At 38.1% G+C, this 134,041-nt stretch overlaps 2 protein-coding genes and 1 non-coding gene across 3 annotated transcripts; 2 read left to right on the forward strand and 1 right to left on the reverse strand.

Moving 5' to 3' along the window:
* The first annotated feature begins 4,654 nt into the window (after positions 1-4,654).
* Positions 4,655-13,553, forward strand: LOC143886668 (protein NLP5-like). The gene is made up of 5 exons (XM_077390729.1): positions 4,655-4,940; positions 5,866-6,763; positions 8,620-8,667; positions 8,739-9,741; positions 11,549-13,553. The coding sequence occupies exons 2-5, from the start codon at positions 5,900-5,902 to the stop codon at positions 12,403-12,405; spliced, it is 2,772 nt and encodes a 923-aa protein (XP_077246844.1). The 5' UTR covers positions 4,655-4,940; positions 5,866-5,899; the 3' UTR covers positions 12,406-13,553.
* Positions 13,554-15,095: 1,542 nt separating this feature from the next.
* On the reverse strand, positions 15,096-111,502 carry LOC143886669 (uncharacterized). Its single transcript, XM_077390730.1, has 39 exons — positions 111,348-111,502; positions 109,385-109,461; positions 105,609-105,702; positions 105,085-105,192; positions 100,879-100,995; positions 91,796-91,946; positions 87,760-88,007; positions 87,334-87,525; positions 81,342-81,418; positions 81,137-81,254; positions 79,663-79,746; positions 74,552-74,647; positions 74,287-74,388; positions 70,182-70,250; positions 68,954-69,049; positions 68,707-68,814; positions 65,135-65,248; positions 64,126-64,209; positions 52,336-52,464; positions 42,576-42,774; positions 42,338-42,481; positions 42,132-42,175; positions 38,037-38,120; positions 37,148-37,216; positions 36,947-37,023; positions 32,959-33,028; positions 32,340-32,489; positions 24,443-24,508; positions 24,120-24,264; positions 23,902-23,966; positions 23,729-23,794; positions 23,093-23,186; positions 20,120-20,156; positions 19,919-19,976; positions 16,527-16,637; positions 16,177-16,244; positions 15,715-15,781; positions 15,553-15,621; positions 15,096-15,445 (listed from the first exon to the last, which is right to left on the reverse strand). Exons 1-39 carry the CDS (start codon positions 111,390-111,392, stop codon positions 15,353-15,355), a joined length of 3,885 nt encoding a protein of 1,294 aa, XP_077246845.1. The 5' UTR covers positions 111,393-111,502; the 3' UTR covers positions 15,096-15,352.
* Positions 111,503-133,342: 21,840 nt separating this feature from the next.
* Positions 133,343-133,541, forward strand: LOC143886956 (U2 spliceosomal RNA). The gene has a single exon (XR_013253950.1). It is a non-coding gene; the product is annotated as a U2 spliceosomal RNA (small nuclear RNA).
* The last annotated feature ends 500 nt before the right edge of the window (positions 133,542-134,041 follow it).

Raw genomic sequence — 134,041 nt, forward strand, 5'->3', positions numbered from 1 at the left:
TTGGCCTTGTGGCCCTTATGCTCAGAACTTCCCATTTTTACTTAGGGGGCTAATATTGGTGCCACCAGTTTTTATGGGAACACCCCCTTCTTGTCTTATATGATGTTCTCCTATAGCAATTGTGCAATTTTTGGAGTGGTGGCAATCGGTACCGCTTATCTTTTGGGTAACGTGAGAACCGGGAGAGGTATGCTGGCCTGAGAGTGAAGTGGCATTTGCATTTAGTGATTGAGAACTTTTGAGTCTTTACTTTGTAGAAAGTTGAATATGGTCGAGTGGGATCAAATAGCATTGAAATCCATGGAGACTACTAGGGATGTCTCCTGGTTAATATGTCTGCTAATGTGGAAGGAATGATGCTCTTTATCTCTATCTCTCTCTCCCCTCTTTATATTGGTAATGGCACTCCCTATCACTATACAAGGTTGACAACCAAACACTTACCACTATTCTACTAGTGAAGTTCTTGTCTCCTCACTGCTGACTACTTAGACTACTACTAAAAAAAGGGCGGCGTAGTGCACGGGGCTCCCGCCATTGCGGAGTCTGGCTAGATGTACGCAGCCTTACCTCTGCTTTGCAGAGAGCCTGTTTCCGTGACTCAAACCCATGACCAGGTCACAATGGAGCAACCTGAATGTTGCGCCAAGGGTCGCCCTCTACTTAGACCACTACAAGGTAAATACCTGCAACCAAACAGAGCCTTAGGTTTGAGCCAAGATTCTACTAAAGAAGGAAATCTTGGGGTGGAGCCAAGACTGACTGTGTGTGAACAGAGATTAAGAGTCCTCCGCCACAAGTTTAAGAAGAAAAGAAAGATTAGATTCACAAGGAGAAAAGAACGAGATGATGTGCGGGCGTGCTCAGGACTAGAGAAAAAAAAAATTTCTTTAATTACCAACTCATGCCCACTGCAATGAAAGTCTGTTAGGCCCCATCCCAAAAGGCATTTTGCAGCCCGGCTGTAGAATGAGAAAGCAACTACCTCAGACGAATTAAATGAATAAGACAAATCCGTTGAAAAGTGAGCCTATGTGGCTGCTCTCTCATGCAACAGCTGGCCCGCGAAATGGACCCTAGAAGGTCAGGAAGAGAAAGGACAACTCTATCTCGTTATCTCTATCTCTTAGTTAGCCAGGATTTAAACCTATTCAGAGAAAGCAAGCTCAGCAGTTCTCATTCTGTTTGATGACCAAGCTTAAAGAATGCCATAAGATGACCACCGAAACTTCAAGCTGATTCGCCATGTGAAAACGAGCTTAAGGTTAGGTAGGAAAGACTAGCTTAGAAGGATATGTTTTGAAGAAAGAGACCCGCAGGCCGCAGGTTGAACAAAGGACTTGACTGATGCCGCCTTAAAAAGTAGATGGCACCTTAAAAAGAGGAAATTGTGTTAGACTTTTCATAAATCAACCAGTAAGGGAATCCCTGAAGCTGATTTTTCCAAGGGCGCCCTTCATTCTAATAATACCACTCCTCACTCTATTGAACACTTTTTTATTAAATGTGGATAGCTTTATGAGAAATTTAACTTCTTTTAATGCCAGAATAGATAAATAGAGGGAGAACAACTGAACAAGGCAGTGCCGGATTCTATTTACATGAGATTTTAGATGGCGGGACAGTCGTGCATGCGCTCACCTTACAAAAATACAGTGGGGCACACATTGTTTGGGCAATCCAAACCCTTCATTTGTTGGGCCTTGATGTAGATGGGGTTTGCCCAGAAATTTTTCTCCATGGGATGATCCTAACCGTCCAATCCATGGAGGTTCCCATACTGTGCCATCCATTTTAAACCACTATAAATTGAAGGTTTAGAATGATCCTATGGAGAAGATTTTTTGAGACACCCTATCTACGCCAGGCCCAACAAATGAATGGTTTGGATTACCCAAATAATCTGGGCCCCACTATATGTTTGGGCTGCACCTGCATGCACGACCCTCCACAATATAATTTCTCCTATGCACATAAATAAATATCAAAAAACTAGCATTCGTGGCATATGGGAAATGATATATTCGGACCCCCACCCCTCTCTCTTTTTAACTGCGACAGCCCCTTCTTGTGTAAAAGAGCAGTCGTATATACACTAGACAGACTAGAAGGGGCAGTCACAAGTAGAGAAGAAAGGGACAAATATATCACTTCCCATATTTCATGTGTGCCCCACTCCGTCAAAACATGAAGTGTAAAATGGCGAGCCCCACACACTCCCATTGGCTTGGATGAAGATCATGAGACCCACCTTATCAGACCATTAGGTGTAAATGGTGGACCCCATTCGATGCAAGTAGAGTTGGAGGGACCTACTCTGGTAAAAACATGACGTGAAATGGTGGGTCCCACAATCATGTATGGATTTGGATGAAGATGCTGGGCCCACTAAGGTTGTAAAATGGTGAGTGTGAAACAACCAGTTACTCCAAAAGCTTAAGCTGTTGGAGAAAGACGTTATTAATCTTTTATACTTTAACACTCCCCCTCACGTGTGGCCCCTCTTTCTTTTGGGTTGGCCTACACGTGGTACATGTGGCCCTCTTTTGGGTTTGGCCATTGTAAGTGGATTTTTGCTATCAAGGAGGTTTGAACCCAGGCATTTGCTCTGATACCATGTTAACTAACCAACTTCTCCAACTAAGTTAACATGGTATCAAAGCCAAAGGTCTCGAGTTCAAACCTCTGGATAGAAAAAATCCACATGTCGGCCCAAAGTGAGACCACATGTGCCACGTGTTTGCCAAGTGGGCCACACATGCGGGGGAGTGTTAAAGTATAAAAAGATAAATAACGCCTTTTTCCAACAGCTAAAGCTTTTGGAGAAGTTGGTAAGTTAACAGTGGCCCCATGCATGACCTGTAAAAAAGGTCACCCTAGAAAAATTCCAGTGAAATTTTTCCATAGAAAAGTTTTTCAATGAAAATTTTCCACTGTCACTTTTTTTATTATAAGGAATCCAAGACATTCGAGATTCATCCAATGGAATTGAGAATCTTCTATAAGAGTTTTCCTACAAGTTATTTAATTGTGAACGGTGAGAAATTTAATCAATGTTTTTGAAATTCAGCTGAGAACTATGAAATATTAGAGATCGGTTGCTATCATCTTTACATAAATTCATTTGCGACCCACATGTGATTGGTCAAGAAAAGCTGCTCGACGACATTTTGTGGCCGATGACAAAAAAATATGATTTTTAAAGAGAGAAATTAAAATCAGATCGGTTGCTATCATCTTTTCATATGATTTTTACTATTAGTGGAAACTAGCTACAAAGCAATAAAAAATTAGAGAGCTTGCCCAAGAATTATTTTCATATGATTTTACTATTAAGCGGAAACCAGCTACAAAGCAATAAAAAATTAGAGAGCTTAAGTTACGGTGTGATTATACAAGCACAAATGCCTGGGTCCCATCCGAATTCCGAAATTAAGTGTGCGAGAGTAGTACTAGGATGGATGACCTCTTTGTATGTCCTCACATTGCATCCATGTTTCCTTTTCTTTGCGCCCCCCCTCCCAATAAATAAATAAATAATAATAAAAAATAGGGAGTTTAACTTATCAATTATAGTATGAATTTATGTTAAGTAAAAGGGTAATGATATCATGTCTCTCTTGATTGTCTTTCTGTGGATGCATAAATGTGTACAGGATTCCGCTTGAAACATCCCTTCTAGTGCAATAAGAGTAGTCGCACATGGGATTTGCAAGTGTCCATCGCAGAATGCATTTTCCGGATGGCCCGTTGCATGTGAGAGAAGTGACACAGGCTTACTTTTCGGCGGATTTTGTCTTCATTCACGAGGTGGTTGCTCTCACATGCTAATAGACCATCCGTGACATGCCTTATGCGATGGACGCTAGCAAATCCCGCCCTACATATAATCGAGGGGGTGGCCAAGGAAGAAAGGGGGCACATAACATAACATCGAAGTATTCCTATAATCCCATTATTCTCAACTCAACTAAGCCTTTGTCCCAAACTAGTTGGGGTCGGCTAATGAATCCTTTAGAAAATTTTCATGAAGAAGGTGAAAATAATCTACCCGGCTCAAATTGACTAGACACTAGTTGGATTCGTCTACGTGGATAATTTTCTTCCATTCTCTCCGATCATTTGTTAAGTAAATAAAGAAGTGCAAATGAAGTAAGACAAACTAAGAGGACACCCACTCAATATTGAGATGAAACAACTCCCTACAAGAAGTAGGTAGGATTTAGGACAAATTAACAGGTGTGGAAATATTTAATATTAAAAATTAGCTCCAAAATTACAATCATGCCCTGATACAACTGCCATCCATCCAACGGTGCTGATTAGTGAGGGAGACTCTATCAACCTATCCACCGTAAAAAATAATCACAAGTATATTGTTTCTGGCTCTATATGGACTACGGAGTGGTAAGAATCTTAAACGGTGCACACCCTTTAAATTAAGAGCGATGATTTTTTCGCCCCCACTGTAGGATATTGCGCTCCCCTCTCAACATGAATTGTCATTATCATGTTAACAGTGGGGCGCATAGTCCTACAGTGGGGCGAAAAAATCATGTCCCATTAAAAACATTCTCATGTTCTCTACAAAATCTCCACTCAAACGTAGACGTTTTTTTACTGTTGGAGTCACCCCCCCCCCCCCCCCCCCCCCCCAAACAAAGAAAGCCTTCTCTATAGTTGACTTTGCCCAGAAATTGAGATGGTTAGAAATCCCAAAAATTGTAGGGTATATTAGAATTGATTCTCCTTTTGCCTGAAGTTAGGAGAGAGTTAGGGGCATAACCATCAAAGAGCTTTTGCTTTGTGAGTTTTTTTTTTTTTTTTTGGTGGGGGACAAGATGTTAAAAAGACTAGATATTGTGTTTCTGCATATAGGGTTTTTATTTAAAGGATAAGAGGGAAAGACCCAACTAAGAACTTGGAAAAATCTTTACAAGGTGAGTTCTTTTTCACCTTTTGTTTTCTTCTATTCTTCTAATATTGTTTCATTTTGGTCATGAAGTTTTTTTTTTTTTTTCCCAATGTTCTTGAAAGAATTTTGACAGTTATCATCAATTAAAAAGAAGTTTGACATTTATTTATCAACAACTGAGATTGGAATTTGAATAAAAGTATAAGAATCCATCTTAGAAGAATCTGCATGAAGTGAGATTTTCTTTCTTCACTTGGAGATATTGGATTTTTATTCTTGGTCAACTGTGATGGATTTTGTGGTTTATGAAATGGGGTTTTTGGTTTCTAATTTTCTATTCCATGGCTGCTTCTAAGGATTTTGGTTTGTGATTTTCCTGCAAGTTAGGCTGTTTTAGTATTGTGAAAGGGAGAGGGAAAAAACCCATCTTTAAAAGATATATAGAAAGAGATTTATTTTTTCTTCCTTTTTATTCTTTATTTTCTAATTCTTATGTCAATGTGATGATTTCTTTCTTTCTTTGAAATGGTTTTATGTTTGCAGTTCCTAAAAGTGTTCTGTTCATGATGCTTCTCTAATTCATACTGATAAGAGTTTTTGTAAATCAGAGAAAGAAGTCTATACTAGGAAGCCTTCGCAGACATACGATCTTTATTAATTATTTTAAGGTGTTTTGGGCTTTGAAATTTCTGCAATTGGGATTTATTAGGGATTGTGTAAGGGGATATTGAGGAAAGCCAGTCATGGAAGATGGGCTTCTGATGGCCTTGAATATCACTTTTTTTTTTTTTTCGAATGTTTTAATGCGTCTTCATAATAATTCAATTCCAATTCCGCCATCAAATCTTTAAAAAAGGCTGGATTGGGAAGCCTTCGTAGACCTACATTCTTTATTAATTTTTTCTTTAGTTGTTTTGGGTTGTGAAATTTCTGCAATTGGAATGTATTAGGGATTGTATGAGAGAATATTGAGGAAGGCCAGTCATGGAAGATGCTCTTTACTCTCGTAGTACCATGTTAGGTTCTCTCTCAGATACCGCTATGGACTTTGATCTCATGGATGATCTCTTGTTGGGTGGATGCCTCTTGGAGACCACAGATTTCTCTGATTTCTTGCCACCAGAAAATGTTGACCAAGATAGAACAGAAATATCAGTCTTTCCTGATAATCCACCTTCAGTTGAAACCTACACTGAAGGCCTTGTTAGAACTCAATCTCTGAATGAAAATCTGACCGAAATTGCTGAGTGTTCAGGCCGGTCAGAGTCTTATCCTGGTGAAGGAGGTAGGAATTTGGATGAACTTCAGATGATAAATCCAAATTCTGAACCGAGTAGAAGGTGGTGGATTGAGCCAAGGGCAAACCCGGGTCATCTTTCCTCTGTGAAAGAGAGATTAACACGGGCACTTAATTACATTAAGGAGTCAACAAGATATGGTGATTTCCTTGTTCAGATATGGGTTCCTATAAAGAGAGGAAACAGGCATGTTCTTACTACTTGTGGGCAACCGTTCTCGCTCAATCCATGTGCTCAGAGGCTTGCAAATTACAGGACGGTCTCAACGAATTATCAGTTCTCTGCGGAGGAGAATTCAAATGAGATGGTTGGCTTGCCTGGCCGAGTTTTTCTTGGGAGGTTGCCTGAATGGACGCCAGATGTTCGGTACTTTAGTAGTGATGAGTATCCACGCATTGATCATGCTCAGAGGAATGGAATTCGTGGTACCCTCGCACTTCCTGTTTTTGAGCGAGGCAGCAACTCGTGCTTGGGTGTTGTGGAGGTTGTGATGACTACCCAAAAGATCAATTATCGTACGGAGCTTGAAAGTATCTGCAATGCTCTCCAGGTCTGATTCCTTTATATTTCAGAATTCAGTTTTGTAGTTCAAACTTTTCAGTGGAGAGCAGTGAAATATAGTTTACTGGAAATCAACTCTTAAATTAATTCTATATGAGAGACCAGGATTAGAAACAGTTGATATGGTACAAGCTCTCCATATTTTCTATAACAAGGACTTACATATGTGATGTCATTTATATTTATTAGCTTTTATTTGTTGAGAATGGATAACTCTTTATTAAAAGATCTGAAAATGTACAAGTACAAATGGGGCAGAGATTGCCCCTCTAAAATGGATGGTTTACGGAGTACGGACACCATCTTTGGCCAGTGAGTTGGCTACATTGTTGGCCTTTTTAAGAACATGAACAAAAATTATAATGAATAACCTGTGCTATTTTTTTGAATGGTAGCAAGAACTTTTATAGAATAAAAATGAAAGGGCGACTAAGACCATCAACCCGAAAGGATACAAAGGAAAAGAAACAACGAAGAAAACAAAAAGAAAGAGGCCCAAACTACGGGGGCAGAAAATCAAACCACTCTAAAGCTAGCCTATCTAGTCCATCTCTAGCCAAACCATCTGCCACACTATTAGCGGATCTCTTGACGTGGTTGAAGATGATTGAAAAACCTTCAATTTTGTCAAAGATCTCATAAAAAAAGCGAGCAAACCTCCATGGGGGAATAAAAGAACCTCTAAGCCACTTGATGGTATTTAAGGAATTGCCCTCCACAATCACACGATCAAGAATATCCTTATCCAACCGAACGATCCCTTGGTGAACAGCTTTGACTTCAGCTTCACTAGCATCAACCAAGCCTAGCGGCCCTAAAAATGCCCATAAAACATTCCCCTTTGGTCCCTTAGGACTCCTCCTATACCACCAGGACATGGATTCCCCAAGCTCGAGCCGTCAAAATTTAATTTCCACCAACCGTTTGAGGGAGCTTGCCACACTTGCGAAACTGCGGCCCCATTTTCCTCATCTAAGCAAATAACCCTCCAACCTTGCCATAGATCATACGCAGAGATGAAACGAAATAATGGAAGACGTCTTGCCCAAGCTATAGACAGCGCTATAACTCGAATGAAAAGAAAATGGGACGATTTAGCCACACCCTCAAAGACTCTAGCATTCCTTTCCTTCCATAAAATCCATAAGGTAGCTAAGAGGCAAATAGACCGGAGAGCTTTCCCTTTCTTCTTCCAAGGGACCAACGACCAGCTCTCAAGTAAATCTGGGAGCTTGGAAGGAAAGACCCAAGAAATCCCAAACCTTGCAAGAATACCATTCCACACTTCCCTTGCTACTCTACAATGAATGAAGATGAATAACCCTTGCTATATTGACAATCTCGTTAATAATTTAGCCTTGCTATCACCCCCCCTCCCCCCCCCCCCCCCCCCCCCCCCCCATCTTCTTCCTGCTATTTACAGCCTCTAGGTTACCGTGTTTTGAGAGTCGCCTTAAATAATTAAATTTCGTTCAAACATGTGACTGAATACCCTCAAGGCCTCAATCCTATTAGTAGATCTTAGGCTTCTGCTTAGTTCGCATCTGCAATACCGATTGTCCCCGAATATTCCCACAACTTATTGCTGCTGCTGTCATATGCCTCATATACCTGCAGTTCTGGGATTCCCTATACGTTCTGTCGATTTGGACATGAAATATAGGCCTGGAGATATTTGTAAACATATAAATAAAAAATAAAGATGTGGGTTTTTTGATGGAGCGTTATATTCACTATAGGTGTTTGGTATAGGTATTTTTTCCTTAATGTAGTAGGCTGACCATGAAAGTGTTTGAGATTTTTTTTACCTTTTCCTCTTATGCTGAACAAAATTGTCGCCTGCAGGCTGTTAATCTTAGAAGTTCTGAAGTTCAGAGTATTCCACATATAAAGGTAAATAAATCATCCTACAAAATAAAACCTATCTGATCCAAACAGTAGTGAATACGATTCTCTTTTATCAGGGGACGAGCCATTCTTACCAAGTTGCCTTGCCGGAGATTATAAAGGTCTTGAGAGCAGTCTGTGAGACACATAGATTGCCATTAGCTCAGACGTGGGTCCCATGCATTCAACAAGGTAAAAAGGGTAGTCGACATTCAGATGAAACCTATGCGCATTGTATTTCCACTGTCGATGCCGCTTGTTATGTGACTGACCCTCCTAGCCGAGGTTTTCAAGAGGCATGTTCTGAGCACCACTTGTTTAGAGGCCAGGGTGTTGCCGGAAAAGCATTCACCACAAATCAACCATCTTTCTCAACAGATGTAAGTGCTTTCAGCAAGAGAGAATACCCCCTCTCTCACTACGCTAGAATGTTTGGGTTAGGGGCCGCGGTTGCAATTCGTCTGCGGAGTATTTATACTGGAATTGCTGACTATGTTTTGGAGTTTTTCTTACCTGTGGATTGTAGAGACAGTGAAGAACAAAAGTCGATGCTTAATTCATTGTCCATCATTATACAACGGATGTGCCAGAGTTTACGGGTTGTGACAGACAAGGAACTTGAAGATGAAACAATTTTGCCAGTAAAGGGAGATGGAAGACCAAATAAAGAAAAAATGCCAATGGTGGGAATCACTCCTTCATTGGACTCTTCCATGCAAGAACCATCCTACATGTCCAGCATCCAACATGCCCAATGGAAGGGCAAAGACATTGTGGCCCCCACTTCTCTTCAATTGGAATTTCAGAACCAAGAGGTGGAAGGATTCGATGTTACAACTCAGTGGGATGACCCTGAAGTGGTATTACACACAGGGAATATATTCCCAGAGCTCAAGCAGTTTAACCAAAATTTGGCCAAAGATGATGTTGAGGATGGAGATTCTTTTGAAGATCACTGCTTTCCAAAATCTGGAAAGACAATGGAAAAGAAACGAACAAAAACAGAGAAAACAATCAGCTTGCAAGTTCTTCGGCAGTACTTTGCGGGTAGTCTGAAAGATGCTGCAAAAAGTATTGGTGGTAAGTAACAGAGTCTATGATAATGAATTTTGAAAATTTCATCCTTTTTTGTTGTTGTTGAATGGCCATGAATTTTCATCCATTATGAAAGAACTATGTTTGCTCATGTAAAAAAAATTGCTGTACCACTGTAGTATTTCTATTGGCATGTTTTTCCTATATTTATGTTTGAATAATGATAGGAAAAGGCATGCTTGAAGGGTTTTCCTTGTAGCATTCTATGTGTTTTAACAAACCTAAACACCTATGGAAACATCGACAGGAAAATGTTCTTGCTTGATAACTATTTACGATGCCTTTCAACTGCACGTTTACCATTTGGTCACTGTAGGAAGTGAGGCCCAGTTTTGACTGCCACTCCTGATGGATAATTCGTTTACTCCTTTCTATTCTTGTCTCTTACTTCAAATTTCTCTGTCTTCTCTCCTGTCTGGAACTGGGTGTTTCCTCCCTGGAGCTGGGTGTAATGTTCCAAGTCTCTGCTCTTGTTTAAAGTTTTCGTCCACCTTTTTGGATGTTGTTCATGGTTGGTACCCTTCTATATTTATTGGGTATAATGTGATTCCACACTGCTACCTTCCATTATTTAGTTTGTGAGTCTCACTACCCTCACCACTATTGATTTCCTTAATGGAGCATCGGCTTGCACTTGAATCCTTTTTTTCCCTTCCCCAATTGTGATTACAATCATTAATTCCTATCTTTGCTGCCAAAAGTGGATATGCTCGTATTGTCACACCTGGACTTCAATTTTATCTGCACTAAACCATTGGTTTTTATTTGTTCATTTGCTCCCTAGTTCCACTGCTGCATTTGGCACGCATGACTTCATTATCTTCATTATTTCTTTTTTAAAGATTACAGTAATGTAAGGATAAGAGGGCGAGCCTTGGTGCAACGGTAAGGTGGCTCCATTGTGACCTGGTGGACACGGGTTCGAGTCACGGAAACAGCCTCTCTGCAAAGCAGGGGTAAGGCTGCGTACATCTAGCCCTCCCCAAACCCCGCAATGGCAGGAGCCTCGTGCACTGGGCCGCCCTTTACAGTAATTTATGGATAAAAGGAGATTAAAGGGCCAGGGAGCCGAGGTAGCTGCAAACTAAACCACACCAAATGCATAACATTAAAAAAAACTAATCATATTGAATGAGAATGAGTCTCAAATGCATCGTGCGGGCCGATCTACTCTTGGCAAACACATCCGGGAGCTCATTTGTGCATCTAGGGATATACAAAAAGAGGCCGATTGTTCTCTCAATTTAATGAAAATATGGCAATAATTCTCTGCTTAGATTCAGGATTTCTAATACAATATTAGCAGGTTTCCAAGGGCCCAGGCTCCATTGCTGCATTATCTCAAACAATTTTACTCTGAGAAGCCCTTGGCTTTTTCCATTTTGTTTCATCCGTGTTTGCTCTTCGGTTGGTTCATCCAAAACCACTTTCGTTCTTTTAACTTGTGTTTTAAGTGCCTTCATGACTTCTGTTTTTCTCTTATAAGTTCCCTGCATAGTTCTTGGTCATCCCCTACTTTAATATGGTATTGAGTGGGCTCATGTGTCCGTGATCTTTTATTTTCTTACTAGATGCAACCTGAGGTAACCATTAAACTTGATGTACAGTTCTTGATTTTCATTTCAGCATGCTTAAAACATTTATTGGATAAATCTTTGCAATTATAAATCAAATATCCCTGTTATGTAGCTAAGTTCGCTCCTACATGCGTTACGTTATACTCAATCTATGATCTTAGTTTTTAAAGATTACAATAATTTTTTGAGTTGCTTATGCATTTTCTCTATTGCAGTGTGCCCTACTACTTTGAAAAGGATATGCAGGCAACATGGAATCACTCGTTGGCCTTCACGAAAGATCAAAAAAGTTGGTCACTCTTTAAAAAGACTGCAGGTGGTGATCGACTCAGTCCAGGGTGCCCAAGGAGCTTTTCAAATCAGTTCCCTATATTCGGACTTCCCAAAAGCTTATGGGTCTGATTTGCCCTCACAGAATTTATCGGGGAGCAGCATGTTTTCCTCATTGAAGCAGACAGATAATCCAGTGCCCTTAACTACACAACCTAAAGTCAGTGCTCATGGTACTCCATCAATATCACAATCCTCCTCATGTAGTCAGAGTTCCGATTCAAGTCTCAGTTGTTGTACCGGGGCCCATCAGAACCCTTATGCTTCCAAACTTGTTTGCGAGGATGCTTTCATTACGGAGAACCAGAGTGTCACACTAGAGCGAGCTTCTAGTGAGGCAGAGTTGAATGCCTTGAGTAAGGAGGAAGAGGGACCTCCGACAAGGTCCCACAGTCACAAATCCCTTAGTGTCAGTCCTTGTCTCGAGCGTCTATCTCCTTTTCCTAATATCCATGTGCCTAGACGTAGTAATTTGATTAGAGTGAAAGTCATGTATGGGGAAGAGAAAGTTAGGTTCAGCATGCAACCTTCTTGGGGCTTTCAAGTTCTACAACAGGACATAGCGAGACGGTTTAATATAGATGACGTTTGTACTATGGATCTCAAGTACTTGGATGATGACTCTGAGTGGGTGCTCTTAACATGTGATGCTGATCTACAGGAGTGCAAGGACATATACAAATCAACACAAGCTAACACAATCAAACTTTCTGTTCACCATTTCCTCGGCCAAATACCATGAATTCTTTGTGTAGCCGCGGGCTTTCGTGAGTTTTGGAAAATTTCTAATCTCATTGAGAGCATGTTGAATCAAAGCAAAGTACCTTTTTCCAGAATTCTGATTTGGGTGTTACAAAACGAACCGCGTGTTGTAAGCAAGATATATGTGGGTTTGAAGAAAGGTGAGAAAGATTGGCAGAAACCCTGGCTTATGTAAATATGAACGTTGGGAGTGGTTATCATTGGTAACGCGAGGAACGCTGGTTCTATTATACTTGGTATTTAGATATGGATATGTGGTTAACTGCCTGATCTCAAAGGATCTGCTAAAGGATAAATTGGTGCTTACGTAATATTCTTTTGTTCTTGGTGCAGAAAGTGATCATTAAGGCCAATTAGTTGGCCGAGGAACTGGATTTAGGGAGAGAGATTTCTAATTGAACTGTTGAGAATGCAAGAATTGGTCCAAGCAGATGAACTTGTTCAGTGTTAGAGATGCTCTTCGCATGACTCGCATCGTAACATTAAAAGGCTTACATACTCTCTTTTCTCTCAGTCTGATTGTTCTGTGTTGTTGAGACGGCTTAAATTGGGAAAATGGCATTTGTTCTTGAATATCTTTTTCAATACCATTATCCCAACAAAGTTGGGATGGAGTAGTGCAAGGCTGGGGGACAAAAATCTATACTTGGGAGTTCCATTCACTGGAAAGAAAGGTCTCTCAATGAGGATAGAAACATATCTCCGGTGTTATTGAACTGATTCTCAGAATCTCATTCATCTCCGCTTGTGTTCTTGGGGTTTCACAGCAAGAGGAAGAGGAAATGCATGGGGGCATCATACCTATGATCTCATTGTGTGATCGTTGGGTTGGTAAGCTATAAGGAAATCGAAACATCACTGTCCATTTGGGTTTGCAGTTCTCAATTTCTCATGTACAGTGTTCATTTCATTTCCCTTTCTAGAGGGATTAACATGAAGTTTGTAAAGCTTACTTGGTTTCAAAGAGAAATTAAATGGTGTTTGCATAATCTGTTTGCATGCAGTAAGACCTGTTATGACTAGTGCATACTTGGCCTCAAAAGAGAAATTAAATGGTGTTTCTCTTCTCTTGTATTTTAACCCCTTGAGAAAGAGTTAGAATGTAGTGAGAATAGCTTTCAGACTCGACATTGTGCTTTTATGTTTAATTTGTGTCATTCTGAAGACAAGTGTATCCATGTTTCAAATTCTGGATGTGTTTTGTGTGGATAATAACTTTGTAGGGCATTTTTATCATAACTAAGTGAAATTATATGGTGTTAAACAGATACACAGAGAAGCAGGCCTCTGCTTAAGCGATTTCATATTACTGTTAGATCATCTTCTTTACTTGCTTTGATCTTTTGAGTACCTGTTAAATGTGTGTCGGGTGATGGACCTATTGAGCTCGCTGGCTGCCTCTAGTTCAGCCGATTGCCTTTAGTCACATTGTTATTGGAAGATCCTTAATCTTGATTATCTTTCTTTCGATGTAAAATGGGTGTAAAACAAATCTGACACCTAAAAGTCTCCCTTTCTTTAGACATAAAATGCGTATAAAGCTAATTTTATGCCTATTTTTCACTTAAAAAATGAACATAAATTTTTTTATGCTCATTTTACGTTGAAAGACACCAGGGGAAAAAAAAACGAATAATGTTATGAAGTATCTGGTTTATCCTTGTGAACCAGTTTGGGTCTGTTGATCTAGTAAACCACCACTATTCCAATTCATCAGCTCTGGTTTGATCATGATCATGTCTTTCTTATCAAGTTTTTCATCAATGGCTTATGATCATCAAGTTGGACCAGGGGCAATGAGCTAAACTAGTGATGTTTTACATGATCAAAGTGGAATTGGAATAGATCTATTGATTTCAAAATGTATCTAAGCCTTGCCTTGGTGGTAAAAAAAGTTGGGATGCAATATTACTGGGATTGGAATTGGGATAGATTCCTACAGGATAGACTCATCTCTCAATATCAATTTATAGGATGCATATTTCTGTTTAAAGATTCCTACAGGAATCACCCGAAAATTTGCACACATTAGTTAAAGTTAGCAGCTCCTTGTAAGGTCACATCATCGATGTTGATATCATAACTCTAGGCTTGTCATCCAAGAACTTGTGTAAAAATACTGTAGTGAAAGGAACATAGGAGTTTGTCTCTGATGAATATGCCCAAATCCCGCTTGTAAGTACAATTTAGCTTTTGGGTCTTATAAAAGCAAGAGGGACAACTTAGAAGCTCTTAATGTGGGGCAACTTTGAAACTATGCCCCTTTCTTACCAGTCCATTTGCAAGTCATTAATAAGACAATTGGATCATCTTGTGCAGTAATCATCTCTGCAATAAAGGCTACCAAATGAAGGGTCTAGATCACGTTAATGACATATAAGTGGACCTAAATTAGGCTTCTAATTCTTCTCAGTGTTATTCCTTTATAAACATAGATGAAGGTAGAGCACTAGATTTGTTGCCCCTCTATCAATAAAATAATCTCATTCTTTCCTTCTGAGTAGAATAGCATTAAAGCTTCACCAGTACCATTTTTATTTAGTAACTATCTATTGTACACATACAATGACTGAATGGTGTATATGAATACACAGTGCACTCCCCGTTATCCAATGGGTCTGTCGCCATCAGATTGTGAACAGAAAGTGGTTTATATACATAATACACAGGTACTCGGTATATGCCGTCATTATATTTTTAGCAATTTGCTTTGTTTAGCCCTTTTGTTTTGAGACAAGGGAGTGAGAAAGGATGCAAGACACAAAAATTATAACAAATGTATGTTTGGACATTTACAAACATCCAATTACAGGAGAATGCTAATTGACAACATGTTCTTAAATATACATGAAACGAAGAGAAGAAACAAATAAGATTTTTTTTTTTACCTCAAATGGGATGGGCTTTTCTCATATGCCACGAACCGATCAGCTAATCTGTGTTGAAGTGGTTGGCTGTTCTTCTCGCTTCTCTTCTATGAGTTTGTATCTTGACGGAGGACCACATATACTCAATACTACCTGCAATAAGAATGAGAGCCGAAAAATAATGATTTCTAGTAAAACCTTTTCGGATCTAATTTATTGCAAAAATGACTTAAACAATGAGGAAAATTTGATTATCTTACAGGAAGAAACACGAGGCCATGCAAGACCCCAATAAGGACCAATGCAAGGTACATTTGGAAATAATAAACCTGCAAAATGTAGGGGCGCAGGTTTTTCAGTTTAAGATTTACTATTATGAAGTTGAAGCCATGAATCACAGCAGTGAGGGTATTATCAGATACCACAAAGATTTCTGATCGTGCAAACCGTAGAACGATGACACCTACGAGCTTTGTCAATGTGATTCCACTGCAAATAGACCAAGAAATAAACAGGTAATGGGATTGATATTGAAAAAGGGAAGAAAACAAGTGTCCATAACTGGGTTTTGAACTTTTTTCATTGAAAATGTAACTGAGATGTGGCCAGTTCTATCAACTAAGGCTAAAAATTAAAAATATGATCCCACATGGTGTTCTTCATTTCCTTTATGGATCTTGATGCTACAGTTAAATAAGCAAGTTGAAACCACAGTTTTTTTTATCAGAACCAGTCGTACTGCAACTGGTGTCATGAAAATCCCTTTTGCCGTTAACTTAAAGTTGCAGCAGAGGGTTAAAGTTCAATTGAGCAGTATCAAAGTCTCAGATATTTCTCTCACACAGATTCCACAGAGAACAAACAATGAAAATGAAAGAATTTACCTCAATACAGAAGCCCCCATGGTGCTCAAAGCCTCCTTTGCCCGTTGCCCTCTATCCCCATTGCTTACCTGTAGAAAGTGGCCTCAAGATATGGTCAGAACAGATCATATCCCAGGATTCTACACCGAGCAGTAACATGACGACAGGCATTAAGATTCTTATACTCAAATGGGCAACAGATGGGCATGCTCATGATGATATAAAACATAATTACCATAAGATACCACAAACACCAAAATAAAGGATAAAACAGAAAATAAATTGAAGGACACCATGGTTCCATCAGATTCGAAAATAACATTAGGGTCATAGCATTATAATAGGACAAAAAGAGTTTCAAATATACTAACCGAGAAAGCATGTGTTATATGCACACAGAACTCAACGGCAATCCCCACTGACATTACAAGGTTTACGACAGAAACTGCATTCAGTTGGATCTTCAGAACTGCCATTACACCCTGCAGAGTACCATTTGTAAGCGTAAAACGAAAACAAAATAAATTAATACGGATGATCAAGCCAAAAATTGGTCAACGCAAAAGGATCAATGAATGACCAGAGATACATTCAATCAATGAACAATGAACACCAGGATCACCTCAATAGAGACACTTTTCACTTTTTAGCATAAAAACAGAGAAGTCAGTCAATGGCTTGTAAAATTAAAACTGTGTTAAAAACTTTATATATGTACATGTTGGAGTATACATATCAAATTCATGCAGCACCAAACGTAAGAAAAGAACTGATATGAGTGTGAAAAAATTTCAAAGCAGCACAAAAGTCATAAAAGTCAAGGGCATAAAAGGAAGAAACACAAAGAAGGATAGGAGCTTCAATTAATGCAAAGAGAAAAGGGCATTTTTTGAAAATTTTGGCTCGCTTTAGGCAACATCACTATACGCCCGCCTTCCCCTCCATCTCTCTTTAATTTCCTTTCCGTTTTCACGTTTCTTCCAATTCTCTAGGAAGCCTTCATCTTTGAAATTGCCAATGTAAGCTCTATAAAGAGCCAATGTAAGGTCTATAAAAGAGCATGGACACCCAAGGCTTAATACAGATAGAAAGTGACACACACACACACACACACTCTTATATTGTTCCTTTGTGAACTTTATCTTGTGGTGTTGTGCAGATGTAAGATTGCCAATGTAAGCTCTATAAAAGAGCCAATGTAAGATCTATAAAAGAGCATGGACAGCCAAGGCTTAATACAGATAGAAAGTGACACACACACACACACACACACACACACACACACACACACACACACACACACACTTATATTGTTCCTTTGTGAACTTTATCTTGTGGTGTTGTGCAGATGTCTTCCATTCTGGTAGTGATTCATCATTTGCTGATGAGGGTGTTAGCTGCTAGAGCATTCGTGGTTAGATGCGGTGCAATTGCCTAAACTTTTCGAGGATGTGATATAGGCATACAGCATGTATTAGATTTCTACTCGACAGAGTTGAGTTCTTCACACATGAGAGAATTGATGTGATACACCACAAGGATTTGTTTATTCATGGACAAATTTGTATTTTTGATTTACTTAAACTTATTTATGGTTATAATTCATATTTTATTAATTCTAGATGCACATGTCAACATATGGCCCGCCTTTCTCACCCTTTTCCCAAGGCCCACGATCATTTAAACCCCAAGGCCCACAAATTTGTATTAAATGTATGTGGTGTGTCCTATGGAATGATATTCTTGTGAAAATATATGAAATTATATATCTATATACTATATAGCAGAAGAGAAAAGAAGAGAATTTTTTGAAAATTCTATGAGAATTACACATCACTTTTTTTTACTTTTTTTAACAAATGCACCCATTCAACTCACATATTTTCAATCCTACCCTCTCATTTATGCTTTTTAACAAAGGCACCCATTAAAGCCACATAATTTCAATCTTACCCCCCTGCTTTATGGTTTTTTTAATAAAAAATATATAGGGTGATCTTAACCATCCGATTTAAGAAGAAGTATGAAAACCTCTATAGATTGGAGGGCTAGGATCAGCCTATGGAAATGATTTTTGGGGCACAACCTATTTATGATGTGTTCCATCACATGGACGGTTTGGATCAACCTATGACGTAGTCCGTACAGTTCTTTGTCGGCCCGTGCATCGCGATGCACGGGGTTTTTTACTAGTGTATATATATATATATATATATATATATATATATATATATATATATATATATATATATATATATATATATATATATAAGCTATCTGTGCATGGCTGCACAAACCATGGGGGGCCACATTTTTGGGGGAATCCAAAGCATTCATTTGGAAGGCCCTTCCATGGATAGGGTGTGTACCAAAAATCAACCCTTTAGGATCATCCTAACCCTACCATTTGTGGAGGGAAAAAATGGGCAGAAACAGTGTCAGAAACAGTGTCTGTCCATTTCCCCCTCCAACTTTGATTGGGTTAGGATGATCCTATAAGGCTGATTTTTGGTACACACCCTATCCATGGAAGGGCCTTCCAAATGAATGCTTTGGATCCCCCAAAAAATGTGGCCCCCACATGGTTTGTGCAGCCATGCACATATAGCTTATCTGTGCAGCTGCACACAAACCATTTCCTCATATATATGTGTGTGTGTGTGTGTGTGTGTGTGGAGAGAGAGAGAGAGAGAGAGAGAGAGAGAGAGAGAGAGAGAGAGAGAGAGAGAGCCCGAATTAGTGCTCCAAACTGACCACGACCCCGAATAGCGAACAAACACAGCATACCCTCATCGTACCGTGTACCGGGCTACCATCGTACCACGTACCGGAACGAACAACGTTCCAGGTAACATTGGTTGTAATCAATCCCTCATTCCCTCGCTATAGCTCTCTCTCTCTCTCTCTCTCTCTCTCTCATTGCCTGTAGTGGATGATAAAGGTATGATGGCCGAAACGCCAACCCAAGTACCGATTCCACTTCCTCTCTACTTTCTATAGCTGGTTCTCCCTTAATACACCCTTTGAACCTTCCTCTTTCTTTTCTTAAACATACCCTACCCCTTTCCAATCAGTTTACACCCTAATTTAACCCAATCAGCCCTACCCTTTACCACCAATAAATCTTACCCTAATCCTACCATCACCCTTTATTTTTGTATCCTATTTGATATTGTTTTTTTATATATCTGATTTGATTGATATCTGTTTTGCACTCATTATAAAGCTATTTTTTTCCACTAGGGATTTTTGTATGGAACCTGATTGGATGAATTAAATTTCTTTTGATGGTTGAAATTTTAAGATTAGTTCTTTGAACATCTTTGTTGTATTCGGTTATGATTTGTTAATGTTGATTTTGGACTGCATATTGCTGTTTTATTGAATTAGAATCCCCTTGTTGCTTCTGTAAATCTGTACTTTCAAAAATTCATCCGCAAACCTATAGGTTTGCACCAAGAACACAGCCCCCTCAAGAATGGGTTAATTGGATCTTCCCTTCAATGACTTCAGGAAGTCATAGTTTTAATACTGAGCAAGATAATGTAAAATAGTGTAAGTTTCTGTTTCTATGAGAGGATGTCTACATGAAAAGTAGTGACTTATTATTGTTCTCTGTCATCAAGTGTAGGTGATACATCTGTGAATTGGATCTTGTAAAGTTCATAGGGTTTTATTGAAAGCAATGGGTGCACCAATAGATATGTAGAAGAATAAATAAAAAGCATAATCAGAGATTGGTATTCAGAAAAAAAATACCTACCATGAGATCCACGACAATCATTGCCAGCACTAGTAAAATGATTGCTGAACTCCATAAACTGAAATCAATTATGTAAGCATGGAGAATCAAATCAACAAAGTTAGATCCAGCGGGAAGAGATGCGCAATATGAATATTACAAAACAAACAGTAGGGTAAAATGCTACAACTGTAAATCAAGGGGAATAGAAATAATACGGACCTGCAAGTGATAATCAAGCAAACAATAAATACAGCACCTGTCAAGAAGTCAAATGCAGAATTGGATCAATCATCAGAGGAAAGTGATACAAGAAAATAAACTAATTTAAAAGAAGTATTCCTGATGAAGATAATATGATAATTCAATTAAAGTATAATGCAACAAAAGGGAAAACAAGTAGTAAAGCTAGTCCATAAGTAATCATACAAAATTGCTAACAGAAGGCAACAGTGAGAAAAAACTTGAAAGGAGAGGTTACTGAATTACTAAAACAAATACAAATAGTGAAGGCAAAGATGTAACTGGAGTAAATGTTACAATAAACGAGCAGTGTATATTAAAGTTTCGTCTCTTCATCAATCAGAATGTTTATGAAAACTTGCCTTTCCAACCGATAGATAAATAATAACCAAGCAAAGCCAATAAAACCAGTAATATTTCTGTTTGTAACTTATGATGGCCAAATATGGATACAAATATGAACAGGTAGATGGGAGCGGAGATATTGTAGGGATTGCCTTAAGCCTCCAATATAGTGTGCGGTCTGTGCTTCTTGCTCTCAAACATCTCACTCTAGGTAATAAATTGGAAAATTTTATCTGTATAATCACTAACAGACCTGCTATCTTGCCTCAAAATTTGCAATTGTTGATAGATGGTCTGTAGATAATTAAGAGGCAGAAAAGTTTCCCGTACTTCATCTTCTTACAGTCATTAATTTTCTTCTTCCCCCTTTGCTGTTTCATAACAGTTAGCTGAGCCCACCATGTCAAAGCATGACCCAGCAGTTTCAAAGCCACCAACTTCATCTTCCAACCATCCAAAACATCCTTATAATTAAAAATCCTTTCAACTAAAAATAGCCAATCTATAAACTCCTCGACTTGGCATTCCTCCTTTAAATTCAAGGATCTCGATTTTAAGGCCAAACTTCCACCTTTGATCTTCTCACGCAGCCACGCAAAGAACATTCATGAAAAAAGCTTTCTTCCTCTATGCATCATTAATAACATCATGAAAAGGAATTTCTAGTTGGGTCATAGGTCGGGTCAACGGCAACGCATCAACTTGCCTTACTTGTTCAATCACCTCTCCCTGATCAATTGTTGGATAATTTTGCATGGCTGCTGCTCCCCCATGCTTTCTCCTTGGAGGCATCTTCTCGAACAGGAACAACCTAAATCGAAGTAGAGATAAATGAATCTCACAATGAAGAATCGCAAGGTGCAGAATCAACGCTGCAAAAATCAGACCCAGAATTACCCACATTGTGCCCAAGGGCTTTGGGAGAAAGAACAAAGGGCTTTGGGAGAAAGAACAATTGACTTAAATTATTTATATTCAAACTTCAATAATATGCTGTTGTTTACATCAATTGATACACACACATGCATTAAGCTAACAATGAAGCCTTCATGCAAACAGATCTCCACTCTTGATTATATCTAATCTAAACAATCAAACAGAATTATAAAAGATTGAAAGAACAAAAGACTAAAAATACCCTTAACTAAGGTAGCAGAGTTAAAAGAAAAAGAAATGTCCCCACGAATGGATAATCTGTGACATGCACCCTTCTTCATTTGATCCATCTTCTCCATGAAATTGAATGCTACCTGGCCTACATCAGTAGGCAAAGTGGCATGTAGGCAAAAGAGGTAATAGTAAAGATCACTATGCTTCCATTGGTAGAGGCCGTGGGGGTCGGAATTGAAGGGGAGTATATGGTAGAGGCAATGGGTCAAGAAGTGTGTTCACTGTGGTCACATAATAACTATAATTCAGATGGTGTTTGGTGTTTGAACAATTCGGCAAGCCTACATGAGCTAATCAGGTTTCTTATATAGTCGAGAGTAACGATACGAGACCAAGTAGTTCTGTTGAAAATCAGACACAATTTCAGCAGTGATTCAGTCGTGCTTTCATGAGATGAGTATGAGAAGCTCGTAAAGACATCCCAGCAGTCCACATGCAATTCCCATACATCCATAGCTAATATCGGTCGCACAATCAATTATGCTCTTTTTGTTTCATAGGATCCATCCCCTGGGTCACGGATTTAGTTAGTAATTTTCTTTTAATTAAGCATTTATGGCACTTTGACAGTAAAAGACATGAGTTTGTGTTAGACTTGGGATTCAAATAAGGGGTGAATTGTTTTTTCATGTTTCATTATGTAAGGTTTAAAAGGAGAGTCAAATCCACAACATGGAGGTTATTGGAGGTTTATTTTGCCTTGTGAGAAGAGAGAATCTTCTCTCCTTTAATTTCTACTTTCAAGGTGAATTGCTTTTTCATGTTTCATTATGTAAGGTTTAAAAGGAGAGTCAAATCCACAACATGGAGGTTATTGGAGGTTTATTTTGGCTTATGAGAAGAAAAAATCTTCTCTCCTTTAATTTCAACTTTCAAGGTTTGGATTTAGGTATAGCTTCGGGCTGGTTTTGAAGCATTTTCCCTTCAAGCAATTATCTTTTCTTTCCCCTCCTTTTCCCTAATTTGGATTATTCCACGCTGTTTGTGTGAATTTATTCTTGCTTAATCTCTTATGTCCTGCCCTAGATATGTGTTTTGGGCATTCCATCATGCCCTACTAGTCTTGTGTCAGATTATTTAAATTTGTGATTGCTTAGATCTGTTCAACAGACTTAGTGGACACTCTTACACTCTGTAAAACTCTTCATGTGACCACATCACCTATCTAAACCAAGCCTTTCACAAATTATCAATGAAAGAAAGTTGAATCATGGATTATGAGTATCAATACTTTATATTTTTTAAATGCAACAAATCATAATGCTCCTAACGGGTAGAAAGCCGAGTTAATCAAAATCTCACAAAACCATTGTAGCTACAATTAGACTGTCTAAAATTACAAATCATTACATGATTCACAATATCACATCTAAAAGATAAAAAAGTATATAGCCACGTAAAGTTCCTTTGATTAACAGAGTTATAAGGAATACTGACCAAGACCCAAGGAAATGTTGATCAATGCCGTCCTCCATATATCTAGGTATTGTTCAAAAAATATGTAAAAAACTGAATACGGGAAGATATCAATCTGCACCACAGAAAAAAGTTTCAGTTTTTTAGCATGAAAATATTTCATCATATAACAATTAAATGCGTAGATCATACTTAAGAAAGCGGAAATACAGTTGTGATACCCAACAAGATTCTATTTGCCCTTGTCTAACAGAACATGTGCAAAGCATAGTGACAAATAACACTGATATTTTCGAAAATGATGCTAGATTTTGCGATTTTTTGATAAAGCAACAAAATCCCAAAATTTTCCCAAGATTCTGAAAAATCACGGAGATATCTTCATATTTTATTGCAAAAATATCACAAAAATATATCGATAAATTCACAATATTATTTGTTGTCCACTTTGTTCTGAAATTTTAAATTTTATATATTTTAAATATTTTATGTTTTCCAGTCTTTTCCCCCATATAAAACTGAGAAAAACATTTTTTTTTTTTTAAATAATCCGAGATACCACCATTCCCAAGAAATTCCTGATATAAATATTTGTGACTACAATGCCAGGACTACACAAAGGATAGTTACGCTGGTTGCTTCTGCATGCCTAGTTACCTTCAAAGAATTAGACACCCTTGAGCTGAATTCTCGTGCAGCTCGCATTGAATTTACATAGTCACTCTGTTACAGAAGCAAGGCAGTTGAAATATTGGTGGGGCAATTTACATAAATCATGCAAGGGTACTACATAACATTTTAGCTTCGATTAACTCAAGATGGCATTGTACTTGTTTGTTAAGTGGTGTATGATATGTGCGGAACTCTGATGCCTGAATGACACTGCTCTCATAACCTGGTGAGGGACATAACAAGTAAATTACACATAAAATTATCTAAAATTTTAAGATTTTCATACCATGAGCAAAAAGATACTGCTAATTTATCCACATGTACCACAGTACATTTTTAAGTCTCATGTAGAGCTACATAAATAAAGATCACAGACCATTCATATCCACACTGCTAGTGTAAGCTGCATGTCCTCCCTTGGCACAATCAGCAGACGGCAATGCATTGAGAAACCATGGAAGTTTATCCCTGAATTGTGTTGTAGTTGGACGACCATTATGCAAATCTGAGTTACGGAAGCACTGAAACAACTCAATAATGTTAGCTCTATTTGCAAACCTCATTTTTCAAAGTTTGGGATTTCTATTACCAAGAAAAATTACATCTTAAGCAACACAAATACATCCTAGTAAGAATTTGCATCTCTTATAGGTAGAAAATAAATCTGTAATCGTCAAATATTTAAAGGAAGAAAATTACCGTGGTACAATCTTTGCATACAGCACTTATGCCACAAGAGTCTTCACCAGGTGGACAACAAGGAGGCTGGAGAAGGTAACATACCGGTTTTATAAATATATTAGTTAAAAAAAACTTATAAAACAATAATTAATGATGTAAAAAACATGAGAGAGTAATCTTGGAACGATGGCAAACCAATTGAAACTACTTTAATTCAATCACGTCATGGTTCAAGAATTGCTAGGATGAATCAATGACAAAAATTTGGTCTCCCAAAAACTCAGAAATTATGGACTAAATGTTAGTGTATATGCCCTAAAAACCAATATTTTGTAATAATACTTTGATTATATATTAATTTTATGACTATTATTAAAAGGAATGTGAAATGTGCTTATTTCTATTGAGAACATGTTTTCCCCAGGTAAGCAAAATAGGAATAGCATGCCCATGGATTCACAGATCATAAGGGGCAAGGAGATATGCTATTCCAATTTATTTTAGACCTTAAACATTCATAGTTGGGGATGAGTCTGGACATATCTTCATGTACACAACTATCATCGGGCCATGCCTCTACACACGCAATGGGGTGACTTATCTAGGCCATTGGGGTAGAGACCCTAAGCTGGTAGAATGGGTGTTGTAAATAGTTTATGCACTGAACCGTATTGAATTAGCTTATAAGAATTAGTAGATGAGTATAAGACTAAGGTTATTCTAGACACAGAACCCATTGTATCCTTAAACTCGAGGGATCATATTAGTCTGTGGGTCCGATCTTCAATTTCGGTTTGTCACATAATGGTTCTCAGATGGGAATCAGATTCGGGTATGCTAGACTATAGGGTAACCAACAAGATTAATAGGGATGGCCAACAAGGAATTCACTACCTCAAAAGAGGAAAGTCATTTATAGTTTTGATCACGGCACAAACTCTGGAACCCTGGCTAGAAGTTTTGATAATTGGTTTATGTGAATATATATATATATATATATATATATATATATGTGTGTGTGTGTGTGTGTGTGTGTGTGTGTGTGTGTGTGTGTGTGTGTGTGTGTGGTTTATATTTGAAAATGAATTTAAAAATGCATTTGTAGGTTCAATCTAATTAAAGGCATACGTTAGTAGGTGGGCCCATGGGGAAATCAGCATTCCACCCCCGTAGGACTTGGCCTCGTAAATGAGGATCATTGGAAGGATAAATGAGACTATTGTGTGAAGGGTATTTTGGTGTTTCAATGCTTATCTTCAGGGCAATGTTCTGTTGGGGGCCACTTGCCTAAGTTCAACTTGTAGTCAGACTGCAAAGTTTCAATTGTAGTGAGACTCTCCGAGTCATGTAGGATGAGTAGTAGGTTCCATGTGATCTCACTCATAAGTTGCTTGACCGCTATGGGTTCTTAGAGAATCCAGGTCCATGTATATATAGAATACTTAATTATGTATGCATGTATATAGATGTATAGATATATCCCATCAAAAAAATGTATATAGATATATACAATTATTCATATATATGGAGGATGTAAACTTACATTAGCATTGGTGTATGCATATAAGGGCATATATACTAGTAGGGTGTATATTTAAATTAATTAATTGAATAAAATGGAGAGAGAGAGAGAGAGAGAGAGAGAGAGAGAGAGAGAGATTGTGTATGACACAACCCCCCCTCCTCTCTTCCCCAAAAAAAAAAGATTTGAATTTAATTGGAATCGGAATCGGAATCAGACTCCAACTAAGAATCCCACTTGGAGTAGTAGGAGAAATAAGGGAGAGAGATAAGAGAGAGGACCCCCAAAGGGTCTCCCCTCTTGAAATTTCAAGGGCGGGAAACTCCCCCTTGGATTTTTTCCCAATATGAGTTCCCCCTCCCCTGTTATATTAAAGACAGGTGAGAGAAAGAGAGAACCACTTCACTAGACCTCTACACACTTCTCTCTCTTCACCTCTGGAATTTTGATTTCTCTTCCCCTTCTTCCTTAATTTTGTAATTGCAATAGAGCCTATTCAAGGTAAATCCATCCCCATCACCTTCAAGCATTCAAAGGAAGTCACTAGAGGTTCGTGGGTTTCCATCTTCCTAAGATTTGAAACAGGGCAAGGAGCAGATTAAGTAGAGATATCAAGTTTCTGATCTAGAGGTATATCCAAATTTAGTTATTTATATTTATGCAGATCTAATGCATATCTAAAATACAAGTGTGACAACCCAAGAGGGGGGGGGGGTGAATTGGTCCATTACAAGTTTTAGGCTTAATTAGGGGAAAAATAAAAATTAATCCACTTAATTAAGCACTTATTAATCTAACCCTTGCTCAAATATTCAAGATAATGAAATTTAGGATTTAGATATTAACTTAAGCCTATTTGCCCTAACCCTTGTTTTAAGAAAACATAAATACAAGAAAGGGTAGAGTTTACCAATCACCACAAAGTGCAAAGGAAAGGAGGAGAGAAAGCATCCACAAGGCACAAGATTATAGTGGTTTGGTCTATCACAAGACCTACTCCACTCTTCCAAGTTTACCTCCTTGGGGCACTCCACTAAAACAATGAGATTCTTCAAGAGGCGAATCTCGAAGCCGTACACCCGACTCTTCCAACTCCAAAGGGAACAAACCCTTTCTGCACGAAGCCTTGAGAGGGAACACACCCTCTTACAAGTCTTCTCCTTTCTTAACGGGCCGATGAGTAGACCCTCACAACATCTTCACCTTTGTTACCGGGCAGAAGAGAAGGCCCTCAAATACAAATGAAGAAAACAAAAGAAAAACTCTCTTGCCTCTTAGATAGGCGGATTACACACTTTGTTGCTCACAAACACTCCAAGGTAAGATACAAATGTAAAGCCTAAGGAGTTCCTTTTGATAAAATGTAAAAATCAAGTTCAAAGAGGTTTAGCTTTTGATAGAAGGTTTTAGCTCAAAGGAAAATGGGATTTGATCTTTCTAAAAATGTTCAAAAGCTTGTAGAGATAGGTTTTAATGATGTATATATAGTGTATTTGAAAATATGACCGTTTGGGGTAAAACTGTAAATAACTGGCTTAAAAAAGTCAAGTTGAAAATGCCCCAACGGCTAGTTTGCTCCACTGTGGCGGTCGACCGAGCCATCGCGGTCGCCCGCCTCTATCGGGTGCCCTTTTTTATTTTCAAATATCTTACCGTCGCGGTCGACCAACCCCATGGCGATCGTCAGGCGAGGGCTGCCTGTTTGCTCAGAAATTTTGGCTCAAAAACCTATCTCGGTCAACCGACCCACGACGGTCGCCCGCCCAAACCCATGACATAATGGTTCTATAGAAACAGAACCCATTCTGCGGTCGCCCGGATTGACCCGGTCGACCGGCCCAATAAATTTCAAGATGCCCTGGAATTCCAGGTTCCATCCTGCGGTCGACCGGCCCTTTGTAAAATTCCATTTTTAACTTTAAAAATCAGGGGCTTTGGGCCATGGCCTTTGGGCTTAAGTCCTAGGCTTTCAAAACACATTTTTGGGTGTGCTGATGGTTTTCAAAGATGTAAAAGATTAAGTATGAAAACCATTTGAAAACCTTTTGAAAGTGCAATTTTACATAAAATCAAGAGGACTCTAAATACATTCTAAAAATGATACTATTGAGTCTTCTTGGAATGTATTCGCTCCTTTGCACTTCCTTGCACTTCTTTAGCTTGAGGTGAACATCTTCAACTGTCTTGCTCTTGTGACTTGTCCTCCAATCTTCAATGCATGTTGAGGTACATGAGGTGTCACCATGGCATGTTCCTTCTTGACACTTGCTCGAAGCTTGAGGGATCTTTATCTTGAGCTTCTTAACTTGAACATCTTCAAATGAGGATGTCTCCAATGTAGGTGCAAGCTCTTGGTTCCTTTGCTTCTTGATTCACAAGCCATGTGTTGAGAAGAGTTGTGTAATGGTGATTATGACATGAAAATCCTGTATACAACACAACACCTCAAAGCAACACATTAGTCCATAAATGCTAATCAATTTGGTTTGCTTGCATCAAAACAAGAAGGTAAGGTGAATGATTGACCCATGGGAACCCTTGGGCTTACAATATCTAATATAACTAAGACATTGAGATTTTTTCCTTTCACTAACTGGGTCTAGATCAAAAGTCACACGAATGGACCCTGCCTCTCCATGTTTCTCATTATATTTTCCTTATTATTATTATTTTTTGACATTACCCTATTTTATTTATATAAATTTCATATTTTATGGACATTTCCCGGTTCCCCTTTTTATTTGTTGAGAAGAGAGGAAGAGGAATTTCGTGGGAATGGAAGTCAACTCCCAATCAAGTAGGCTCACTTCTTTTTTCACTTAAGAGAATTGCATAAAAGACCAATTGTACACACGTATAATTTATAATACATTCAGAAATCCATTAAGGCTCACTTCCTTTTTTCACTTAAGAGAATTGCATAAAAGACCAATTGTACACACGTATAATTTATAATACATTCAGAAACCCATTAAAACATTGATACTTCGTAACTCCCACTCAAGCTAAAGCACATATATCGACCATGTTCAGCTTGTCAAGAACATCTTGAAGTTGATTGCTAGCAATTGCATCGGTCATGACTCATGATATTAGCAATTTGATTCTTCGATCTGACATATGGTATAATAATATCTTGGTCGCTACCTTCTCTTGAATAAAGATAATAAACCTTCCGTGTTTGGTCGTCTCATGAAAAACAGGGTTAGAAGCATGGTTTTAAATTTCAACCGAAATCCGAAATTTCGGATTTCGGTGGAGACCGACACCGAAATGACAAAAACCCAAAACGGTATTTTATTTCGGTCGAAATTTCGATATTTCCGAAATTTCACCCAAAAAACCTATTTTTTTTAATTAATTTAATATTTCACCAAAATTACCGAAATTGGCCGAAATTTAATATTGAATAAAATAGTATTTTCTTTGTTGTACCGGATTTCGACCGAAATTTCAAAAAATTTCGAAATTTCAGGGGTCCGAAACGGTACTGAAACCAAAATTTTAAACCATGGTTAGAAGTAATATGAATCGCAGCATGATTGTTGCAATACAATCTCATAGGAGTGATAATGTCAAACACCAATTCTCTAAGGAGTGTTTGAAGCCCCATAAGTTCAGAAGTAGCATGCGTTATCGCTCTGTACTAGGCTTTGGCACTTGACCGAGCAACAATTGTCTACTTCATGCTCTTCTAGATAACCAGATAACCCCCAGCAAGCATGCAATATCCATAGGTAGAGTGACGATTGGGCAGCAACTCCTTGCTTGTTGGTCTTCAAGATGACTAGATTACCTCCAACAAATGTGCAATATGCACTGTTAGAACAATCTTTGTGAGAACCACCCTAATCAGTGTCTCGGTATCTCGCTACAATTATGTCTTGCTGAATCATGTCAAGAGTAATGCTCTTCTTGTATGCGTGGATATAGAGTGGTCACAGGTAATGATCCTGAAGAATTACAGAATTGGAGAAGTAAAAGGAAACATAAGTTGAGATAAAAGAATTTGAGATAAAAGACCTTAGTCCCATTAAGTATTTCCATCAAATCGAAGTGGCTCGATCAAGGAAAAGGATCTTCATTTCCCAGAATAAGAATGTGTTCGATCTGTTAGGGGAAACAGGGACATTGGTCCCATGAAGTATTTCCATCAAATCGAAGTGGCTCGATCAAAGAAAGGGATCTTCATTTCCCAGAATAAGAATGTGCTTGATCTGTTGTTAGGTGAAACAGGCAAGTATGGATCTAAACCAGTCCACACTCCCATTGAACTGAACCACATGCTGAATGAAGTACATGGGAATCCACTAACTTGGTAGAGACTTATTGTTTAAAAACCATGGGCACACTAGATTTGAGGCATACGCCCATGCAGATTTGATAGCCTCGGTTACAGATCATAGGTCTACATCTGGATACAGATCTCTTGTTGGGGGGAAATCAGGTAAACTGAGGAGTAAAAAGCAATCAGTACATTCCAGATTCAATGCAGGGGGGAGTAAAGATCAATGGAACACAAACTGTAGAGTTCTAATGGCTAAATATATTGTTGCATGAGTTAGGTGGTGAAATTCAAGAACCCATGAGTATGTATGTATTGAACATAATCCAATTCAGCATGATGGAATGAAGCATATCAAGATGGACAAACACGTTATCAAGGAAATGTAGGCTGTTGAAATTTGCACACTGTATGTTAAAACAGGCGAGCAGGTTGGAGGTGTTTCGACCAAGGGTGTTAGCAAGGTTCGTCATTCGTCAAAAAGAGATTATAAGAAACCTAGACATGACAGATATCTTTGCACCAACTTGAGGAGGAGTATTGCTAAGGGTTGTGAAACAACCAATTACTCCAAAAGCTTAAGATGTTGGAGATGGCGTTATTTAATCTTTTAAACTTTAACACTCCCCCTCACGTGTGGCCTCTTTTAGGGTTTCCCTACACGTGGCCCATGTGGCCCCTCTTTTGGGTTGGCCATTACATGTGGATTTTTAATACCAATGAGTTTTGAACTCAGGACCTTTGCTCTGATACCATGTCAAACAACCAATTACTCTAAAAGTTTAAGCTGTTGGAGATGGTGTTATTTAATCTTTTATACTTTAACAAGGATCTTACTGTACTGTTCTTAAGTTTCTGTTCTGACTTTAATAAATTGAATAGGGGTGGTGGGGACACCACTTACGAACCTTTTCTATCATTCTCTTTCTCTTCCTTCCTCTTCTCCACGTTCTTTCTCCTTTCTTCTTTTTCTCACAAAACCTAGACCATTCACTATTGTCCCATGAAAAAACACCCATGCACTAAATCTGAACTCTCATACATAGGGGGCTAGTATCAGAACCCAATAGAATAGGTAAATAACATTGCTCTTATTTTTTTATGCCTATCATTGCTAGGCACTAGTATCTTGTACCCATTCTTAATAAAAGATAGAGCGCGTGAATAAAGGGGTATTCTCTCTCCCTCCCTCCTCTCACTTTACATGTATCCAAACCTCTACACGCCAAACATCCATAAATCCCTCTATCACACTTACATGAACCTCTCTTGGTGTTTGCTATATTTGCGGAAGCCAACTGATCACTGAAATTAATAATTGTTATGCCAAAAAGTCCCGCTTTCGGCACTCTCTGTGAATGATGGCTGATTTGAACATCTGAAGCAGAAAAGGATAGAAGAGTGATTGAAAATGGCAGAGGAGGAGAATTGAAGGGAAGAGTGACTAACCAATTTGCCCTTTCACTGCTATAGGATAAAAATATATTACTAGAAGGTTGGTGAAAGCAAGACCTCCCTAGTCAGTCATGGGAAATAAAGACCAAAAAAGCGGTGAAAATTCTTAACTGCCCACCCCCCAAGATCCTACATGCATATACATAAATAAACACACATACACAGAGATGAAAGCTACAAACTCTAGCCCTCATTAATGTCCACGAAATTGTGTGTGTTTTGACTCCGCACCCCTTCCCATCCTGCACCCACAACCCAAAACACACACACACTTCCCAAATAGATACAAGCATGCGAACAAGAACACACATACCTACTCATATGTATGGCTTGACGGACGTATACAATATGTCTAACAGTTTCATGCAACCATAAGACACAGCATGCAATTGAAACCCGGACTAAAACCAGAACACCTGGGGACACAAGAAATGTTACCTAGCGAGAGGGACTGCCAATCCAGGCATAAACCACTATTGCTGATGACTTCTGAATCTTAATTTTTTTAGATAAAGAAACTAACAGAAAAGAACGAAAGCCATTTATTTCAATGAGTACTTTTAAGATGGAACATAGTATTTCAGGACAAGACAATCCATCAGATTATATGCTAATTTAAGGCCTGAAGAAAAGTCACAAGATAAATCCCTGACCTGATCATCAGGAGGACAATAGCTTCCATTTGTGAACTTGCGACAACAACTAAAAGCTTCCGGAGAAATCCATACAAGAAAATCATCAAGCCATGAAGCAGCTGGCTTTGCAATGTAGCTTGATTCTGGCACTAAAGATGCTCTTGCTATCTGCATAATAGTGATACACAAAGAAGAGATGCTCATTTAAAGAAAGTTAAATGATTTTTGTACAAATCAAAATTTCTTAATTGATATCAATTGAATTGTGGAAACAATTCATCCATAAAAAAGGGCTCCCCAGTGCAAGAGGCTCCTGCCATTGCGGGGTCTGGGGAGGGCTAGATGTACGCTGCCTTACCCCTGCTTTGCAGAGAGGCTGTTTCCATGACTTGAACCCATGGCCAACAGGTCACAATGGAGCAACCTTACCATTGCGCCAAGGCTCGCCCTCTTAAACAATTCATCCATAATGAACAGTAATGAAATTCTTCGCTAAAGTTTATGCGGGAGTTCTTGGAATAGAGATAAGAATAATGCTGAAGAAAATGAATCCAACTAGAATTTTAAACTCAATCAAACATGCATGTTTTAGATACATCACAGTAGATGGTAATGAATAGAAAACAAAGTGAAGTACCTCATTTAAAAGAGAGTTAGAATCACATTGGTTGATGGAGCATAACTCGTTTGTATCTTTCGATTCCAAGCTGGAAAGGATGAAAAAGACATTAGAACAAAACAGAAATAAAGCTTCCAGTAAATAGTGGCAAAGATGTTCAAGCTTGTAGTGGGGCATAACCTACGTGTGCAAGTGTTCTTTTTTTTGGGTTTTTTTTTTTTAACTTAGCCCATGAATTCGTGACCAATAGTATTTCATGACATAGATTATCAAACAGGAAATCAATCTAAATATCCAAGAAACCATTCCGCAAACACTTTTGAGGATGGCGGTCTTCATATTCAATAGAGAGCAATCGTATACGTCTCAACTCAAGGAAGAAGCCCATTCAAAATAAAAACATAAAGCTTACCTTATTTTTACATGTGATCCCCCAAAAAGACAAGCTCTTAATGCTAGACCTAAACGGAGATTATTCCTATGTCACCATGACTATACAAGTGGATGATATACAAAAAAATGACCAGCTCTATTCCTTGACCCAAATGTGTACAATGGTTGATTTACAGAGCTCCTGACACAAGTGACTTAAAACTCGAACAATACACTAGTTGAAGTACTAATCTACACAAAAAAGTACATTAGTGGTACACTGAATATAACGTGTTACTCTTCCTTATTCAAGAAGGTGTTGTCATGGGCCTATCATAGACATCAATTACTGATTTATGAGTTTATTCATTAGTTATTTCACCATGCAGACGAGACCCATCCACTTAAGTCACTAGAGGCATTTTTCTAATATTTGTAAAGGGGGCTATTATAAATAAACTCTTTGGGTTTCATGGCGTAGCTCTTACCATCACAATTTTCCCTTTCTTCCCATGTATCCTCTTTCCTATTTCTCTTATTATTCTCCTCTACAAAGCCTGATCAAAGTTGGGTGATTTACAATTTGGTATTAAAACTCCAAAAAAGACTCATGTGATTGTGCCTAACTGAAGGATAATTTTTTTTTCACCTTTTGTCCATATGGTTAATGTCAAGAGCTGTACGGAGCTGCAAGTTAGGTTAATGAGTGATACAGCTATCTCAAATTGGCAAGTTGGGTACGAGTGATATCTTTGCACTATCTAGAGGGCGAGGTGTTGAGATATTGGGGTACATGCATTAAAATATAGGGGTATTTATGTATTTTCCCCTTTTTCACAGGTAATACTGTAATTGTTAATGTCATTTAATATAAGAGGGAGCGAGTGAGAAGTCGACAGACTTATCTCCCCCTCCCCACTGTTTCTCTCTTCTCGCTCCTTCCTTTTTCCCTCCCACTTCTCTCCTCTCTCTTTCCAGAGATGTGATCTACCTTTTCCAATCATTCTGAGTGAGCATGGCATTGAACATCAAACCCCAAGTGTTTAAACTCCACAACAGAACTGGGTGGCCGAGAGAAAAACAAGCATCTTCATGAAGTTGCTCAGGCCCTTCTCCTTGGTGTGCATGTCCCAAAAACAATTTGGTATGAAGCTATGTTGATTACATCGTACCTTATTAACCGTATGCCATCAGTGGTTCTCAAGTTTAAGGGTCCCTACTATCTTCTTTGTCCCAATGGCTCATTTCTTTCTGCTCCCGATGGGATGATAGCTAGGTATAAGGTTCGATTAGTTGCCAAAGGCTTTCCCTAAAGGTATGGAATCAATTATTAGGAGACGTTCGCACCGGTTGCAAATATGAACTCCATCAGTGTTCTTCTGTCAATTGCATCAAACTTGACTTGGTCCTTGCATTAGTTGGGCATCAAGATTGCTTTCCTCCATGGAGAATTGGAGCTGTACGTGATGGTTCCACCTGGCTTTAGATTTGTTGGCAGTGAAGGGAAGGCATGTAAATTGAAGAGAGCTTTATATGGATTGCAACATGCACCACGAGCTTCATTTGAGAGGTTTAGTTGGGAACTTAAGAAGTTTGGATATGTTCACAGTCAGGCTGACCATACACTGTCAAGCAGAAATGTGATAAATCACAACTCATAGTTTATGCAGATGACATAATTGTCACTGATAACGACACTAGGTGTAGAAGTTGAAGACTTATTTAGGAATCAAGTTTGAAATAAAAGATCTTGGTCCATTGAAATACTTTCTTGGAGACAAGGTAAATAGATCAAGGAAAGGGATCCTTTTTCTCAGAGTAAGTACTTTCTGGTCTAGTTAAGTGAGAGAAACAAACTGGGTTCTAAACCATTAAATACTCCCATTGAATCAAATCATAAGTTGAATGAGGTAGATAGGACTTCACCCATTCATGCTGGCATATTTTAGAGATCTATTGGTAGACTGATTTATCTCTCTCATACCCATCCAACATAGCTTACATAGTATGACAAGCCAATTCATGCATTCCCCACGTAATTTACACTTGGAGGCAACATAAGCATATAGGGCCCTTCAGCACCGAAAGGGCTATTCATATAGAGGCATACTATTTGGTAATCAGTGTTATGTAAGCTTTGCGGCATATGTAGATGCAGAGTGGGCAGGATCATTTACAAATCGTAGGTCTATATCTGGTTATTCTTCTTCTATTGGTGGTAATCTGGTCCTCTGACGGAGTAAGAAGCAACTAGTGGTGGTCATATCTAGTGCAGAGGCAGGGTTCAGTTCCATCAGTACGAGTAAAAGTGTCGGAATCCGACACGGATATCGAGTGTCTGATTCAGAAAACCTCAAAAAGAAAGATTCATGGATTCACAAAAATATTTTAATCAATTCTCAAATTTTATTTTTTTACATATTAATATGGTTATACCAAGTACCATATTGAAAATTTAAAAATGTTAATAAATATAATGCTTTATTTCCAAAATAAAAATTTATTAGGACGGATAAGACTTAAAAAATGTAGTAATTGTAAAGTTGTGATAGTAGTATTAAAAAACAGATAAAAGAGATCTAAACGTGTCGCAGAGAATCTTTTAAGTACTGGAATCCGACACATGCTTGACACAGATACTTCGTCCATTCAGAAGAATCCGTGTAACATGAATTGTGGCTAAAAGATAGTGCTACAACTCTATATTGTGATAATAAGGCAGTGTTTAGCATTGCTCACAACCCAATTAAACATGGTTGTACAAAGCATATTGGAATTGATAGAAACATTATTAAGCATACGTTGTAGGCAGGTCAGATTTGTACACCCTATGTTAGAACGAAAAAGAAGGGGGGCGATGTTTTGAGTAAGGATTGTGCAAGGCTCGTCTTCAAGAAATCTTGCACAACCCAGGCATGAGTCGAATGACAGATATCTTAGCACCGGCTTGAGGGGGAGTGTTATCATGGGCCCTAGTGTAGACATCACTAATAGACTTTGTAGTTTATTCATTAATTATTTTACCAAGTAGATGGGGCCCATTCACTTAAGTCACTAGTGTCATTTTATGTAGGATTTGACAGTGAGACAATTATTAATAAAAGCTTTGGGTTTTCATGCGGCAGCTCTTACTTTCACGATTTTCCTTTTCTCCCCATCTCTTCTCTTCTCTGTTCTTTTTCTCTTCTTCTCCTCCACAAACCCTAATCAAAGTTGGGTGATTTACAACTCAAGGTTCATTCCTTTGGATAGCTAAATAAGTAATAATAATTCAAGATAACATTTTTTTTTTTGAAAGATAATTCAAGATAACATTGTGATCACTAAGTGTGCACATAAATGTACATCATAAACTTCATAATCTTTCCTTAGCCTTTTTTTGAATATCAACTCAAGTTCATTCCTAAGACCATTGTTGTGTGTGTGTGCGCGCTTGTGTGTGCATGTGTGTGTATAGTTCTATAGATAGTTTTTTGAAAGGTAGTTGTATTGACACCAAAAAATATTGATAGCAGGCAAACCATCATTATACTGGCTATCAGGAAACTAATACGATAACATGTAAACCATCATTATACTGGATATCAGTAATCTAAATAATCGTATGATAGTAAAATAACATTTATCACAATACCTATAGTTGTAGTTCTTCACCACAAAATATAATGGTGGTCCTACTCTGAGATACTCTGAAACATTATTGAAATAACCCTGCAGGAAAAATAAATATCAGTCAGATAGTTCCATAAAGCAGTAGGGAGAATAAAAAATGAAGACATAACATGACATGAAAACAACATGAAAATAAATGCATCACAGAAACATGAAGACTAACCTGAAGATACGAGTCTCGTGGAAGAACAATCTGTTGTTCTAAACCAGGTTGAATCCTTGTACATAGTGCCTATAATTTATAAAGAAAAGAAAAGAAAAGAGAGTAGCACTATATAATACCATATCGAAATAAGTAATTAGTCATCTATTTTCTTATTCATGTAAAAAGTTACAAATGATAATGACTGTAATTATAAATACAAAATCATTTCTTATCTTCCAAATTAAAGAATAAAAAAGGAAGAACCTTTTCACCAAAAGGGGGTTTTAGTCATTAGTTCACTCAAATTATTTCATAGTGCGCTTCGTAAAAGATGTAGCAGGACTGGAGGGCAGATAAGATACATAATGTAGGTATAAACAATGGCAGGTCCCATGGAATTCCAAAGGCAATGCTGTGAGAAAAGGGTACTTCTCTTTTTTTGTTGTGGTCAAGCAAAAAGATTACAAAAAACCAACAAGAAGAAACAAAGAATTAAAAAATTGGGGGAAAGGACGGACAAAAACTTAGTAGGAAAATATCCATGGACAGAACTGTTGAAAATATTTCAACAGTTAATATGACTATGCTGGATTAGTTATTCACAAATTCTAATCAACTGCATAATGTTGGACTCATACTGATCTAATTACAAACCAATCTTTTGCGTCCCAATGCTCCAAGTTACCAGCAAAGGAAAGAACATGCTTGAGCCAATATAAATGTAAACTGAACAAGGTTAATATATTTTGATCATAGGTGCACTTTTTAAGATCCACAGAGTAACCACTACATGTAAAGACCTCATTGCAAATTCGTTAACCAAACACGCATACCCAAATATTGAAAAGGAAGAAATCAACATCTAGGCACACATGAGGAAAATAACCAGGAATTCAGAGTAACTTACAATGCTTGCAAACGCAAACGCAATAAAGACGGCAATAACAACAATTTTAACTCCCCAAATGCCAAGAATGGGTGCATGGACTTCCTACAAGTTAAAAGAAATTAGCATTAATTATAGAGAGAGAGAGGGGGAGAATGGAAAAAGAAAGGTATATACAAAACGGCTAGTGCTTTAACTTTTCAAACCATAGATTGCAACAAGAAGATTTCAAATATACGGAGGTGATATGGCAAGGTTGTAGTAGAAGTGAACAACCATCAGACAATCAGATAATGCCAAGAGTTAATTGAATATTCTACAAGAAGATCGACATTATTGTCTAAAAATTTAAATAAGACATTCAATGAAATGTTATTTTTCAAGACAAGTAAATGATGTATATATAGGCCCAACTAGGGAAATCATGTGTACAAAAACTATACTACCCTCTACAATACAAGTAATACCTAGACTCAACTCAAATCAAATAAGCCTTTTTCCCAAACTAGTTGGGGTCGGCTAATGAATCCTTTAGAAAATTTTCATGAAGAAGGTGAAAGGATCTACCTGGCTCAAATTGACTAAGTCTAATCCTGACACTAGCTGGGTTCGTCCACATGGATCATTTTCTTCCATTCTCTCCTACCCAAGGTCGGGTTCTTTGTTATGTTCCAAGCCTTCAAGTCTTTCCTCACTGTTTCTACCCAAGTTGTTTTCGGTCTACCCCTACCTCTTTTTACTCCATCAACTTGGCACGAGTCACTTCTTCTCACTGGAGCATCCAAAGGCCCTTACATATTATTCAACACTCCCTCTCAAGCCAGAGTGTATATACTATGGAACTCTAGCTTGCTACAAAGAAAACTACAGAAACCAACTAAAAATAACCATACAACAAAAACGAACAATAATCTCATACACAGCCAGCTTGGTACAACACTCCCCTTAAGTTGGTATGGTGAATACATAATGACAAACATAATAATAAAAAGCAACGGCCACAAGAGTACAATAGTGAGATCAACGGCCCCTCAAAAAAGGAGCAGCTCCTGAATCAGCATGAGGGTGAGAGCAATCAGAACAGGGTCTCCCCCTGAATTAGAGCACGACCAACATCAAGATCAACGATCGAACAGAAGCGTCGCAGCAAAGAAACGACAACAAGCCTCGAACAAAAAATAAGCATGATCAAAGCGCGCGCAGTGAACAACGGCTTAGTACCACAAGCAGAGACATCAACTGAGAAGCACATCGCCAAGAGAAAAAGAACAACCACCGGAAAGGTAATCAAAACCAGCTAACGACAGGGAACACCGTCGTCTAGAGAGACAAGGTCGATGGCAACACATCGCCTGGAGATAACCAACCAACAATAGGGAAACCATCGTCTGGAGACATGGTTGACGAGAGACACCGTCGCCTGGAGATAACCAGCAAACGATAGGGAAACCATCGTCTGGAGACAAGGTCGACAGGGGACACCGTCGTCTGGAGATAACCAACCAACGGTGAGGACACCATCGTCTGGAGACAAGGACAACGGGGGACACTGTCGCAGGAGATAACCAACCAACGATGAGATAACCAACCAACGATGTGGGCACGATCGTTTGGAGAGAAGGATAAGGGGGGAAACCGTCGCATGAGGGTAACCAACAAACGATGGGGACACCATCGTCTGGAGACAAGGTTGACGACAACATGTCGCCTAAGAGGTAAGGCCAAAAGCCACGCTAACGACCAGGCATCTAGTGGGACAATGAAAAAGTGGACCGCAACGCAAACCATCATGAACACGTAAAACTATGCCAAGAACATGAAGAGGAAACAGCGAACAATGCGAAGAACGACAAACCAACTAACAATGAGAAGAACGGACAATGTGAAGAAACCAAATAACCGAAGAATGGTGAAATACATCAACTAGAGAAGGCAACAGGAAGAACGACGAATAACATAAAGGAATCACCAAAAAACACACTCCCCCTCAGGCGAGACTACATGAGCCCGGAGACAACAAGACAAGAAAAGACAACAAAGAAGACAATACCAAGACAACATGACAACACTCCCCTCAAGTTGAGGCCGCCCCTCAAGTTGAGGCTGAAGGCCTCCAACTTGTAAAGAAAAGAAGACTTTCAAGGCACAAAACCCCTCTTAGACATTTCACCAAACGCTTGGGGTGCACCTTGGAGATCAAGAGAAAAGGCCATAAGCCAGAGAAAATAAAGAGATTTGGAGTTGAGATTTGGGGTTATAGATCTAGGGTTTCGATGGAGAAAAAGGGATTCACAGCAAGCCTTTTTGTTGTTGTTTTTTCTCTTGTCTTGGATTCACGGCAAGCCTATGTAGAGTTTACGGCAAACCGAGAGATGAGGGAGGGGTTTCTCTAATTTTTTTTTTTTTTTTTGTGTTTCACACAACAGCACAAGAATGGTTGCCGTAAGGGTGGCCTTGAGATGAAAATGAAAACAGTGAGGGAGAGATTTTAGAGTTTGAGAGAAATATTTTCCAGCAAGGTATGTTAGATAATGGAGATATGAGAGATTTTCGAAATTGGGATAAATACGGCAAACCTTTGGTTTGCATAAAAAGCAACATACGCAATGCGTATTCATGCTGGAACCATAGAAATGAGAGAAAGAAAACATGGGGGGAGAGATTTTAGGGAGATTGAGAGAGATTTTAGGGATGTGGGGGGAGATTTCACGCAAAAAAACGACACGAGGGAGAGAGAATGAGAAGGGGGGGTTTACGACAAACCCAAATAGGGTTTGCGCGAGAGAGAAAAGGGGAGATGGAGAGGCGAGAACGTGAACTCTTCTTCTTCTTTTCCTTCCCTAGGATATTAGCTCTGATACCATGTTAGAAATGAGGCTAGGGTTATAAGAGGGGAAGAAGAAGAGGAGTAGAGAGATGGAGAGTCTCCATTAAGGGAGCTCCTCATGTAAATGATGTATACAAAGGCCCAACTAGGGCAATCATGTGTACAAAGACTATACTACCCTCTACAATACATGTAATACCTAGAGACTACCCTTAAATATTATTCAAAAAGAAGCATTGTTCAAAATCCTGAGATACCTCAAGTCATCATCCAAACAAGTAATTTTAATTAGAAATTGTGGTCAGCTTGGAGTTTTTGCTTGATCAAATGCTAATTTAGGCTGGGTTTTTCCAGCAGACAAGATGCATACTTCTAGTTACTATTTATTTGTTGAATAAAACTTGGTGACATGGAAGAGAACGATGCAAGCTGTTGCGAAATCTAGTCCTGAATAAAGAGTATAGGGCGATGTTCCCAGACTACTTGCACACTAAGGTAGATGAGATAATATCTAGACAAGATTGTAGTTAAGCTTACTAACCAAACTTGATGTACCATGATAACCAGACATCAACTTATATCGTGTTGAATCCAGTTATTCATGCGAGGATCAAACACATAAAAGTTAATAGTCACTTCATTAGGGGTGTGTAAGGAGAAAAAAAAATGTACGAATTATAATTTGATGAGGCTAAAGATGGTAAAGTACAAAAGTTGTAGGGAGGATTCATTTTAATATGATCTTTAGGGGTAGGGAATCAAGAGCATCAAAGCCCCAACTTAAGAAGTATGGGAAGTTTTAGTGTTATTTTCTTTTACTTGGGGGTGTTATGGCTCTTTGAATTATTTCACTCCTTACGAGTATTTTTTATTTATTATATTTGGAATCAGTGATTTAAAAGAACTAAAGGGAGGAGAGTCATTTCAGGCTAACATGTTCCTTCTATTCTTTTAATCTTCCTTTCAAAAGTTTGAAATCACAATACATAATTACGTTTGCATCATGCAATGTTGATGCAGCCCGAAAACAGAACTCACAGATTTAATGTAAGAATTAAGTAACAAAGAGGAGTTTATTGAATAATGCTCTATTAGTGTTTGTACAATCTCTACAAGCAAAAAAACATATAAAATGCATGAATAAGGTTGCCAAAGAAAAATCAGCTTTGAAAAAACTGTACGGTGAAATCAGGTAAACGGGGTCATAGGTATTTCCATTCATTTAATGATAAGAAAGACATTTTTACTCAAAAATAAACAAACAAGTAAACAAATATCATAGCTCTGACCTTCATATACCGAGCCAACAAACCAGGTTCTCTCTGACCACTACCTACATTTGAATTCATTCCTATCAGAGGTCACCTCAAGTTGAGCTATAAAAAAAACGCTAGTTCCAAAACATAAAACTCAATGCATCCTATGGAGTTCAAGACCAATATCAGAAACACCCATGCGACCAACTTCAGGCTATGAAAAAGAACCAATATCTTACCTTTATCAGATTCGGTAGTAGATGAAGAAATTTTTATGCATGGAAAACAGTCAATCCTATGATCCTCGGCCCTTAAAAAGTCAAAAACTATCAAGGCAACAAAAGCCGTAACTTGCAGAAGAAAGTCCAAAAGAACAGCCAATGCTGCAGAAATAAGAGATCAAAGTGAAGCGCAAGTAAAGAAAAATGTTATTTCAAAGCGAAAACATGAATATTGTGGACATCAAAATGCTCTGACCAGCAAACATGGAGAACACACGGCATGCAGGCATTGGAATGAAGCTACCAACTGCAAATGCTAAAACCTCAGATAGACTAGCTAGTGTTATAGATGGTCCAACTTCAACCAGGGCATTACTTATCCGTCCTTCTAAAGGTAACTCCAGTGGTTGCCGTTTGACAGCATGCACCAGAATACACATATTGTCCACGCCAACCTGAAAGGAGAAGGTCGAAGTTCCATAATGATCTAAAGATTATAAATACATACATACATGCATACATACATACATATATGGACAGATACTGTTTCTCCAAGGATAGGGTGTGTACCAAAAATCAGGTCGTTAGGATCAGCCTAACCCATCATTTGTGGAGGGAAATATGGACAGATACTGTTTCCCCACGGATCTGCCCAATTTTTCCCTCTACAAATGGAAGGGTTCGGATGATCCTAACCACCTGATTTTTTGTACACACCCTATCCATAAAAGGGCCTGTCAAATGAATGCTTTGGATCACCCCAAAAATGTGAGCCCACAAGAGTTTCTGAGCTCAAACTCAGATAAGCTTATCTGAGCTCGAGCTCACGCACGCACGCACGCACACACACACACACACTACACCCACACACACACACACGGGAAATCCAATAGTTGACAATCATGAGTTGCGCAGATGCCCAAAACAAACAGGCACAGAATTGGCGATTACGTATGTATGTCTGCCTGCCTGTATATGTTATTTTAAGTGAATAAATTACTGTTCTGAGCATTGTGTTGGAACATGTTAAGATATACATTGTTACATCGGAGAATAATAGAACAATGAATCAAATAATTTATGACTTGAACATCTTTATTTTCTACATTAAACGTTTTAAGAAATTAACTAGATTGATGTCACAAAATAGGATCAAACACGATGTGCAATAAACGTCGAGAAGAGATGCAAATCATGCAAGAAACACAATCACACAAAGCAAGAACACAAGATTTATGTGGTTTAGTAGCGTGCTTACATCCATGGGAGAAGAGTTCCACTATTTCGGTTTAGGGTTAACAAACTCTCATTTTCTCTTGGCTAAGAAAACTCAAAAAAAAAAAAAAAACCTCACACTCTGTAACCCTAAACACAAAACCGAAAATTACCTAAGTAACCTTTAGCACAAAACTGAAAATTTAATTTTGCGCAGATTAGTCTGTCGGGGTGTTGTATCATTGCCAGTATACAAGACATCTGCAACGCAAACATGAAGGAGAGATTCGAAAAGAAAGCTCATTCTGCACATTTTTTTATTGGAAGAGTGATGTAACTTGATTAAATGACCAACTCAAAAATACAATTTGGTTTGGGAAAACAAGACACTCCTTTAACCCATCTAGGTTCAATGGTTTGTAGATTATTATTTTTCTATGAAAATTATCATAAATGCCGCATGATTTTACGAAATAAATCTAGCAGAATGAATGTTTGAGGTTAACATACACATGGAATGTTTTGATTAGCTACCAACTTGAACCATGGGTGCTTTTGAAGAAACAAAAGGTACTTGATCAAAGAGTGGTATTATAAATCAATAGAGGATGAGTCGGATGAGTATACACCCGGCATAGTTTTAAATTTCCATCAAAACAAACACAAGATGGACAAAATGTTTCTGTTTCAATCCCCACCAAAACCGAAACGAATCCAAAACGACCTAAATGCATAAAACCAAAATCATAAGTGAGGAGACAAGTGTTGGATTTACTTGGAACTTACCACGTAGAATAGTAGTAAGTAATGTTTGGTTGACAACCTCGAAAAGTAGTGGGAGTGTCTTTTTTTAGTAGATAAGTTGGGATTGAACCTACGCCCTCAAGGTGAAAGAACAAATCCTTTGACCAATTGAGCTACAGGCTCAACCCAGTGGTAGGGAGTGTCATTACCAATGTAGAGAGAGAGAGAGAGGGGGGGGGGGGGGTAAGAGAGGGAATAGAGAACGAGAGAAAGAGAAAAAGCATCATTCCCAAGAAATCCAAGCAAAAAAACACATTTTGTGGTTTTTGGCTTGGATTTCATTGGGAAGAGACTATGGTGACACATTATGAGACAAGCAAAGATTAACCAAGAGACATCTATCGCAGTCTCAAGGGATTTCCATTCTATATTGGCGAGACAAAACAAGGGGTTTTGCTGATGTGGCACCCAAATGCCAAGCAAAACCCGTAAGCCATCCCATTGAGCAACCAAACAGACACTAAAAAAGTCAACCAAGGTATTCTCTAAATTTTTTCCACTCACTCTTTCTAATGATTTTCTTGAGAATTTATACAATATAGAATATAGTCTCGCTGTTTCATGGTGCAAATAATTGGACAGAGCTGCAACTGCTATCATAAGATGAAAAAAATAGGAAATTATAGTGTATGGAGCTAAAATACTATCAAACAAGGAGGAATCTCTATTTTAACTTTTTTTTTTAAATGGTAAATCTTTATTTTAATTTGTACATTGAATATCCTCCAATATCAACATGGCCAACCAATATTCATTCAAAACTAATCCAGTAAGCTTCTTATTTATCGTACAAAAAGTCAAATTTTCCCTGCACGCATACACGCACACGATATTAACAGCCCTTTGATTCAATAATGGCACTCCTATTTGTTTTACACTTATATAATTTGAAGCAAAGGGCTTTTACAATTCCCAAAAGCTATCAGAAACCAATCAAATGTCTACACTCCCTTTCTTTGATAATCACAATCCTCCATCTATTAAACACTTATCTGATTGGCTGCTGAAAACTTTTGGGGAATATAACATATCCATGCCAAGCTTCAAAATTCAATTGCTAATATAACTGGAGGATAAAATTTGCATACAGTGCTGATGAAATGTGAATAAAATATCTAGCAGAAATGACAAAAAATGTTAACATATGCTTGTGTAATAAAAAGGCATTCTGCAAAAAACATGTTTCTAAATGTTGGTCAAAACCATTATGAAACGACTGAAATGTTTCCATTTCTTCAATTAGTGTGCCAATGCATCAACTAAGTGTTGATTTCATGCATTTGATTCTGAACATGCATTAGTGCAAGAATTTTTATTTTTCAAGGATTCATGGTTTTGAAAAATGAGAAAATATATTTTCAAATAAAAACTAATCATATGCACATGTTAGCTTCTGATTTATTATATTTGTGTCCTTTCCGAAGCTACTAATTGATGAAGGTAGATTTTCTTTTAATTTTAGAGATTAGTTATTTTATTTAGTTTTGTTATAAAAGCCTTTAAAAGGAAAGCTACATTTTTTGAAAAAAGTATCATATATGCATGTCACATGTGAGTTATTCTTGCTCGATCTACTGATTAATGGAGTCAGAATTTTTTTTTTTTGAAATTTGACATTTTATTGAACAGTGGTTGGGACAAGTTGTCCCCGCCATTTTACAAAAGTGGATCAAAGTCCAAGTACAATCCTTCAAGGAAATTACAAAGATGCAGAGACTATGATTTCCTCCTTTAGCACTCCTGCTTTGGCTAAAACATCCGCCTCTTCATTCGCTGATCTTCTCCAGTGTTCAATTCTAGGTTGCAACACCCTTGTGAGGTCAAGGACTTCCGCTATGACATTCTGGAGGCACCATGGCCCTGTTGAAATACCTGAAGCCCAACCCACTGCATTCATCGAATCCCCTTCCACTATTAGAGATCGCAAATTGTTTTCATACGCCCATCTTAATCCAAAAAGTAGGGCCTTGATTTCTACCTCATTTGCATCACAAGTTCCTGCTGGACCCGAAAAGGACATGATGATTAGGCCTCCAATCCCTGCCCTGCCAGGGTTACCTACCGAGCTTCCATCAAAATTGAATTTGAGCCACCCACTCGGCGAGGCAAGCCATTTAGGTTTAGGCTTAGTTCGGATCGCTCTATCCCAGATGATTGCCCACCAATTTCTTATCAGATCCCCCATCCCATACGGTAGTTTCTTTTTGTCCTTAGCCCATGTAATCAACTCAACTTTTATATCAGTCGCCAAACGCCCCAAAGTTCTACTCTGATGATCAAAGATACGCCTATCACGCTCCTTCCAGATGTTCCATATGATAGTGTAGGGGAAAGTGGCCCAGAGAAGTTTTCCTATGTCTCCAAAAGGGCCTTCCCTCCAATAAATGAGAAGCGAGCTAATAGACTTCAGGCAAATCCAGCACATTCCAAAAGCTCCAACTGATCGTATCCAAATTTGGTAAGAGAAAGGGCAATGAAACATCAAGTGGTCTAAGGTTTCCTCATGTTGGTGGCAGAAAACACAAATGCTTGCAAGACTGAAATGTCTTTTTTTCAGTCGATCATAGGTGTTTATCTTTCTGTGGACCAAAGTCCACCCAAAAGCAACCACTCTTGGTAGGGCCAAAGAATTTCAGATACGCCTCTTGTCCGACTTTTGTCCCAAGCTCAGTTCTGCAAAGATGATTTGACCGTGAATACACCATTTGATTCCGGAGCCCATAAGAGCTCGTCATCTGCTGATCTGGAACAGTACATCGATTGTAACTATAGAAGAAGGCATTCGAAATCTTGTATTTCCTCATCCTTAAGGTCCCTTCGTAACCGTATGTCCCAAAAACCTTTCCCAAAATCTCCTTCACGTTGGAGATAGTCCACCACCAAAGCTTCTTGGTTAACTGCAATCTGATATATTCTAGGATATTTGGCAGAGAGTAGCGAGTTGCCACACCATAGATCCTCCCAGAATCTGACCTCTTTTCCTTGTTCCACTTTGTATCTAGTTCTCTGAATAAAATCATCTCTGACCGAGCAAATCGATCTCCAAAAGCCCGGTCCCTTCCCAGAAGCCAAATTTTTAATGGTCCAGTCATTCTTTCCCATACCATATTTAGTATCAACCACAGTACGCCAAAGGGCCTTCTTTTCTTTACCATATCGCCAGTCATTTCCCTAACAATGATTTGTTGCGCATTCGTAACTTCCCTATTCCCAGTCCACCATCTCTTTTGGATTTAGTTATTGTGTCCCAATTAATTAGATGACGTAATTTTTTAGGCTTCCCACTGCCATCCCAAAGGAAATCTCTTTGTAATTTTTCTATGTGTAGCGCCACCTTCACCGGGATTTTAAAGAGCGACATGAAGTGCACTGGCATATTGGCTAGAGCTGCTTTTATCAACGTTATTCTACCCCCTAGTGATATGTATCTTTTCTTCCAGGTAGCAAGTTTCTGTTCCACCCTTTCAACTACCGGATCCCATTGCGACGCCGACAATATACCAAAGCCTAGTGGCAATCCTAAGTATGATACCGGGAAAACACTAGCAATACAACCCACAGATGCCGCCAAATTCTGGATTTTTTGATGCTCCATATTAATGCCCAAGAGTATTAATGCCCAACAGCATACTCTTGGCAAAATTGATTTTGTGGCCCGAAATAGCCTCAAACCATTTAAAGATTCTTATGACATTAGGAATGGCCTGAGGGGTAAATTGCAAAAATACAAGAGTATCATCTGCAAATTGTAGATGTGTGACCTTATCAGCTCTTAGCCCCGCCGATAAGCCACGAAATAAACCAGATCCCCCAGCTTTGGTCAACATTAGACTGAGAGCTTCCACCACCATGATGAAAAGATAGGGACCTAGAGGGTCAACCTGATGCAGCCCCCTGGAGCTCTTAAAGAAACCTTCTGCCGAGCCGTTAATGAGAATTAAGAAACTATTATTTGATATTAACGATCTCGTCCACATTCGCCATTGTTCCCAAAACCCATACGATCTTGAATGAAATCGACAACCTCCCAGTCGATTTGATCATAGGCTTTTTCAATATCAATCTTGAAGATTAGACCGGAACCACCACTTCGCTTGACTGAATCTATGATCTCATTAGCTAATCGGTCTGAAGTCTTTTATCTCTATCACCCCTTCTTTTTTCTGAATTAGCGCTATGAATATTGCTCTGGCCGCTTCGCTAATTATGCCTCTCTCTAGAAACTCAAGAAAAAATGCCATAATATCTTCCTTCATAATACCCCAAAACCTCTGGAAGAAAGCCATTGGAAAACCATCCGGACCCGGAGCTTTGTCACTTGCCATGGAGAAAATTGTCATTTCCAATTCTTCCTCTGTGAAGTCTCGATCCAAAGAAATCTGTTGTCCAAGACTGATAGATTTGAATTGAATCCCTTCTGCTTTCGGCCGCCATTGCACCGATTTTGAATATAAAGATTGGTAGAAATCAATAATTCTCTGTTGATTAAGCCCATATCTTCAATTAACGAGCTCCCCTCCTTCAGGCTCGAGATAGTATTGGTTCGCCGCCTTGAATTTGCCATTTTGTGAAAAAATTTTGTATTCCTTTCTCCTTTAAGCCATGTGACCCTTGATTTTTTACGCCATCTAATCTCTTCTCTACGCAGAATCTCCTCATATTTTTCCAGAAGCTCTAGTCTTTTCATTTTCTCAACGGTCGAAAGAGAGTTAGCACCTTCTTTTTCTACCAAAAACTCCAAAGCAAGCAACGTCTCTGCCTTGTTACATTTAGTCTCCTCATCCATTGTTTTTTGCCATTCTTTTATTTTATGTTTTATAGCCTTGAGCTTTTTGCAGAGAATATATCCCTTCCAACCTTGTATCGAGATCTCATCCCACCATCGCTTGACTTTTTCATCTACTCCCGGAATTTCAGGAAGATCTAGATTGAATCTAAAAGGACGTGGGCCTCCAGAGAAGTCCGATTTCTAGTACAATATAATTATGGTCAGATAGAAATTTAGGGAAAACCCTCTGAGCAATCAAAGGAAATCGGTCTTTCCAATTTGAGGTTAGAAGAACCCGATCCAACCAACACATTACTAAACGCTCCTGATTGTTTGACCAAGTATAAAGTGCTCCTTTTAATGGCAAGTCAATTAGCTCCATTTCTTGTATGAAATTTGAGAATCGCCTCATGCTTGTGGTTATTGTGGTTGGAGAATTCTTTTTCGGAGGGAACCGAATTGTGTTGAAATCTCCTCCTATAATCCATTCACCCTGATATGCATTACGAATCAAGTATACTTCCTTCCACAGGTCCTTCCTCTCCCTGGCTCTAACTGGGCCATACACTACTGTAAATAACCACTTCTCATCCCATTCTGTTGAAGTAAAGAGAACTGTGATCAAATACCTGCCAACCCTGGTTCCTTCATTAACAAATTTCCATTCCTTCCATATTACAATAATTCCCCCAGTCGTCCCCACCGACAACAAAGCAACCCATTCCCGATGATTCCTACCCCATAGTTTGTTGATGAGTTGATCTGTGACTCCCATTATTTTTTATTTAGTGATGACTACCAAATCTAGTTTACGCTGAAAGACAAAATCTTTGATTAACTGTATCTTTTTATCTTCCTCAATCCTCTTATATTTCAAAATCCCATCCTCATTGGGAGCGAGGATTAGACTCCCAACAAGTGAGAGTTTTTGTTTAAGAGAACACCACCGCCTTGGTAGAGGGGTTCTGAGAACCAAGCCTTCCCAAGGACCTGAGAGTTTATCGATCCAAAACTGAGAATGAGGAACCATTTTCCTATGATTCTTAGTAACCAGCTTTCCTTTTTTGTTATTAAAAGTATACTCCTTGCTTTGATATTTAGAAGGAGAGGACTCACCTTTTCGTCTCCATTCACGTCTGATATTGTTTCTTTCCTTCGAGGCCCCTTTTTTGAAATTGGGCCCACCCGCACTGCTTTTAAGAATACCCAGGGCCCGCTTGACTTTAGCTTCCAATCCAGGTGAAATCGTAACAGCCTTATTGTTTTTACACCATCTTTTTCTCTCTCCAACTGTCATTTGTTATGTATTCTTAACTGGGTTGAATTTTTGAATTTCAAATTTGAAATTAGAAAACTCCACGCAATGATCCGTTCAAAGCCCCGTGTCCCTGACATTGTGTCGGTTTCTACTATCACCCGTTCCAACACAGACTTTCACCCGTTCCAACACAGGGTCCCTCACTAACAGCTCTAGGGGCAAAATTTACCGTTGGACCTGCCTGTGTCCACGCCTGAGTATTCCCCCGACGGGAATCTATCGTTGCCATCGGGAGAGACCCTTCCATTGGCAGTGGAGGTGGATTTTGAACCTCCAATCGAACCATAAAGTAAGAGTTTTGAACTCGGAGACGTAAAAATGGTAATGATAACTTCCATTTTGGGGTGAAAATTCTCGTAGATGCATAACTCATGCACTGGCCATTGTTTTGCTCCATTCTTATTTCCAACACCGATCTGAGGCATCTTCCTAGGGCTTCAACGGTGGAAGTTGCCCAAACTCCTCTGCTCCTTGTTGATAATAAGGTCCCACTTTTTAAGAGAAAGTAGATGATTGTTGCGAGCTGTATCACCCATTTTTAGGACCTTTAGAGCTAGATCCTCGCAATCAAACATAAAGAGAACTTCATTTTTGGCGAGAATACTGGGTTTAGGTAAGGACGGAATGCCCCAATGCTTCCTAGCCCAGTTCCAAAGCTCCTCGGCACTCCTTTCCTTCTCCATTGTTCATCCTATCAAATAGGCGTTCAAAAGGTTTTGCCTGTCATCTATTTCCTTCCTCGAAATTGATAAAAGTGGAAATCCGTTCTCCGTGCTAGTTGAAATTTCACTTGAATCCGGCCAACCATCTTCTACGTGTTCTCGACCATCACTGGTTATTGGCACCACCGATGTAGGTTTCTTCTTCTGGTGGGAAATTGCACACCATGGACATTTTCTCCTCCAACTGAAATTAAGATACCCACAGTTGTTATAGCTCTAGTCCTTTCAATCGTTCCACCCCTGATTTCGTTTTCTACCTTTTGTTGCCCGGCTTCCAAGCGTTCCACAGACACCGTTCCCGACCATGTTTTTTTTTTTTTTTTAAAGGAAGTACTAGAAGGGTTTGGGCCCTAATAAAGTCGCCGGCAAACAGAAAAAAGAACTAGGAAACTAGAAGGGCTTGGGCCCTAGAGAGAAACTTACAGCAAGAACTTCCTTTTTAAAAGCATGGATTTTTTGCAAGACCATGCTATTGATTACTCCTCAAAGCAATAAATTGATTGCAATATTGTCCACAAAATTCCCCAGGCTACACTTGAGTCAGAATTTTTATTTGAAAAATCTGTTGTTTAGTTTATATTTGATAGAAAATTCTTTAAAATTCCATCATTACATTGCACTCAGTTATTATATTTTACTTTCTTTATGAAATTAATGAATTGAGTGACTTTTTCCTACAATTCATATTTATTTGACGTAGACATATATTTGGTTATATATGCATCTTCAGTGTCGCGGCAACACCTTTCATTATGTGTTTGAGCTTGTTAAACCATTACGGATAGTTTTCATGATGGAGTCTAAGTGTCTATTTGTGCTTATTCTAGTATTTTCTGAAGTTCCATTTTAAATTTCTATCATTTTCATACATTTCCATGAACTTCTGTGATTTTGCAGGATTTCTACCAAAATCTATGACCGAAACGGAAATTCGTCCAATTTTGTGGTGACTACATGCATATACCGAAACTGGCTTTTGAAACCCTGGTTTAAATTAAGGCAACCAGTTTTCTCGACATATGCTATGTTTTAGTTTACTAGCACTAAGGAACAACTAGGGATACTATTTCAATGGCACTGAGATGTTTTAATCGTTACATTAGAAGGAACATCATATAATTATCAAGCAGAACCAATTAAAAAACATTATAATAGTATAATATATCAGCAGTATAAGAAATGAACTTACAGCCAAAACAAGGAAAGGGATGACTTCCATAATGATGAGTGTAGATTTCACTCCAATGGCACTGAAAAATCCAATGGATCCAAGAACAGAGAGCATGACAACCACGACTCCTGAGAGTCCTAGAAGTACCTGGAATGAGGTAAATAACTCAAAATAAAATATCCATAATATCAAAATTGATATAACAAATGTAACCAATCAAGCAGGAAAAAAATTGAAATACACAATCTAAAAGAAATGTGCATCACAAAGCTAAAGCAAAGAAATAAAAGAAAGTAAGAATTGCATTTAAAAATAGATAAATTACGGGAAGTGATATATTCACCTCCTTTTCTTCCCTGAGCTAGCCCTCTCTAGTGTATTTACAAGTACAACAACACTTTTACAGTACAAGTGGGTGGCTCAAGGAAGAAAAAGGGGCGAATATATCATTTCCTTAAATTAATAGATGAAAACATAAACAAAAAATAAGTAAACAAAAATAAGATTCAGCTCAAATACAGCTATTGCACGATAGAAGCTGCTGACTGCAAGGATATATTGCATAATTGACCAACACTAAACAAACAAATCCATTTACAGTGGGCCCAAGATACAAGGACCCTCTTAGCCATCCATCCCTCCTTTTATCCGTTTTGAGGAAAATAGATGGAATGCTTGCTAACTTTTGGTGGGGATTGATGGAGAATGGTAACAAATGCATTCCCTGGCTTGGAACAAAATATGCAAAACCAGTGTGGCGAGGAGGCCACAACTTTAAATCTATCTATGACATGCACTGTTTTCCGTCTTTGCATAGAATGTAGGAAAAAATATCCTTCTGGAGCATATTCATGATAGCCATGTTAAACATCAAGAAAAAAATAGGATCGAAGGAACACAATTTAGCTTAAAGCAATGGAAGGACAACTTTAACGTCAAAAACACTTGGGACTAGAAACATCAAACGGTTAATAGAAGGCAAAATCAAGTTTTGGTCTGCTAAGTGGTATGGCAGCAAAACCCTTTTTTGAAACAGCAACTAACATTGAGGACAGACATCAAATGGTTGATAGAAGGAAGAATCAAATTTTGGTCTGATAAGTGGTATGGCAGCTATCTCGTTACGATGTTTATGCCTTCGTCCTGATCGAGAAATGTCGAAAGAAAGTTTAAGTATCCAGACCCTCCTCATGATCACTCGGCACATGGTCCATCCGTCACAACTTCAAAAGGGAGAAAAGGAGGCAATCAAAGAGTCGGTAATACAGATGATAACGATAAATTAAGATGTGATCACTACGGGAAGACTTGGCGCTAGGCAGAGCTGTTGAGAGTTGAAGGAAAGGCCTCAGAGTTCGATAGGAATAATTATAGGGGAAGATCAGTCCAAATTAGGGCCAATATAGCATCCTTCGGGTGAATAGAACCACTGTCAGAGTCCCATCCTATCGTTACTCCCAACCATATAATGCATAGGACAGTTTCTTTATATATAGTTAGAACAACTTCACTGACTAGTGACTACTGAACCAGTTGAATGATCTACAACCTCTTCTATCTTTGCTCAATTAGGTATCCATTATGCTATTCATGTGTCTGACCTCATCTAGTCCTGGGATTATTGATTCGGAAGCACATAACACATGACCGGTATGTCCACTCTTTCTTTCTCATATAATTTGTTTTCTAGTCGAGAAAAGGTGTGTATGCATTGTCGATGGATCCTTACGCAATATCACTAGAAAAGGAGATATTAGGATTTGTAATAGCATGTCCAAGGTTTTAAATCTCGGTTTCGGTTTCGGTTTCGGTCATCAGCGAAACCGAAACGTTTCGGTTTCGGTATGAAATTTCGGATGAAATCTTGTAAAAATTTCCGAAACGTTTCACTGAAATTTCCGAAACATTTTACCGAAATTTCTGAAATTTCGAGTGAAATTTTGTACTTCACAGAAAAGTTTCACCAAAATTTCCAAAATTTCACCGAAATGAAACGTTTCGGCCTAAATTTCCGAAACGTTTCGGCGAAGTTTGGTACTTTTCCGAAACATTGTGTATTTCGTTTCGTTTTCTACCGAAACCGAAATATTTTGGCCGAAATGAAACGTTTCGGCTGAAATTTAAAACCATGAGCATGTCTCTCTCCTCCATTCTTCATGTTCTTGATTTAACTACTAATCTGTTGTCTGTTAGTAGTTTGACCAAAAATATGAATTGCGGTATAATCATTTATCCTACTAGTTGTGTTTTTCAGCACTTGGCAACGAAGGAGATGATTGACCATGGTTGTGAAGCAGTCGGTCTCTATCTCCTGAACAGATATCTCCATCAACACTGCAATCAGTAATAGCAGCAATGGTTCATGTTCTAACTGGATTAGTTTGTGACACATCGGGTTAGGTCATCATTCTTTTGCATCTTTGAAAATGTTATTTCCTGCGTTATTTCAATCTGTGGATTTGGATAGCCTTCAGAGCAAGATTTGTGAAAGGTCGAAGCGTCGTAAGAGTATTAATAAAAGTTCTTTATTTGATATTGTTCATTCTGATCTGTGTTGCATGGATTTTTCCACCCCCTATGCTGAATCCGTGTCAACAAGTCTCCACATGCGAACCGGACATGGATTCAAGTGGGACACACCCGAACTCTTGTTGTAGTCGTGTCCCCCACGAATCCTGTTTTTCGAGCGACTTCAACTTGTTAAAGTATGAAAGAATAAATAATGCCTTCTCCAACAACTTAAGATTTTGGAGTTACGGTTTCTTTCACATGGTATTAGAGCAAAAGGTCCAGAGTTCAAACCTCCTTAATATCAAAATCCACATGCAATGGCCAACCCAAAAGTGGAGCCACATGTGCCACGTGTAGGCCAACCCAAAGAAAGAAGGGCCACACGTGAGGGGGGTGCTAATGTATAAAAGAATAAATAACGCCTTCTCCAACCGCTTAAGTTTTTGGAGTAACTGGTTGTTTCACACAACTCATCATTGTCTCTTTTAAAATGTGAATCTTCTATATTTGTCCCTTTAAACATGTTTCCTTTTTAACTTTTTTTTTCATGAAAGCACAACCCGTACTCTTTTAATAAAATCCCTAGCGCCTCGACACTAGAACATCGACCCCCCTTCCTTCCTTCTTCGACTCTCTTAATAAAAACTCCAAGGCCTCAACCCTTCATCCTCAAATTTTTCATACACACACACACACACACACTTATATATATATATATGTGTGTGTGTGTGTCCGAAAATATATATTTTAATTTTTTATTTTTTATTTTATTTAAAAATTACCAAATCTGCGAATCCTACCTTTTGGGGTTTGCCTAATCCGACACCTTGAATCCGTGGCGGATCCTGACACGCGAATCTGAATCCATGCAATACATCCAGATTCTGATGTGTGGCGCTCGTCTTATCCCTGTTACTTCTATGGATGGCTTCCATGTTACTTCTATGGATGGCTATCAATACTTTATTAACTTTGTAGATGATTTTTCAAGTACCACATGGTTTTATGGTTCTCTCTCATGAAGACTAGGAATGAAGTAGCAAGTATTATAAAATTATTTCATAAGATGGTACTTACCCGATTTGAGAAGATAAAATTATGAGATCTAAGAAAACAGAATTGACAGGAAATCTCAAAGAAATGGGATATTTCCTTGGAAGCAAGAATCTTCCTTATGGACGCCGCTTCCAAGCTAGAACCATGATTCGACGCTCCTTAAAAAGGGAACCGCTCCCATGGCCCTCCCGAAGAGACGGGAACCACTCCCATGATGCTCCCAACCTATTTCTATTACTCCATCAGTCTTCCCATCACAACTAACTTGCATCAAATTCCTCCAACTCTTCAAAGTACTTCATTAGCGCAAGAACAAAAGCATCTTCAGAAGGCATGAGGAAAGAGGGCATGAAAATGAAGATGGTTAGAAATTACTACTTTTTTATGTACTTAGATTTTGAAAGATATATACGAATGCGGTTAGAAATTACTATTTTTGATGTACTTGAATATTGAAAAACATATAAAGAAAATATTATATAACACTCCCTTGGCGCTCACAACCTGTAACGACCCGATTTCCGTCGTGTCGCTACGAGCAAAAGAAAGTAAAAATCATGGAAATATTTTTTTTTTTTATACAAGCATCAACGACGATCCCGATAGAATCTTATTACAACTTAAAAATGATACATGACGTAAGACGTCAAAATGCAAGGACTCCAGGAACGAACTCTCTGATCACACAGTCCCTTATCCCATGGTTCCTTCATTTGCAAATGCTCCGCCATCTAATGCCTCAACCCCTGTGGTGGAGGAATCAACGTCAAAGCAGGGTCATCCAAAGACCGAGCAAAGTAAAAGAGACAATAATAACAGTGCATACAATAAAATCCACATTTCAATAATGTCTAGAATAAAGATTACAATGCCCATGGCAATATAAATCAAAGGAGTGACAATAATTTCAATGTATGCTATGTATGCATGTATGCAACAATTTTATAAAATGAGACAGCACATTCCCCAGGTACATCCGGCTTTTCCCCCATTTATTTTTCTGTCAGTTCTTTTCTGACTTTTTCATTTTCTTTTATTTTTTTCTGCCGGTGTCCTTGCCGCACGGCTAACCACTACCCCTGTCTGAAGGTAGTGACGTTATGGACTTGGATTACGGTCTCGCATTTGCCGAGCCGGGGATACTATCCCTCGGGGATACTTTCCCTTTTTGGTTGGTTTGCCAACGAAAGGCAGTACACGCTTCTCGCGTTGGCCTTTGGACCTTAGGTCCCAGGATGATTCCACCACACCCTTAAGTTCCCCTTCACTTTCCCCCATGTATGCAACATGTATGCAATTACTTACCTTTGCCTTTCTTCCTGCATTCATTTCAATTCATTTGATTCCAGCATTCATTTCAATTCATTTGATTCCAGGCAAGCGAGTATAAATTCACTAAGCAGGTATTTATCAGGCAATTTATAAGCAGAGCTACATTGCATAGACAATTATATTGAACACCATTACAAGACAAGGTCTAGCTGTCACCTGCCTTTTCTTATAGTCGCAGTAGGACGAGATGGCTCCTGTAGGCAAATAAGTGAAATAGGTCAACTTATTTTAGTCTAGGTCCTTTTAATATCACACAGACAACACTAGTCCTTTCTGTGTCCATTTATGTCCTAAAATAAGGTTCCCTGTGTTCACTATTCATGTGGGCCCCATCATGTCACTATTTATGTGGGCCCCGCATGTCACTATTCATGTGGGCCCCATCATGTCACTATTTATGTGGGCCCTGCATGTCACTATTTATGTGGGCCCCATCATGTCACTATTCATTTCACCATAAGTTGATAAAGTTTACTTTACGGTTACTATGCTAGCATTTCACCGTTAAGTATATAGGTGGTAGAACCAACCATTACTTTATCCATATAGGTGGTAAAACCAACCATTACTTCAAATAAAATATAGGTAGGTGGTAGAACCAACCATGAAAGAGATCATTAAATAATTTAGGTGGTAGAACCAACCATTGAAAGAGATCATTGCTTTCAAATAATTTTAGGTGGTAGAACCAACCATGAAAGAGAGACTATTATAAAAGACTTACTTGGTAGTGGATTTTCTTTTTCCTTCTTCTCTCTCTCTTCCTCTTTCTCTTTCTTCTCTTCTCTTCTCTTCCTCTCTCTCTCTCTCTTCTCTTCTCTTCTCTTCTCCTTTTCTTCTCCTCCTCCTCCTCTATTTATAGACATTTTTTTTTGCATAGTACTTTTTGCATAGTAAAGACTATTTACTATTTTAAATTATTATTTCTGTCGGTCAATAGTATTTTTGCATAGTACTTTTGCATAGTAAAAACTATTTACTATTTTAAATTATTATTTTCGTCGGTTAACAGTATTTTGCATAGTTAATAATATTTTTTTATTATTAATTTTGTCGGTCAATAGTATTTTTGCATTTTTTTATTATTATTTTCGTCGGTGCGATGATATTTTCGTTTCCACTAGGGATGGGTCCCGCTGGTGGTAGGACCCGCTGGTCGTGGGGCCCGCTTGTGTGGGACCTACTTGTGTGAGACCTACTTGTGTGGGACCTACTTGTGTGGGGCCCGCTGATGTGGGGCCCGCTGATGTGGGACCTGCGGGTGTGGGGCCCGCTGATGTGGGACCTACTGATGGTGGGACTCGTTTGTAAATAGTACTCGGTGGGTCCTACTGTGAATAATACTTTTAAATAGTGTATCTCAATAGTGAACTTGCATAGTATTTCTGCATAGTAATCTCGCATAGTGACTATTGTGAATAGTGACTATTGGAAATTTTTAACATATATATATATCTATTCCGTTTTTGTTGACATCTGGGGCGGTGGCTTAGTGGTAGGAAGCCGTTCAATCTTAGCTTAGACTTGGGTTCGAATCGTGTACGCCCCATTATGCCAGATGTCCTCATGCCCGATTAACTTGGGGAAAATGAGTAATGGCCGATGATTACCCACCTATGAGGCCATTTTTATATTTATATATACATATTTTTTTACCGGTTCTTACATTCTACCCCCCTTAAAAAAAATTTCGTCCCCGAAATTCCTACGCCCATAACCTAGATATCTTGATAATCAGAATCTCGACACATGATAATTTAAGATCATCTCCTTTACTTTGTAAATCTTAATTTTGATTAGAAATCAACGTCTTGTGAAATCCATTATAATCTGCACTGCCTCTTAAATACTACTAATCTTCTATTCTAGGCAGACATTTTACTCCTATGAATTCCCTTGTTTCCCATAATCCATAATTTATAAATAAGTTTTCTGACCTTCTGTTGCCCCATCCTGTACCTCGTTGTCATCGTTGATTAGGCCCCATCCTGTACCTCGTTGATTAGGGCGAAGAAACGCTTTTCAGTTCCTGGCTGTGCGTTCTTATCTTGGGTCAGAGGGCGGTACTGATTTCTTCTTCCCTGGTTCTGCTGATTTGTTTGCACCGGTTGATATTGTGGCGGAGGTGGGCGGTTTTGGATGAAGGCTGGTGCCTTAGGGCAATCCCTTCTTCTCCAGCATTGCCCAACGTGAATCCTTCCACAGTGGGGGCACAAGTTCTTTGATGGTGGACCACTATCAATTTTTTTTTTTTTTTTTCCAGTTTACCCTTGAAATGTGACACATCATATGTCACCTATTAGCTATCTAACCCTACTTAACGACACAACCCACAAGCACCAGGGTTTCCGTAAACCCGGGCTCTGATACCAAAACTGTAACGACCCGATTTCCGTCGTGTCGCTACGAGCAAAAGAAAGTAAAAATCATGGAAATATTTTTTTTTTTTATACAAGCATCAACGACGATCCCGATAGAATCTTATTACAACTTAAAAATGATACATGACGTAAGACGTCAAAATGCAAGGACTCCAGGAACGAACTCTCTGATCACACAGTCCCTTATCCCATGGTTCCTTCATTTGCAAATGCTCCGCCATCTAATGCCTCAACCCCTGTGGTGGAGGAATCAACGTCAAAGCAGGGTCATCCAAAGACCGAGCAAAGTAAAAGAGACAATAATAACAGTGCATACAATAAAATCCACATTTCAATAATGTCTAGAATAAAGATTACAATGCCCATGGCAATATAAATCAAAGGAGTGACAATAATTTCAATGTATGCTATGTATGCATGTATGCAACAATTTTATAAAATGAGACAGCACATTCCCCAGGTACATCCGGCTTTTCCCCCATTTATTTTTCTGTCAGTTCTTTTCTGACTTTTTCATTTTCTTTTATTTTTTTCTGCCGGTGTCCTTGCCGCACGGCTAACCACTACCCCTGTCTGAAGGTAGTGACGTTATGGACTTGGATTACGGTCTCGCATTTGCCGAGCCGGGGATACTATCCCTCGGGGATACTTTCCCTTTTTGGTTGGTTTGCCAACGAAAGGCAGTACACGCTTCTCGCGTTGGCCTTTGGACCTTAGGTCCCAGGATGATTCCACCACACCCTTAAGTTCCCCTTCACTTTCCCCCATGTATGCAACATGTATGCAATTACTTACCTTTGCCTTTCTTCCTGCATTCATTTCAATTCATTTGATTCCAGCATTCATTTCAATTCATTTGATTCCAGGCAAGCGAGTATAAATTCACTAAGCAGGTATTTATCAGGCAATTTATAAGCAGAGCTACATTGCATAGACAATTATATTGAACACCATTACAAGACAAGGTCTAGCTGTCACCTGCCTTTTCTTATAGTCGCAGTAGGACGAGATGGCTCCTGTAGGCAAATAAGTGAAATAGGTCAACTTATTTTAGTCTAGGTCCTTTTAATATCACACAGACAACACTAGTCCTTTCTGTGTCCATTTATGTCCTAAAATAAGGTTCCCTGTGTTCACTATTCATGTGGGCCCCATCATGTCACTATTTATGTGGGCCCCGCATGTCACTATTCATGTGGGCCCCATCATGTCACTATTTATGTGGGCCCTGCATGTCACTATTTATGTGGGCCCCATCATGTCACTATTCATTTCACCATAAGTTGATAAAGTTTACTTTACGGTTACTATGCTAGCATTTCACCGTTAAGTATATAGGTGGTAGAACCAACCATTACTTTATCCATATAGGTGGTAAAACCAACCATTACTTCAAATAAAATATAGGTAGGTGGTAGAACCAACCATGAAAGAGATCATTAAATAATTTAGGTGGTAGAACCAACCATTGAAAGAGATCATTGCTTTCAAATAATTTTAGGTGGTAGAACCAACCATGAAAGAGAGACTATTATAAAAGACTTACTTGGTAGTGGATTTTCTTTTTCCTTCTTCTCTCTCTCTTCCTCTTTCTCTTTCTTCTCTTCTCTTCTCTTCCTCTCTCTCTCTCTCTTCTCTTCTCTTCTCTTCTCCTTTTCTTCTCCTCCTCCTCCTCTATTTATAGACATTTTTTTTTGCATAGTACTTTTTGCATAGTAAAGACTATTTACTATTTTAAATTATTATTTCTGTCGGTCAATAGTATTTTTGCATAGTACTTTTGCATAGTAAAAACTATTTACTATTTTAAATTATTATTTTCGTCGGTTAACAGTATTTTGCATAGTTAATAATATTTTTTTATTATTAATTTTGTCGGTCAATAGTATTTTTGCATTTTTTTATTATTATTTTCGTCGGTGCGATGATATTTTCGTTTCCACTAGGGATGGGTCCCGCTGGTGGTAGGACCCGCTGGTCGTGGGGCCCGCTTGTGTGGGACCTACTTGTGTGAGACCTACTTGTGTGGGACCTACTTGTGTGGGGCCCGCTGATGTGGGGCCCGCTGATGTGGGACCTGCGGGTGTGGGGCCCGCTGATGTGGGACCTACTGATGGTGGGACTCGTTTGTAAATAGTACTCGGTGGGTCCTACTGTGAATAATACTTTTAAATAGTGTATCTCAATAGTGAACTTGCATAGTATTTCTGCATAGTAATCTCGCATAGTGACTATTGTGAATAGTGACTATTGGAAATTTTTAACATATATATATATCTATTCCGTTTTTGTTGACATCTGGGGCGGTGGCTTAGTGGTAGGAAGCCGTTCAATCTTAGCTTAGACTTGGGTTCGAATCGTGTACGCCCCATTATGCCAGATGTCCTCATGCCCGATTAACTTGGGGAAAATGAGTAATGGCCGATGATTACCCACCTATGAGGCCATTTTTATATTTATATATACATATTTTTTTACCGGTTCTTACACAACCTTAGACTCTTCTAGACCCTCATGCTTCCCTGCCCCGCTCGCGCACCGACTTTGTGCTTCTAAGGGTTTTTCATCAGAGTATACACTCCACAACAAAATGGAGAGCTAGAGAGAAAAACTACACTTATTGGATGTGACATGGGGCTGCTCACGAGCATCGGATTTCCCAAAGTTTTTGGGCAAATGAGATATTGATTGCAACATATTTGATAAATCGTATGCCATCTTGAATTCTTTAAATAAATCTCATTTTCGAGTTGTGTCCAAATCAGTCTCCTTTTCACATTCCTCGAATTTTTGTGGCTCTTTGCATTATACTAGATCCTTTTTTGTTGGTAGGAAAGCCGGGATTGAACTTCCGACCTCTATGTGGAAGAACAAAGCCTTGACCATTGACCTAGAGGCTCAATCCCTATTTGAGTTGGTCCACCAAACTAGATCCTATGCTATTCAGGTTTTTTTTTTGTGTGTGTTTGTGTGTTGGGCTGGGGGGGAGATATTTTTCTACGTAGAAAGGTTAAAAGTATTTTGATCATATCTTAGCTGAACAACCTGTCTCTGTGGATGCTATTTTCTTTGAGTATGTTATTTTTTCTCCTCTGGCATTTCTCCCCAAAGGGAGATTAGCATGTTTGAAGAGAGAGAGATTTTCCTCCTGTTCATGTTAGTATCACTTCCTATTCCTGATTCCCCTATTACTACAATATCAAAGGAGGTGAATGACAAGGAGTTACAAGTGTATTCCAGAAATTTCCAGGAGATAAAAGGCCATTGTGGAGCTCCCTGACAAATATGATCCTTTGAACGAGGTTGAGGTAATGTTGTCAAGTATGTTTCTCCTAGTCATGTTACGTCTTCTATTCACGTTGCTTCTTTTTTTTCATTCATCTAATGATTCTAACCTTCTCATTTTTCTTACGCGAGGGAAAGCGCGTGTCACTTTTCATCATATTTCTAACTTTGTCTCTTATGATTCCTTGTCTCCTTGGTATCATGCTTTTGTGTCTTCTATTTATTCTTTGTATATTCCTTCTAGGTTTGAAGAGGCGCGAGTTCCAATTCAAAGTGGCGAGAGGCAACGTCAAAAGAGATGAAGGCCTTGGTGACAAATGAGACTTAGGAACTGGTAGACTTTCCAAAAGGAAAGAAATGTGTGGGCTGCATGTGGATCTTTACCATAAAGTAAAAATCATATGGCTCAATAGAGAGGTGCAAGGCAAGACTTAATGCTAAGGGTTACACAAAGGTATGGAATATATTACTTGGAAACATTTTCTCCCATAGCAAAGATGAATTCCATACTAGTCATTATAATATTGGCTACACATTTCTCATGGTCATTGTATCTGTTCGACATCAAGAATGCATTCTTGAATGGAAAATGGAGAACTTCAAGGAGGTCTAGGATTCAAGGCTTCTAACAGTGACCGAAAGGTAATCAGCTTGAAAAATCAATATATAGGTTTTTTTAAAGGTTGATACAGTCTCTAGCAGCCTGATTTGATAGATTTGGTTTAGTGAAAAAGTTGGGCTGCTTCCACAGAAAGAAATTTGGTACCCAAAGCTACATTTTGACCAACTCAAAGATCAAATTCTACATCTATCGAAGTATGGGGCGAAAAAAAAGTTCAACTCGTCTCTGAATAAATGCTGAACGTACTAATTACAAGGATAAACCTTGGGAAGATAAGTTCTAGTCTTTATGTTTCAACCAGCATGAAGAAAATTTGGCAGCAAAATGGAAGGAGTAAAACATAGGACAACCGTATGAAGCATGAGAAGTATAAGAATGCGGCATTAGAAACGAAAGGAATTTTTAGTTCATTCTTAATCTGTGCACCACCATAAGAGAGTTTTTCCTTGCATCACTATTGGAACCACAGCCAAGCATATGGAATGCCACAAAATAAATATATATAGTTATACATATATTGTGCAACAAATAATTGGGCACGATCACTTGGCACACACATCATTCATTTAAAAAATAGACAAACCTAATAGAACTGAACTTCAATAGAGAATAAAATCATACCTTAGATGAAACATAGAAAGAAGACAAACGAGGTGCATCTCCCAATGTCAAAGATATGTAAGCAAACATCACAAGATAGCTTACCTGATTCAAAGTAAGAGAAAAGAAAGGACACTTAAAAGAATTCTTAAAAGAATAACTTGTTAATAATTAAAAGAACAAAAAAATGAAAATAGTTCATCATTTTTGTGTTGTCTATCACCAAAGTGAAAATAACCTCTCATTGCATTGTCCAGGCAGACTTATGAAAATGGGTTCCAATAGACTAATACGTTATTTATGAGCTGCCTTGAAGCTGATTCATATAGGGTAAGGAACTTAATTATGTTATATAAAGATCTCTTCTTTCCATTGGTGAAGATTATTATACCGTCTACGAATAGGCAATGGGAGATGGGAATGCACCCTCTAGAACAAAAAAAGTGGTTTGACATCTTGTCCTGAAACACCATTTTATTCCCTTGCTCAACACCTCTGTAACGATAGACAGATTGCGGGATAGAGGATCCCCTTGACGAAGACACCTTTTAGACTTGAAAAAATCCATTGGTTCAACATTTATGCATATAGAAAACTAGCAATTTGATATAGATCTGCTTATCATGAAAATGAAGGTATTTCCAAATCCGTATTTTGTGAGGACAACTAGGAGGAAGTCCCATCTTACTCGATCATATGCCTTTGTCATGTCAAGCTTAAACATTACATTTCCACCATAAACCTTTCTACATATGCTCTAAGCCGTTTATTGAACAACAAAGATTTTGAAATGTTTCTACCTTTAACAAAAGTACCTTGTTCCTTTCAAGTAAACTCTGCCAATCTGTTAGTAATAACTTTTGATATGATTTTATAGCTACAATTGCAAAGACTAATAGTCTGAAGTCAAGAATACCTCTGGGTTGGTCTTTCTTGGGAATAATAATGATTGCATATAGTACTTTATCTTTTCAAGCTTAAGAATATTAGGTTCCAATGACTAACAGGAATTGTTTAAGCAAATACTCACCAATATTGTTATCACATCCGCAGTACTTTCTCTTTTCAACTCTTCCTGGATTGAACTCTCTGATGAAAAAGAAAGTGTAAGATTTTGTGACTGTACCATTGCTATGAGCTCTTCCTGCGAAATAGACATGAATCAGATTCTACCTCATTATATTTAACCGTTCAAGACAAACTTGAAGAGTAAATGATAAGGAACCAATTAAAACTTGGGCGAATACAGCAGTATAAAAAAGAAATGAAGAAGATGCATCCAAACATAAAAACGTAGGAATTTAAAAGGTACATATTTTCATTTTCAATTAATATTCTTTTTTTTTCTTTTTTATCTAATTGACATAGTGACGGGATCTACAGATAAACACGTTACTTTTAAGGCTTTACAGTAAATTTGGTAATTCATTCATGTTTTTATAGGCAATTGAATTAATTTAAAATAGCTAAAACAAAGAAATTTGGAAAGAAAATTATTCATTTTTTTGTATTTTAAGTACAAAATTATTCATTAGAAATGGGGAAGGTACCACAACTGTTGAATAATGTATAAAGGGAGATTAGGCATTACATGTAGTGTAGAGGGTATTATAGTCATTGTACCATGATTGCCCTAGTTGGGCCTATATTACACCATTTACATGAGGAGCTCTGTCGGTGGAAACTCTCCATCCTCTTCACTCCTCTTCTTCTTCCTCGTTAACCTAATCCCCATTTCTAACATGGTATCAGAGGCCATGGTCCCGAGTTCCAACCTCCTTGATAGCAAAAATCCACATGCAATGGCCAGACCCAAAAGAGTGGCCACATGTGCCACGTGTAGGCCAGCCCAAAAAAGAGGGGCTACACGTGAGGGGGAGTGCTAAAAGTATAAAAGAATAAATAATGTCTCTCTCTCTCTCTCTCTCTCTCTCTCTCTCTCTCTCTCTCTCTCTCTCTCTCTCTCTCTCTCTCTCTCGTCATTGTCTGATATGCTTTTTAGGTAATCATGCTAGCAAAATTTTTTTAGATTGAATTCCAAAATTGTTATCGTAGTTGAGCCTGCTTACATGAGCTGACTAGTGTCATAAATGGGACCTTCCAGCCCCTGAAATTCAACTCACCGATATCACTTCCCAAACTGGTCTTAATGTGTCCCATTTGAGTAACTTAGAATAAGCTTATTTGCAAATAATTGTTTGAGCATTGAATTGTTATGCATTTGACCCTATTTGTAGACTGCTTTTGCCTTTCTACATTTTTGTGGAATTTTTTAAGAAACTTCCATTATCCTGGTTCTTTTTCTAATTCATTACAAATATTTTTTGTGGTCTTTGTTTGGTTTCCTTCAAGAGGAGCAAATGTTGTTGGCCAGACATAGGGAATCAAAACTAATGAAGGAGCTGATGAGGTACATAATAACCAACGATAGGGGACACCGTCATCCAGAGGATCGACGGGGGACACCGTCGCCTGGAGATAACCAACCAATGATGGGGACACCATCGTCTAGAGACAATGTCAATGTGGGATAACCAACATGTCGCCTAAAGAGATAAGGTCAATAGCCACGCTATCGACCGGGCATACAGGACAATAAGATGAATGCGTAAACCTACACGCAAGGAACAAGACCAAGAACACGGAGAAGAAACAACAAACAATGCGAAGAGCGACGAAGCAACTAACAATGCGAAGGAAGAACAATGTGAAGAAACGGAAATGCAAAGAGGGGAGAAAACAACCTTAGAAGGGTGAACAAACATCAACTAGAGAAGGCAATAAGACAGACGAGGAAGAACAATCGTCAACCAACCACTGACACTCCCCTCGGGCAAGACTACATGAGCCCGGAGACAACAAGACAAGAAAAGACAACAAAGAAGACAACACTAAGAAAGATGACAATACCAAGGCAAGAAAAGACAACAAAGAACACATGACAACTGCATGGCAACACTCCCCCTCAAGTTGAGGCCGAAGCCTTCAACTTGCAAAGAAAAGAAGGACTCTCAGTGCACCAAATCTCTCTTGGACATTTCATCGAACACTTGGGGTGCACCTTGGAGAGCAAGACAAAGGCCATAGAGACCAAAAATATATAGAAAAGAGAAAATGAAGGAATTTGGAGTTGAGTTTTGGGAATGGAAAAGGGTTTTGGGAAGTAAATGTAACCAAATACAAAGGCCATACAAGCCCAAAAAAATAAAGAAAAGATAAATAAAGGATTTGGGTGGAGTTTAGGATGCCAAGAAAGGGATTTGGGAAGAAGTTTTCTTCCCAAATGGGATGGTAGTGACACAGTGTGGAAAAATAAGAGATTTGGGGTTGAGATGTGAGATGTGAGATTCAAAAGAGAAAGAAAAGAAGGAATAAGAGATTTGGGGTTATACGGTGTCCTCCGTCGTTGGTTGGTTTCGATCACCTCTGCAGCGGTTCTTCTTCTTCTATTGGTGTTGCGCTGCTTAGCTAATGTCTTTGCTCGTGGTACTTCACCATTGCTCGTATGCGCCCCTTTGGTGTGCCTATTTTGCTCGTTGGATCGCTAATATTTTCTTGTCGAGGTGCCTCCGTTCCATCCTTCGTGGTTTGCAGATTTATTTGTCGGATTCTCATTCGGGGGAGGCCCTGTTCTGATCGCTCTGGCTTTCATGCTAATAAAGAGGGAGCTGCTCTTTTTTTATGGCCGTTGATCTCGCTGCTATACTCTTGTGGCCGTTGCTTTTATTATTAGACTTTTCATTATGTATTCACCACACCAACTTGAGGAGTGTTGTACTAAGCTGGTTGTGTGTATAAGATTATTGTATTATTATTTTTTTTGTATGGTTATTTTTAGTTGTTTGTTGTAGTTTCTTTGTAGCAAGCTAGAGTTCCATAGTATATACACTCCAGCTTGAGGGAGAGAGTTGAATAATGTATAAGGGTAGATTAGGCATTACTTGTCGTGTAGAGGGTATTATAGTCATTGTACCATGATTGCCCTAGTTGGGCCTATATATACATCATTTACATGAGGAGCTCTCCATCCTCTCCACTCCTCTTCTTCTTCCTCATTAACCTAATCCCCATTTCTAACAACAACTAATAAATACTTTATAATATAAGCAAGATAAAACAACAAACATACTGAAAGTGTGCTGGTAATCAACACACAATAAGGTCAATCAGCCCTAACATATTTACTAAAACCTTCTACATAATGCTTACTTTAGAATATACTTTCCATGTTTGCATCTTCTACTGTTTAAAGTTTTCTTGTTACTCAAACCGGACGTCATACGCCAAGTTGGTGGTACTTGCCATCATCCCTCAGTACAAAAATTTACTTCATTCATGACTTTGATGGAGTCCTCAGGCCACTGAATTAATGCCCCAGCATTGTTCTACTATTCTTCCAAGTCATACATTGGTTACCATGTATGTCATGTTAAGATTGCCACTATACAGTTTGGAATCAGGAAAGTGTGTGCATCAAACACAAAACCCTATAGATGATCTGAGTATACACAACTGCATATAACTGTAAAGGATGCAGAATCACCATAATGAATATAAGCATAATGATATGGCAAAACGGAATAGAATCCCAGAACAATAAACCTTTACTAATTGAATGAAAGCATTTTCCCAAGCCACTGCCTTTCCATTCTCATCGCCTGTTTTATCAATCTCATTGTTTACTGGATAGGTTATTACAAATGCTGAAGCCTGCCACAGAAACAGCTTCATTAAATAACTAGACCAGTATTTCCATGAAAATTGCTTTCAGAAGATTTAAATAACTAGACTAGTATTTCCATGAAAATTGCTTTCAGGAGACTTCCTATGCAGAATTTCAAGATATTACCTCCGAATAGTTGCTTCCAGAAAAACCCCCCAATGATGTGCTTGGATCAATCGGGGCCTGAAATGCACTCAAACATGTTTCTGCAGACGTGTAATGCTGAATGCCAAATGAGTCAGTATTCTCAAGCATGTGAGTGTAGACAGCCAAGTTTATGATAAAGCAAAGATTAAAATTATTAAAATGAGCCTTTAAGCCAAACAATCAGCTGAAATGAAATTCCACAGCTAATATTTCTCAAAATTATATCATAAGTCCATCGCTTCGGAATTGAAAATCAAGAATTGCAAGCCATTATATATAAATCAATGATTACATTGTTATATGTGTGTGCATGTTGTGTTTATACATATATCAGATACCCATTTATATTTTTGTTGAAAGCTTTGAGCACATACTGAAACAAACCAATGTAGTCCAAAAGAAGAAAGGGGAGACCGAAAAAGCAGCAGAAACATCAAATATAACCTATAATCTGTGGACATGGATTCACGTATCAAGTGTCAAACATGGAAACAAGGTAACCTCTAAAATTGAAAAATGGGGACACATCCCTCCACACACAATCATATAAAATTACCAATTAGTAATCATCCTTTGCAACAAGAGAAATTTGATAATCATTTATCAAACTAAGCAATCTTAGGATTAAGCAACTACAAGTCTGAAGCAAACATGAGATGAGATAATTAGGTAGTGTTGCATTCATCAATCTAAGCTACAATCGTGGACTTCTCTTCGACGCTCCATGACAGCACGACTTCTCTAGTCCTCAGTCTTCAATATAGAAAGAGAGACCAACAGGCATGCAATTAATATAAAATTATAAGTAGATTTTCTTAAGGATTTTAGGTTTTAGTGGTCCTGGTTGCGCGCGCGGGGAGGGGAGGGGGGGTGTTTGACAACAAATTTAATTAAAGAATAGTTAAAGATGACTTAAAACAGTATCTAACTAGAAGGACTGGCAGCAAATATTTCACACTTGACACGGTACAAAATCGTGTCAACATGTCCAGAATAAGTTGAAACTTTATGTTTTTGAAAGATTAAGTCGACACTAAAAGCAATAAAATGTGGACTTTAGAAGTAAATTTGAAGTTTCTGGTAAATGATAGAATATAAATACTTAATCAGATCTGCATTGGAGTAAATTGTGTACTGTTGTCTTTGGATATATCATAACATAGAAAATCCGTTCTAAAATTGAAGACATGGAATCACAAAAAGGTACCTGAAAGCAATACTCGGCATGTTGAACTCCGCCAAATTCATCATAATTTTCTGGGTCCATTTTAAAATACTGATCAGATGAAAATAATCTGTGTTAACCATTTAGAAGAGAGCATACCATAAACATGAATATTTTAAGATGATATCAATAAGAAAATCTTTGGTAAAGCCATGGTTTTAAATTTCGGTTTCGGTATACGTTTCGGCCCTCACCGAAACCGAAATTTTGGCCGAAATTCTGAAATTTTGGCCGAATCCGGTAATAAAAAAGTAATATTTTATTAATTTCAAAATTTAGGCCAAAATTACGGTAATTTCGGGGTTTTTTTTTTAAATGCATTTTTTCGAAATTTCGTCCGAAATTCCGAAATTTGGTAATTGGCAAAATTTGGATTTCGGCCAAATTTTGGTTCCGGACACAACCGAAATCTGAAATTTTGGTCCGAAATTTAAAATAATGGGTACAGCACATAAATGATGTATGTGATTAAAGAAGATTAAAATTTTAGTGAAGATATAAAAGTATGTAAAGCAAACACGGCAACATATAATGAACTGCCTGGGGTAAATAGTGCTCCATGATTAGATCATATGGAAACAATCGCATATCATATGTAAAGCAAACACAGCAACACATAGTGAACTGCCTGGGGGAAATAGTGCTTCATGACTAGAACACATGAAAACCATCACATATCATGTCGTCATTGCCAAAATATCAAAGTATGCATGGATGCAAAAAGTAAACAGATAAAGAATTGTTGTAAAAACCATGTCGTTTTTCTAATTCTGCGGACTCCCAACAAACTCAACTATAAATAAATTATGAAAAATAATGAGTAATGATTCCTAAAACCTTAATATACCATAAAGATAAAAAGTGGTGCATGGTGAGTGCAGCCCATAAAGTACAGGATTTTCCATATCAAACATGTGGCGATGAAATAAAAATTAAGGTATCAATGACCAAATGAAAAAGAAATGATTAGGTTTATTCATTCTGAAACATAAATTTCCAAAGGCTTCAATCACAAAAAATTTACTTGCATAAATATATAAAAGAAAAGATTAAGCTTTACAAACAAAGAATGATCTAAGAACAGGAATGAAAAAACTGCAGACAGTACAAGGAGAAAAAGACAAGTCAAAAATGAACAATAATTAGATCAACATCATAATATGTTAACTGAACTGCAAGCTAGCCTCATGGTAGACGTGGGATGTTACAATCAAGGTTTTAAATTTCGGTATCGGTTTCTTCGGCATATAAATGGAAGTATTTCGGTTACGGTGGAAATTTCGATGGAAATTTTGTAAAATCACGGAAACTTATAGAAATATATGCAGATGATGAAATTTAAGATGAAACTTTGGAAATGCTAGAATAAGCATGAATACATTATATACATACATAGAAACCATCACATAAGCAAGAAAGGAATCCATAATAGCTTAATCACATCGAACATCTAGTGGCATGCGTTGTCGCGCATGTTTGGAACAATGAAGTAACTAAAGAAGTACACTGTAATGAAGTATAAGAAAGTACAATGACCGGTGTCCCTTCAATACTACATAGAGTTACTAGGTATTATTGGTCTCAAGCCGATCTGATATCCCATGCATAAGATATGGTTACTTTTCTATGCAGTTCAATGATGTTGCCTATCAAATATCATTCCCTACATTAATGAAATGAAATGAAACGCAAATCATAACATCTTTCTTCTTTTTTTTGTCATTCTGGCCATTTCAGTCAAATTTCAGGGATTCGGTCGAATTTCGCTCAAATTTCTGGAGTTTTGGTCGAAATTTTCAGACTTTTGACGAAATTAAAGACATGGAAAGGAAGGAATTCGTTGATAATTCGTTTCGGTGGGAATGGAAACGGAAACATTTTGGTCATTTCGGGGAAATTTAAAGCCATGGTTACAATGCAAAATTTTCATTATCTCAACTCAACTCAACAAAGCCTTTGTCCCAAACTAGTTGGGGTCGGCTAAATGAATCCTTTAAAAAATTTCATGAAGAAGGTGAAAGGAATCTACCCGGCTCTAGTTGGGTTCTTCTACGTGGATCATTTTCTTCCATTCTATCCTATCCAAGGTCATGTTCTCTATTATGTTCCTAGCTATCAAGTCTTTCCTCACTGTTTCTACCCAAGTTGTATGGTCTGCCCCTACCTCCTTTTACTCCATCAATTTGGCACGAGTCGCATCTTCTCACCGGAGCATCCAAAGGCCTACGTTGGATATGTCCAAACCATCTTAAGAGTTGCTCTCTCATCTTCTCCTCAATTGGTGCCACCCCCACCTTTTTACGAGCGTCTTCATTTTTAATTCTATCTAACCTTGTGTGGCCGCACATCCATCTAAGCATTCGCATCTCCGCTACACTCATCTTATGCACATGTTGCTTCTTGGTGGCCCAACATTCTGAGCCGTACAGCATAGCTGGCCTTACAGGTGTCTTATAAAACTCTCCCTTCAACTTAGTAAGGATTTTACTGTCGCACAGAAATCCTGAGGCAAGCTTCCACTACAACCAACGATATCTCTCTTAGATACCTCCTGTCCAGTCAGATTTACTAGATCCTCGTCCCGCCTCCTTACACTACTAAATCCAAATTTGAAACATGGGGTTAATCACCCTAAATCAGAAGAGATCCAAAATGAATAAGTCTGGAAGAAGAGTCCAAAGCTCCGGAGAGTAGCATAAAAAAAGCCAACACAGCACTAAACTTAGCCAATTATGTAAGGCCTTATACACACTCTTCAATTGCAAGCACGCACCAATGATGTGTAACACTGAACTTGAGTATAAGTTAAGAGATCTATGGCACTGGTGATCATGGATAATACTAACATGCAAAAGTACAAGTGGTGTTTCCTGTAGTGATGTAGTCATCATGGTTTTAAACGTTTTGGCCGAAATATTTCGGTTTCGGTAGAAAACGAAATAAAATACACATTGTTTCGAAAAAGTACCAAACTTCGCCAAAACGTTTCGGAAATTTCGGCCGAAATTTCGGAAATTTTGGTGAAACGTTTCGGAAATTTTTACAAGATTTCGTCCGAAATTTCATACCGAAAGCAGATGACCGAAACCGAAACCGAGATTTAAAACCTTGGTAGTCATTTGGCATTTGGCAGATACACCTGATATTTAGTTTAGTGTTATTCTTTCAGCCCTGGAATTATTAGGTCCTTCTAAAAGTTTTCCTTTGCATTACATCTCTTTGGTAAAATCTCATTTGTTCTAAAAAATCGTGGGATGTTCCTGTTCTAGTTTTTTAGCCAACCATTTACAGGCCACAAATTGAAGTGCCTGGAGCGTCTGATGGAGGATATTTTTAGTGGAATGGTCCATCCAAAGTGGAGATCGGTAGAACATTCTGGATAATCAAATAACATGTAGATAGTCTAGAGTCTCTAAAGTCGATATTAAAAAAAAAAGGTGGCCCCCACCTATACTTTTGGCCAACTACATTTTTCCAAGAAAAAATAAGCAAAGACAATATATTAGTTAGCAATACAAACTCAAACAGATGTTTGGTGGTATAAGAACCACAAGATGACCGTCCAAATAAAACTTTTCATCAAAGGTAGCTCACTACATTCATCAAAGTCACCATGGATACTGAAGCAACACTTGTTAGAAGTCAAAAATATTGCTTATTTGGCTGTACAATCAAATCCAGAAATTAGCTCACCTTCGGTACCCATAGATGGCTTTAGTTAAAACAGCCAACAATTTAAATTTAAAAAAAAAAAAAAAACCCCAAATAGATCTACTACTCCCAAGAGGTAGCATGCAACTGCAATGCCATTTGAATTTTTTAACATGAAAAGAGAATGTTGCATAAATCATAGATGAATACATTAATTCCAAAAGTAAACACACAACAGCATGAACTACTAGAGGCACACAACATTACATCTCCACGCAATCTCCCTCCCAAGATAAATGGCCTCTCAGTTTCAAGTAACAGAGGATTGAAACATAGACATGAACCTGTGCACCCATACTTCACATGCAACTCGTAGAAACAAGGGATATGTATGTAAACATAAATAATTCTACTTAAATAAATTCAACCATAGTACCTGCAGAACGCTCTGTGTTGCGCAGTCATGGCCAAGTGGCTTCAAGCAAATGTCAGTTAAAGATACCATAGATCCAGAATAATTTGCACGAATTCCATCAATCTGTCAAAATTGGGCAAAGAATATACAGATTATAAGCCACTCAATGTAAAAAACTGAGATGGAGCATCTTTATAACTAAGATAGACAGCATAAATCTAGAATAACTAAGATAGTATGCTACAAATCAAGATTACATTCACAGATGACATAAAAAACAGAGTACCTTCTTTTGAATTTCAAAGAGTAACTGGATATTTCTATCTGTCACAATACTAGGTGGCTTGCCAAGTTTTGAAACTGGAACAGTCGCAAATATAAGCTGCAAAGAAAACAACCACTAAATGCTGGAACATTCATCACTGATAAAATCACAGTGAAGTTATCAATATAAGAAAAATTGATGGAATTAGAAGATATGTAGCACATCAATAAAGGACTAAAACACGAATGAATATATAATAAAAAGAAAATCATTCACACCTTATGTCATACTGTACTTGGGAAAGAAACAACTCTCTTCAGGTTACCCTAACGAAAAAGTTAGAGTCAACATCCACATTTAAGTGAAAAGTATGACCTTACCATTCACACTCGGTTATTAGTAAGGAATGCTATGAAAGAGTCCAGGGTAGAACTGTTCAGAAAAAAGTTTCTGAGTGAGATATGAAAAATTAGAAGATTCTTTGTCTTGCCAAATGATCAAGGTTTTTCTTTGGTTAAGTCGTTCTCATAGTCTTGTATCTCGGTTTAGAGTAACTAGTTGCCTTGTTGATGAGGACCGGGTCATGGCCATAGTATAAGAGGGCCAACTCTAGGAGTGTTGTAGGGGCACAATTGTAATAAGGAATTAGCCGTGGTATCAGTTGTAATTTCTTGCATTTATAAGGCATAATTGTAATAAGAGCGGTTGCGAGGGGTAAAGTAAGTTTTTTTGAAAATTGGGGGGAAAGGAGTTGGAAGCCCATTATATAAGGGACTTCTTTTGTAGTTTTAGGGGATTTTTGGCTGATTTTGAAGTAGTATTTGTAAAACTCCAGTTTGGCGAGAAGAGGCTGTTGTTTGTTGCTACTTGTAAGAGGATCTTTGAGTGATGTTAGAGGGGAAATACTGGAATTTGAAGGCCTTCTCTTCTTCCTCCGAATTTTAGGTTTCAGCTGAGCTAAGTGTCCCTTTACAATTTGAATAAAATCTCAGTTTCTATCCTTTTTTTCTTGTTCTGGATCATCTTGCTCATTTTCATCAATTAACAGCTAAATTTCTGCATATTACTGCTCATACCCCGTTTCTTAAGTGCAATTGCTGTTTTGGGACTGTTTTTGAGCAAATTTGTCATTCCATTACTGTGCTAAATGGTTCTTGATGGTTTCCTGCAGAAATTTTGCAATTCCTAGGCAGATCTACATCACTTGTCAAAGGCAAAGGTCAATTCAAAATTGCTCTAGGGTGGGGGTAATTTGAGAACATGAATGATATGTAGAATAAAAAGTGGTTGTCATGAGGTTAATTTTTTTTCTCCCACACGAACTTCCTTTATTCTAATACAATTAAAGGTATAGATAACATAATTAATGCATGTTAAATGACAGTTAAAAGCCTAGGTTCTCACATAAACAGAAATATTTCAGCAGAAATTTTGGATTTCGGCCAAAATCTAAAAGCATGGTTAGCACATTGATTTATTGGCATCACCATCTCTTTAGGGACCAGTACAAGATAAAAATTCAAAGTTTCAACTGTTATGATCAATGCGGGTGAGGCTCTCCCCGTCTCCTTGCATATAGTTGTGTCTCCAGTAATCTTAGGATGACAATGAACTTCTTATTTAGCGTTTTTGAACAAAATTTTATTATACTGAAACAATGATGGGGATGTAAAGATATATGGAGCTTCGAGACCTAAATGCGCAAAGATATAGAACATCCTAACTTTTCTCTGGTTTTGATTGGTAAAAAACCAAAGGCTTTATAGTTTTTAGGAAACTCTTTCACCTAACATTCCAATTTAAAAAAGAATTTTACAAGATTCCACCAATTAAAATCAAGATTTCTATTTGGGTTAAATCATCAACACACAATTCTCCTAAAATAGAGGTGCCAATGGGGCCGGTTGTCACAAAGCTTCATGTCCTTCTTCGACAATTAAAAACGGAGAAATAGAGAAAGACCATTCTAGAAGTGTCTGAAAGCTTTTTTCTAACTCACTTCATTGCCAATAACTTTAACCTTATTACTTGCACTTGTTGAACACCCAAATCTTCTACTTTGGAATCCATGCCAGGCTACAAGCATATCCCAACTCTCTAAAAGGGCGATTAATTCCAATTGCTCATCATTTCAATTATGTCTTCAATTCTGTCGATTCTACCGATGCAGACTTTATTTATACAAGAAGATCAAGGATATTAGGGGTTCATTATTCGACCCTCGTGAGCGTCCAGCCCGAAAGGCCACAAGAATCGCCACGGGTAAAGCTAATCCTAACGACTGAATATATTCAGTGATCAGCTCTTCAAATTTCATGGCGGGAAAGGGCGATTAAAGTTATTGGCAGTGAAGTGAGAGTTAGAAAAAAGCTTTCAGACACTTCTAGAATGGTCTTTCTCTATTTCTCCGTTTTTAATGGTCAAAGAAGGACATGAAAATTTGTGACAACCGGCCCCACTGGCACCTCTATTTTAGGTGAATTGTATGTTGATGATTTAACCCAAATAGAAATCTTGATTTTAATTGGTGGAATCTTGTAAAATTCTTTTTTAAATTGGAATGTTAGGTGAAAGAGTTTCCTAAAAACTATAAAGCCTTTGATTTTTTACCAATCAAAACCATAGAAAAGTTAAAAGTTAGAACCACCCTGAGAATCTTGCTGTGAAGATTTGGAGGCAACCAAATACTCTTGAATATCCATCATTTTCGGAAATTCCGGGAGGTTAATTTTTTTTCTCCCACACGAACTTCCTTTATTCTCTTTCTTCTCCATCTCCCTATCCTTTGCTTTCCCTTCTTATTTCATCTTTCTACTCATAATCAAGAGAAAATATTGCCCTGCACATCCTAAGCTTGCAAACCTTCCAACGTGCATAGCTTTGTAACTAAGTACTCATTTGAGCAATTGATCACAATAAGCATTTTTTTGGACTTACAACTAGTAGTGAAAAAAATTGGAAAAATTAGAGCTTTTGGAATGTCTACTATTTGGAAACATTCTAGGAATGGGAAATAGAAAAAATAAGCAGAAATATAATCAGAAAGAGGAAGGAAAGCTTGAAGTTGATATTTGGGAAAGATTGGAAGATTCCTTGAAGATTTTCTAAAAGAACAATGGAACTATTTTCTCTTTTGGGATGCATGTTCTAGCAGTCCTAATCATGGATTCTAAATGCCGGTTTCGGTATGGGTTTCGATCATCATGGAAATGGAAACATTTATGTTTCGATAGGAAATTGAGGTGGAAATCCTGTAAAATTGCAGAAACGTATGGAGACCGATGCAAATAATTCAAAATTAAGATGAAACATAAGGAAATGCTAGAATAAGTTCAAATACACACTTTGAGACCATCACATAACCTTGATAACCATTAAGAATGGTTTAACAACATCGAACACCTAGTGACATGCGTTGCTACCATGTTTGAAATAATATGGTGCATTATTAAAAGATGGTAGTGCTGAATAAAGAGAAAGTTGTAATTTATATAAGGTGATGAAATGATATTTTTCTTATACGTATTAGACAGTAACCTATTTGACAAACATTTCTATTTGTAATATTTCTTTTCACCCCACCATATTTTGATAATGACACCGCTCTTCATTCTATAGCCTTTAACAGCCAGTTAAAAAAATGAGTAAAATGAAGAGCGTTGTCATTATCAAATTATGATAATGCTGATATCAGTCCCTTCTATAAAGCCTAAGAGATAGGAATTACGGGTTAGGTTTTGTTTCCTCTCCTCTTTACCAAACGACAAAGAGAAGGAGAATTTCTGGCCGAAGAACAAGTAGAATGGGTCATCTTGCTGGTTTTTCGCGGCGACTAGAGGCCTGATGGCAGCCTGTGGCGTGAGGAGCGAAATGACGACCCTCAGGATGGTGGGAGATCCAAAGAAATCGCAAAAATGGCAAGAGGGTAGAGACGGAGAAGAAAAACCAATTAATGCAAGGCAATGATCTTATAGACATCTATTTTTATTTTTTCAGAAAAAGACCAATAGTATGATGATCACAATCATTGTATTTTTTTACTTTTATTTTAACGCTAGATATATTTATTGATAAAGAAAAAGCACGACTAAGATAGTCAGTACAATAGAGAAAGCCAAAAGGAAGCAAAATAAAACAAAGCAAAAATAGAATCAAGGAGACTTGGCATCAAAAATCTCCAAGCTTATCCTGACAACTCCAAATCGAGCAAGGCAGACCATCTCACGGTTGGCTGATAAAAAAATCTCCAAGTTCCTCCTGACAACTCCAGATCACGGGCGCTGTAAAGCGAAGATTTTTTAGTTTTGTTTTGACTATTTGGGCAGAAACGTATACGTTCGGTGAAAACATGTACGTTTTAATTGACATACAATACTCAAACGATTCTATTAGAGTTTCGTGTCGGTGCACGTGGAAACTGACATGTTTCGGTGGAAACGTGTATATTTCAGCAGAAACTTGAATCTATCATCCTAATCTTATCAAGCTTAGCTGGTTTAGAATGGGATATCTATGTTAGTGTAAGTTAGGAAGTTGATGACAGGGAATTTGGGACTGGCTTATTATAAATAGCGCCTGATCGATATTATTTCCCACATATCATTTCAATAGAGTTCCAATTATAAAGACTGATAATGAGTCTCACAAAAGTTTTCACAATGCTTTCAAGACTGTTTTCAATGATAAATAGTTTAAACGTAAATATTTATACACCATCCAGTTATATTTTGATCAATCAAATATCCATCGTTAGGTTGGAAAGATGTTTCATATGCAGCAAATGTCCTTCAGGGATAATTTAACAAAACTAAACAAGTCATGCAAGAACACAAACACAAGCAGAAGTATCAGACAGATACACCAGATAGTGAAATGTTAGAAAGAATGTGTGTAATAAAATAAACCGAAGAATATAAATAAACATATATACATGTTTATTTCCAGTACGATGTTGCACTAACTGCGTAAGACATGGCAGACACCCCTAACCGACTAGAAATGAAAACAGTCCAATAATGCTCAATTATGATAGAAAGCGCCATTGATTAATCTTCTGTTTTTTTTCTCAGCAGAAAAACCAGGATAATGAAACGAACAAGCCAGAAAATAGCAAAAGCATTCCAAAAAGGTACCTGTTCAATTCTATAAAAGGGTGCAAGGTGGCTGTCAAAATATTGTTTCTCCTCTGCAGCCTTACTCCCGTGCCCTACCCACAGCTACAATAGTACATATGTTAGAAGTCAACATATGTTCGTGCAGAACCAGAAACTAAAACAATCATCGGAAAGTTACAGGATCAAGAATACATAAGATAGAACCCACCCCCCCCACCCACCCCCACCCCCCCTCTTCTTCCAAAAACAAGAATTGATAAAGCTTCTACAGAAGATCTATCGAATATGATTTCATGTCACTTCACATAAACTTAAATAGACCTTAGAGTTCAGCAAATTAGAAATTTTAGCATAATCAGTTCATTGCCACAGGGTCTACTGCAAAAGGACTTGCATTCTGAGACATCATTTAGTAATATCAAATGGTTTCAAAACAAATTACAGATCCTTTAGTTTCAGATATATTTAAAAACTATGTTGCATGAATTCGGAATAGCGTGTCGGGATCCAACACAGATTCGAGGTGTTGGATTCAACAAACTCCAAAAAGTGTGATTCGTGGATTCGATACTTTTTGTTAAATAAACTCAACTCAACTAAGCCTTTGTCCCAAACTAGTTGGGGTCGTCTAATGAATCCTTTGGAAAATTTTCATGAAGAAGGTGAAAGGATCTACCTGGCTCAAATTGACTAATTCTAATCCTGACACTAGTTGGGTTCGCCTACATGGATCATTTGCTTCCATTCTCTCCTATCCAACGTCATGTTCTCTGTTATGTTCCTAGCCCTCAATCTTTCCTTTCTGTTATATATATATATATATTCATAAAAAACCTGACGGTAGAGGGTAGAGGCGTTAGAGTTTTTATTAAGAAAGTCGAAGAAGGGGAGGGGGGTCGAGGAGACAGGGTTTTTATTATGAGAAGTCATAGGCGGAAACAAATCTAAATGAAGGGAGAGCCTTAACCCAAGCCATAGTCAAAGGCTCAAAGCTATGACTTTGACAAACAGGAAAGCCGAACTTTTTGACACCCCTTTAAAAACTCTAGTGTTCCTTTCTTTCCATAGGACCCAAATAGTAGCAAGGATACTTTCCAAAGAATTTTGCCTTTAGCCTTCCAGGGGTTCTCCGACCAAGCCACAAGGAGATCCAAAAGCTTTGCCAGATTTATACATTTGTAACTTCTCTTTCTGGTTTAACTTCTACTTTTCTACTTTTTCTATCTTATTTGGGCCCTTCCTATGAGTCTCATATGTTTTCTTGATTGTTTCCTTTTTTTTGCTTTTAATATACCATTTATACCATTCAAAAAAAATTATCTCCTCATTTATTAATATTAATAATAATAAATAGAGATTCTGATCTGCATAGTATGGTAGAGCATATCATATTGTGATATTTAGTTACCTTTGTGAGTCATGTGATAACAGAGCTTATATACAAAGTTGGTTACTTGGCTCAAAACTAAGTCTAAAGATGCCAATATGATACCTTCTCAGGCCGTGTCTCCACTTTGAATCGTATTAGCCCTAGGCAAAGTAGAAGAGTAACAGCCAATGACGAACACAACACTAGTGTTGGGTTCCTAGCAACCCATGTTCCATATCTCCTGCATGCAAACGAAAAAATAAATAATAAAATCAAACCTTTTAAGCCTAGATTAATATAATGAATCTTGGATGTCATAGACAGAAACCTATAGAAACTTGACATATAACTCTGCACCAGAGAAAGTTGCAGCCCTTTCATCACTTTAGGACTCCCTTCTCGCATCTGGTAATAATTAAAAAAGAATCAAGTACATACAGTGAAAACTGCAGTAATATAATTCAAAAGATCTAAGGTATGCATAGTTTAATTGCTAACACAATGAAAATGACCCAAGAGCGTCATTGATATCAAAGGGCAAGACGATCAAAATAAATAATATAATAAACACTCAATCTTAAAAATGAAGACAAGACTAAACCTTTGAAGATTATGCACAAGTATAATGTTGTTGCGGATCATGGCTGTTACTAAGGGCATTCATGTTGTTTTCTCTTTACTTGTTATTTTCTAGTAAAACACATGTATATTCCCCTTTTTAAGAGCGTTATTGCAAGAGTAAGAGCGTTATTGCAAATATGCAGCACAAATAAAGGTAATGAGCATGGAAATAGCATATATGTTACACCTCCCCTTTCTCATTCCAATTCTTCATTTCAACATATATTATATATTTAATAGATCACTACAAATACCAAAGGAATCAATTTGCAGAGTAAGTTGAACAAAAATTAGTATAGGGATGAGCATCCCTATACTAGATACTTAAATAGAATTTGGGAAATGATATTTTCACCCCCCCCCCCCCCCCTAAACGGATAAAATCCCCCCTTCAGTTTCGGTGAGAATGGTTCACGGCATGAGGATAAATTCACCCCCTTTAACGTTTTTCTTTGCCTTAAAACTTAACGAAAAACGTTAAAGGGAGGGATTATATCCGTCAGAGGGGGGGGGGGGGGGGGGGGGGATATCATTAAAACTGAATTTTGACGAGAGAAACTTGATAGGAAGTTCACATTAGAAGCCAATTCTGAGCTGAGACCCAGAAAGCAGGAACCGGGGTTTGCTATTTCGGATGCTAATGGTCATGTATTTTTGGCATATGCAAGTATTATGATGATATTCATCAAATAGATAAGACTCAATTTTGATGGAAGAAGCATGGCCATATTAGTGAACAATGCCGAGCTGAGACCCAGAAAGCAGGAACCACTGTTAGTATTTCAGATGCTAATTACTCAACCCAACAAAGCCTTTGTCCCAAACTAGTTGGGGTCAGCTATTTCAGATGCTAATGATCATGTAGTATTGGCAGATGCAAATAGATATTGTCATAGTCATCCAATAGATGCTACTTTGATGGGGATAGAGAAATTGAGGAAGTTTGGATTGAACGTGACTCTCTTAATACTATATCATTGGTCAAAGAAGTTAGTAATCATCCCTGGAGACTGAGAAGTTACTTCTGATAAATGAAAGATCAGTTGTCTGTTTGCTCTGAATGCTCATATACCCACATCCATTGTGAAGAAAACGCTAAGGCAGATTTTTTAGCAAATTTTGGGGTTAATTTTATTTATTGAGGGTGTGCGAGGAGATGCCCGTTTTGCAGTGTCTGTTTTTATGTTCTTTTGCTAGGTTTTCCAGCCATTGTACTTCCTCTTTTTTTCATTAATAAAATTTATTGTTCAAAAAAAATTACCTCCTGAACACATAAAGATCTGCAGTACACCTGCATTCACTTCGTTAGAAGTGTATACATTTTGTTCTTTGTACTTATTCCTCTCTTATATAAATACGTAAGTGAGGGGGAGCTCATCTCCAATTCACTATTTTCCTCTCATCTTCTTCTCTCTACTCTTCTCTCAACATGGTAACAAAGCCCTAGTGTTTACCCTAGCCTAGGGACCACCATTGCAATACGCCTCCATCTTCTTCTTCATCCTCTCCTTCCTCTTCCTTTGCCATTTTCTCCACTTAAGTTTGTGTGATTAAACATTTTATGAGCCAAAATGAACCTTACTCTGAGAAGCAAAATGATTGAACATTAAGAACAAACGAACATAAGACTGACTGACTGACATAGTACAACATGTAGATGAAATATAATAACCAGTAATGATCTCTTTTATTAGAAGAAGAGGAGATGAGAATGAGAGAAAGAAAGAGTGAGTTGAGGATAGCTCCTCCTCACTTATGTATTTATATAAAGAGAGAAGAGTACAATGACCACTATGCCCTTAGGCATCAACACACACATACACATACTTTCATACACTCCCCCTCAAGGTAGAATGTATGTATTATTCATTCCTAGCTTGTTATAAAATATCACTTAACTTAGCTTTGCTCAAGGGTTTGGTGAAGGAATCAGCAAGCTGATCTGCTGACCGAGTGAAAGTAGTGCATATCTCGCCCTGTTTGATCATGTGACATATGAAATGGTAGTCCACCTCTATGTGTTTGGTACGCTCATGAAACACCGGGTCGTTAGCAATGTGGATAGCAGCGTTATTGTTACAATAATACAACTCAACTGGGGAAGATGATGAGAATCCAATCTCAGGTAGAAGGGAGCGCAGCCAGATAAGCTCACTACCAGTATGTGACATAGCTCTGTATTCTGCTTTAGTACTCAATTTGGATACAACATTTTGTTTGTTACTTCGCCAAGACACTAAATTACCTCCAACAAGGGTGCAATATCAAGTAGTGGATCTACTATCAGCCGGCGACTCTACCCAGTCAGCATCACAAAAACCTCCTAACGTCATATGGCCATGTTTTTTTAAAAGCAGTCCTCTCCCTGGAGCGCTTCTCAAATATCTAAAGATTTGAATCACAGCTGCCTAGTGGGAGGTACGAGGAGTACTCATGAACTGTCTGACAACCCCCTCGGCAAATGAAATATCTGGGCGAGTGACTGTGAGGTATATGAGCTTCCCAACTAGCCATCCATACCTGCCTAGGTCTTCTAACAAGTCGTCTCTTCTGGAAGCAGCTTAGTTTTGGGGTCCATAGGAATAGCAGTTGGTTTCATACCCAAGGATCCAGTCTCATCTAATAAATCTAAAACATACTTCCGTTGTGAGAGAGAGAGAGAGAGAGAGAGAGAGAGAGAGAGAGAGAGAGGCTACTACCAAAGTAAGCTACCTCAATCCCCAGAAAATATCTAAGGCGACCAAGGTCTTTTGTGGAGAACTCTTTTTGTAGAAATACCTTCAACTTTTGTATGCCACATGTGTCACTCCCTGTAATGATAACACCATCAACATAGACTATGAGAAGGACATTACCAACACTCGACTGATGACTAAACACTAAGTGGTCAACTCCACATTGCTTCATGCCATATCTCATGAGGGCATCACTGAACTTCCTAAACCAGGCTCGAGGAGATTGTTTGAGAACATAAAATGATTTGCAAAGACGGCGTACTGAGGAGGACATCTCCCCCTGAGCAACATACCCAGGAGGTTGCTCCATATACACCTCCTCAGCCAAGTCGCCATGGAGGAAGGCATTTTTGACATCCAACTGATATAAAGGTCATTCATGGTTGACGGCAAGAGAGATAAGCACGCACACACAGAGGAAATTTTAGCAACGGGAGAGAAGGTCTCGGTGTAGTCAATTCCATAAGTCTGAGTGTACCCTTTGGCAACCAAGCGCGCCTTAAGGCACTCAACTGTCCCATCTGAAAAGTATTTGATGGCATAAACCCATCGACAGCCAACAGGTTGTAGGCTAGGAGGGGGTGAAACGACATCCCAGGTATGATTAGTCTGAAGGGCGTCCATCTCACTGTCCATAGTAGCACGCCAGCCAGGGTGAGCAAGAGACTTCTTGCACAGACTTCGGCAGGGAAATAGCAGACAAAGAGGAGACAAAAGTGCGAAAAGTATGAATGAGATGATCATAAGAGATAAAGTGAGAAATAGGATGGGCAGTAGAACGGGAACGAGTCTGTGAAGCAATAGGGGAGTCGCTAGCTACATTAGGAGAGGGAACATGAGGCATCTGAGATGAATGAGCCGAGATCGCCGGCTGAGAGGATGATGGCTCGAGAGGAGGGTTGGGGGCATCTAGCTGTTGTCTGCGCTGATAAACCTGTATAGAAGCTGGAGGAGGAGGAGGAGCTGAGGAAAAAGGAGTAGGAACCGAAGGCAGCGGCAATGGTAAAGAGGGTGAACAGACAGAATCATGTACAACAGGAAAAGGAAGACGAATCTGAGGTTCGGATACAAAGGGACTGCTCTCAGCAGGAGCAGTAAAGGAGGTAGGCTCAAAGAAAGTGACGTCGGCAAAAACAAATGGCTGGCGAAGTCGAGGGCTGTAACACCAATAACTTTTTTGGGTAGGAGAGTAGCCCAGAAAGACACAACGCTCTGCCCGAAGATCCAATTTATCTAGCCCTCGGGTAAGGGTGTGAACAATGCAAACACAGCCAAAGACCGTAGGGTAAGAGGAAAGGGATCCGAGACAACACTTACATAATGGAGTAGTCAGGTCCAACTCCATCATAATGTCCTCATCACCAATCAAAAATTAATATTTATGAAATATTTATGAAATATTTTTCAATAAAAAATATTTAATGAATACTTGTATAGAGCATAACAGTGTTTAAAAACGAGGATATGACGCGGAACGTCGCCAAGAAAAATCGTTGTCAACTTGGCGTGGGTGCGGCCAAGAACGTGGTTGACGCGGTCATAACTCGGGATAGTCAAAGGAATTTTTATTGACTCTACAAGGCGAAACGCGGAATGCGGTGCAACGCAGAAAGCGGCCAAGGTAAAAGGGAGTCGACTCAGGCGAGCTCCAAGTCGAGTCAACAAGTTTTTAAACACAGGTGCAGAAGACCAAGGAAACAAAGCAAGGCACGTGCCTCCAAGGAATTTGATAAATGCTATCGATACTCTTATACTGTCCAAATCCTCAAGACAGAAAGAGGTACATCGCAGTTAGCATGTACGAGTGACAATTGCTTCCGCATGAATGCAGAAGCAATTGAAATCATTGTCAGCAAGAGGAAATCAAAGATATCCTTAAAAGAGTCAGATATCCATCAGGGAAGGGCCCCTCTTTCTTGGACTATAATAATATTGTGCCAGAAACTAAAGTCAATAAGTATTTCTTTGAAAAATAAACTATCATATGTAACTGGATGAGGAGATGTGTGTGTTAGGCACAAACACAAGGTCTAAGATAGATGAAACATGGACAGCCCAATGGCATGCACATGATGGATAAATTAATAAGTAACAGCCGAAGGCATAACAAACATGAAGACATGCAGATAGACAAATAAGCATTCTACAAGAGTACGAAAAATAAGGTAGAAAATATTGATATCTCCCTGATTTCCATGACATCCCCCGAGTTTGACGTGGCAAAATGAGTATAGTTGATGCATTGATTTAGAGTCTTCATGATCGCTACTACAACATTTTCTAACCTCATATTCTTTGGTTACTCCACCCAAAAAGTACAACAATAGAAAGCAGAAATCAATCTATTGGAGGGTGGTAGCGCATGTGCACAAATAGGCAAACATAAAAATTACAAAAAAAAAAAAAAAAAAAAACACGCAAGCATGGTCGGGAATTTGAATTTCATTATTCTGCATTTGTTCAAATCTCTGAATTCAATCGTACTTCTGAGAAAGAAGTCTCTCAAAGATAACAGCAATGTCAAGCTGGTAAGCCCAAAGTTAAGCGAACTGAAAGTTCCAAGGAAAAATTTCAAAAGGTATCTCGCAATTAAGTTTCACTGCAAGAACCACGGTGCTACACTCATCCCAATGTACAAGTTATAAGGTTGGATTAATTTTTTATTTTTATTTTTGGTAAGCGAACTGAAAGTTCCACAGAAAAATTTCAAAAGCTATCTCGCAATTAAGTTTCACTGCAAGAACCACGGTGCTACACTCATGCCAATGTACAAGTTATAAGGTTGGATTATTTTTATTTTTATTTTTTTTGGTAGGTAAGCTGGGATCGAACATGCAACATCAAGGTTGAGATACAAAGCCTCAACCATTGAGCTACAGGCCCAATCCCAGAAAAAAAATTGGATTAATTTGACGACGATAAAAAAGAAATTGTCACTAAATACCAGAGCAAATAGGTATTTACCTGCATAGAGTGGGAGTCATCTTTCTGCTTGTTCAATGAATCATGTTCACTTTCATCCTTAACATTCAACAAAAGTTTCATTCTAGACGAAGGGCCCCTCCTTCCCGTTGTTCTGTGAAAAAAACCCCATCCGAAAAATACAGAAACTAAAAGAACATACAGAATTGCTAATGAAAATTCTATACATTTGACCTGCATATATCAAAAATGAAATACAGTTAACCGCAGAAGGTATTTAAGGTATAAGATCCACAAAGGGGACAACATATACAGCATGGATTCATTAATTTTATTAGGCCTTGGTTATCAATATTTCAGCATCTAAATGCACATGAATATGTCCATAAGTAACATCCAAGATGTTTTATGAATAAAAAATCCATTAAAAATCAAAGACGATATGTTCTATATGGAATTGGCTCTTACCTTAAGAGACCCAATTCTAATAGAGCAAGAACCTTTGTTGTGTGGAGCAGAAGGTGCAAAATCAGAGCATGTGGGAGAAGAAGGGCAATCACCACAAGAACAACCCAGTGAAGTGTCACTACATGAATATACAGATATATTCATTGGCTTCATCCCAGATGACTCAGGAATATTTGATAGGAAGTTAATTGCATATGGTGAACCAGGCACACCTAGACCAGCTCGCCGACCAATAAATGCAAACCATTCTACAGAAAACAAACAGAAAATATAGGTATTAGCAGTTGCAAAAAAAGCAAAAAAGTTAAAGCTCAAATAACAGCATAATATAATATAAAAAGGAAAACAGGATATAGTGCATTTCGATTGTTAGAATCAAGCATGTTGTATCAATATATCTGGATGTTATGGTCACGCTCTTTAATCATTCTCTGGGCTGTGTTCGTCTCTTTGACCAAAGTTGAGAATGCTCTGCCTTGTTTAGCAAAGAATTTCATGTATACAGTTGTTTCAATTTCTGCTACAATTTTTGTTTACTCTTGCACACAAGAAAAGTCAATATGGTCTTATACTCTTACTCATTCTCATTCATGTCTTCCTCCTGCATGTCTCAGTTTTTTTCCTCTTTTGCTTACGATTTTTCTGATATGGGATGCTATGGATTTGAAGAACAATCAAAACAACAATTGAAATACTTGGTTGTTGGGGTTTGGGAATGGAAAAGACCCATAACAAGTGAGTGTTCGGAATCTTTGTTTTGTGAGATAGGAGAAACATCTGGTTGAGGGTTAGCTGCTGGAAAGCAAAGTAATTTGTATGCTAGTTGACGGAGAACCAGGCAAGCCAAGTTATCTTAGTGCTTCACTGTTATCATTGCACAGATTATCGAAATCAATGTAATTTGTATGCTAGTTGACGGAGAACCAGGCAAGCCAAGTTATCTTTTTAGGTGCTTCACTGTTATCATTGCACAGATTATTGAGAAGAAAATCTTTGTTTTGTGAGATAGGAGAAAAATCTTGTTGAGGGTTAGCAGCTGGAAATCAAAGCAATTTGTATGCTAGTTGACGGAGAACTAGGCAAGCCAAGTTATCTTTTGAGGTGATTCACTGTTGTCATCAGACAGATTATCGAGGAGAAAATCTTTGTTTTGTGAGATAGGAGAATCATCATGTTGAGGGACCAAATAATTTATAATTATCAGTTTATCTTGGGTGTGGCAAACAGAAATTTGCATGCAGCATATCAGGACCAAATTTACTAAATTGATCTAGAACTACATAGTGACAAGGGTTAATGAGATTTATCCTGAATGGAAACACTCAAGGGTCCATCTGGATGTGCGTAAGATAGAAGTAGAAGAAAAAGGAACAGAATCCCATTTCTTTACTTTCCTTTTTCTCTTGATTTGAGAGGAGAGTCAAACGGTAAAAAAGGATTGCATTTGGAAACTTTACAGCCGACAAGGACTGTAATGTGAATAGCAAATGGAAACCAAACAATGCTAGGACAAGGAAAACATGTCTTTTACTTTGATTTTCCCAATTTTTGGTGCAAACAAACGGACCCTAAAAGTTCTATAATAATATGTTAGTAAACACCACAATGGTTAACTGTCTATTCATAGTTGAACCAAATGATGCAATCAAACTTCATACCTAAAGCCTCCTATCATGCCATCCAAATACTTTGGTCAACACAAAAATATCTCAGCACCCAATGGATTTAGCTCCATACAAGAAACTCCTTGCTACAATCTTTATCTTCTGTCTTTTGAGTTACTAGTGTGTGATATTTGTCAATTGGCTAAATAGTGTATATCATCTTATCCTGCAAGTATGAATAGATGTTCACATTCATTTGATGTTATACATTTTGGTACGTGGGGCACCTCTCCTATTGCCTATGTGGATGGATATCACATTTTCATTACATTTGTTGATGATTATACTTGTACCATTACCTTATGAAGACAAGGTCAAAGTACATCAAATTATTAGAAAGTTTCATTACTTGGTTCTCACCAAATTTGAACAAAAATTAAAGTTTTCCATCCTGATAATGATTGCAAATATTTTGAGGGAAAGATGCAGAAATACTTGGAGGCACATTGAGAGCACCTGTTTGTCCTCACCACAACAAAATGGTGTGGCAGAAAAGAATTGTCACCTTCTTGAGGTTGCTCAAGGGTGGTTGTTGAGCTCTGTGGTCCGAAGTAGTGGCTGTATGTGATGTTGGCGGCATCATATCTCATAAATTGGATGCCTTCTCAGATATTCGGTTAAAATATCCATTTCACATCCTTTGCCCTGACAACCCAGTATTTTCCCTTCCTTTGCATGCCTTTGGGTCTCAGTTTTATTCATCTGATGAGTCCTTCACGGCATAAATTGGATCCTAAAATTGTTCGACGTATGCTTGTGGGTTATTCTCCCACTCAAAAAAGGTATGTGTTTGGATCCTGTGCATCACTATGGATGTTTCCTTCTTAGAGTCTACCCGTTTTTTCTCTGGTTCCCAGTCCTCTCTTCAAGGGGAGTGTGGAGAGTTTCTGGTCAAAGACAGTCGATTTCCTCTACCTGTCACTTTTGAACCTCCTATTACTTATACTACCTATGCGACTAAGAATGGAGAGAAGGAATTACTGGCCTCCTCATAATGGCAAAGTCCAATTGTAAACCCTCCAACTAAACAAAGAACCCAATCGGGACCCACAGTCCCAGGTAATCTTGATATTACTTGTAGAATACCAAGATATCTATAATCTCTGAAAATAGGATCAAACAGCATGTGCAGCAAACGTCAAGAAAAGATGCAAGAAACACAATCACATAAAGCAAGAACATAAGATTTATGTGGTTCAGCAGAGTGCTTATGTCCACAGGATAAGAGTTTCAATAGGGTTACAAAACCCTCCTTTTCTCTCAGCTACGAAAACTCAGAGAAAACCTCACAACCCGTAACCCTAATACCTGGCTTATATATCAACGCCACTACATCAAGAAAATTACTAAAATACCCTGTAGTCCTCCAAGGTGTTGAATCACTGCAAGAATATAAGACATTTGTACAGCACTACTCATGTGATAGATAAAAATCTTTATATAGCTATTGCTCTTCAGAAATCTAAGCGTCAGTGTACCTTGCAAACAACTTCTAATTTTGTGTCATATGTTGTCTTGTCTCTGTCCTGACATGCTTTTGTCTTTTGTGTCTGTTATGTCTCTTCCCTTTAGGTTTTCTGGGTGGTAGTTGATCTTAAGTGGTGGGAAGCTATGGAGAACGAAATACAGGCCAGGTAAAAAGTGAAACCTGAGAATTAGTAGACTTGCCAAATTGAAAGAAGCCAGTGGGAAGCAAGTGTGTATACACAATCAAACACAAGGTCGATGGGTCAGTTGAACAGTGGAAGTCGAAGGCCTGGCTAATTGTAAACTCAGTCGGTCGGTTCTCCCAGGGATACTATATTTCCAATAAACATTGTTAAATACACTGTTATTACGCCCGCAAGCATGCATTTTTTGAGCTAGACATCGAAGATCCTAGCTGAATCCTTTTCTTTCTAGAAAGACATATCAAAATGGGTTAATACAAGCCCATAGTGCACTAAAATGAACCATCGATACAAAAGCAAACTACGATATGCAATTATGGGCAACAAATTTCCAAGTATTCAGGGATTGAAGACAGCGAGCAAAACCAAATGAACTATACAAATACGTTCAAGATAAAAAAAAATCACTGACAGTAATTTTTCATCACAGAGATCAACAATTTACTATAGATTAGCAATAGAAGATAGAATTGTATTAGATATGCAGAAAGTTCAACAAAAAGATTTGTAAAGATCCGACCACGTTTGACAAGCAATCCTTCATTTATCAACAAAAATATATTTATACAATCGAGAAACTTAAAAAAAATTCACAAGCAAAACGAGTTTCCATGAAAAGTTGGAATTGATGCTAATTTATGAAATATATAAGACACAGTAATATGAAGAAAAATATTTCTTTGTAATTCAGTAGCATCTCACCTCTAAAATTTTTAGCACCCGCACCAATAAACTCTATGGCCCGAGTGTTCATGGTCCCAAACTTCACATCTTTGCAAGAGTTATACAACTCTTCACCAAATGAATCAGTTACATAAAAGTCAATGCCATCGACAGTCAAATTGTTATTTACCTAAAACAAAAAATAAATAAGTTTCCATCGACGAAACAGCTACTTATCAAAGTCTGACAACAAGCTGAACCGCCAGCAAATACGTTACTTCTAAATATGTTAAGAAAAATATTTGCCCCCAAGGAAAAGAACAACTCTTCCAAAATCAAGAAACAACCAAAATGCACATGAAAACAATAGCTGACATTGAACGTTACCAGTTAAATCACATGGATGATGTATGGTCTCTGATGGTGTAGGAAGAAACTTACACATATGTATACGTAATGTGAGATGATGTGGGCACATGTGTGTAGGGACCATGGTGTGTATATTTATGTCCAGTGTATTAAATAGCAATTAATGCTAGTATGTCACTGGTTCCCCTCTGAAAGGGGCAGGAGATAAGCTATGCTAGCAAGTGACTGGAGCTTTCATTACACTTTACTCACCCTCCTATTTTTGAGGGTCAGTAGTGTAATGAAAACTCCAGTCACTCGAAGCATCTCTATATAGACTTAGCGGTGTTTGCAGGCCGAGTAGCTTGAAAATGCATGGCACTAACCTTTAAGAAATGGTGTGATTTGTCGCAAGGTTTTAAATTTGGGTTTCGACTTTCGTTTGGGTCGCCATGGAAGCGAAAACATTTCGGTTTTGATTGGAAATTTTGGTGGAAATCTTGTACAATCAAGGAAACATATGAAAACATATGCAAATGATGGAATTTTAAGATGAAACTTCAGGAAATGCTAGAATAAGCATAAATAGACACTTAGAAACCATTATATAAGCAATAAAATCGTCCATAATGGCTTAATAGCATCAAACACCTAGTGACAAGTGCTGTCGCACATGTCTGAAATACTTAATTACTTATTGTTTGACTAAAAGGTTTTTCTGATTATTTCCTTTTTTGTTTATAGTTAATATTTTTTTTTTCTATTTTTTGAAAATTTATTATTTTTTGATTATTTGAATTTTATTTTATTTTTTTGAATGGTAAATTTAATATATTTTGTTTATGTTTGCTCAATGAGGGAATTTTTTGATACTTTCAATGACAGAGTGACTGGAGTTGTATCCTTTAGTGAAGGCTACACTTGTGACATAACGAGAATTTTTTATCATTTGATGATTTCAGTAAATATTTAGCTTTATAATAATTTGCTTTGATATTAATATGCCGAAATAATAAATTAATTAACATAACCTAAACATCATAACTTACTTTAATTAAGTAAATACCGAACATAGGGTTTTTTTTTTTTTTTGGAAAATTATCGAACATTGGTTATTACGAGTTTGACATGTGTTCATTTAAGTTAATACCGAACTAACATAGGGTATCATGAGTTTGACATGTGTTCATATGAAATAGTAAATATATAATTTAAGCATAAGTAACTATGTTTTTAAGTTTGTTACAATGTAATTTCCTAAATTACATAGGTTAATTATCTTTATACCAATATGACATCAATTAATTGCATATGCAAATAACATAGCTTCATATAATATGCCATAATCATACTTTTAGAAATAATAGTTTAAAAGGGGTATGCTTAGGCCTTGCTTGGATTGCAGGAATTTTTAGGACAAGTTTTTAAAAAGAAAAACTTTTATAGAATTTCCAGCTTTTCCATTGTTTGATTACACATGAAAAAAAGTAAACATCTGCAGTTCAAGTTATATTTAGAGAGACCTTCAACTTATAATGATATCCCTCTAAATAAGTTGTCACCAAATCATTTCCCTCTAAATTGTGGAAACAAAAAAATTCTACAAGAAATATTTTTCCTACATTCAAAATAGGGCTTTGGTAAAAAGGAGGGTTTTTTAATCAACATAAAATCCAAACAGGGCTTTAATATAAAGGAGGAGCTATCCTTGGGGCACCACATCTTTTCATATAACCTAAATGAAAAGATGATCTTTTCGTAACTTGAAATGCGCTCATCTTCCTAAAACCCTCTTATCTACCTTCTCTCCTCACACCCTCCCATCTTCTCACGCAAACAATAGCAGTGATGATCGATGGCCACATCAAGAGCGACAGAACCAGAGACATCGACGGCCAACGGCCACATTGACGCTGACTACTTCATATAGGCGATGGAAATACAAGTAAGATTCCCTTCTTCTTTTTCTGAAAATTAAGTAAGATCCCCTAAATCTATCCTTTTACACTTTTTTGTCGCAGTCTTTCTATTGGAATTTTTGTCTAACTTTGAAATTATTAAAGGTAGAAATATTCACTGTTTTGATCATGTCGACGATATTCCACTGAAATCATAAGAATTGAATCAAATTTTAATGAGATTTTGCACTTAAATGAATCCATGTGGATTTCATGTCGGTGCACGTCGAAATCAAAATAGTTTGACTGAATCAAAATATTCGTCGAAATCATGGTTTGTCGTAATGATACAAAGTGTGGTTCAGTCTGTTGCAAAAACGTTAGCTCACCCAGGTTGGCGTGCCGCCATGGATGCTGAGATGGATGGTCTTCACTCCAATGGCACTTGGCAGTTGGTTTTGGTTTCGCCCGGTGCTCAGACTGTTGGATGTCGATAGGTGTTCTCAATTAAGTATTTGTCGGGTGGTGCAACTGAGCATTTGAAAGCACGCTTAGTTGCGAAGGGCTACACTCAGAAATTTGGGTGGATTATATTGAGACGTTTTCTCCGATTGCAAAAATTCCATCTATCTGGGTTCTTATCTCATTAGTTGTAAATTGGGTTGGCGACTGTATCAGTTGGATGTGAAGAATGCTTTTCTGCATGGTGACCTGACTAAGAAAGCCTACATGAAGCAACCTCCTAGGTATGTTGCTCAAGTTGAGATGACATCAGTATGCCGTCTTCATAAGGCTCTTTATGGACTGAAGCAATCTCTTTGAGCGTGGTTCGGAAGATTTAGGGTGTGTTTCATTGCACAAAATCTTTACGTCGAAATTTTGGTTGAATTTGGGATGCCATTCCTCGTTTGGTTGCCAATATTGCATTGAACATCCAGGAGACTCCTTGGCATGTCTCCTAGGTAATTATTGCATGTATGCTGAAATGGAATTCTTGCCCCCTCTTTATAGATTTCAAACCAATTCACAAAAAAGAGTAGAATTTTGCTTGAAAATCCTTGGGAATGATGCTTTTTTCTCTTTCTCCCTCTTCCCTTTCTCTCTCTTTTCTCACTCTATTGGTAATGACACCCCCTTCTTATTTCCCTACTCTCTGAACCTATGCCGTGCAACCAAACACTACTTCCAACTATTCTCTAAGGTAATTCTGGACAAATCCAATTATTGTCTCCTCCCTTTTGACCACTTATATTCTACTACTCTCCAAGTCTATGCCATGCATCCAAAAATTTCCTTAGCGAGGCTGTTAAGCGCTTTGGTATGAAGCAGTGTGATGTTGATCACTCAGTGTTCAGTTCTCACTCCGATGCTGGACATATTTTCTTGATAGTCTGTGTAAACGATATTGTTATTGCATGAAATAACAGGACAGCATACAAAAGCTAAAAGAATTTCTTCAGACAGAGTCTGCACCAAGGATCTAGGTTGTCTCGGGTATCTTCTAGGAGTTAAGGTGGCGTATTCTCGTGATGGTCTTTCCTAGTCTTAGAGGAAGTATGTGCTGGATATATTAGACGAGATAGGATCCTTGGGATCGAAACCTTGTGAGGTACCCATGGACCCTAATGTGAAGCTCTATCCAATAAAGGAGAGTTGTTGGAAGATCCGGGCAGGAATGGGAGATTGGTTGGCAAATTAATCTACTTGACTGAGACTATCCTGCTATTCTCCTTTGCAATGAGAATGTTAAGTCATTTTATGAGTTCTCCGTGTAACTCCCATTGGGGAGCAGTTCTTCAAATACTTTAGCACTTGAAGAGTGCTCCTGGGGAAGGCATGTTCTTCGGAAAACATAATCACGTGAAGTTGGAATGATTCACTGATGCAGACTGGCCACAATCTTCGGCAGACTGGTGCTCAACTACCGGATATTGTATCTTTGTTGGAAAAAATTTGGTGTGAGATCCCACATCGGAAAGGGAGGAAAAGTTTCTGGACTATATATGTGGATTTCCCCTTCCTGTGTGTAGACACGTTTTTTCCGAGGAAAAGTTTCTGGGCTATATATGTGGATTTCCCCTCACCCTGTGTAGACACGTTTTCAGCATCTCCAAGGGGCGGGCCCCGCAGCGTGGGTTGGGCACAGTTAGTACTGCTAGAAAACAAAACCGGGGAGGGTGGAAGACCCAGAACCGGAAAATATTAACACAGTGGGGCGGGGTGATGCAGATTGTAGGCCCAATAAGAGGCATCTTTGCCAATTAGGACTTTTAAATATTTATTTCCATGTTATTTTAGTTTCTAGGATTTTTAGTTTCCATGTTATTTTTAGGGATTTTATTTTCCATGGAATTTTAGTTTCATTGCCTATATATAGGCCTCATGTATTAGGGATTGAAAGTTTTGGATGATTAATTGAAATGATTGGCTTCTCCCCTCTACAGGTTTCATCTTCTATTCTTCTCTTCTATTCTCCTCCTTCTATTCTTCTCTCCTTCTCCTTCTCCTTCTATTCTTCACTTCTTCCTCTCCTATTCTTCTCCTTCTCTTCTACTTCTTCTCTTTCTCCTCTTTCTTCTATTTCTCTTCCCGGTCCTACATCAAATTTGGTATCAGAGCGAAAGATCCAAGTCCGTTGAAGTTCCACAAATTGTTCCCCGCATAAACCACCGCCCAAATCTTCTTCTTTTTTCTGTGGAGCGAACGATCTGAGAAATCCATCAAAGCTTGCCAACAATTCTGTGTTCCAGCTGGTTGACGTGCCTCCACAGAACCACCACAAGATCAGCCCAACCACCCAAACCACCATCAACTCCTAGACCTTGCAGCTCCTTGTTTTCATCACACAAAACCCTCTTTTTGTTTTGTAGAAACCAGCCCCCAAACCCTTTATTCCCTAGTCCATCAAACCCTTTCTCAGTCCACCCAACAACCAATAAATCCATCCTCTCCACCCTCGACCAAGGAGACGTGAAGTTTCAGGACTTCACCCTTCTTTCTCTTTGTTGCGTGGGAGCAAGATACGTGAGCTTATTTCTTTTTGTTCTCTACATAATCTCACCAATTCTGGCTTCCTAAAGATAATAGGGTTATGAGATAACTTGCCAAGCAAGTTTCCTGCTAAAAACCTAAGTAAGGTTATCTATTGAGAAGGTTAGAAAGACTTTCTCCTCTCTACCTAAAACCTGCAGTGGCAGGTCAGAAATATTTTAAGTTTACCTTTTTTTACCTTACTAGTAAATTGTACTACTGTAGTAGCAGGTAAAGACTACTTCTCCACCCTTTGCATTTTAAGTGGGTTCACGTGACCAGTGACCACTCATCTACCGAACCAAAAAAAGAAAAAAGAAAAAGGCAACTTTTCAAACACCACCCATTTTTCATTGGACACCCCCTTTAAATTATTTAACAGATTTAGACCCCCTACTTTTCCCTTGAGCACCCCCCTACATGTTAGTTACCTTACTAAATAGATTCCGACCCCCTTTTTTCCCGTGTGCACTCGCCTTTGCTTTTCTCTTAAAGGCATAACACCTCACCTTTCTTCCTTGGGCACCCCCGCAGTTTAAGCAACAAAAAACATGAAAGATTCTTCAATCTGTCATGTTCAGTGAGTAAGAGAAAAAAAATTAGAACCCTCACCCTCTATACTTTATCTCTCCTCTCCATTTTCTCTCCCTCCTCATTCGGGCCATTTCTACTTAAAATTTGGTTCATCATCAACACAAGTTGTTCGTAACAACTTTTAGAGTCTATCCAGCCCCTTATTAGAAGCCAGCAATTAGCGCAACCACTACTTCGAGCAACTTTTGGCATCCGTATCCTAACAATCCAAGAATCCGATCTGTGAGATCCGTGAAAAGCATTGTGTTCCTTTCGACATGACAGACAGACAAGACTGTTGAATTCATTTTTTGACACTAATCTCAATGGCTCCGCCATTTGTTCCATATTTTGCTGGGTAAGACGATCGATCTTTTAAAGGCTACACTCCCTATAGCTACTATGAGGATGCATGTTTACGGTGGATCGATGCTCTAGACGCATATCATGAGTGCTATGGCTATAATCACCGAGCGACTATCTACCGAGCTAGAGAAACTGCGAGACGACAAGCCCAATCGTTCTAGATTCGCATGGTGCAAGCACGTCTTGTCGAAGGCGGGCCTCCATTTCGTCGATGGGAAGAGATTCGTTATGAGTTTATGAGTTTTTATGCGATATTAGCACATCGGTATGAACTATGAACTAAGATTGAAGCGTGAACGAATAATCACAGCTCGCCATGGACGTGAAGCCGCAGCCCGGCATGCACGAGACGCCGAAATTGAAGCAGAAAACATATATTTGGAGCGCCACATGCATGAGAAGGAAGTTGCGAACACTATTGAGGAGCCAGATGCTAGTGTTGATGAGATTATTATCGAAGTTGAGCCCATGCTTATGTCAGATACAGAGTCCATGATAGCAGATACAGAATCAGAGATGGAAGATATAGAGCCAGAGAGTCCAGTGATTGATGAGGCACTGCTAGAGCTTGGAGAGCACGAGCAGTCTACTGAAGTTGCTGATTCCATATCATTACATGAGCATGGTGACAGTATCGATTCTCCAGTAGATGCTCCGATCGAGATGAAGTGGCGGTTAAGACAGAGGATTTCAGTGCACATGTTGATCATCGGGAGATTTGTCAGTCTGACATCGCTGAGCCGCATCAGATATCCACAGATGAGCTTATCGGTGATGAGCTTTTAGATGATGGTCATAGCTTGGTCCTACCTACAGTCATCACGCCAGTCCAAGAGGAGTATGTTGCCATTTTCCCAGCTTCATTGATTCTCAAGAGAGATTCGCGTCTTTATGATTCTCCATGTGATTACTTCCCTCTTGCTCCGCCGGCATATCAGGCTACTCTCACAATTGTAGCAAGCATTAGACATCACGAGTTCATCTGACGGATTACGACTCCTACTGCTTGATTGGGTCGTGTGCATATTTGATCCAGGAGGACTAGAACTCGAGGTCGAGTTCTTTTCAAGCGAGTGAGAATGATGCAGATTGTAGGCCCAATAAAATGCATATTTGCCCATTAGGACTTTTAAATATTTATTTCCATGTTATTTTAGTTTCTAGATTTTATTTTTCATGTTATTTTTAAGGATTTTATTTTCCATGGAATTTTAGTTCCATTGACTATATATAGGCCTCATGTATTAGGGATTGGAAGATTTGGATGATTAGTTGAATTGATTGGCTTCTCCCCTCTACAGGTTTCTTCTTCTATTCTTCTCTTCTATTCTCCTCTTATTCTTCTCTTCTTCTCCTTCTATTCTTCACTTCTTCCTCTCCTATTCTTCTCCTTCTCTTCTACTTCTTCTCTTTCTCCTCTTTCTTCTATTTCTCTTCCCGGTCCTACATTACCGGGGAGTGACATAATGGTATCAAAGCGGGACCTCCATCCAGTATGGTGTGCCAGGGAGGACGCTGGGCCCCAAGGGCGTGGATTGTGAGATCCCACATCGGAAAGGGAGGAAAAGTTTCTGGGCTATATATGTGGATTTCCCCTCTCCCTGTGTAGACGTATTTTCAGCATCTCCAAGGGGCGGCCTGGGGAGTGGGTTGGGCACGGTTAGTGCTGCTGAAAATAAAACCCGGAGAGGGTGGAAGACCATAACCGGACAATATTTACACAGTGGGGCTGGGGCGTGACATTGGTATTATGGCGGAGTAAGAAACAAGATGCAGTGGCTAGATCTAGTGTGGAGGCAGAGTATCGAGCTATGGTTCTTGTGGGGAGTTGACTTGGTTGAGGTCCCTTTTGTGTGTCATTAGCATTCCTCCCTCTTCTCCAGCATCCTTGTAATGTGGTAATAGAACAGCTAATCATATCGCCTCAAATCCAGTCTTTCAAGAGAGGACTAAGCATATTGAAGTGGATTGTCATTTCATTCATCAGAAGCTCCAAAAGGGAGAAATATGCACTGTGTTTACTCGATCTGGAGATCAAATGGCTAATATGTTTACCAAACCATTGGGAAAGTCTAAGTTGAGTAATATTTGTAACAAGCTGGGGTGGTATGACATATACACTCCAGCTTGAAAGGGGTGTTAGAAGAGTTAAGTAATTATGTGCCCATCTACGGGTATTTTAGTCTTTCTCATCGTACAACCCTAGTAAAATATATATATATATATATATATATATATATATATATATATATATATATATATCATATTCTGAGAGGTCTGATTTTGACTCTCACTTTTCTCCATCTCTCTCCCAACGTTTCTCCTTCTCCATCATCAACAGTAACAATTTAAGTATTCCTTAGAAACTTTGCTATCATCAACAGCCCATAACAAAAGGGCCACTCAATGCAACTAAAGGCTTATCCAATGCCTGTTTCTGGGCAAATTAATTTGAAGGCTCCTATTGAAATGGAACAATATGGAGTAAACAATCTATAATCAAAACCACCCACAAGAGTAAAATAAAATAGGAAATTTTATGAAGTACCATGCTACAACATTAATACCAAAATGCTCAGGTCATTTTAGAAACATTCAAATCCATAACCATACCAATATAGTGACATGTCAGAAGAATCACTCAAAGAAATCAGCAATGGATAAAATAAGAAATGCAACACTAACAGTGACTAAAAGAAGCCACTTAATACCACTACTATATCAGGCCAAACTCGCAAGTTCATATGAATCATTAACTAGCGCTCAAAGGATAATTAAAATTTATAACCAAGTTTCACAACACATCACCAACATCGACCTATTTAAATGTCAAGGAGGAGAAAAGATATTACTCAATTTAAAAACAAATAAAATCCTCTAAAATTAATTTGGGAAAAAACTGCATACCTTAGAAATAGAGGTCACATTGATGAAAAGGCTTTGATTTGGAGAGCAGGAAAGCTCACAAAAAAAATTTAAGAAGTTCCTCAGGCATGCAGGGCAGCCTACAAGAAAAGGAACTGCCTGCAAAAACAGTTACCAAAAACCATGAAATGTAAGTAAATAGCATTGAGGTCACCCAAAGTCCTACAATAATATTTTTTAGGCAAAGGCTACATGAAAGCAATGTGAAATCAGCTGGAGGAATGGTTTTAAATTTCGACCGAAATCCGAAATTTCGGGTTTCGGTAAACCCCGAAACCGAAATTGTGGATACCTGAAACGTTACATTATTTTGACTGAAATTTCGTACGAAAATTAACGAAATTCACCAAAAATCTCGATTTTTTTAATTATTTAATATTTACCCCGAAATTTCGACCGAAATTTGTAATTTCGGTAATTCGGCCAAATTTTGGTATGGAATAAAATATTAATTATAATGGTTTCGTCAGATTTTGGCCGAAATTTCGGTCACCGAAACCGAAATTTGAAACCATGGCTGGAGGGGCTTTACAATGAAAATGTACGGGAAAAAAACAGAAAGATACATATATGATATGGGACATGACCAAAACATGAAAACCACGTAATATGGGAAATAGTCTAAAGAGTACAGAACTTTTCTCACTTTTGGAAGTTCAATTTCATTGAACATATTACACCAAATGCATGCAGCAGAAAGAACTCCCCTGGAAAAAATTGAAGCAGCAATAATAATACAAAATAAGGCTTTAGTGAACACTGAAGAATAATATTGTCTGTTGTGCAGATGTCTTGTATTCTTGCAGTGATATGGTAACCTGACGGTCTAATGTGCGCGACAGACACGTGGGACGAGCTAAAGGATATTTCAGTAATTTAATTTTCATTTCTGCACTAAAGGGTGTTTTGGTAATTTTCTTGACGTAGTGGCATTGATATATAAGCCACGTATTAGGGTTATGGGTTGTGTGGTTTTGTTTGAGTTTTCTTGGCCGAGAGAACAAAAACTCAAAAACTCAAAAACTCAAAAAGAGTTTTGTAACCCTGAACCGAAATAGTGTAAGTCTTCTCGCGTGGAAGTAGGCACACAGCCGAACCATGTAAATCATGTGTGCTTGCTTTGTGTGATTGTATTTCTTGCATCTCTTCTTGACGTTTGCTACACATCGTGTTTGATCCTATTTTGAGATATTGAAGATCTCTCGGTTTTCTACAAATATTTTGCCCAATATGGATAATCTATAGAGCCATGGAAAGTTGAAAACTAACTAAAGCTAGATGTTGCATAAATCTAGCTTGAAAACTTCAACAGAAAAACCTACAACAAAAAGATGGTATTACCATTGCTTCTCTCATCAAGGGCCCACCAAAGAAACTGACCACTATTCCCAAATGGCAAGCACCGAGAGAGAACAAACAAAGATTAGGAATAGGGAGGAAAAACTCTAAGCAAAGGACTAGTAGTGGGTATGGATGAAGGCAAGGGCAAAAACCGAATAAAGGGGATGTAGGTGGTGAAGGAAAGAAGGGGCAGTAAAGTAAAGGTGCAGGACAACATTCAAGAGGAAGGTTTCACAGGAAGCACCTAAAACGAACAGAAAAAACCTTCAAAGAGACGCCTTCCTTGAGCATGGTCATTTTAAGGACAGGTGTGGGTGGAGAAAAATACCTAGTACTTAGTTTGAGTGGAGCAACTGCAAAGGAGAGACGAACTTTTTTGAGGGGGCTTCTTTTATAAGCAAGGTGGATCGTCAGACTTCCCACCGATAGAGATGTCTCTATTGGTATATCTTCAGCAAAAGAACATAATACCGATGTAAGTTATAATACTGGAGCCACAGTCATCAATCCCATTTTGTTTTGTACAAAATGGAGGAAACATTTCGTACCAATAGGAAAACCGATACACTAAATAGGAATGAAGCGTCTCGAATATAAATTCATTTTGTACGTTATGTTTCGTTCCGTTTCATCTCAAATCATATTTTTATTTTGAAAATTCCAAAAATATTGTCCAAAGGCTATATTTTGGCATTTTAACCTTTTGACCTTATTTTTTTTACAGGAAATGATTTCAACACTAACGTGTTTTGATACAAGACGCTCATGTTTCTTGTCTTTCATACTTAAAGAGCTGTAAAAGGGTTTTTACTGTCCCCAAAAAGCACTTACCTGACAGTTAAATGCTAAAAGACAAGATACATGAGCGCATGTATCAAAACATAGTTGTGCTGAAATCATTTCCCTTTTTCTACTTTTGTATAGCTATTTTTTAAAGGCAGTCTTTATGGTTGTTTTTTAATGGCAGTATTTTATGGTCGTTTGAAGGGTATTTTGTGTCCTTTTTACCCAGTAAATGAATGAGGGCTATAAAACCCCATCAAACCCCTACTTTCTCCACTGCATAGACAGTGTTGGGATTTTAGGAGGTTTCTCTGAGAGCATGTTTTTGTGATTTCTCCCTATTGAAGTATAAAAGATTAAATAACACCTTCTCCAACAGCTTAAGCTTTTGGAGTAACGGTAGTTTCACATGGTATCAGAGCAAAGGTCCTGAGTTCAAACCTCCTTGATAGCAAAAATCCACATGCAATGGCCCAACCCAAAAGAGGGGCCACATGTGCCACGTGTAGGCCAACCCTAAAAAGAGGGGCCACACGTGAAGGGAGTGTTCAAGTATAAAAGATTAAATAACACCTTCTCCAACAGCTTAAGCTTTGGGAGTAACAGTAGTTTCACACTCCCCAACTTGAACGGAATCAAAATCCATCCCTTTTGGTGATTTTTTTTCATCAAAACGAAGTTAATGGTGATGGATTAGTTTGTGACTGTGTGCTCTTTCACTCTCCCTCCTCCCCTTTATTATATAATATCAAGGGCTCTGCCCCCAAACCCTCAGTAGGGAGAAGGGGGCGAGGGGGGCTGGCTGGCAACGGCGCGGGGGGGGGGATGTTGCATTCCCCGTCCCCTTGCGGAATCCCCGTCCCCGCTTCTGGGATGTCAGGGAATCCCCGCTTCTGGGATGTCAGGGAATCCCCGCCCCATGGGGAATTCCTAATCCCCATCCCTGCCCTGCCTCAAAAAAATGCTTTTTAACGCCCCATGAAGAAGAAAAGACAGGCCATATTTGTGCACTTATCAAAATATAGTAGTGCCAATATCACTAACCTAAAAGAAATGTTTATTGTTCACAAAAAAAAACACAAACAGTACTAAAATAATAGGGTATTCATAATATCTTGCATATTGAAATGGGGCGGGGCGGGGCGGGGCCATCCCCGTCCCCGCTCCGAGGAATTTTTTAAATCCCCATCCCCACTGAGATCGGGGGAATCTCGGCCCCGAGCGGGACGGGACGGGGCGGGGCGGATCCCCATTTTCACCGGTGAAATTGCCCGCTCATGCAACCCTACAGCCAATTCAATGCATAGCTAGTCCCGAGCAGTTGGTACAAATCATACGGTCCAAACCTGATCGATCACCAACAGAATACAAGCTACTTGAACACCATATTACATTTTAGGTTTTATTTGTATTCTTTCATGTAATATTTATAATCTTTATTTTTATTTGGCCTATGAGAAATTTGAACAATTTAATCTTTATTTTTATTTGTAATATTTATAGTTAGCACTTAGCATTATGCATGACTAAATTTTCTTAGTTTAGTTAGCACTTAGCATTATGCATGACTGAATTTTCTTAGTTTAGTTAGCGCTTAGCATTATGCATGACTAAATTTTCTTAGTTTCATTGTTGAATTGCAATAAATTTGAATTTTTTAAATCATAAAATCTTTTTTTAGTTAAACTTTATTGAGACAATTGTCTCTATATGTTCTAATAATTTTTCATTTTTTAACTATTTATTATTTAAAAAAAAACTCCGGGCATACCATCTTTTCCGAAACAGAATATCAAAACACACAAAAAACACGAGCACGTCCCAATTCCACTAGCCAAAATGAATGTCAAACGAAACGGCATAAATGAATGCCAATGGTATAAATGAATGCCAAACGAAACGGCATACCTATGATTGGGGCTGAGTAGTTACTCCATGCATGAGAATTAACATGGAAAATTAACTTTCTACCTTAACTTACAGACAAGAGTAAGGCCATTCCACCTTGTAGAAAGAATATCATTTGAAATATAAAAATGCCACCATATACTACCACAATCTTACCTGTTGCACTTGCCCACGCAGTGTTTCAAACTGATCCGCGGTGCAGCAAACATTGCCACTGATTGTTGGGCACAAACTTTGGATTTTTGAAGAAAGCAATTCATCTGGCTAGGAATCATAAAAAATTAAATAATTATCAGATCATCATGACATAGCTGGTTTATAAATATATGACTGGCTAGGAATCACATAAAATTAAATAATTACCAGATCATCATGACATAACTGGTTTATAAATTTCTGATTAATGACATCAAACAGAATCAAACTACCCAACAGCAAGAAAAGTGTACGGAACAAGTCATGGCGAAAAAGATAAATGTACTCATTCTAAGAAAAATTAATATGACAATGAAGGCAACTCTAGTATCAAAGAAGGACCTTCTCGTGATACAACTTATGCCTTCATAATGCCATATAATCAATTAGAGCAAATATAAAAGACAAACAACCTAGGCAATAAAGTGTCACAAACACCAGTAATGGTAAGTTGGGAAGAAGCAAGAAGACCTCTTAGTAAATACCTTCACAGAAGGGGAAGCAAAAGGGCAGTTCAAAACCTTCCCATCACTGCGTTGTCCACATATACCATACATCGAACAATACTCCTCCTCGTGTCTTTCCATAAACAGCAGAAAATGGAAAATGTAAGTATGTAACAGAGAATTATTTCTTGCCAACTGAAGAAAAAAAGAGTTAATTTTCTCTGCCAAAACTTCCATAAAATGTTAGGCAATCGTGAATGTGATAACTGAGTAAATGAAAAAAGTGAAATCCCAAACATACAACTAAAGCCAGTTATTTGTGTATGGATAAGATTAAGCATGTGAATATAGCAATGAACTCAAAATAGCAGCTGCTACAAGACTCAAAAGTTTGTTAAGTAATTTTGTCAGAAATATTGAAAAAAATTTAAAAAGATGAATAGCTTGTTAACTAGAAACTGATATCAATCTCCTAAGAGAGTTAGTAAAATATCAGGCACTTTTTCAAATGAAGAAATGTATTCCGGAACCAATTCACCACCCTCTATTGCTTCATGCACAAAATGATAAATTTCAACAATTTTTGTGCACACATGAAAGACTGAATTCAAATACAGTTAGATTGCACTTTGATCACCACAATGAAGGCCACAAGAGTGTAAAAGTGGCCTCAATTCATGCTTTAGGTGGTGAATAAATGCCAGTTTATCAGTAATAGTATGCACTGATCTCCATCCAGCCTCTGTACTAGGCCTAGCAACAGTTATTTGCTTCTCAGTGCTTGATGAAATAATGAAACCATTCATCATCACACAGCAACCCGACACAAGTCTCCCACTATTTGAATGGCCTGTCCAATCTGTATCTAAGTAAACATTAATTTGTAAACAATAAACCCTTTTGACTGGATAAAAATGTAAGAACCGGTAAAAAATATATATATATATAAATATAAAAATGGCCTCATAGGTGGGTACGGAAATCGGGTCGTTACAAAAAGAATCCATTAGAAGTTTTTTTTCCGAAAGGGAACAATTTTACTAAGAGGAACAGAACAGAACAAAAACTATTGGGAATCCACCAAAAGTAGAAAAATTGATAGAGAATTGAATGATCACACAAATAATCCAATAGATCTTCACAAACAATTCTATGAGAGAAAAACAATAGATTTGATCGTTGTTGCTCCATAAATACCCATGCAAAAGTTCATTTTTATTGTCCATTTAATGAAAAAGGCCAAAAGGGCATCATACATATGTGCAAGAAAAAGAATTAATCAAACAGTGTTAGCCATAACAACTGGGTACGTCTCATCATAATCACGGCCATTTTTTATTTAAACCCTTCAATGGTAGATGAGCATTATAGCCCTTGATTGCATCATCAGTTTTATACTTGACCCCATATATCTGTTTGCAGCCAAAAACATTTTACTCTACTAGTCTAGGACTCTAGGGATAATCTCCGAAGTATAATTTCCATAGCATGTAAACATCCCATCAATCATTGATACAATCCACCTTTTACTTCATCAAATGAAGCAGGTTCATGAATTTTCTGAATCTCGGTGGTTAAAATGTGATTAGAGCGAAGAAAATGTCTCTTCGCCTCTTTTGAAATATAGAATTTAGTGTAGGGCAGATGAAGCTCAACAGAAGCTCTTATAATTGCATTTGGGAATGAATTCTCATCATCATCTAATGATTGGTGTTGCAGAGGCAGTCTTTCTACCACTAATCTGCTTAATGATGTTGCTACTGATTAAAATCTTGATCATTGTGCCGCATATTACCAGCTACTTGTTGCTACTCTATAGAATTAGAGGACAGCTGCGGTGGAATGATAGTAGGCGACTAAAAAACTGCTAGTAGATTGTTTCCCTTGTGATGTAGGCTGCTGAATTGTGACTATATAAAGTTAGTAATTTGCCCCTGTAAATCTCGGCATGTTAAGATGATTCAATAGAGTGAAACGTGTTTGGAGATTAAATTTGTCAAATTTCAAGGGAATAGGACTAGTATCCCCTACGATCATAATTATATCCCGCCACAAGACAAATAAATGCCTTAAGAGAAAGCTTCTTGCGAATAGCAAAGGAACATAGGCATAACAAATACATCCAAAAAAAACCTGGCAGAGTAATCTAGAGTTGCTCCTGTAGCCATTTAAAAGGGAGAAGAAACAAAAGTTGGAGGAGGAGGACAGTTAGTCGAAATTTTGTATGAAAAGCTTTGGTCACCAATCAAAAAAAGGCTCCGGTCAATAAGGCTCTGTTATGAAACAACAGACAGAATGTAACACTGTTTGCGCTTTGCAACACCTTCTGTGCAGGAACATGCGGACATAATAACTGCAGTTTGATAGCATTTTGAAGACAATAATCACACAAATTTTGAGAAGTAAATCAAGCCCATCAATGTGCAGGATTTTGATACGGGTGTCATAGTGATACTGGAAAAATGTAGTAAATGTACAAAAATACCAAATCGACCTGGCTAATGCTTACACAAATAGATCCAAGTAAAATAAGTGAAATCATCAAAAGTATAACATAATAGAAAGACCCAGACAAAGAGGAACAGGGGCCAGTCCTCAAACACCACCATGAATTAACTCTTGAAAATGAGGGAAATAAAATTTTATATAAAATATTCAAATGAAAACTTTTTAGGCTTCCCAAGCTAACAACTAGAACAAACCAAGGATTTAGGAGCTTTGTTAAATAAATTAGAATAGATTGACTTGACGAAAGACTATATCACACTGGAATTGACATGACCTAAATGATGATGCCACTCGGGCGCTGGAACAGACAATGAAGTGGATGCACGTAGCTCTCGAACTTGTGGATAGAAAGAAAATATAGGTTTCCAAGCCAAAGAACCTCAGTGAGTGTTCTCCCCGAGTGAAGATTCTTCACTAAGACAACCAAGGCGTAAACACAAGATAACAGTAATATTAATATTCCAATTAAGAAACAGATAATAATGCCTAGTGTTTCAAAACGTGAATGTGGGTCAAAACGTGGCCAAAGCAAATCCTAGTTGACTTGGCATGACACGGTCGAGTACTCGGTTGACACGGCTAAGTACTCGATTGACACAGTTATAAATTGGGAGTCAAAGAACGCAGCCGAGGCAAAAGGGAGTCGACTCGGAGGGGGTCTTTGAAACTATAATAATGCCTTTTGTATGCTAAAAACGAAAAAAGAAATCAAGAAGAGAAAATATGTGCAAAACCTAAGTGAGAGATGACAAGTATAATCTCCCATGATAATATGTCTTTGCATAGCATCAAAAATTGTGTGTTGACACTGATTCACAAGGTACAGGATCAGATTCATCCTACGGCCTGATTTGCAAGGTACAGGATCAGATTCATCCTACGGCCACGATCTGACAAATCCAGCCAAGCTCAATATCTTTTCGGATCTATAGATTTCTATCATGTTGGAAGGGAAGCCAAAGCAGAAGTAGATATGCTATCAAAAGGACGGATATCCAGGGAAGAGGGAGCTTAATTTCAATGTAGTTGTTTTTTGTAATTTTCTATTCCTTTTGTTTCAAGGGCACTTGGCCGGCCTTTTTTTTTTCTGGTTTCAAGGGCACTCATGACCTCCTCATCAACTTAGAAGTACCTGTAGCTTCCTCAACAGTAATTTTTCTTTTAAAGTTCAAAGAAAAAAAAATAGGTTAGATTCAAGAAAGGTCAAATCAGAAGAAATTCTCTGACTTGCAAAATTGTGCTAACATATGTGTATACAAACATAGAATCCAAATCTGGAACTAAAATTATGATAATAGTGGCCTTACATTGATGTAGAATTGGACACCATAAGAAACCGTGAATTGGACATCCTTGCATTCACTAGAGACAAAAAAACTGTGGCCTGCATATATAAAATATAGCAAATTGGATAGAATTGTCAAGAATATAACTAACATCTCAGGAAAAGTGCCAGTATGTCTTTAAGTTTGACAAACATCATACACAGAAGAAATACGAATTCTATGTCTGACTGCAATTGCATAGATACAAAAATCATGAAATATGGAATGTTCAAAAAAAATTGAAGATCTTTCTCTTTTTTTTGAATGATGAAAAAATTTTGGGTAACTCCATCTGGTTTCTGGCTAAGCTCACTTCTGCAGAAAATTAGATGAATGGTATAAAGCTGGCAACTGATCAATAGGAACGAGTATAACTTGGCCAATGGGACAGTATATCCCAAGCTAAATTGTTTTTACTTCTTTTCAGTTGTTAGCACTCCATTATTCCACTTGGTTAGCATGCGATGAGCATAAAGAGACCAAACAAAGTGCAAATGTCATTGACTGCCAAACACTGCCCAAGTGCTACTACAGTTATCAGAAAATATTTAAGGGTCTAAAAAATCCAAAATAATCCCTGTTCAAAAGTGAGCTTAACCAGAAACCAGATGGAGTTACCCAAAATTCACAACTGCATGCGAGGTCACTGGTTTTGTACATGTATGCAGCACTTAACAGGTTACCAATATCTAAGCTAATTACAATTTCAGATAGAATACAAATGATTGTGTGAGTTATGACCAGGTCAAAGGCATTAGACAAATCAAAAAAAAAAAGGAACAATTCATGGAACTAAGAAAATCTAGTCCAGCCCAAAGAAGATTTTTGGGCTGGACTAGTAAAGAGAAGAAAAATGTCCAATCTGTGCACTTATGTACAACTTTGGAACTAAGCACGTAAAATTCTAGTAAAAAGAAGACAAATGTTCTCTAAAGGGAGATGATATTTGCACTCCCCTGCATTACGCGCACGCTCCCCTTATAACATGATTCGACGTCAAAAAGCGTTAAAGTGGCCCTCTTTTCACGTCAAACCACGTTATAAGGGGAGCATGCGCATAATGCATGGGGAGTGAAAATATCATCGGCCTTCTCTAAATTGCCAAATTAAAATATCACAATGATATTCTCAATATGCAAGGTAAGATTCCAAAACCCCCAACTTTAACCCCCGGTTTGGATACGTGGATTTCAGAATCCAGGTTTTAGTTTGAAAACAGTGCAAAATTCTAGATTTTACAATAGAAGTAGGTTGCAGATGAAAGGTTTAAGTAAAAAAAATCCAGGTTTTAGAAATCTCTCCCCCATCCTGAGATTTCTAAAACCTGGAAACAGGGGCGACCTCCTACTCTCTCACCCAACAGAAAGAAGGGAGAACGGCGGACGGTCTCCTTCTTCTCTCGTCTTCCATCCACTATTTTGAGGAAATCCAAAATTCTAAAATCTGCTTATCCATAGAGAATTTGGAATTTCAAATTATAAATCTCTCGAACAAGATTCAAAATTAAAAATTAAAAAAAAAAAAAAAAATCGTTTACTCTCTTGCCAATCTGTGACCTCAGCTTCACTACAAATTCTCGCAATTCCACATTTCTGAACTCAAAACTCAAAATATCTGAACTGAAAGCACTCTAAAAAAAAATGCTATGTACTACTTACTCGCTCAAAATCGATCAAACAAAAAAAAAATATTAACTGATTCATTCCAAATACAAACATACACTCAATTCAACATCATAAATCACTAACAACAAAAAGCATTACAATCATAAAAATTAAAAAAAACAAAAAAAACAGATACTTCGGATTTTAATCTTCCAAACCCTAATTAATAAAAATGAAGAACAACAAGCTTCTATCAATGAATCACAAACTAAGGAAAAAGATAGAATTAGTGAAATGAATCAGAGAGGAATCGAGAATGGAGAAGAGATTGATATTTTTGCCTGTAAGAAATAGATCGCCATGAAAAAACCCCAACGAAGCCACATTTTTCTGTTTTTGGTATAAGCTTTTATCACTTCCACCTGTTTGTTCTATTTTTTTTCTCTCTCTCTCACTTCAAGAAGAATAATTCCTAGAGACAGAGAGTCAAAAAGGTCGTTTTATAGGAAATCTCTACTTTTTTGGCTGCTTTCTCCGTATGAGTGATGAATCGACACGAGATATGCTGGTTTTTTTAAATGACGGAAGAGTCCTTGGCTAGTTGCGGAAGAGGGAGAGTGGTGGGAGGAGTTTTTAGTCATTTTAAGTTCGGGTACTTTGGTCAACTCAACTATCGGTGTTGGTAAGGCTTATTAAAATAAAATATAGTCTGAAGGGCATGAGGATGACGGAACACTCCTCTTTAATGTTTCAATATTATAATATGGTTATAATTACGAAAATGCCCTTGGTGTTTTATGGGGGCCACCTTGATATTGAGTTTTAACTTTTAACCAAACTGATTAAGGAATTGACGAAGGAGCCAATTTGCTTAGAATCTTTCACTACGGCTCTGTTTTTTTTTTTTTTTTGACGTAAAAATCGACGTGAGTTTTGTTTTATGCTGTGAAAATGAACATAAAACAGATTTTTACGGAGCCTGCATGTGAAATTAGAGCGGGTAAAAGAACAGGTGGGGACTACTTTTTCAATGATCCAAACCATTCATTTGTGGGTCCCCACTGTACAAAAAAAAAACATATTTTTTAATGTATTAAACAGGGAATTTATATGATGGGTGGCCGTGAAAACATGTGAAGTCCCAAAAAATAGGTACGGCCCACTTTTTTTTATGATCCAAATCATTCATATGTTTGGGCACAACGTAAATAGGTTGTGCCCCAAAAATCATTTCCATTGGATGATCCTAACCCTCCGATCTGAACTGATCTGAATATGGAGATTTCCAAAAACCATTTATGGAATCTTCTACAGATCGGAGGGTTAGGATCATCCTATGGAAATGATTTTTGCGGCACAACCTATCTACGTTGTGCCCAAATAGATGAACGGTTTGGATCATCAAAAAAAAGTGGGCCGTAACTGTTTTCTGAGACCCCATCATATAAATTCTCGTATTAAACATATCTTTTCATGTTTTCACTTCTTTGTTCGTTTTTTACTCAATTTTTTAACCAAGACCATATTAAACTCTATTTTTCGTGTCCCATTTTTATTTTTATTTTGGTCATATCACATTTTTGTAACTATGAGGGAGACATGCCCATTACTAAGGAGCTCTACCCGGTCATTTCATTCTCATTATTCACATTGTAGGCCCTCGGCCAGCTTATGATCTCTACAACCCGAAAGCGAAATCAAACAATATTAAATATTCAAATGTATATTTGTTCATTGAGTGTGTCATTTGGCCTATTTGGATACCAAGAAAATTTATCTCGGTAGATGTTAGAATATGTAAGATTCAACTATTGGATTGGTTGTAGATCTCACCGTTGGATCATATCGGCGGTAGATTAAGCAAGTTGGTTATATGAGGTAACCGAGCTAGATTAGGGCCATTAGGCAAATAGATTGAATTAGCAATAGGTGATAAATGAGGTAACCTAACTACTAATTCAATCTATCTGTCTAGTCTAACTAGGTTTACCTCATTTAACCAGCTCGCTTAATCTACCATCAAGATAATCCAACGGTGAGATCTACAACTAATCCAATGGTTGGATCTTAAACATTCTAACAATAAAATTTCCATGAAAATTTAGTTTTTTTAGCATTTCGCTAATTCTTATGTTTGATATTTTTTCCCACATAAAAAATTATCTTTATTTTTTTGAGACGGAAAAAATTATCTTTATTTTCTAGGCAAATCATGACTTTATTAGACTATGGAATATTTTTTCCTATAAAAAAGTTTATTTCTTAATTTTTTTTTGAAAATGCCATCACCTAAATTCAAAAACTCTTTTTGCTATTTCTCTCTTTTTTCTTACTTGACTTTCTGGCCTTTTGTCTAATACATCAAATTCAGGAAATAAAACCTAAAAATAGTTTCAGAATTATTTTAAATTTAAGTGACAAAATTTTCTTCTTGCTTTTACTAAGCCCATATACAATTTCTGATCGACAGGTTAATAATTTAAACTCTGGTAATTTACCCACGACGTAGCTGTAATTTTGATTTTTGTTATGGGTATTATAGTAATTTCGCACTTCAAAAAAAGAAATACATGGAGACTTATTTCCGCCTAGGCTCGTTTTGGTTCCGTCCACCCACCTATTTGTTATTATTTTTGGCAGATGTCCGTAATTAGTACTTTACAAGTGAGCGTTGGGAGCTTGGTGCCTTGGTGGAAATAATGATGAGAGGATTGGTGGGACCCACAACTTTCGACTTGTGTTTTTTAATAATTTTCAAAGGATAGAAATCACAACAATTTAACAACCCACCCGCGGCGCCTTTAACCCTCTTCCCTTCATCATTCCCACCACGTCATCCGAAGAATCATTTTACTCTTCCCACGCCTCACGCATGAAATTCCCATGTTAACAAAATAATAAAATATATATTCTCTTCCAATTTTTTTAAAGAGGAATCACATTATGGAAGCCCACCCCCATCATGTTGAAGTGATCTAGACCCTTCATTTAGTAGGCCCATTGTTGATACCTAAAGTCACAAATATCGTTCTGGGGAATTTCTCGGCAAGTGAAAATCTCGGGATTTATTATTGATTTATTTTTATTTTTTTGGATTTATGTCGGGAACAAAATAAAAATATTTTATTAAAAAATAAATAAATATATCAGAAAAGTGCTCCTCTGCTCGAGCACAAATAGCTTGTCTATGCTCAAGTGCAAAAAAATCATGTGGACCCACATTTTAGGGGTGATCCAAAGCATTCATTTGGAAGGTCCTTCCATAGATAGGAAGTGTGTGCAAAAAATCAGATTCATAGGATTATCCTAACGCATCCAAAAGTGGAGGGAAAATGAACAAACAATGTTTGTCCGCAAATCTGCTCATTTTTTCCTCCACTTTTAGATGGGTTAGGATGATCATGTGGATCTAGTTTTTTTTATGGATGCCCTATCTAGATAAGGACCTTCCAAATGAATGTTTTGGATCACCTCAAAAGTGTGGCTCCCCCTTTTCTTTTCTTTTTTGCACTCGAGCACATATAAGTTTATCTGCGCTCGAGCGCAAGAACAATAAGCCCTAAAAATATATAAATTAAGAAAAAAATACAAAAGAACGTGATATTATCATGGTAAGTGAAAATACTGCTATATTTTTTAAATTATCCGAATTATCTCGTGATCCATTCGTTTTATCAAAATATCATGATAAAATCGCTATATTTTAAAAATCTCTGCAATATTTGTGACATAGATTGATACGGCCCAGCCAGTTGATCAAGTTCATCGGATGATCCCAAATGTCGGATCGGTGGTTAGAGATGGACAAGCAACGGTCAAAAAGTCCGAGATATTTTATGGCATGGCTAGAAACATTCAAGTAGATAAATGGTATGAATCATTCTGGCATCATGTGAGTGGGCCCTGCCAACTCCTTCTTTTTGATAAAGAGAAATGATATGTTCACCTCTTTTTCTTTCTCGGGCCACCCTCTTTGCAGTGTAAAGAGTAGTCGTACTCGTAAATACTCTGGATGGGGCTGGCTGAGGGAAAAGAATGGGGTGAATATATCACTTCCCTAGATAAAACCTACTTTAACAGCCAACAACTAAAAGGGCAAAGCAAAGGTAAGCTTTTTCACATCTTAAGTACCCAGCAAGACGTAAATTGATTACATGTAACGGATACACAGAATTAAATTAATCAATGATAAGTATGGACATGTTATTCTTAGTTATTTTCTTACAAATTAGAGAATTTTCAGGGTATACTATAATAAGTGGGAGCTGGGCCCACCATTTATCTGGTTGACAAAGGAATTTTGGCCCCTAGATGTGGGCCATTGCTTATCTTTATCTGATTATTTTATTTAAGAGCTCTTAATTAAGATATTTTAAATGATACATGGGCGTATATTCTAGTATAAATATAGGAAAATGATATCATATTATCATGGCAGATAATAAAACCTATGGGAGAGCGGAGCCCAACAATGAGAACGTGGCATCTGTGCAAAAAAAATTCTACTCAGGATTTTTTTTGGAAAAGTGTGGAAAAGAAAAACTTTTCCAAAAATTCCGGTTTTTCATCATTTAATTTTATCTGAAAATGCTACTTAAAAAGCACTCCAATTCTTCTTCTTCTTCTTCTTCTTCTTCTTCTTCTTCTTCTTCTTCTTCTTCTTTTTTTTTTTATCGAGAGAGACCTCAATTTAGAATAATACTCCTCTAAAATGAGAAACCATGTCATTTCCCTCTAAATGTGATTCATAAATATTTCATGAGGAAAAAAATTCATCAATAAATGTTTTTCTCGCAATTCAAACGAGACGGAAGGTTTGGCTTACATCACCTGTGATGTTGTGGTGAGAACCCATTTGTTTGGTATTAGTCTTAATCTCGGTCTTGCTAGAATTACTTTATAAATATAGGCCCACAAAAAAAGTAAAGTTGGACCCACATATTTGAATGTTCTAAACCATTTATCTGGAGGTCCCGACGCACATAGGCCATATCCGAACAAACTTCTCCACAGGATGCTTCTAACCTTCTAAGAAGATTTTTGGGGCACAACATATCTGCATAAACGAATGGTTTAGATCATCGAAATATGTGGTTTAGTGGACTTAAAATTAACATTTAATTTTGAGTCCAATAGTCAGTTTTGGAGTCTACACTCATAAGTCATAACGGGTTCTCAAACTAGAAGATCTGCTTGGTGGGCCTCACCTTCAGTCTTGACACTTCTAGTCGTTTTCGGATGAAGGGTCAATATCATATGGTCTTTTCTCTGTTTGGTTGCCGGGTTTTTTTTGTGCCTGGGAGTTTTGTGGGAGAGTAAGTTAAATTTTGGTCCCATCCCATGTTTGGTTGCCTTTTAGCACTAGGTTTATTTTAATCCCACTCTTGTAATGATTACTTGTGGGGTAAATTTTTTAATCCCGCTTTTGTAATGATTGCCTTTTCATCCCATCCCAAGATAACCCCAGGAACAAAAATAAACTCAGGAACCAAAAAAAAGTTTGAGAAGAATTTTTTTCTACCCAACAGTTGAAGCAACCAAACAAAGGTTTTTTTTTCTCCCACCATATCTCCCAGGGTATTTTTTTCTCCCACATAACTCCCGGGAACAAAAAAAACCCGGCAACCAAAATGAGCTAAAGCTAAAATGTGTGAACGATATGGTTTGTAAAATTGAACTTTGTTTTTGAATGGGTGCACTTTCCATATCGTCCACATCTCCTTCACGCGTGTAGAGAATAATTGAGAGAGAGAGAGAGAGAGAGAGAGAGAGAGTATGATGTGTATCATGATTGGAACCATCCACCAGGTATGGGCCCACTACAATGTGAAAAGGGCTCAAAATAGCCATTGATTTAATGAATCTAATGGTCCAATCAATGGTTTTAACTATCAATTTCAAAATCTTCGTAAATCTTGGGACACCGATTCATATGAAAACGATTAAATTAGTAGACCACGAGAAACAATAGGTTTTCATACTCTCAAGAGAGTGAGCATGCTTCATAATTGTGCTACCTCACAATGTCTTTTAATTTTTAATTGGCTTATGAAAGCTTTTGGTAATTGTAATAACCTTTGACGGCTAGTCAAATAATAAAATATAAGGTGAGTTAGTGCAATCATCAAAAGATAGTGAAAATATCATTAGCCTAAAAAAATCTGATTAAATGACAAATATTTTTATCTGACCCAATGCTTCGACCTTGCGTTCCATACAACACGTGGGGTCATGGTTTCATGCCACACAGCTGCGCACTAGTAATCATGTTTTTAAACTTTCATTAACATATTTCGATTTCAATTGAATGTGTTCTAAGTTTTTATTAAGGTAATTTTATGGGCAGTGATAAATCGACCCCCCAAAATGATAAATCGACTCCCTATGTGTCTTTCTCTCTCCTCTTTCTCTCTCTAACCCAGAGGAGAGAGAAAGACACATGGGGAGCCGATTTATCACTCCCCTATATATATATATATATATAGAGAGAGAGAGAGAGAGATTAAATTATAAGCTAATTAATAGCTTATGAAAGTTTGCATTTATAAGGTTCTAAATAAATCATGTTTTCCCATTATTATTTGGGTATTTTGCTATGGACTTCTGCAGAAAGGCATTTCACCGCTGGCTAACAGCATGAGAGACCAGCCACCTCAGATGAATTAAATTAATACAACAAAATCGGCCGAAAAGTGAGCCTTTGTGGCTGCGCTCTCTCATGCAACAGCCAGCCGCGAAATGCCTTTCAGCAAAAGTCCCTTGCAAATCCCTATTATTAATCTAGTAGTATAGATTTACGCTTATAAGACATGTAATGACTATAAAGAAATTTACATTATAATTAATTTAATAGGTAAACTTTACATTTGTAATGTTTTAAATAAGCCATTGGACATTTAATGTTTCTAGATAGACTAGATTTACAATATAAGGTATTTAATAGCTAACCATTATGTTGGTAGGTCCACTCGAGTTTTCTCACTGTGTATGGTATTAATTTCCAAAATATCAATCGCTGCAATCTTAGGCTTGAGCCCATGTAAGGGCCCTTAAATGTGGTACCCTAGATAAAGTCTACAATGATTTATTCTGCCCATTTTCCACCCTGGCAATCCATGATTAGGAATTAGGTTCACCCACTAGATGGGCCCACCAATTTTTTTTAGCTATTACATGATTCTGACCATACGATCGATGGTTAGCAATCATCCACTTCCAATGTATTCAGTATGTTCAATTTTAGGCCATCGATCCAATGAGTAGCCTTCAGATTAGTCTGATCACTGAACATGTAGTCATGTGTATACTGAGAATATGGGTTGAGCCATGTGAATGGTTGATGATAGGTCCACATGTATGGTGTATATGTTTTGTTGCGCCACTTATTACCTATGCGATGTAACAACTAGCCATCTAAAGAGCTACCAGTGTACCACTACCAATATATAAATGGGGCTGCAACTGTCAATTTAATTGTCTTATAGTAATCATGAAAGAGGAATGCTTCACTCTGGCACGACTACATCATCTACTTTAGCATAGTGGGTCCCATCTTCAATTGATCTGAACCGTCCATTTGATAGGGATCTCCTATTGTCTAAAAATCATGCCAATCCTCACAATTCCAGATTTTATATGGAGTTTGGCAGTAAAGTTCAATATTTTCAAAAAGTGCAGTGGGGCCCACTTCATATGATGATCCGATCCATTCATTATCTGCAGATTGGACGATTAGGATCATCCTATGGAGATGAATTACGGAAACAACCTATTTAAGCTGTGGCTCAACGAATGGACGGCTTGGATCAATCCCAGCCTTCCTATTTGTGACATTTGAATGACACGTACAACAAGAAAGGCATCGGTCAACATTCATGGTAAATTCTATAAACCCAGAGTTGAGATAGTTCGACCAAAGAGATTTTCAGGCTTTGGCCCATCCATAACAAGTGCATCACTGATGAATGGTTAGGATCATCCAACATGTGCGACCCACTTGTACTCTGCTGATATTGGCTTCTAAGACTAATGAGGGAAATGATATTTCCACCACTTTTGCTTTTCTTTCTGTAAAAAATGAGAAACAACAACTAAGAAAGATGTTAAATGCAGCTAATTTTGAAATGCTGGAATGCTGAAAATATCATTTCCCAATTAATTAATTGCGTTCTAGACGTCTAATGGAAATGGTGAGGTGTAGGGCCAGCAACGGGGCGGGTCGGGGCCGGATGTTGGGGTCCCCTACTCCTTCTCCTCTGCGGGGAATTTTCCCCCTCCCCACTGCGGGGATGGTGGGGAATCCCCTTCCCCTCTCTATGGGGAATATCTAATCCCCATCCCATCCCCTTCCCCGCCTCGCATCCTTGGAGGACAATCACTTTACTTTGTTAAATGTTAGGTTTAAAACTAAAGATTTGCTAGGGACAATCACTTCAGGCATGTTGCGGCTTGGCTGTTGCATGTGAGAGTAGCCACACAACCTATATAGGCTAAGATTTTGTCTTATTAATTTTATTAACATGGGGACAAAGATGGTTGCTCTCAGATTCATTTAATTGATCAATAGTCCCTAGCAGATCCCTAATTCCCGATCCCACTTGCCAAAAAGTACTGTACGTGCCACACCATAGGAAGATCAAAACCGTCCATTTGATGGGCACACCATACTACCATAGGCATAGGATGATCCAAACCTTCCACTTGATGTGCACATTGTAGGATAATCCAAACTATCCATTTGATGGGCCACAACGTAAATAGGTTGTGGCCCAAAAATCATTTCCATAGGATAATCCCAACCCTCTGATCTATAGAGGAATTGCATATTATGGTACCTTCTATAGATCGGAGGGTTGCAATCATCCTATGGAAATGATTTTTGGGCCGCAATCTATTTACGTTGTGGCCCATCAAATGGACGGTTTGGATGATCTATGGTGTGGCCTGTAAAGTACTTTAAATTGTAGCCTATCAAATGGATGATTTGGATCATCCTATGGTGTAGCCCATACATTACTTTTTGAAAAATAATGGACTATACGAGCGCACACCATATAAAATCTCATCACTCATCAGAGAGATGTTGCCTTTATTTGGGGGAGGGAGATTTTCAAAGAATTTAATATTGCCTTACAGTGATGGTTCGATGGAGAGATTTTAGGGATTTCTAAGGGTAATATACTAATATAATGAGGGACAATGCTCAATGGATTATGGGTAAAAGAAAACATAAAAAGCTATTTCAGGGACAAAACTGTACTAATAGAAATTATGAAAATTTTGGGGAAATCTTGTAGATATGTTTTGATCCAAGAGGTTTCTAGTAGTTTTCCCAAAAAAAAAATAACACTTAAAAAAATACAAGAAAAAAATGGCATTAATGCGGGGCGGGGCGGGGCGGGGCGAACTCCATCCCCTTCTCTTCCCCTTCCCCGCACCAGGGAATTTTTTAAATCCCCTTCCCCTTCCCCTTCCCCACTCAAATCGGAAAATCCCCTCCCCGAGTGGGGCGGGGCAGATCCCCGCTTTTCCGGGTGAAATTGCCGGCCCCTAGGAGGTGAGAATCTCGTCATATTATTAGTGCTTCTTTCATGTCTTCCCACTTCATTAATGGGCAAAAAAAAAAACATTCAACGAGTATTTAATGATTTTTCTGAAAATATCATTTTCCCACTTCATTTAATACTCTTTTGACTTTAAGCCATTATAATTTATAAATGCCCAATGGTGACATGCTCCCAATGGGAGAGCCTTTTCAGCCCATTTTTGCAAGGGTGCCCTTGAGTTTAGCATACCTATATTTCCTTATTTCATCTTTTCCCACTTCACTAATGCGTCATCTATCTTCGGAAACAGGTATTTGCTAGGGACCATTGCGGAAGGCATTTCACGTATGGGCTGTTTTATGTGAGAGCAGCCACCTCAATGACTTGAATTAATAAGACAAAATCTGAGCCCCTGTGGCGGCTCTCACATGCAACAGCTCATCCGCGAAATGCCTTTTGCGATGATCCTAGCAAATCCCTAAGAGTGGGACCTACAATGTGATGTTACTTTGATCTGGTATTTTTTCTTGGGGCCCTACAGAAAGAGATGTCATAGTCTTAAAAGATTGGAAGACTTTTCATATTAAAATCTAGATTGATTGATCTATTTCTCCAACCATCCATTTGAACGGTTAGGATCGAACTTGTCTATGGACTACCGCATCTCCAATTCTCCATGGAAGGATACACATACACTAAACCAATGGTTAGATTATGCATATGTCAATTGGGGGGGCCCAATCACTTGCATCTCTTGGAAATTCCCATCCCTCTGTTTGGGTAGAAATTATTTCTATTTTAAATCTTTTTTTTTTCCTCAAGGCCCTGTTTGGATTGCGGAAATGTTTTCTAGGAAATTATTTTCCTTCCCAAGATTTAGGAGGAATGGTGTTTATATGTCTTATTAAAAGGATGTCATCAGAAATTGAAGGTCCTTGTTTGGATTGTGGGAAAAAATTTCTTGCAGTGATTTTTTCCTCAGGAATTTTTTATCTCAAAATTTAGAGGGAAATGATATGGTTATAGCTTACTTAGATGAATATCATTAGAAATTGAAGGTCCCAATAAATTAAACTTTAACTGGGGTGGTTCAAGTTTTTCTTTCAAGTGTAATCAAGCAATTGAAAAGCAAAAAAATCTAGAAAATTTTATTTTCCAAACTTTTCCATAAAATTCCTATAATCCAAACAGGGATAAAAATTTAGACCTGCTGGTTCATGTTATCTTTTTTTATGCCTAGTCAAACAATGGAAAAACAAAAAATTCTGGAAAAAAAGTTCCTTCCCTAACTTTCCCAAAAAATTCCTGCAATCCAAAGAGGGCCTGAGAATATTATTATTTTCTTGTAGACCTGGCAAACGGGTGGGCCGGGCTGGGTTTCACTCATCCCGTACGGGTCCGGTCGTACGGGGCCGGGTAAAAAATGACCCAGAATTTACGAGTCACAATTTGGTGAACCTGGACCCCACCTGTACGGGCCCGATGGACTCGCGGGTCACCCTTTTTTTTTTTTTTTGCTGTTTTTATTCCCACACTATAATAGGATGATCCAAGCCATCCATGTGATGCACCATAATGTAAATAGGTTGTGTCAAAAAAATCATTTCCATATGATGATCCTAGCCCTATGATCTATGGAGGAATTGTATATTATTATTTATATAGACCTCTATAGATTGGAGGGCCAGGATCATCCTATGGAAATGATTTTTGGTGGGTGACTTATTTACGGTGTGTTCCATGACATGGACGGTTTAGATCATCCTATGATGTGGTCAATACAGTACTCTCTGAAAATTATGGTACTATAAGGGCTTACACCATGTAAAATCTCGAACATTGAGGTTTTTATGGGCACCCGCGGGTCCACTTGACCCAACCCAGTTTTTACGGTTGGTTAGGGCCGGGTCAAATTTTCAACGGGTCATGATTTAGTAACCCGGACCAGTAAATTATGGACATGCCGGGTGGACCCGCGAGCCCGGGTCACTTTTGCCGGCTCTATTTTATTGTACTACCCTTTTGCACAGTGTTTACTGGTAGATTTCACTACGAAGTCCAAATTCAGAAGAGCTAATGTATCTGTCACCTCCCAATATCCAACCACCTCATTTAAGTATAGAAGGAAAGTGATATATTCACCCCCTTTCTTTCCCGGGCCACTCCACCTTTACTGTATTTATGACCAAGGTTTTAAATTTTGGTTTCGGGTATAATTTTGGCCCTCACCGAAACTGAAATTTCGGCTGAAATTCTGTAAAGAAATAAAACATTAATATTTTAAATAAAAAATTAGCCTGAATTACACCCAATTTTTGGCAATGTCGGTTTCGGAACGTTTCGATTTCAATCTTGACAGAAATTTAAAACCATATTTTTTTTTTCTGGTAACGAAGGGTGTCCCCACCCACTTCGGGGGTAGGACTATTTCCCTACGGATGCGCGCAATCACCCGGAAACCACGCGCATCGGGTAAGTAAGGAGGGATTCGAACGCTCGTCAAGGGGGGATTAAAACCATGTTTATTTTTTTGATAGGTTGAAAAACTATGACTTACCTGTTGCCGCTAGAAGGGGGTGGGCCTTAGGAAAGAGAGGGTGACAAATATATGATTTCCTTAAATTTAATGAAGAGAAAGCAGTTGGCTTGTGGGCCCTCCTCAAATTGTGTCTTGTCTCAATCTTACCGTAAATGTGACTTCTTCAAGTACGGTCCGCTCTTGAAAGATCGTCATCATTTATGCAGACAATTAAAATCGATTTGATCAAGATTGAATGGTTACTAACTTACTATTACTATTTTTCCTTGGGAAAATGACCAAATGAAAGGGCTTTCTACTGACTATGACATATGAAGAGGGGAGATTTGGAAATAACCAATCTAGAGTGATGGTGACTGGTTTGCAAGGGTTTAGGACAAAAATACCCTCATTTTTAAAATACCGTCACCTCTCTCTCTCTCTCTCTCATGGGATGATCCCAACCATCAATTAGAGGGCCACAATTCCTCTCTCTTTCTCTCTCATGGGATGATCCCAACAGTCCATTAGAGGGCCACAATGCCCCTCTCTCTCTCTCATGGGATGATCCCAACCGTTCATTAGAGGGCCCCTATGCCCCCCTCTCTCTCATGGGATGATCCCAACCGTCCATTAAAGGGCCACAATGCCCCCTCTCTCTCATGGGATGATCCCAACCGTCTATTAGAGGGCCACAATTCCTCTCTCTTTCTCTCTCATGGGATGATCCCAACAGTCCATTAGAGGGCCACAATGCCCCCCTCTCTCTCTCTCTCTCTCTCTCTCTCTCTCTCTCGTGGGATGATCCCAACCGTCCATTAGAGGGCCCCAATGCCCCCCTCTCTCTCATGGGATGATCCCAACCATCTATTAGAGGGTCACAATGCCCCTCTCTCTCTCATGGGATGATCCCAACCGTCCATTAGAGGGCCACAATGCCCTCTTTCTGTCATGGGATGATCCCAACCATCCATTAGAGGGTCACAATGCCCCGCAGGTTCGTGCACCTCTCTCCGGTATCCTCTTATTCTGAGTGAACCTCCTCTCACAGGTTGGTAGTCTCTCCCTCTCAGTTGTTTAAACCCCTAATTTTTTTAGAAATCTATGGTTCAAAGCCCTAAAGTTTGGTTTAAACCCCTAATTTTCCCCAAATTTTTCACAGATTATTGGTTTAAACCTCCAAGTTTGGTTTAGAAATTCAGTTTAGAAAACCCTATATTTTCTCAAATTAGTTGAGAAAACCGTATATTTTGGAAAATCAGTTTAGAAAACTCTATAATTTTCCCAAATCAGTTTAGACTCAAACCAATAAGTTAGGGTTGGTACTCTCTCTCTCTTTTAGTTTGGAAAATCAGCAACTAAAACCCTAATTTTTTTTAGAAATCTATGGTTTAAAGCCCTAAAGTTTGGTTATGTTTTTTAGAAATATATGGTTTAAAGTTGTAAAGTTTTGTTTGAACCCCTAATTTCTTAGAATTGTATGGTATAGAGCCCTAAAGTTTGGTTTAAACCCCTAATTGCTTCCAATTTTTTCATAATTTTTTTCCGACCCACAATTATGGGCAACTTCTTCCCGCCGACGTATTCAAATGATACCGCATCCTTTACAAAGCCGTCGACGTGTAAGATAAAAGAAGCTCTTCGTTCTACCGTTCTTCTGTTTACACAAAATTAAACCATTGTCAAAATAACCAATTGAAAAAAAACCATTCCAATTAACAAGTAAAGCAGCCATTTTAGAATTATGCACAACTTCAACCACTTCTAAGTCTCCATAAAACAACATAAACCACTACTAAGATAATTCGGGCCACTTTTAAACACTCTAGACCACTACTAAGTCATGACAAGGAAATATGAACCACTGCTTACCCTATATAAACCACTTATAAATACTATAAACCACTGTTAAGCCAATATAAACCACTTATAAACACTTTAAACCATTGGTAATCTTAAATAAACAACTTATAAACACTCTAAAACTACTGCTAAGTCTATATAAACCACATATAAACACTCTAAACCACTGATAGGGTTATATAAACCACTTATAAACACTTTAAGCCACTGATTACCCTATATTAAACACTTGTAAACACACTAAACCACTCCTAGGCTTATATAAAATACTTATAAACACTCTAAACCATTGTTTACCCTATATAAACCACTTGTAAATACTCCAAACCACTGCTTACCCTATATAAACCACTTATAAACACTCTAAACTGCTGTTATGCTTACATGAACTACTTATAAACACTCTAAACCACTGCTTACACTGTATAAACAACTTATAAACACTCTAAACCACTGTTAAGCCTATATAAACCACTTATAAACACTATAAACCACTGTTAGACTTATATAAACAACTTATAAACACTCTAAACCGCTGCTAGGCTTACATGAACCACTTATAAACACTCTAACCCAGTGCTTACACTGTATAAACAACTTATAAACACTCTAAACAACTGTTTACCCTATATAAATCACTTGTAAATACTCTAAACTACTGCTTACCCCTATATAAACCACTGCTTATACTGTATAAACAACTTATAAACACTCTAAACCACTATTAAGCCTATATAAACTAGTTATAAACAATCTAAACCATTGTTAGACTTATATAAACAACTTATAAACACTCTAAACCATTGTTTACCATATATTATACACTTATAAATCCTCTAAACCACTGCTAGGCTTATATAAAATACTTATGAACACTCTAAACCACTGTTTACCCTGTATAAACCATGCATAAACACTCTAAACCACTGATAAGCCTATATAAACCACTTATAAACACTCTAAACCACTGATAGACTTAGATAAACCACTGTTTACCCTATATAAACCAGTTGTAAACACTCTAAACCACTGATAAGCCTATATAAACCACTTATAAACACTATAAACTACTTCTTACCATGTATAAACCATGTATAAACACTCTAAACCACTGATAAGCTTATATAAACCACTTATAAACACTCTAAATCACTGATAGGCTTAGATAAACCACTGTTTACCCTATATAAACCAGTTGTAAACACTCTAAACTACTGATAAGCCTATATAAACCACTTATAAACACTATAAACTACTGCTCACCCTGTATAAATCACTTATAAACACTTTAAACCATTGTCAATCCTTATAAACCAATTATAAACACTATAAACCACTGGTAAGCCTTAATAAACCACTACTTAGGATTATAAACCACTACTGAGGATTCTTAACCAAAGAAGCTATATAAACCACTTATAAACACCCACTTCAGTAGTGGTTTATCGTAGTGAAATATTGGTTTAACTTAAGAAATTAGTGGTTTACAGTAAAATAACAATGATTATAAAGTGTTTAAAGTAATTTAAATATGATTAAATAGTGATTGAAGGCTTTGTGCAATGGAAGACAGTAGTTTAACATGGAAAATTTTCATTCAAGTTTATAAACATGCCTTATAATGGAAAGAGAAGGGAGAGGGCTACAAATACACACCTTTCCATTCAATGGAGGCTTTGTGCAATGGAATGGTGGTTTCTAGTGAAGAGTTTTGCGATTTTGAAATCCAATAACGTTTTTTTCCAATAGTTGTTGTAAATGGAGGCGTTGTGCAATGCAATGAAGGGTTAGGAAGGCTTTCACATCTAAAAATGAGGTTTTCAGCAATAGAATGGAGCTTTTCGCATCTAACAATGGTGGTTTTTGGGTTTCGAAAATGGAGGTTTTTGGGTTTTTCATACGTAAATGTTTTTTTGTAGGTGGGAGGAAGAAGAAGAAGAGAGAAAAAGGTGGGTTTTGGGATTTGTATTCTAAATGTAATCATTTCAAAAAGGTGATTTGATAGGGAGAGAGAGAGAGAGAGAGAGAGAGAGAGAGAGAGAGAGAGAGAGAGAGAGAATCAAGGGCATTTTAGTCATATGCACTCTTGATTGGTGATTTAGAAAACACCCCTCTTCATTTGTCATAGTCAGTAGAAATCCCTTCTATTTGGTCATTTTCCCTTTTTCCTTTTGTCTAAAATTCAGGTGGGCCCACTGATACTTGTTTTTTGTGAATGTGTTCATGCGAAAAATAGGGGCTCTATGAGTTATGAGTCTTACAACTAAATTAGAGTCTCAACTTCAAAATATGAAGTATTTTTTTCTATTTTTTTATGACAAGATATTTTTTTCTATTTGACTTGGATCTTCTTCTTGATTTGCTTCGGCTGTAATTTTTCCTATCATTTCATCTCTCCCGTTCTTCAGTGACTAATGCTTGAGAGTGAGAGGAACTGAAGATTTTCTTCTCACTTCTTCATTTAATAAACTGCTTGGAACTTGGCTCTTGGTGACAATACCATCCTGCGCCGAGTTGCTAAGGAATACGACAAGAGTCTCCCAACTGTCAGGCAGTGAGCTTAGCAATAGTAGTGCCTGGAGCTCATCATCTAGCACATCTTCATAGCCGATAGCTGATTCACGATGCTTTGCATCTCATTCAGGTGCTCTGCTACTGCCCCATTCTCTCTAAACTTCAAGTTCACAAACTTTCTGATCAAGAACGCCTTATTACCAGCCGTCTTTCTCTCATACAGATAATGCAACTTCTTCCACAAGGAACTTGCACTAGTTTCTGTTGGCACATGGTGGAACACAACATCATCTAACCACTGTCGGATACAAGCGATAGCTTTCCTAACCAACTTCTTCCAATCATCAGGTTTTATGGATTCTGGCTTCGTCTCTATACCCTCAATCGGCAAATAGAAGTCTCTTGAATATAACAGGTCTTCCATCTTGGCTTTCCTGATTAACTAATTTCCTCCGTTTAGGCTAATCATCCTTGATGAGGTACTTGCCTCCATCTTTGATTCACAGATAAATAATAACCAACAACCAAGGCTCTGATACCAGTTTGTTGGGGAAACAAGAATAAACCGCAGCGGATAAATTTCTCCATTCTATCTGCGAATCAAGAAAATAGCTGCGAACAAGAAAACACAAAGTACAGAAAATAGCAATCCACCACACAAATAAAGAACACACGATTTTAACGTGAAAAACCCTCCGATGTGAAAGGAAAAACGACGGGACAAACTCCGAAAGAAATCCACTATGAAAAGAGAAATACAAAGTCTTTCTTCTCAAGTTTTCCCAAAAACTTGAGGAATACACAAGAATAGAAGATTAACAATCAAATCTTGAAGGAAATACGGGTTACCTCACGAAACCTTTGCAAGAGAACGCTTTCCCACCTTAAAGAACCAAGCGTGAATTATCTTCTTCTTCTTTTCCAAGAACCACCCCAAAACCCTAGGTTTTGGCTCTTTCTTCTCTCTTCTTTCTTGCCCAAGCAAAGACTTTTACTTTGGAGATTAGGGATTTCAAAACCCGCGCTTTAGTATTTATCCCAAATCAAACCCTAGATTGCCTCTCCTCTCTTTTTCCTTTTTTTCTTTTGTTTTTTTACTCGTGTAAAACCCCACCACCGACTCTCTCTGTTTTAATTAAGAGAGAGTAGCATGAGCGGGGTGGGCCCTACATGGGGATGGCCCACAACAATCAGCTGGGAAGGAGCAAAATCCTAATTTTGGTCTTGAGGACAAGACCAGACTCAAGGGGGGAGGAGATGTTACGTGCAAAATGGAAACTCTTTTTTCTTTAAAATTAAATCATTATGTGTAGATGACTAACGGTAGTTGTTTTCTAACACCACAGGTACAACCAAGAACAAGAGAAACTCTCCCAAGTACGTGCCAGACCCACTTGTACTTAGCTGATGTTAGCTTCTAAGACTAATGAGAAAAATGATACTTCCACCACTTTTGCTTGTCTTTTTCTAAAAATGAGAAACATGTAGCTAATTTTGGAAATGACAAAAAAAAGGGGGTGAAATGCTCGGGGGCGGGGGTGGGGGGAGTTGGTGAAAATATCTTCATTGCGTTCTATACGGCTAATTGAAATGGTGAGGTGAGAATCTCATCATATTATTAGTGCTTCTTTCATAGTTTCATGTCTTCCCACTTGCTCTGATGTTCTCCCCCGGTATCCCATAAATAGAGAATTAATTACCCATCGTTAACCATTGGTCGTCGAGGCGTATTCTCAAAATACCTAGGTTTTGAGATTTGATGGCCCAACGATAGCCCAAACCAGCCCAACGTCACCACTAACCCTCTACCGCAGCACGCCGTCCCTCCGCCTGCCAAAGAATAGAGCTTTCATTTGTACTCTTAATAGGGGAATGAAAGTGAGTGAAGTGCGGAACCTCGGGGCAGGAGGGTTTCAGTGGTAAACATATTCCGTGCTGCACGGGTTTCGCTCGCTGAAAAGGTTGTGCTGTGAGGGAAAGGCGCTGCTAAATTCAAGTGGTCAAACAATCCGCAATCTTTTGCTTCTCGCGAACGGAATTAAGGTCGGTGACTTTCGGTCGGTTCCCGAGCTAGCTAGTTTTTAGATGTTCACTTAATTTCATATTGGTTGGTCCTATCTCACAATTCAACTTCACTTCTAACTGAAGCTATAAGAGATGGTGACTAAGCCAAAGCGCGGGACTGCACTGTATTGTATGCTAATAGAAAGTCAAACCCACCGAGGAAAGAGAAGGCGAAACATATATGATTTCCTTAAATTTAGGGCAGTGATAAATTGACCCCCCAAAATGATAAATCGACTCCCATGTGTCTATCTCTCTCCTCTTTCTCTCTCTAACCCAGAGGAGAGAGAAAGACACACGGGGAGTCGATTTATCATATTTGGGAGTCGATTTATCACTCCCCTAAATTTAATGAATTTGTATAGACAGGAGAAAGCAGTTGGCTTGTGGGCCCTCCCCAAATTGTGTCTTGTCTCAATCTCACCGTCAATGTGACTTCTTCAAGTAGGTCCGCTCTTGAAAGATCGTCATCATGTAGGCAGACCATTAAGATCGATTTGATCAAGATTGAATGGTTACTATGTTTACTTTTCTCTAAAATTCAGGTGGGCCCACTGTTACATAAGTAGCCTTTTATGTACTCGATACTTGCTTTGTGTGAATGTGTTCATGCGAAAAATATGGGCTTTATGAGTTATGAGTCTTACGACTAAATTAGAGCCTCAACTTCAAAATATGAAGTATTTTTTTCAATTTTTTTTTTTTATGACAGGGTATCCCCACCCCAATTTTTAGGGCCGAACTATTCCCTACGCGCAATCACCCATAAACCACGCGCATCGGGTAGGCCCAAGGGGATTCGAACTCGCGTCAACGGGCAGTATTCCAATGACTTTAAGACAAAGAGCCACACCTGTATGGGTTAAATATTTAGTAGCTGTAATTTTTAACATAAATAAGCTATTAAATAGCTAATGTGAAATTTATTTGTATAGGATATTTATTACCTTTGAAGAAATTTATATGGGAAGTGATAAATCCGCCCCTTTTGATTACTTGGGACACCCAGCAGCATTGTATGCGGCAATAAGTCCCATTGAATACTTCTTACGTGAAGTACATCGGCCCCTCTGCAGTCATTGATCTACTGCTACTGGGTGTCCCTAGTAATCAAAAGGGGCGGATTTATCACTTCCCAATTTATATTTGTAAGCTATTTCATAGTTAAAGGATACTTTAAATTATTAAGGTTTTGAATAACTTACAGGATCACCTAAGTTTTCCCATTATATATGGTACACAACATATATATATATATATATATATATATATATATATATATATATATATAATGCTTTCAATGAATCTGAAACCTTTGATCCATCAAGATTTATCACTTCTGATCGGCAATTCACTCTCAATTCAACCCATACCTTATGTATCATCGCCAAACAGCCCATACATGCCATCCTATGCCATTTCTATCTGTTAATGTTGCCTCCCCAAAAGGCAACCTATCAAAAATCTGATGTGCCATTATATGCTTCTCTGATTAATTTGTGTTGTCCCCACTTAAAAGTTAAAAGCAAGCTCTTGAAATTTGATATATTGGTATATTTTCTTCGAGTTCCATTTGTGTTACCTTTATTTTTATAAAAGCACTGGAAAATGTAAAAAATAAAGGAATAATAAATGCATCTTGATGATGTGGACCCAACAGGGACACCCATACAGTTGATTTTTGCAAGGGCACCCTTAGGTTTAGCATTTGCCACCAACAAAATAAACCATATAAAAAACTACAGTTGAAGCTCTTTAATTAATACTGCTAGTGGCCTCATTTTACACCAAGTATCAGAGAGTATTAATTATAAGATAGGTGTTGTCCGTGGCCGCACTTTCTTTAGAAATAAGATATTATAAATTATCATATTGGTTCCTCATCTGAGTAATAAGAGATTATTAATTTATAGAGCATTAATCATTGGGGTGTCAATCGATCTAGACGGTCCGATGGACCGTCCGAATCCGAACTTTAATGAACGGGATATAAGCATACCAAGAGGGTCCATGTGCATATTTCGGATTCCCAATTGTATGATAAAAAATCCAGGCATGCTGCAAAAGTCCTTAGGGACAGTCACGATCCGAAATCATCTTACAAAAATACCCTCAAAATCATTACAACATCAATGTTAAGTGGGGGTATTCTCGTCAAAATAGTCATATTCTTTTAGTAGTTACCGGTTTCCATCTTTATTGAACGAAATCTCCTTTTCGAAATAAATCTCATCTTCCTTCCCGTGTAAGTATCCCCTCCCCATTTGTGGAACGAACATATCATCTTCCTATCGTCCGAAATCATCTTACATAAATACCCTCAAAATCATTACAACATCAATGTTAAGTGGGGGTATTCTCGTCAAAATAGTCATATTCTTTTAGTAGTTACCGGTTTCCATATTTATTGAACGAAATCTCCTTTTCGAAATAAATCTCCTCTTCCTTCCCGTGTAAGTATCCCCTCCCCATTTGTGGAACGAACATCTCATCTTCCTATAGGTAATCATAACCCATATACTCCATTGACATTAATTAATGTTCTGTCCCTAGTCATTGCTCTCACCCTCGCTATCGCTAGCCATTGCTCTCACCCTTGCCATTGCAGCACCCTTGCCTTCCCAGCATCCGAGCAGTATGCACGGAAAACTCCTGCTAATTTTTTGGTTTCTATTATCTTCTTATAATACTGGATAGTGGATACATATTTTTCCTTGTTTTTAGTCACTTCTTTGAAGTCGATCACTGCTTTTTATTATGGTTGACTGAGATTCTAATTCTTTAAAAAAAAAATTAATTGTGTACTAAGCTTAGTAGAACATAATAGAACACTCCGATGGACGGTCCGATTTAAAATGGATTGTGATCGTGACATGGAAAGTAGGATCCGAAGAACAATCCGAATCCGATCCGACCGATAAGGAATTTGAATGGATCGTGACCGTGAAATAGGTGGATCCGATCCGAAGTGGATCCGTTGACACCCCTAATTAATCATTAGAACCCCAACTGTATTGGATGAATTTCCCAATGGTTAACTCATTTTCAATGAATTTTTTTTTTCAAAAAATGAAAATTTTCCTGGTTCCAAGGGAAAGTGTAACCCTACTAGACCATGGAATTTATTTTTCCAAGGAGTATTTTTTTTCAATAGAAAATATTATTTTCCATAACTCTTTTCTCTAGATCCAAGCATAAAGAGCATTAAAAGATGCCCTTTCTATCAAGGTACCGATCAACAACTTAGGGTCATCAGTGTTTCAACCCGATTTTGCCTCAGGTTGGGTTGGCTATTTCTCGGGTTGGGTTGGGAAAAGCCAACCAAATTTAATTTCGGGTTGGGTAAGGCTTGAGGCCTTGGAAACCCGACCCGAACCTGACCTCTGTCCTCTAATTTTATCATAATTTTTTTAGGAATATGTTTTTTTCTCGTATTTTTCTTTTTTGGCTCTAGATGAACCCGAACCCAACCCGACCCGATCCGATTTGGAGGTGGATTGGGTTAGGGTTGACCATCCTCAACCAGAGCCTCGGCTCGGGTTGGGTTAGGGTTGAGGGAATGTCATCTCGGGTTCGCCTCAACCCGACTCCGAGTTGCCACCTCTACATGTGCGCAAGTGTACAAGGATCCCATGCCACACACGGAGCCGTGCCTCAACCCGACTCCGAGTTGCCACCTCTACATGTGCGCAAGTGTACAAGGATCCCATGCCACACACGGAGCCGTTGGAGTGTTTCCCACTTCATTGATGTTTAGTCCCACATCGGAAAGACGAAGAGTTGTAGTTTGACAAGCCGTGTATAAAGTGGGTGGAAGGCTATGGTTTAAAGCATACCTTTCTCGGCCTTTTGGCTAAGATCAAGTGTAGTATCTGTTCTTATCAGTTTAATATCTGATACGTGGCCCATCGGGTCACATGATATTAATCTAATTTTTCTTTGGGGTAGGGCCCACCACCAGTAGCTTGCTATTGGGGGCTCTTAAGCGTCGCCCATGCGTTGCACTATTGCACGGGCCTGGCGCACCCCTCCCAAATCAGATATAAGACTTCTGTATTGCCTTTAAACTGTCGAACGTGTAACCTAGGAAAGTCTTTATATACTCCAACAAATGAAACGAAACCCTATGTCTCTTCCGCATGAGATTTGGGGGCGGGTAGGGTACGGATAAGAGCTACGCACCAAGAGATTTGCTATGTTATTTTTTTTTGATGAGTAACCAGGGGTTAGGCATGCCCCCAACCAGCTATTAAGAAAGAGAAAAGGTTACAACTAAGGGGGCTGAAACGCCAACCAAAAGGGAACAAGCTCCCAACAACAGTAAATCTAAAAGGCAGACAAAGCTTGGAGGAATTACAATCTGCAGTACTCATTTTCTTACCTGTCAGTATCCAGGAGGTGAAGGAGAGTCGGGGGAGACAGAAAAGGAGGGATGTCTGTCCCTTTGCATGGGCATTTCCGTTTGGAAAGAAAATCCGCAACACTGTTTCCTTCTCGCCAAATGTGAGTAATCCTCCAGCTTTGGAAATGG

Source organism: Tasmannia lanceolata, unplaced genomic scaffold, assembly GCF_043159265.1.
Source record: "Tasmannia lanceolata isolate RefF3 unplaced genomic scaffold, GAP_Taslan_0.1 ptg000011l, whole genome shotgun sequence".
Classification (NCBI taxonomy): Eukaryota; Viridiplantae; Streptophyta; class Magnoliopsida; order Canellales; family Winteraceae; genus Tasmannia; species Tasmannia lanceolata.

What these genes read in the sequence shown, in the direction of transcription:
- LOC143886668 (XM_077390729.1), top strand. Translation starts at nt 5,900, where the DNA reads ATGGAAGATGCTCTTTACTCTCGTAGTACCATGTTAGGTTCTCTCTCA. An exon ending in AGAGTATTCCACATATAAAG is followed by an intron (nt 8,668 to 8,738) that starts GTAAATAAATCA and finishes CTCTTTTATCAG; the next exon opens with GGGACGAGCCATTCTTACCA. An exon ending in TGCTGCAAAAAGTATTGGTG is followed by an intron (nt 9,742 to 11,548) that starts GTAAGTAACAGA and finishes TCTCTATTGCAG; the next exon opens with TGTGCCCTACTACTTTGAAA.
- LOC143886669 (XM_077390730.1), bottom strand. Translation starts at nt 111,392, where the DNA reads ATGTGGCTTCGTTGGGGTTTTTTCATGGCGATCTATTTCTTACAG. An exon ending in CCTTTTATAGAATTGAACAG is followed by an intron (nt 74,648 to 79,662) that starts GTACCTTTTTGG and finishes TTTTCTTTGCAG; the next exon opens with CTTATATTTGCGACTGTTCC. An exon ending in CAACACAGAGCGTTCTGCAG is followed by an intron (nt 70,251 to 74,286) that starts GTACTATGGTTG and finishes TCATCTGATCAG; the next exon opens with TATTTTAAAATGGACCCAGA.